We start from the raw sequence: 132,147 nt of genomic DNA on the forward strand, positions 1-132,147 counted from the left end.
AATTGTATAGACAAAAAAGTACAGTTAGCAAACAATATAAGGTGGTAAACTCTGCTGGGAATTCCCACATGATATGTGGTTTAATGGACAGGATAATGCTCTAAAACATGTACAGATAAAATAAGTGAGGCACAGGGAAGTTAAATGACTTACTTGAAGGCCACACCCATTTTTCCTAAACATAGAAACAAACGGGAAGTAATAAACTTTAAAGAGGGATAAGTATATTATTTTGATTGCGATGCTCTAAAAATGTGTAAGATGTGCTTTCCGGCGTTGCAAGAGCATTTCGACAAGCGCAGTAGCCGCTACACACTCAATGTTTACAACACTAGAGGCACACGGGCTAGGGTGAAACATTAACTCCGAGAAGGCTCAGCGGAGGTTACACAGCGACACGGGGGCGCTCTGCGCATGCGTACCTCCGTGAGTCTGTTGGGCGACGTTCAGGATTCAGCTAGATGTGAGCTTTGTGACGCACAACTTCAGGGAGCTGAAAGCGACCCTCAGGCGCCTGACCCGTCCCCTTCCGCTACCGCCATGGGAAGGGAAACATCTATCCCACGTGCCGGAAGCCAGCTGGCGTTGACAACTGCGCGCTACCACGCCTCCTGCCGCGCGGATTCTCTTTGCGTGTCCTCGCGAGACGAACTCGTCGAAATGGCCGCGACCAGTCAAGGTAAGGATGAGAGCGGGCGTGGATGGGCTCGCACTGAGCCGCGTGCCCGGGCTGTGTATGGCCCAGCGCCTGCATGTCTCTCCCGAGCGTCCCGGAGAATTTAAGAAGCTGAGGGGGTGAGAAGCGTTCCGGAATGTCGCCTTCGGCCCAGCAACTCCAGGAGCTGACTGACCAAGGTCATGCGCAGGCCTGGGGCTGAGCTGCCTGGGGATGTTAAGTCGGTGGCAAGCACCCCCAACCTTCTGGCGTTGCCGAAACCGCTGCATCCCGGAAACGTCCAGTCCGGTTCTTGGAAACTGCCTGGCTCCTTGACATTGACATGTTTATTCCTTTGGACATTAATCCCAAACGCCAGACAAGAGTCATTTTCGTTGGCGCCTTCCTAGCGGCGTTATTACTGGTTTTGAAAACAGTAGCAGAAATAGGGTGGTGCTTTGAGAATTCTGTTTTATTGGCCTCGTCCAAGTAAGTTTTCCTATAGTTCTCATTGTAACACAGTTCTCATTGGAACATTTGTTATACTTCTTACCCTATTTTACTTACAATAGGTTTAATTCATCTCTAGCTCACAGGAGCCAGTTGTTAAACTGAACCAGCATCAATAGTTCAATTATATAAACATACTGAATTATGTGAAAAGTATAGGCCATGAAGATTCCCAGCTCATCCCATCCCCGATATTTTTGCCTTTAAGTTTATATTAATAGTTTAAACATTTTTTTATCTGCACTTAATGTTAACCAATAAAGATAAGTTATATATTTCTTTTATCTATGTGGAAGAAATACCTTAGTGTGTGGGCTAACTGTCCATTTCTTCCCAACTCTGCTTTCAGTGATATCGCAATTCAGTACCCCACTCATGGTAAGTATACCAGAGAAATGGGTATGCACTAAATCCAATCCCCATGCAGCTGTTGAACAGTTGCTAAGCAGTAACTGAACGGTGACTAAAGAATTGGGATGTACAGTGTGACCATTATTTACATGTTCTCATTACTTAGACTATGCAGTTTTTTGTGTATTTTATTTATTTATTTGAGAGCGATTTTTTTTTTTGGTTTTTTTGAGGTAGGGTCTCACTCTGGGCCAGGCTGACCTGGAATTAACTCTGTCATCTCAGGGTAGCCTTGAACTCATGGCAATCCTCCTACCTCTGCCTCCCGAGTGCTGGGATTAAAGGCGTGCGCCACCACGCCCGGCTTAGTTTCACTGAATACTCTATTTTAGTTTTATACAGTAAGCATTTATTTATATTTACCAACCTGACTCATCATTCTTTTATGCCTTTCCTGACTTCTATCTAAGGTGACTTCTATTGTCTGCTTGAGTCACATTAGCATGTCTCTTGAATGTTCGTTACTTCTGTCTCATTCTTGGTAATCTTTTTCAGTGATATATACGTGCAACCTTCTTCTTTTTTTTTTTTTTTTCCTGAGATAGGTTCCCTATCTAACACAGGGTGACCTGGAACTCACTCTTTAGTCCTAGGCTAGCCTCAAACTCACAGTGATCCTCCTACCTCAGTCTTTAGAGTGCTGTGACTAAAGGTGAGGGCCACCATGCCTGGCTCTATATATGTAGCCTTTTGAGCATGTTTGGTTACTTTAGTATAGTGGACATCTCTGATTCTGCTTGTATTTTCTTTTCTTTTTAATTTCTTTTTCTTATATAGAGCTTTGCCTCTTTATAAAGGTAGTAATCATTTTTGAGTGTATGCCCAACATTGTGTGAGAAAGGATTGTAGACATTGAGTATCAGATGTGGGGTTATTTTGTGTGAAACAGCAATATCCTTGCATAATAAATGGCTTACATTTGTTCTCTCACTATGTTTCTAGGGAAGTAGTATATGTGAGGTGATTTTTCCACACAGAAGGGGATTAGACAGTTTGTTAGCTCTTTTTCCCTTCTTGGGCAAACATACTATAACCCTGCTTATAAAGTGGGGTTAATAAGTAGCACCTACCTTTAGTGTATTTAATTTGATATACATGTTTGTTACTTGGCATGTTACCTGGTAAGTTCGTAAGAGCTCAATGAAGCTTTGCCTGATTTCTTTATTATGGCTGGAGACCCACATAGTATAGAAAATTGGTTTGTAGTTGACCCTTGAAGAGGTGACTGAAAAAAACAATGTTTCATTTAGAATGCATTTATTAATCACTATGGTAGTTTTTCATGTTTTTGATTATTTTAAATATGAGAGCAAATTCCAGAGGACCAATTCTAGGTTTTTCAGGTATTTTCTTCTAACACAGATATTAGAACTTGTTAATTTTATTCTGATTTTCCAACATTGCAACTCTGAATTTCACAGTTCATTTAGTATTTAGAATAGAATATTTGTGAGTTCTGTTTTATAACTGTTTCTTTAAAAATTTCTAGCTAGGCCTAGTCGTGGATGTTTTTAATCTCCGCACAGTGGAGGCAGAGGTAGGAGGATTGCTTTGAGTTTGAGGCCAGCCTAGGACTATATAGTGAATTCTAGATCAGCCTGAGCTACAGTGAGACCTTACCTCACCTCTCCCTCCCCCTCCCCCAAAAATAAAGTATGGTAAAAAATTTCTTTAGTCAGTTAGGAATGGTAGTGGTTTATTATACAAGTGAATGAAAAGTAAATGTTTTCTGATAATCATAATTCTTATAGGAAACTTTGACAGAAGTTTTGAGGCACTGGATCTTGCAGAATTTGCCAAAAAGCAACCATGGTGGCGCAAGCTGTTTGGGCAAGAATCTGGGCCATCAGCTGAAAAGTATAGTGTGGCAACCCAGCTGTTAATTGGTGGCGTTACTGGATGGTAAGTGGTCCATTGTTTTTTGTGCACAATTTGGTAATGTCGTTATGGAAACCATCTCCTTTAATTAATGTAAACATACTGGCTTTGGTGAAATTGGTCACAATATTTAGTGAACCATCACGTTAAAGTACTATTCAGTACTTATACTTAGTATTTGCATGTCAGGCACTGTTTGAAGCATTTATATAGATGTCTGATTTCCTTCTGACAACTCTGAACTTGGTATCTATACATATTTTGTAGAAACTGAGGCTTATAAGATTTATCTTGCTCCAGGTCACATCACTAGTAAATGGTGAAATAAGAAGCTAGCCACTTGTTAGGTATGTTAGATGTCAACTTAATATAACAGTTTCATTGTTTCATTCCAGCCCTCATTTGTAATATGTTAAAATGTTGATAGCAAATTTAGTAAGTAAATATCCAATTCATTAGTCTCAGAAACTACATTTGAAGACTCTTACTGTGGGGCCAGAGAGATGGCTTAGTGGTTAAGCGCTTGCCTGTGAAGCCTAAGGACCCCTGTTCGAAGCTCAATTCCCCAGGACTCATGTAAGCCAGATGCACAAGGTGGCACATGCATCTGGAGGTCGTTTGCAGTAGCTGGATGCCCTGGTACGCCCATTCTCTCTCTCTCTCTGCCTCTTTCTCTGTTACTCTCAAATAAGTAAATAAAAATAAAAGAATATTACTGTGCAGTACAACACATATATAGAGAATAGTTAACTGTAAGGAATAGCTACCCCTGAGGTCAAAGAATATGGCTAACATTTTAGAAACTCTAAAAGTTGCTTTTGTACTTCTCTTTACAGATTTTGTTTGAGATAATGGTCTCACTCTAGCTCAGGCTGACCTGAAATTTACCTTGTAGTCTCAGGTTGGCCTCGAACTCACAGCAGTCCTCCTACCTCTGCCTTCTGAGTGCTGGGATTAAAGGCGTGCACCACCAAGCCCCACAGAGAGAGAAAGAGAGAATGGGTATATCAGGACTTCTAGCTGCTACAAATGAACTCTAGACACACCACTTTGTGCATCTGGCTTTATGTGGGTACTGGGGAATCAAACTCTGATCTTTGGGCTTTACAGGCAAACACCTTAACCACTGAGCTATCTTTCCAGCCCCATTCTTACAGTTTTAAATTATAGTTTACCTGCTTTTGAGTTCTAAATGCAGTCAGTATATATTCTTTTGAGTCTTGTAATTTTTTGATGTTTTCTATCTTTGTTTTTTATTTTTTTGGTTTTTCAAGGTAGGTCTCACTCTAGCCCAGGCCAACCTGGAATTCACTATGTAGTCTTAGGGTGGCCTTGAACTTACAGTGATCCTCCTACCTCTGTCTCCCACCTCTGCCTCCTGAGTGCTGGGATTAAAGGCATGTGCCACCACGCCCGGCTATGTTTTCTATCTTTGTGTTGTATGTAGCTGTTGTTGTTTTCATTATTATTTATATTTAGAATTACATTGTGGTATATTCATCCAGTTGATAATTTCCATTGGCCTTTTTCAGTTCCTTTTTTAAGATTTTATTTTTATTTATTTACAGAGAGAGAGAGAGGTGGGGGGAGGTCGCACCAAGCCTTCTAGCCACTGCAAAGGAACTCCAGACATATGCGCCCCCTTATGCATCTGGCTTACATAGGTCCTGGAGAATCAAACCTGGGTCCTTAGGCTTCACAGGCATGTGCCTTAACCAGTAATCCATCTCTCCAGCCCTTAGTTCTTTTTTAAAAAAAATAGTTTTATTTATTTATTTGAGAGAGAGGGAGACAGAGAGAATGGCCGCAACAGGGCCTCTAGCCACTGTAAACAAAGTCCAGATGCATGGGCCACCATGTGTACATCTGGCTAACATGGGTACTGGGGAATTGAACCTGGGTCCTTAGGCTTTGTAGGCAAGTGCCTTAACCACTAAGTCATCTCTCTAGTCCTTCAGTTCTGTTTTAAAAAATTATTTATTTGAGAGAGAGACAGAGAAAGAGGAAGACAGAGTGAGTGAGTATGGGCATGCCAGGGCTTCCTGCCTCTGCAGACAAACTGCAGATATATGTGCTACTAAGTTAGTGCATCTGACTTTATGTGGGTACTGGGGAGTTGAACCTGATCCACCGGGCTTTGCAAGCAAGTACCTTTAAGCGCTAAGCCATCTCTCTAGCCTCCTTTTTAGTTCTTTACTAATGCAAACAGTGCTGATACAACATTTGTGCACAAACTTCTTAGTGTGTATGTGCATACATTTATGTGCAGTTTGTATCTAGGGGTTGATAGGTCATGGAGTGTAAATATCTTCGGCTTCACTAGGAAGTTAGGCAGCTGTCCAAAAGTGGTTTTAACAGGTTAAGTTATCGGAAAGGACTAAGTATTCCTGTTGGTCTGTACTCTTGCCAGCAGTGGATGTTGCAAGACTGATAGCTTCTTGCCAGTCTGTACAGATAGTGGTTTCCCATTTTTCTCCTTGTTTATATTAACCTGAGTATTTCTAATGTTTTAAGTCAGATGTCTCCTATAAACTCATGAATTCTTGGTTCCCAGCTGATGGCAGTTTGGGAGATAAAGCCTTGCTGGAGGAGGTGTGTTGTTGAAGGTGGGCTTAGGGGTGGTATAACTAGGTCCCCCTTGATAGAGTTTGGCTCAACTCTCCTGCTTCTGTTTGCCACCTTCTATGGCAGAAGTGTCCCATCCTCTGCTCATGCCATAATTTCCCCTGCCGTCATGAAGCTTCCCCTAGAGACTGTAAGCAAAAAAAAAAAAAAAAAAAAAAAAAAACCCTTTCCTTCCATCAGCTGCTTTGGTCCAGTAACAAGAAGGTAACTATAGGGCTGGAGAGATGGCTTAGCGGTTAAGCGCTTGTCTGTGAAGCCTAAGAACCCTGGTTCGAGGCTCGGTTCTCCAGGACCCACGTTAGCCAGATGCACAAGAGGGCGCACGCATCTGGAGTTCCTTTGCAGTGGCTGGAGGCCCTGGTGTGCCCATTCTCTCTCTCTCTCTCTCTCTCTCTCTCTCTCTCTCTCTCTCTCTCTCTCTGCCTTGTTCTCTCTGTCCATTGCTCTCAAATAAATAAATAAAAATAAACAAAAAAAATTTTAAAAAGAAGGTAACTATAACAATAGGGATAAAATTGAAAACTTTTTTACATGTATTTTTGACTATTTGGATCTTTTATTAAATTCCATGCTGCATGCTATTTATATTTTCCTGTGAAGATGTCATTCTTTCTCATATTGAGTTTTAAGAGGTTTATTTTTTTTCTCTCTTTGAGACAAGGTCTCATATAACCAGGCTTTCCCAGAACTTGTGAATCTCCTGCTTCTGCCTCCCAAGTACTGGTATGTACCACCCCACCTGGCTGAATTTTTGGATATTCTAACTACTATAGATATTTTATCTCATTGTGCAGTCACAAATTCTGCCTTTTGTATTTAGTTTTTCATTTGTTTATAGTATAATTTGAACTGAAGACTTTCTTTTGAATATTGTCAGTCTTATCAGTCCTTACAGTGGGTATTATTTTCTTTCTTTTTATTTATTTAGCTATATTTTCATATTTTATTTTTTTTTTATTTGAGGGTGGGAGAGAATAAGCATACCGTGGACTCTAGCCACTGCATACGAACTTCAGACACATGTTCCACCACGTGCATCTGGCTTACATGGGTAATGGGGAATTGAACCTTGATTCTTAGACTTCACAGGCAAGTGCCTTAACCACTGAGCAATCTCTCCAGCTCTTGTCTTTTATCTTAAAGAATCTGTGCCTCTACCATGTTTCAGAACTTTTGTTGGCTTACCTTCATGTTTAGATTAATAACCCACTTAGAATTATTTTTAATGTGTGGTGGAATCTTTCAAATTTTTTTGTTTGTTTGAGGTGCAGTTTCACTCTAGCCCAGGTTGACCTGGAAGTTAATCTGTATTCTCAGGCTGGCCTCAAACTCACAGTGGCCCTCTTACTTCTGCCTCCTAAGTGCTGGGATTAAAGGTATGTTCCACCACACCTGGCTTCTTTCATTTTTTTTCCTCCATGTTCCAGTTATTTTTCCCATTTGTCCCAGCTTTACTGGAAAATTTATCTTCTTACTACTTTACTATTTGTATGTGTCTATATGTATCTACCATCTTGCTTTTCAGGAATGTCTTAGCTATTTATTTATTACTTTAATTACTGTTTGTGCTTGTCTGTGTGAGAAAGATGTATGTGATGCGTGCACATGTATATGGCCATACAGTGCTCCCTGCACAGGCTTTCACTGAGGTGCATTTGCTTGCAGTGACCAGAGCAGACGTCCCACTCCATTTTACTCTATCCACCCATCCATTTTTCTTTTTTATATATTTTTATTTATTTGCAAGCAGAGACACAGACAAAATGGGCTTGCCAAGGCCTCTTGCCACTTCAAATGAACTTCAGCTGCATATGCCACTTTGTGCATCTGGTTTTATATGGATACTGGGGAATCAAACCCAAGCCAGCATGCTTTGCAAGCAAGTGCCTTTAACTGCTGTGCTACCTCCTCATCCCTTCTTATTTGATCCTATTACTAGTCCTGGAGCTTGCTGCTTTTTCAGCGAATTCCAGCAATTCTTGGGTCTCTGATCCATGTGTGGACTAGGGTCACAGTTACGTCCAGCTGTTCATGTGGGTCCTGGGGATCAAACCCCAGAAGTCTTTCAGACTTCCTCAGGCTCTCATGCTTGCACAGAAAATGCTCTTAACTCCTGAGCCATCTCTCCAACCTGATTTACTTCATATATATAATTTCTCTCTCTCTCTCCCTCTCCCTCCCTCTCTCTCTCTCTCTCTCTCTCTCTCTTTATTTATGAATAAATAAACTGCCAGTGAACTCCAGCCACATGTGCCACCTTGTGCATCTGGTTTACGTGGGTCCTGGGGAATCAAATGCTTTGCAGGCAAACGCCTTAACTGCTAAGCCATCTCTCCAGCCCCTGATTTACTTTTATAAAAATAATTTGTTTATTGTGAAGAGAGAGAGAGAAAGAAAGGGAGGGAGGGACACAGGGATGGAGAGAATGGGCATACCAGAGCCTCTAGCTGCTGTAAACAAACTCTAGATGTATGTGCCACTTTGTGTATCTGACTCTAAGTGGGTTCTGGGGAATCAAATCCATTATGTTAGGCTTTGCAGGCAAGCTCTTTAACTGCTGAGCCATCTTTCTAACCCCTGGTTTATTTTATTATTATTATTATTTTTTTTTTTTTGGTTTTTCAAGGTAGGGACTTGCTTTAGCTCAGGCTGACCTGGAATTCATTATGAAGTTCAAGGGTGGCCTTGAACTCCTGGTGATTTTCCAACTTCTGCCTTCGGAGTGCTGGGATTAAAAGTATGCACCACCATACATGGCTCACTTTTCATTGACAACTTCCATACATATAGACAATATAAGATTATCATAATCTCCTCCTACCATCTTCCCACTTCCTCTTCCCAAATCCTCCTACACTGAGTCCCTTCTTTCTAACTAGTCTCTCTTCTATTTTGATGTCATTTTTTCCTACCCATTATGCAGGACTTGTGTAGGGAGTGACAGCTACTGTAAGATCTTGAATGCCATGGCCCCTTTGTGTGTGGAAGACAGTATTGCAAAGCACTCTTCCTCTTCTTTTGGCTCTTAAATTCTTTTTTTTTCTTTTTATTTGACAGTGACAGAGAAAGAGGCAGATAGAGAGAAATAGAGAGAATAGGCACATGAGGGCCTGCAGCCACTGCAAATGAACTCCAGATGTGTGCGCCCCTTTGTGCATCTGACTAACATGGGTCCTGGGGAAAGGAGCCTTGAACCAGGGTCCTTAGGCTTGGCTTCACAGGCAAGCACTTAACCGCTAAGCCATCTCTCCAGCCCAGCTCTTAAATTCTTTACACTACCTCTTCCATAATGGTCCCTGACCCTTGGATGGTATGACAGATATGTCTCACTTAGTACTGAACACTCCATCACTTAGTGCTGAATACTCCACTGTCACTTCTTAGTACTCTAGCCATTTTTTAAAGGTTTATATTTCCAGCTTTTAGTTGTTTTTTTTTAAGATTTTATTTATTTATTTAGAGAGTCAGGGAAGGTGAGAGAAAAAGAGAAAATGGGCATGCTGGGGCCTCCAGCTGCTGCAAATTGATTCCAGACACACGTGCCATCTTGTGCATCTGGTATACATGGGTCCTGGGGAATTGAACCTGAGTCCTTTGGACTTGTGGCCAAGCACCTTAACTGCTCAGCCATCTCTCCAGTCCCCCTTTGGCCATTTTTGAGTCACCCCAGGGGTCACCCCATTTGAAAAGAGAAGTTTCTCTAAACAAAAGTGAGTATAGCATTAACATATGGGCATAAACATAAGCATTTAGAGGGCTGTTTGATGGGTATAATATATCCATTTAGCCAGATTGCAGTAATAATTTCCCCCCTAGGGCTTATGACTTTTTCACTTATAGACTTTTGATTAGGTTTTCAGTACCAGGCAGGAATTCCTTCCTGTGAGGTGGGTCTCAGATCAACTATAGCACAGTTGGTTTTTCCCACGCTAGACTTGCCACCATTATACCAGTTGGTACAGCTGTAGAACTTGCACCTCAGCTCTAGCTTGATTTCTCAGTGACCTGAAGCTCAAGCATGTGGAGTCTTCAGCAGTAAGGTCTTACCATCTATTTCTATGGGCAACCAAGAGCCTGTAATGTTTTGGGCACATCAGGAACCTCCCTGGCCAATAACTTATGTAAAGGTATCCCACTTTCAGCACTGAAAGTTTCTTGTATCAATCTATGGTTCTGAGCCCAGTATTAACCACCCCCACAGGGTACTTCTGTCTTAACTCTTTAAAAAAATATTTTTTATTAATTTATTTGCCAGCAGATAGAGACAGAAATGAGAATGACAAAGAAAATGGGCATGCCAGGGCTTCTGGTCATTGCAAACAAACTCCAGATGCATGTGCCACTTTGTGCATCTGGCTTCATGTGGGTATTGGGTTGTTAGGCTTTGCAGGCAAGTGGCATAACTGCTGAGCCATTTCTCCAGCCCCCAAGCTCTGTTTTACCATATGTATTATTATCTCCTGAAGAAGTAGGTTTCCATAGGGCTAATTCATATGTAACATCTTTTAATTTTTAAAAAAAATTTTTATTTATTTATTTGAGAGCGACAGACACAGAGAGAAAGACAGATAGAGGGAGAGAGAGAGAATGGGCGCACCAGGGCTTCCAGCCTCTGCAAACGAACTCCAGACGCGTGCGCCCCCTTGTGCATCTGGCTAACGTGGGACCTGGGGAACCGAGCCTCGAACCGGGGTCCTTAGGCTTCACAGGCAAGCGCTTAACCGCTAAGCCATCTCTCCAGCCCACATCTTTTAATTTTAATTAATGGTCCTTCCACCATTCCTCATCTTCTCCATCCCCTCCCCTTAGAAGTTCATTCGTTTTGAAAATGTTTTTATTTACCTGTGAGGGGAGAGAGAGAATGAATATGAATGAAAATGAGTGATGGAGTAAATAAGTATATGTGTACCAGAGCCTCTTGCCACTACAAACAAACCTCATACACATGTGCCAGTTTGTGCATCTGGCTTTATGTGGATAGTGGGAAATTGAACCCCAGGCTGACAGCCATTGCAGTCAAGCCTGAACCATCTTCCCAACCCTCATTCTTTTCTTTGCTGAGTAGCTTTCCATTATTTGTATATACAACAGTTTGTGCTTTCACATTTTGTTTGTTTCTTTGTTCTGTGATGCTAAGGATTGAACTCAGGTCTTCAAGCTTGCTAAGCAAGGGCTCTACCACTGACATATATTCCCCAGCCCTATCCATTCCCTTTTGATGGATGTTTGGATTGTTTCAGCATTTTGGCTGTTATAATAAAACTGCTATCAATATTTGTGTTCAAAATTTTGTATGAACATAGACTTATTTATATTGGGAAAATACCTGGAATAGTAAGGCTAAGTCATACCATAGGTGAATATTTTAACTCTTCAATTAACTTCCAGTTACTTTTAAGTGCCAGTTCCATCTAATATCTCCATCAGCAATGTATGAGTTCCCATTTCTCCATATCCTCATTAACACTTGGATTCTTTTTTGTTTGTTTGTTTGTTTTTCCAAGGTAAGGTCTCATTCTAGCTCAGGCTGACCTGGAATTAATCCCAGCACTTGGGAGGCAGAGGTAGGAGGATTGCCACAAGTTTAACACTTGGAATATTTCTTATAATTTTTATTATAACTATCATTTATGATGTGAAATGATGTTTCACTGTGGTTTTAATTTTGATTTTTTTAATGATTAACGATGTGGAACATTTTCATGGGTTAATTTTTGCTGTATCTTGCATATTTTTTCCATCTCTGGTGATTTGTCCAGATCTTTTCCTCATATTTTCATTGGATTGTTAGTTTTCTCTCATTACTGACTTGTGAGTTTTTATTTATTTGAGAGAGAGATAAAAAGGCAGAGAGAGCAAGAAGGGGTGCACCAGGGCCTTCAGCCATTGCAGATGAACTCCAGACCCCTTGTGTGCATGTGTGACATTTTATGCGCTTGTATCATTGTGCGTCTGGCTTACGTGGGACCTGGAGATTTGGATGTGAGTTCTTAGGCTTTGCAGGCAAGCACCTTAACCACTAAGCTTATCTCTCCAGCCTGAGTTTTGTTTTAATCTTTTATGTGTTTATTTGCAAGGAGAGAGAGAGTGGGTGCTCCAGAGCCTCTAGGCACTGCAAAGAACTCTGGATGCATGTGCTACTTTGTGCATCTGGATAACATGAGTCCTGGGGAATAGAGCCTCAAACTGGGGTCATTAGGCTTCACAGGCAAGTGCTTAACCACTAAGCCATCTCTCCAGCCCCAGATGGCCTTAATTTTAAAGTGTAGTTCTTTCTTTTATACCTTCAGCTTTTGGTGTCCAGTCTGAGAATAGATTCCTAATTCAGGATAAACAACATTTTCTCTTAGCTTGTTTTGGTGGTGTTAGGGATTGAACTCAGGACTGCATGTATGCAAGACAAGCATTTTAACCACTGAGTTATATCCCTAGTTGTTATTTTTTAGGTGGTTTATAGATTTATATTTTACCTTTAGATTCCATGATTCATATTGATTTTTTTTGTGTATGTTTTGTTGCAGCCAGGTTCACATTGCTGGCAGAAAACACTCAACCAAGAGCAGCTTGTCAGAAAATAGGGTTTATTTTGACTTACAGACTCAAGGAGATGCTCCATGATGGCAGGGGAAAATGATGTCATGAACCATGGCCAGCATTGGATGGATGACAGCAACAGGAGAGTGGGCCAAACACTGGCAAGAGGAAGCTGGCTATAACATCCATAAGCCCCCCCCCCCCCAATAACAATACACTGTGTCCAGGAGGCTCCAATAGCTGGGGACCTAGCATTCAGAACACCTAAGTTTATGGGAGACACTTGAATCAAACCACCACATGGTTCAAACTAAGAACTAAAGTTAATTTTGGAGGCATAGAATATCTAATTGTGCTCACAAGATTTGTTGAAAAGACTTTTCTTCACTGAAATGTTTTTATGCCTGTATATAAAAAAATTGATGGCTGGAGAGATGGCTTAACATTTTTTTGCCTGTGTGGTGGTTTGATTTGGTTGTTCCTCATAAACTTATGTGAGCTGAATGCTAGGTCCCCAGCTGGTGGCAATTTGGGAATTAAAACCTCCTGGAGGCAGTGTATTATTGGGGGGGGGGGCTTGTGGGTGTTAGAGCCAGCTTCCTCTTGCCAGTGTTTGGCACACTCCTGTGGCTCTTGTCCATCTGATTTTGGCTAGGAGGTGATGTTCACCCTCTGTTCATGCCATCATTTTCCCCTGCAATCATGGAGCTTCCCCTCGAGTTTATAAGCTAAAATAACCCCCCCTTTTTTTTTTCACAAGCTGCTCTTGGTCGAGTGTTTTCTGTCAGCAGTGCAAACCTGACTGCAACACCTGCAATTCCAAAGGACTCAGGATCAATTTCCCAAGACCCACATAAGCCAGATGAACATGGTGGTGCATGTATCCGGAGTTCATTTGCAGTGGTTAGAGGCCCTGGCATGCCAATTCTCTCCCTCCCTCTCAAATAAATATATAAATATATTTTTTTAAAAAATCAGTTGAGCCAGGTGTGCTGCTACATGCCTTTAATTCTGCCACTTAGGAGTCAGAGGTAGGAGGATTACTATGAGTTTGAGGCTAGTCTGAGACTACATAGTAAATTCCACATCAATCTGGGGCTAGAGCAAGACTCTACCTCGAAAAACCAAAAAAAAAAAAAAAAAAAAAAGAGAGAGAGAAAAAAAAAAATTGCGTGCTGGAGAGAGAACTCAGCAGTTAAAGCTGCTTGCTTGCAAACTCTGATAGCCTGGGTTTGATTCCCCAGTACCCACATAGCTAGATGCACAAAGTGGTGCATGCATCTGGAGTTGTTTTGCAATGGTAAGAGATCCTGACATGCCCATTCTCTGACCATGTCATATTCAAGGCCTCTTTGTGCTATTAGATTGTTCTGTCTTGGTGCCCATATAACACTGTTATGATCTCTGTCAATTTATACTAAGTCTTGAAATTAGGTGGTAATAAATTGAAACATCATTCTTTTTTAAAAAATCTTTATTTATATATTTGCAAGCAGAGAGAGAAGAGAGACAGAGAAAATGGGTGCATCAGGGCTTCCAGCTGCTGCCAATGATTCCAGATGCATGCTTGTATTACATGCACCTCTTTGTGCATCTGGCTTTACATGGGCACTGGGGAATTGAACCCGGGCTTTGCAGGCAAGTGTTTTAACTGCTAAGCCATCTCTCCAGCCCCTGAAACAATATTCTTTATCATACACATCTATTTTTCTAGGTAATTAAAATTCCACATGAATTTTAAAATCAAGTTGTTGACAGTTTCTAGCAAAAGCTTAGTTAGATTTTGAGTGACCTGACATTGACCCCCAAACAGTTGTATTTTCCTCTATTTGTTTAAATTGTCTTGAATAGGATCAATATATCAATATATAACATCAGCATAGATCCCTGAATATTCATAGTTAGGATAGTAGTTCATGGTTTTCATGCTATTTTTAATTTTCATTTTCCTATTATTTTTTTGTATATAAAAATGCAATTTCCTAATGTCACTTATTAGATTGCAAAATTTGGGAGTCCTCAGTACATCCTCATGTTTAATATTCCTCTAGTAATGTTCACAGAACACAGCTGTTCTACTCAGGCTTACAACATTATTTACAAATGGTACAAATCAAAATCAGCTAAGATAAGTGCGGATGGGGGGTTCTATGCACGCAGTTTCCATCTGTTTCTTTTTGTAGAGTCTTAGTACTCAAAGTGGGTTTGTCCAAGGGTCTTATTCTAGCCTAGGCTGACCTGGAATTTACAGAGATCCTCATACTTTGGTCTCCAGAGTGCTAGGATTAAAGATATGCACCACCACTCCCACTCTCTTTTTGATTAGTATTCTTAGACTATTTTTATTTAAACTTGTTTTTCAAATTTTTATTTGACAAGCTTGATTTGGTAGTGCATGCCTGAATTCTTAGCATGAAGTAGCCTGAAGCAAGCTGGCCTGTAACTCAAAAAGCCAAAAAGAAGGAAAGAAAAAAATAAATGGAGAGGGGGAAGAAAAGAAAAAGAAAAAAAGTCAACTTAGGAGTTTTAGGCTACTTTCTCAAGACCACAAAATTAGTAAAGTGTTAAAGCCAAGATTTGATCTTCTTGTGTCATGACCCTTTCCTGGCTGGCCTTCTGTTTCTTTAGGTGGTAGAAAGGAGTTGGAATGTCTCAAGGTAAGTAAAATATGAACATTGTCAGAAATGCATGTTTGTGTGTATCTGACCGCCTGTCCACCTTGTCTGATGTTGGTTTGGTTTCTGTAGGTGCACTGGTTTCATATTCCAGAAAGTTGGAAAGTTGGCTGCAACAGCTGTGGGAGGTGGATTTTTTCTTCTTCAGGTCTGTATGTGAACTTTTAATAGATGTTTAGAGGTTTCATGTATCCATTAATGTATTGTGAGAAGTTGTAGTCCTAGACATATTACACTAAAATAGTTCATTCTTTTCTTTTTTGTGTACTATTTTTTTCCTAACCATCTGAATGAAATCTTATCAATTATTAGTCACATTTTATTTTTCTATTCATAAGGTGGGGACAGAAGTGCCAGTACTACATATTCTTTCTCATAGCTCCCTTAAGAACTACAGGAATGTCAAGCTAATATGATTTCAAGTGTAACACAGGTATCCTTGATAAAATTCATTCTCATATGCTAATATGCCCAGCTTTTACTTTGGAGACATTGAGCTCATTGTTTGTCCCATAGTTTATGTTTCAGCACCATAGACGTGAGTTCTCCAAGGCTAAAAGCAAGAAAAAGGGAACAGCTTCTTCACAAGTGAATGCTGATTATTTATTCCTGTGTATGAAATAAAGTTTAAAACTGCTTACTCTGACCTTCACTAATGTGTTGAAATGCAATTGACATTTTGTGTTGTTCTTTCAGACAGCCAACTTGCTACAGTATTTTATTTCTGAATTTTTAATTTTTTTTAATTTTTTGGTTTTTTGAGATAGAGTCTCCCTCTAGTTCAGGCTGACCTGGAATTCACTATATAGTTTCAAGGTGGCCTTGAACTGATGGTGATCCTCCTACCTCTGCCTCCCAAGTGCTAGGATTAAAGGTGTGTGCCACCACGCCTGGCTACCTAAATTCATTTTCTTTAAAAATATATTTTTTTATTTATTTGAAAGGAGCGAGAAGGTGGGTGTGCCAGGGCCTCTTACCACTGCAAATGAACTCTTGACACATGCACCTCTTTGTGCATCTGGCTTTACCTGGGTACTGGGAAATCGAATCCTGGCCTGATGGCTTTGCAAGCAAGTGCATTAGCTGCTTTGCCATCTCTCGAGTGCCCTAAATAATAATAATAATTATTATTATTAATTATTAATTAATTATTAATTAATAATAATAATTATTATTATTATTGTTATTATTTTTGGTTTTTCAAGGTAGGGTCTCGCTCTTGCCCAGGCTGACCTGGAATTCACTGTGTAATCTCAGGTTGGCTTCGAACTTTTTTTAAATTTTTTTATTTTTCGAGGTAGGGTCTCACTCTAGCTCTGGCTGACCTGGAATTCACTATGGAGTCTCAGGGTGGCCTTGAACTCACAGTGATACTCCTACTTCTGCCTCCCGAGTGCTGGGATTAAAGGCGTGTGCCACCACGCCCAGCTTTTTTTTTTTTTTTTTTTTGAGGTAGGGTTTCACTGTAGCTCTGGCTGATCTGGAATTCTCTATGTAGTTTCAGGGTGGACTCAAACTCACAGTGATCCTCCTACCTCTGCCTCCCAAGTGCTGGGATTAAAGGAATATGCCACCACACTCAGCTCTCATTTTTTAAAAAAAATATTTGAGAGATAGAGAGAGAATGGGTTGTTCTTTTATTTTGTTTTTGGCTTTTCGAGGAAGGGTTTTACTCTAGCTAAGGCTGACCTGGAATTCACTATGTAGTCTCAGGGTGGCCTTGAACTCACGACAATCCTCCTACCTCTGCCTCCCAAGTGCTGGGATTAAGGGAGTGTGTCACCACGCCCAGCTACACGCTAATTTTTTAAGTGTAGGAGTTTATTCTTTGGGATTCTTTATGTAGACAAAGATGTATTGAATGTGTGCAGTTTGACTTTTCTCTTTGCAGTTTAGACGTCTTACTTCCTTTTTTAAATTTGTTTTTGTTTTTTGCCCAAGGTAGGGTCTCAATGTAGCCCAGGCTGACCTGGAACTTACTCTGTAGTCCCAGGCTGGCCTTAAACTCACAATGACTCTCTTACCTCTGTCTCCTGAGTGCTGGGATGAAAGGTGTGCACCACCACCACTAGCCCTTCTTTACCTACTTACTGCACTATTGACAGCTTCACTTCTGGCACATTGTTGAAGAAGACAAGGGGGAGGACATAAACGTCTTTGCCTTGTTCCTAGCATTTGTCTTTCATCATTCATTTTAGGATTTTTTTGGTGGGGGGTAGTTTTTTGAGGTAGGATCTTGCTCTAGCCCAGGCTGACCTGGACCCTGGAATTCACTACGTCGTTTCAGGGTGGCCTTGAGTTTATGGCAGCCTCCTACCTCTGCCTCCCAAGTGTTGGGATTAAAGACATGTGCCACCACACTTGGAAGTTCTAGGAATTTTTAATAGTTCTTTTTTAAAAAGTGTTTTATTTATTTGTTAGAGAGCCACTGCAAACGAAATCCATATGCATGCACCACCTTGTGCCTCTGGCTTACATGGGTCCTGGAGAATCAAACTGGGATCCTTTGGCTTTGCAGGCAAATGCCTTAACTGCTAAGCCATCTCTCCAGCCTCTATTCTTATTTTAATGAGAATTTTATCATGAATATGTGTAATGTTGTGTTATATATTTTATGAGTTCTACTGGAAGATGGTACTATAGGAAAAGCTCTGGTTTATACTCAAGTAAGAGTACATAGCTGCCAATTTTCTCCATATCTTCACCAACACAGATTACTGAAAATCTTAAATTTATCCAGTGTGATAAACTGATAATGGTGCATTATTTTAATTTGCATTTCTTAAATAAATTGTAAAGTATAACTTTTTTCCCTTTCTTGGCCACTTATTCTGTTAATGCCTTTAGTCATTTTAAGTTTTGTCTTGTCCTGTCCTGTCCTTTCCTTTCCTTTCTGTTCTTTTCTTTACTAACCTATTTTAGAATTTACTTTTATGAGTATTTGTTTTGTTTTGTATTTTTGAGGTATGGTCTCACTCTAGCCCAGGCTGACCTGAAATTCACTATGTAGTCTCAGGGTGGTCTCAAACTCAAGGTGATCCTTCTACCTCTGCCCTCTGAGTGCTGGGATTAAAGGCATGCACCACCATGCCTGGCTCAAGTGTTAGTTTTTATTTATGATATATGTTTCAGATATTTTCTCCAGCCTGTTTGAATAACCAGTTGGTTGTTGGTATCATTAAATAAAGACTAAAAGGAAGTGCAATTGCAAGAGGAGACTCTAGAAAGGTGAAGACTTTTAAGTTTTAGATATAACTTATGAAATATTTGGTAGAGAAAAGTGGTATAGATAGGGAGTTGATTGGTGGGTTATAATAATTTCTCTATTCCATGGATAACAGTAATCCATCAGAAAACTATATAGTTGAATCAGTTTTGTTCTTGATAAAATTCAAAATTCCTTGATAACATTGTTTATATTGTGTTGCAGTCAGGTTCGCATTGCTGTAGACATCACCAAACCAAGAGCAGCTTGTGGGAAAAAAATAGATTTATTTTGGATTACAGTCTTAAGGGGGAAGCTCCATGATGACAGGGGAAAACGATGACATGAACAGAGGGTGGATATCATCACCCCGTCACCAACATCAAGTGGAAAACAGCAATAGGAGAGTGTGCCAAACACTGGCATGGGGAAACTAGCTGTCATACCCATAAGCGCGCCCCCAACAATACACCGCCTTCAGGAGGCTTTACTTTCTAATTGCCACCAGCTGGGGAGACTAGCACCAGAATACCCAAGTTTATGGGAGACATCTGAATCAAACCACCCCACATTGAACTTCCCTATTTTTTTCACGTTACTACATTTTTCTTTTTTGTTGTTTTGTTTTTGAGGTAAGGTCTCACTCTAGCCTAGGTTGACCTGAAACTCACTCTGTACTTCCAGACTGGCTTCAGATTCATAGTGATCCTCCTACTTCTGCCTCTTGAGTGCTGAGATTAAAGGTGGACATCACCATGTGTGGCTGCCATGTTTTATTTTAAAGTAATTTAATTTTTTTTAAAGGATGGGTATAATTATAAATAAATTTAAAGAATTGCCAATAGTTGAGGACAATAATTTATTTCTAGTGCCAAGCATAAAAACTTGTATATAGGGTAGTTGTATTGACTGAATTATCATCAAAGGACTAGTTAGCAGATTTGTCCAAAAATGGAAAATCAGAAGGGTTTTGATTACCTACTTCATGATTTATCATGACAAAAAGAAACAGCATACCCTGTTTCTCTCAATTCTTTTTATCATTGTTAATGAAATTGTAGATTGCGAACCATACTGGGTACATTAAAGTTGACTGGCAACGAGTAGAAAAGGACATGAAAAAAGCTAAAGAACAGTTGAAGATTCGTAAGAACAACCAAATACCAACTGAAGTCAAAAGCAAAGCTGAGGAGGTAAGACTTGTTTTTGTTTCACATGCAGTATGTGAAAACTGCAGACAATTTGGCATAGGTGGGGTTGGGGAGATGGATCAGTAGACCAAGTGCTTGCTGCAAAAGCCTAAGGGCCTGATTTTGCATAGATAGCTATCATGTAAAATGCCAGGTGTGGTGGTATATGTCTGTAATTACACTTTTGCTGAGAGGTAGAGACAGGGAATCCTGGGAATCACTGGCTAGTTAGTCTAGCTGAATCAGTAATTCTAGATATAGCAAAAGATCTTGTTTCAAATAATGAGGTGGATTAGCTGACTATGGTGCTGCACACCTTTAATTCCAGTAGTTGGTGAGGCAGAGATAGGAGGATTGCTGTGAGTTCAATGCCAGCCTAGGACTACAGAGTGAGTCCCAGGTCATCCTGGGCTAGAGAGAGACCCCACCTTCTTAATGACAACAACAGTACAACAACAACAACATCAAAGAATAAGGTGGATAGCAATTGAAATAGACACCTGACTTTAACCTCTGGCCTCCACCTACATGCATACACATGTGCACATGCACATATATGAGCACGCAAACCACACACTCATACAGACACAAAAATATCCAGGATAGGGCTGGAGAGATTGCTTAGCGGTTAAGCACTTGCCTGTGAAGCCTAAGGACCCCGGTTCGAGGCTCGGTTCCCCAGGTCCCACGTTAGCCAGATGCACAAGGGGGTGCACGCGTCTGGAGTTCGTTTGCAGAGGCTGGAAGCCCTGGCGCGCCCATTCTCTCTCTCTCTCTCTCTCTCTCTCTCTCTCTCTCTCTCTCTCTCTCTATCTGTCTTTCTCTCTGTGTCTGTCACTCTCAAATAAATAAACAAAAAATATTAAAAAAAAATACCCAGGATAGCATATACATGCCAATGTCTAGGCAGTGTAAGGATTACAAAAGATTACAAAACTTACAAGGATTAAATATTATAAAGAATTTAGAGTAATGAGACAAAAGGCATATTGTACAGTCCTTAGTTGGAATATCTTCATTATAGAAACATTTAAAAAACTTATTTATTTAGGTCCAGAGAGATGGCTCAGCAGTTAAGGCAATTGCCTGCAAAGCTTAATGACCTGGATTGGATTCCCCAGTACCCACATAACTCCATATGCACAAAGTGGTGTGTGTATTTGGAGTTTGTTTTCAGTGACTGAAGGCCCTGGAGCATCCATTATCCCTCTCTGTCTCTTCTCTTTGTCTCTCTGTCTCTCTCTCTCTCTATGTAAATAAATGAATAAAAGGTTTATTAAGTTTATTGTTTATTTATTTATGAGAGAAAAAGAGAATGGGAATGTCAGGGCTTTGTGTAGCTGCAAACCATCTCTATGTGCCACTTTGTGAATCTGTCCTTATGTGAGTACTGGGGAATCCATTCCAGGCCATCAGGATTTGCAAGCAAGTACCTTTAACCAATAAGCCATTTCTCCAGCCTTTCAAGCAGTTTTGTTTTGTTTTCCAAGGTAGGGTTTTGTTCTAGCCCAAGCTGGTATATAATTCACTATGTAGTCTCAGATTGGCCTCAAACTCATGGCAATCCTCCTACCTCTGCCTCCCGAGAGATGGGATTAAAGTCTTGCACCACAATGCCCAGCTATCAAGCAGTTTTTGTTTTGTTTTGTTTTTGAAGCAAACCCAACATACTGGCCTTTTTATGGTGGGGGGGGGGAGAGAATTGGCTCCCCAGGGCTTCTAGCCACTACAGACCAACTCCAGATGCATGCACCACCTTTTGTATCTGGCTTTATGTGGGTACTGAGAAATCAAACCCAGGTTGTTAGGCTTTACAGGCAATCACCTTAAGTATTAGGCCAACTCTCCAGCCCTGGCCTTGAACTCTTGAGCCTCCTCAACTTTCTTAGCGCTGTGATTATAGGCATGCACCACCACACCCAGCTCAGCTAATGGAGCCTTTTTTTTTTTTAAGTTGATAATTGAAATATTTGGTGACCTTTGTCAGTGAGTGATACTAAAAATGTATAGATAATCATTATATATAACCTGTTCTTGTAGGAATAGGGGTACCACAGTGTGTGGCATGTATGGCTAATGTGATTATTTGAGGTAAATTTTACCACCATGCCTGCTTATCTCTGAAATATTCATACTCTGCTTGTCCTATAAATGACTAATATTAATGTCTAGGTCAGAGGTTGACAGACTTTTTTCTGAAGATTGTCAGAGGTAAATAACTTAGAGTTTTGTTGGCTATGGTCTCTGTCACACCTACTGAACTCCCCCATGTAGAGTGAAAATAGCCACAGATGATATATGTAAGTATGGTTACATTGCAATAAAGCTTTATTTAGATTTAGCTCATCTGCAGCAATTTGTGAGATTCATGGGAGCAACGGGATAGAATGCAGAGTGCAGATGAATGGCATTGGGTACTTTGAGGCCCATGAAGTATTCTGTATTTGGTCACTCTGTTACAGCAGTAACAAATAGAATGAGAAGTAGTAGATGAGATATTATCTCTTATCCTGAGATTTCCTTCTGAAAAATTTGAATAATGATAGCAATTAAAAGGTTAAACCCATAGGGGCCCCCAAAAAGGAAAGGAATGGACACTTATTATTAATTTTATTTTTTTATTAACAATTTCCATAATTGTAAAAAATGTCCCATGGTAATGCCCTCCCTCCCCCTACTTTCTCCCTTGAAACTCCATTCACCATCATATCCCCCCCCTCAATCAGTCTCTCTTTTATTTTGATATGTTATATTATGATGGTCTTACGTAGGTAGTGCCAGGCACTGAGAGGTCATGGGTATCTGGGCCATTCTGTGTCTGGGGGGAGCACATTGTAAGGAGTCCTACCCTGCCTTTGGCTCTTACATACTTTCTTCCACCTCTTCTGCAATAGACCCTTGGAAGGTGTGATAGAGATATTGCAGTGCTGAGCACTCCTGTCACTCTTTCCAGCACCATGATGCCTTCTAAGTCATCCCAAGGTCACTGCCATCTGAAAAGAGAAGGTTCTCTACCAAAAGTGAGAGTAGTATTAATATATGGGTATGAACATTAAGAGAAGTACTTACTGGGCAGTTTGATAAGCATAGTATTGTTTTTCAATTTTAATTTTATTTTTTTTCTTTTCACAATTTTTATTAACATTTTTCCATGATTATAAAAAATATCCCATGGTAATACCCTCTCCCCCACACTTTCCCCTTTGAAATTCCATTCTCCATCATATTACCTCCCCATCTCAATCATTGTACTTACATATATACAATACCAACCTATTAAGTACCCTCCTCCCTTCCTTTCTCTTCCCTTTATATCTCCTTTTTAACTTACTGGCCTCTGCTGCTGAGTTTTTTCCTTCTCACGCAGAAGCCCAATCATCTGCAGCTAGGATCCACATATGAGGGAGAACATGTGGCGCTTGGCTTTCTGGGCCTGGGTTACCTCACTTAGTATAATCCTTTCCAGATCCATCAATTTTTCTGCAAATTTCATAACTTCATTTTTCTTTACCGCTGAGTAGAACTCCATTGTATAAATGTGCCACATCTTCATTATCCACTCATCAGTTGAGGGACATCTAGGCGATAAGCATAGTATTTACATTTAGCTAGACAGCAACGTACATTACACCCTTAGGGCTCATGACTACCCCTGTTTTAAGTTTTCAGTATTGGGGATGTATTCCCTCCCATGGAGCAGGCTTCCAGTCCAATTAGAGGGCAGTTGGTTTCCACCATGACAGATGTGCCACTGTTACACCTGTTGGCTCATTTGGCCTGGCTGGCAAAATATATGACTTGCAGGAACATTATTAGATATGAAATGTCAGTAAATTCTGGAGTTTAGAAAGTAAGGAATTACAGCATTGATTTTTTTTTTTCTCCCTCGTGGTAGATAGCCAAAGATAGTATTTCATTTAAGTGTGGAATTTCTGAAGAGTTAAGGGCATGAGTGGAAATGAGGCAAGGGGACTTAGATATAGTGGGAGTGAGCAGACTCTGGGCCTTGCAGACTAGTACAGGAAGGTGGCCTGGCAGTGTGATGGGGAATGTCAGGATGTGAATGTTTTACTTGGTTGGTAAATACACTCACTGTTCTTATTCAAGAAATGATTAGGCTAGGATGTTGAATGCATTATGCATATGAACACTGAATTTTTTGCATGTGTATGTGTGTGTGGTATGCATGCATATGAATAGGTGTTTGTGTGGGTGCATGTGTGTGGGGTGTAAAGAGGCCAGAGGAAAACCTCAATCTTATCCTCAACAACGCTGCCTGAAAAAATGGCCTGGATATTCATGGCCTCACAGTTCCTGATACTACCTGCATAAGACCATCATAAGAGGAGGAAAAGATCAAGACATCAAAAGTAAATGAGAGACTGATTGCGATGGGGAGAGGGTATGATGAAGAGTGGAGTTTCAAAGGGATAAGTGGGGGGAGGGAAGGTATCACCATGGGGTATTTTTTATAATCATGGAAGTTGTTAATAAAAAAATTAAAAATTTAAAGAAAAGAACACTGTCTGCCTGTTTTGGGACAGAGTGTCTCATTGGAGTGGAACTCACTATTTAAGCTAGACAGGCTGGGCAGTGCAATCCACTTGTAAGTATTTTACTGACTAAGTTATCACTCCAAGAGTGAATAATTACTTTCTTTTTTTTTTGTTTTGGTTTTTTGAGGTAGGGTCTTACTCTAGCTCAGGCTGACCTGAAATTCACTCTGTAGTCTCAGGGTGGCCTCAAATTCACAGCAATCCTCCTACCTCTGCCTCCCGAGTGCTGGGATTAAAGACATGCGCCACCATGTCTAGCTTGACTAATTACTTTCTAAGTGAAGTGGTCTGGAGATTGACAGAGCATAGTCAAAGGAGTTATACAATATGCCTGAGAGTGTACTCTGAGCATCAGATGAACAGGAACTTTTACAGGAAGGTAAAGGGAGATGGAAGCTTTGGAATTTAAGGAAATAAGGCCTGTAGTCATCAGGAATAGAAATTCACTATATTAACATCCTTAGCAGTATAATTCATTGTGCTAAAACTTCTGTTTTCAGGTTGTATCATTTGTAAAGAAGAATGTTCTAGTGACTGGAGGATTTTTTGGAGGCTTTCTGCTCGGCATGGCATCCTAAGGAGTACAACAACTTCAGTTCCATTGTCCTGGTTTTTCCTACCAACAGCCTCTACACTCCATTGTAGGACAATGAGACTCTCCTCTTCCTCCTCTTCTCCCGTGCCTTGCTCCCTGTTATGGCAAATCCAAATGGCTTCTATAGGCATCTGCTGGTACAAGTTAATACAGGTCCTCTCATGAGTTTGACGGTAATGGAAGAGACAACTGATGTTAAGTTGTCCTCCCAGTTATACTTCTAAGTTAGTCTGTCAGTCACCACAAATGTTCCTATGTTTCCCATATGTAAGATTCTGTTCCAAGTTGTTGATTTGGAAAAGAATCACAGTTACCTTATTATGTGCTACATCAAGACAAACTGAATACATTTGCCTTTAAGCATGAAATAGTTTGTATTTTTGTGTGTTTTCTGTTTTACTTGATCTTTTAAAGGCATACTTGCTATAATTATCCTGTCAAAATGGGAGCATAAGTACTATAACTGAAGAAATTGAAGATGAAATGTACTTGTGCTAAGGTTCTATGATGTCCTATAGGGATTGTATTTGGTAGGAGGGTTTTTATACTACAGATACATTGTTGGATGGCCAGATGAATCATCTAGGGGCATTCAGATACTATTCAAGAATGCTTTCCACCATACCAGATAATGCATCTCACAGCTGTCTTTAAGTGATTTAAGTACTAGAAAGAAAAAAAAAACTGTTACTTATTTCTTAGAAAAGGTTTTATGCTTTGAAATGTGAGGTAGTCTTCATATCTATCAAGGCATTAGGGGCAGCAATATTCCTCTGTAGTAATTGTTTTTCTATATGTAGTTAATATGGAATACAACATTGAAGCCAGAATTTTAGAGATGTACCTGGCTTCAGAATTTGAGTTAGCACATGTGAAATAAATTATTTCCAGCAAGTGCAACCTGCTGTCTCATGATTGATCCTCAACCCCCAGAGTTATTTTTTAATAAGTTTACGCATACTTAAAACATTTTGCTGTAATGTTCACAACTCCAGCTAGAGTTTTTGTTGTTTGTTTGTTGTGGTTTGTTGAGGTAGGGTCTTGCTCTAGCCCAGTCTAAGGCTGTTCTTGAACTCACAGTGATCCTCCTACCTTGGCCTCCCAAGTGCTAGGAATAGTGGTGTGAGCCACCACTCCTGGTTCAACTCTTAATTAGAAAATCGACTTCCAGAGGATAAGGATTTTGGCTTCATGGTACCCACAAGCCTAGCACTTAATTGGTTCTGAGTATGTATTTAATATATTCATACATATAAGTATTTATAAATTTATATATGAATAAATATTCATCAGTTGGGTATGGCCTTGCCCATCTTTAATCCCAGCACTTGGGAGACATAGGTAGGATTGCTGTGAGTTCAAGGCCAGCCTGAGACTACAGAGTGAGATCCAGGTCAGCCTGAGTGGGAGTAAGAGCCTACCTCAAGCAAACTTAAAAAAATTATTCATGAACTTGTATAAAGAAACCTCCCTGGTAAAGGAATTCTTAAATTTGTTAATAACCCATGTGTGATAGTGTGTTTTTGTCATACATTAAAGATGTTTGCCTTATCTTGAGAATGATATATTGAATTTGAAAATTAAAACTTTAAGTGGATATATAAAACCTTGTAAGATTCACTTATTTGCATTTCCTCATTACAGTTTGGTCTTTTAAGGCAGCATAGGTTATTTTGCTTATACTGTTAATCAACCCTTTATCATGATATAAGCTTCTTTGGTATATATTTTCTACAAAAACATAAAAATCAGTTTTTGCTTCTTTATAGGAATATAAAAATAGAGAATATAGCACAGATTTTCCATAGTGTCCATTGCTCACCTATGTCAGTTAAGAAGTTATACATTTTTTATCAATTACTGTGAAATAACAAAGAATCATTTTATTATATTTTAATATGCATTTGTTGCCTAAAGGTAAGTACTCTTAAATCATAAACACAGTACCTTATTAACCTACCAAAAATGAACAATAATTTTTTAACAAATACCTAGTCAGTGTTCCAATGTCCAACATTTCCTTACCTCAAGCATTTTACATTTAAATATTTTATTTTTATTTATTTATTTGGGTGGGGGAGAATGGGTGTGCCAGGGCCTTTAGCCATTGCAAACAAAAAAAAAAAAACCTGGGTATGTAGGCTTCATAAGCAAATGTCTTCACCGCTGAGCCATGTCTCCAGCCCCACATTTTACAGTTAATTTGAATCAAAACCCATACTAGGGCTGCATTGCTTTTGCATGATTTTGTCTTCTTGCTATAGATGCTCCTTTTGTGTGTGTATGAAGTATACTTACTGAGGACCTGATTCACCTGTTTTACACTTCCCTGTATCCTTCTTCTGAAACCTGGAACTTGTGGTTAAGCCATTTAAATTGATCATGGCTATAGCCATGTAACACTACCTGTGGATTACATACATCAATGACATGGTGACTGCAAAAGCTACTGAAATGCCCCTTTTGATATATAGGGTAGAGTGGCTACCCCGATACCTTTCCAGTGGAGCAAAGGCTACCTGTAGGTCTATCTGCTTTCCCTGTATTTGTTGAATATAACAAAGATTAGCAGGTTGAAGTTCCTTGATGTTATAATTGGTATTAGTCTACCCTCAGTTTGTATTCTAGTTATCTGAAATAAGATCTGTAGGTCTATCTGAAGTTTATTCCCAGTTGGCTGCTTCTGGGACCTTGAATAACATGGTTGAGGGCAATATTGCAGGCTTGGTTCATTGTGCTACTATGAGAATGGCCTTGAATTGTGTTCTGAGTGGGGTCCACATGGTCACTTGTGTTTGTGCAGGGCTGGTGTAGGGATTGAGGGGTCAAAGTGCTGAGAGTCTGCAGAAGGAGCCTCACACATTTAGGGGAGCCTGATAGAGGCCTCATTGTGTTACCATCTTTGCTTCCCTGAAATGGAAGGAAAAGTTTCCTGAAAAAGAACGGCTTTCACTCCCTTCAGTGCAATTCCTAAATGACACCTTAGGCAAAACAGCCATTCCATTGAATGCATTTATTTTCATCTGACTAGCAAGGCCTGTTAGGTTAGGCGTGCATTTTCTCAAATACCTAGAGTCCAGTAACCTGTTGGCATCTTTACTAGTTAGGGTGGTATAACACTTCTCTTGACAGATCTAGGGCTGTTAATATGTAAGGTCAACATGAGTTGGCTCTGAAGATGTGTTGGCACTATTAGCGCCCCTTCTGGTGGAAATGTGGTAGCATTACACTCCATGTCTCAGGGTTCAATGGCTCCTTTCCATCCACCCTCAGCAACCCATAGTGCTAGAGGCCAGTTCAGTCCCTCTCCAGGAGCTCTGTGGTTCTGTCTGCATCCTTACCACACTGGACAACCCTTTGATCAGCATGCCTCCCACATGAGACAGTGTAGAATGGGGAAATTTGAGGCCTAGTAGAGCAAAGTTATGTTTGTTGAAGTTCTCCCCCAGTTAAGAGGGTGAGGGGAGGGATCAGAGGCACTTGCTTGCTTGGGCTCGACAGACAAATTGTAGCATTTCTATTCTGTCTAAGGCTTCGTATCTTCATTGCTGTTCCAGAGCCCAAGGGGCCTCCCTATACCCTATTCCTGCCTAAGCATCACCAAGCATTATCATTTTGATAACATGTTAACATGCCTCATCACTCAGCCTCTGGATACTGGTTTACAGCTTGAGGGTCTTGATTCCCCCACCTAGCCCACCACTTGGGCAAGAGCTCTTGCTGCTGTTTCTGGGTAGTTACTGTCTAATGGATTCTGGCAGAAGACCAGACATGATTAACAAGATTTTCAAGGAATGCTGTGCTTCTGATGTCTTAATGCAGCGATCCTGTGCAGTTAATCATTATAAGAATGTCCTCACCATTTTTTAAAAAATATATTTTTATTTATTCGACAGGAGAGAGAGAGAAGAGAGACAGAGAGATAGAGAACGGGTACACCAGGGCCTCCAGCTGCCAAAAAGAAACTCCCAATGCATGTGCCACTGTGTATCTGGCTTTTTGTGGGTACTGGAGAATTGAAGTCATATCATTAAGGCTTTGTAGGCAAGTGCATTAGCTACTGAGCCATCTCTCCAGACTGCTCACTATTGTTATTGTTGGACATTTACCAGAAAGCGGTACATAACTAATTGTTGAGCTCTTGTTTCAAACCACTTTCTTTATGGTTTGGGGAAACCTGTAAATCTACTTGAAAAAGTGGCATATGGACATATTTGACATGTTTTAGTATCATCAGTGTCTGAGATTGTATTAGGGCCAAGAACTGAGTCTAGAAGGTACCTGATGCCTGCTGAATTTCTAGGTTCTTGTGTCCTAGCACAATGAATTGTACCAGAGACACATGGTAAGGTAATAGATACAGTTTATTAAGAAAAGGGCACTTTGGGCTGGAGAGATGGCTTAGCGGTTAAGCGCTTGCCTGTGAAGCCTAAGGACCCCGGTTCAAGGCTCAGTTCCTCAGGTCCCACGTTAGCCAGATGCACAAGGGGGTGCACACGTCTGGAGTTCGTTTGCAGAGGCTGGAAGCCCTGGTGCGCCCATTCTCTCTCTCTCCCTCTATCTCCTTTCTCTCTCTGTCTGTCGCTCTCAAATAAATAAATAAATAATTTAAAAAAAAAGAAAAGGGCACTCTGGAGGATGGGAGTGGGCTAGCAAGCTAGAAAGGACATAATCAAAAGTGAGGGCCAGAACATTATGGCCCTTTTTATGTCATTTACATAGCACTCACCTCTTCTACATTTGTTTATCCTGGGCTTTTCTCACACATACTTGGTTGTTACATGTAGCCAACATTGGGAAGGTTTCCACTCTTCTGGTTGCCATTACCTCCTTTCATATGTTGTCTGGCCTCTCTGAGCCCCTATTCTGATACTGGATGATCTGTTTTATCTGATAAGGAAGTTCTCTTCCAGCTACCCCTGCAGTAAAAAAGACTGTTGCCCTCCTTACTCCTATCAAATTAAAAGTTTCATGTCTATGTCCTGGCATGGTGCATACTTTCTGTGAAATTAGAGCCTTAAATCTACTCAATCACATTTTTGTGAACTTTTGGAGAAAACTTTTAGTCCTGAATTTTGTTTCCCGGAAACCATACAATTTGACTTATATTAGTTACACAGTGTGTATACAACCATATTGGTATATTTTTGATGTGTCAGAACTGTCTGCTTTTCCCAATATTAAAGTGTTAAGAAATATGAATACTAAAAGCAGTGGTTTTATTAAAAAATATTTGCAAGCAAGGAGATACAGAAGAGAGCCAGACAGAGAGAATGGGTACACCAGAGCCTCCAGCCACAGCAAACAAACTCCAGATACATATGCCACCTTGTGCATCTGGCTTTATGTAGGTACTGGGGAATAGAACTTAGGTCGTTAGGCTTTGCAGGCCTTAACTGCTGAGCTGTCTCTATAGTCCAGAAGTAGTTTTCACTTGTATCAGGTATTCACCAATGGAATTTCAAGTGCTAATGTGTGGCTTTTCATCCAGAGGTTTTGACCTTACTGGTCTAGGATGCCTGGCTGTGGCTTTCAAGTGACTCAGATTTTCCTAAAAGAGCAGCCAAGTCGGGAAACTATATAAGTATGGAGTTGGAAGCTGATGCTAAAAAAATATAATTCTATGTTAAGAGATTACCTAACAGGACTTTTAAAATTAAGTGCCATTGGGCTGGAGAGATGGCTTAGCGGTTAAGCGCTTGCCTGTGAAGCCTAAGGACCCCGGTTCGAGGCTCGGTTCCCCAGGTCCCACGTTAGCCAGATGCACAAGGGGGCGCACACGTCTGGAGTTCATTTGCAGAGGCTGGAAGCCCTGGTGTGCCCATTCTCTCTCTCTCCCTCTATCTGTCTTTTTCTCTCTGTCTGTTGCTCTCAAATAGATAAATTTAAAAAAATTTAAAAAATAAAATAAAATTAAGTGCCATATAACTTGAGATGGCTCCTGGCTACTGAACACAAGTGTTATAATAGTGGCAAAGTAGAAAAGTGGGGGTTGCCATCAGTAAGTGCTAAAAGTACTGAATGAAAGGAATACTCACATGCTGCTCAATTGTCACTCCAAAGAGGAAAATATCTTCACAACTAAGAAGTCTGTCAGGGACTAAAAACCATGTGATTAAACTAAGCATCATTAATGGCTATTTGCAGAGTTTTTCTTATCTCCCAAATGGGGAATGAGATAATAGTTGTCATCAGTTAAGAGTTCTTCCTGAAGACTGAGTTTTAAGCTTACTTTGGTCTATATTGCATAACAAGCATACTGTAAATATTAAGCCTTCTATGACTATTTTATTTTCTGTGTGCCATAACTAAAGAGTAAGATATAAATCAGTGTCTTCCAATAGATCTGTTGGCTTAAACTGAGACAGGACACTTTAAAGGAAGGAACAATTCATTGGAACTTTTCAAAACTCAAAATAAGCCTGGTGGTGTGGCACACACTTTTAATCCCTGTACTTGGGAGGCAGAGGTAGTAGGATCACCGTCAGTTTGAGGCTACTCTGAGATTATATGGTGAATTCCAGGTCCTCCTGGGCTAAAGGGAGACCGTACATTGAAAAACCAAGAAAAAAACCTCAAAAATAAGAAGTATAGTATAAAAATATTTTCAAACGTGACTAAAGTTTACTAAGAAAGTACAGAAAAATCACCTATTTCATTTTGTAATTCTTATGAATCCTAGCACTACTATCAATATTAAATGTATTTAGATACACAGATAATATAAACATTATAATTATAAAATAATTTATTAAATTGATTTATTTCATGTGAACGTAGCACTGTTACCCTTCATTGTGGATTAAATATCTTTATAGCAGTATTTCTCAAGTCTTTTTAAAGGGTAATCAACCCCCAAAAATGCTAGTCTGCAAGAGGGTGCACTTTAGTAATACAAGAGTTATTTCCCCAAAAATCATAAATCACATTAACATATTAAAAATTAAACTTTGGGGCTGGAGAGAAGGCGTAGTGGTTAAGCGCTTGCCTGTGAAGCCTAAGGACCCTGGTTCGAGGCTCGGTTCCCCAGGTCCCACGTTAGCCAGATGCACAAGGGGGCGCACGCGTCTGGAGTTCGTTTGCAGAGGCTGGAAGCCCTGGCGCGCCCATTCTCTCTCTCTCCCTCTACCTGTCCTTCTCTCTGTGTCTGTCGCTCTCAAATAAATAAATTTTAAAAAAATTAAACTTTGATAGGGGAGAAATCCATTTACTTGTGTTTAATCAGACATAAAGTTGCCCTCAAATATTAGTGGTATTTGAGCATCAAGGAACTATCAGAATTTTCTCATTCACAAAGGACTCTTTTGGGACAGGGTCTCATGTAGTCCAGGCTATTTGTGTGGGCAAGGATGACCTTGAACTTCAGATCCTCCTGCCTCTACCTCCTGAGTGCTGGTATTGTAGCTGTATGCCACCATGTCCAATTTATGTCATGCTAGGTATAGAATGCAAAGCCTAGTGCATATTAAGCGAGCATCCTACTAGTCCCAAAAGGCATCATTTTTTTTTTTTATTTTGGGGGGAGAGACAAGGGTAGTTGTAGCACTTAGTTGAGGGAAGCAAATGGACAAAAAGTAGCTACCAAACTGCCAAAAGGCTTCCTTCAACAGTTTGGTCTTGATATCGTCTGGATCTATGACAAGTTTTGGTTATATGGATATAAAGAATAGATAAGCCAACTAAGATATATTTTTTTTTTGAGGTAGGGTCTCACTCTAGTCAGGCTGACCTGGAAATCACTCTGTAGTCTCAGGGTAGCCTCAAACTCAGGGCTTAACAGTTAAGGTGCTTGCCTGCGAAGCCTTAGGGCCCATGTTCGACTCCAGATCCCACATAAGCCAGGCACACAAAGGTAAGGTAAGCACAAGGTCACACATGCCCACTAGGTGGCATAAGCGTCTGATGTTTGATTGCAGTTGCTGACATCCTGGTATGCCCGTTCACTCTTTCTCCTCTCAAAAATAATAATAAAAAAAATCAGAAAGAAATGTTCCTATTGGTTATCTAGAAGGACACTGCATTGTTGGTGCTGAGTTAGGTTAAAAGAAACTTTGGGGCTGGAGAGATGGTTCAGTGGTTAAGGCATTTGCCTGCAAAGCCTAATAACCTGGTTCAATTCCCCAGTTCCTACATAAAGCCAGATGCACAAAGTGGTGCATGCATCTGGAGTTCATTTGCATGCCCATTCTCTCTTGTCTCTAATCATAACTTTAAAAAAAGAAGCTTTGAATTAATTTAGAATGTAATCCATGAAAGGCATCATGATTATGGGGAAGGATGAGTCTTCACCTACCATGCCTTATGACTTCCAAGTTTTATTCAAAAGGTGGCAATAGTGGTATTGGGAGATAGCTAGTTAAATATTAGTAGGTGTAATGGTTGAGGGTGGATCCCTTTCCCTCATAATCAGCAGTTTTAAAACCAGGAACTGAAACGGTAGGACTTTGATTACTGATCCAAAGAATGGAATCTGAGTTAGCATCTCAGGCTGTGGGCAGAGGCATGACGATAAACTGCTAAGATGAAACATGTACTATCTTGGAAGGAGCTTTCTCCTAAAGAACAAAGACATATCATTGTCCCCTCCCCCCTAAGAGTCAATTTAAATCAACCTGTCAGTTACCCAGATAGGAAAATAACCCTCAGAAAATCTGTCTGTTCTGGAGACTTCAGAAAATAGTATAAAGCCTACCTCAGCCCCTCCCCCCCACACACACACACAGTCAGCACCACAGTCTGTCCACGGTCTGTCTCTCTTGAGTGCGCCTCCGATTGTTCTGCAGTAATCTACCATGTGTGCTGTGTCTCATTTGAATTCATTCAGCAGATCACAAGGATTTTGTAGCAATAGTAAGATCTAGTCTGAACTATGTTAAAAAATTTATTAATAGCTGTATCTAATAGTCTCTAAAAATACATTTAGTATCAAACCAATTTTTTCACATAAAACAGGTTTATTTTAGCTGCTCAGTTTTATTAAATTCTACATGTTTTTCATCTTGTTGGTATTTTGGTCTATTATGCATACATAGTATACTTGTTAACTCATACAGTTGACTTTTTCTTTTGCACCTTGATTAAAGAAGGGACAGTAGATTCAACATGCTTGGAGGAAACATGGAGCAGCATTTAACATCTCAGCACAACTTTACTTGGCTCCAGGTTTCAGTGTTGGGTTTTCTTCTTTCTCAAATCCTGAGCAGACAAGAGATCTTCCCTTGGGATATCGAGCACAACACTTACGCAGTTCTTGGATGACAGCCTGACACTTTGATTCTATGTAGTTGTTGGCTGAAAAACAGGCAAACCTTGGTCATGATTTTATAAAACTAAGAAGATACAAAGAGATTTTTATTACCATTTCTCACCCCTATGTTACTTTGTACTTGGAAGATATACACAAATCCACTCAATTCTGAGTTAGGAATCTGTGAGTAGGTCAACTAGGAATATTTATATAGTATGATTTATATAGTGATTGAAAACAATTTATATAATTTCTTTCAAAGTCTAGTGCCTTTGGCAATAGCTTTTGCTATTACTGATTACTAATCGCTTAGTAACATCTTCCAAGTTAGAACAGTGTACATAACCCACATCATTTTCATACAGTTTAAACTGGTTGCTGCACCTCTCCTACATATAGGCATCAGGAGTTGGAAAAATTACAGCTTGAGGGCCAAATTCAGTTCCTTTTTGTAAAATTTCTGTAGTACTGTGGATTGAACCTAGCACTTTGAGCATGCTAGGCAAGTGCTGTACCATGGAATTGTATCCACAGCCCTCTTTATTTTGAGACAAGGCATAACTAAGTTCCCCACTCTGGCCTTGAACTTCAAATTCTTTTGCCTCAGCCTTCCCAGTACAAGTACTTGAGATTGTAGACCTGTACTTCCACCGCCATCAGCATACTTACCTACTAAGCCTTGCTTATTCCGTTAAGACAGAACCTCACAATTTCAGCCCTTTTCTAATAGCTGGGAGCTAACAATGATTTTTAGATTTTGAATTTTGTTTGTTTGTTTTTTCAAGGTAGGGTCTCTAGCCTAGGCTGACCTGAAACTCATTTTGTAGTCACAGGCTAGCTTCAAACTCACTGCAATCCTCCCACCTCTCTCTGCCTCCCCAGTGCTGGGATTACAGGCATGAGCCACCACACCCATCTTGAAAAAGTTAAAAGCATATACACAGAAGGTAACTGTGGTGTGTGGTGTAATGTGGAGTTCTAGGTCTGAAAACAATGAAAGCAAGACCTGCAGATTTCAGGGTTCCTGTACTCCCTCCCCAAAGCACAAAACTGGTTGGTGGGCTTCCCTACTCACTTTTTGAGATATTGGAGACACAGCATGGCTAGGACTTTTGCCAATCTCCCAGATAACATAGACTGAGGGCTTTGAGTAAGCAAGCACACACCTGGTCCTCCTACCACTAAAGCTCCATGGGCTAGAGGTGGCTCTGGCTGGCTGCATGTACCAAAAGCCTCTGGAATGAATACAGGCATGCTTGGAGAGAGCATACTCTTAATAAGCCCAGTATGATCTATCTTGGAAAAGTTCCATAGACTGCTGTTGAATGGAATATTCTTCATATGTTTAAGTCCATTTGGTCTATTGTGCAGTTTAACTCTTAAGTCTTTTTAAAAGAAATTTTTGGGTAATATGATGGAGAATGGAATCTCAAAGGGGTAAGTGTCAGGGGGGAGGGAGGGAATTACCATGGGATATTTTTTTATAATCATGGAAAATATTAATAAAAAATAATAAAAATAATAAAATAAAAGAAATTTTTGGTCTGGATAATCTATTGGTGAAAACTGGGTGTTAACTCATTATATAGGTACCCACATTAAAATATCAGACTTTATTAAATACCTAGAGATACATCTCAAGTTCTTAAAAAAAGAAAAAGCTAAATTCAAAATTAGTAGATGGGTCGGGCATGGTGGCTCACGCCTTGAATCCTAGCACTTGGTGGGCAGAGGTAGGAGGATCACCATGAGTTTGCAGCCACCCTGAGACTACATTGTGAACTGCAGGTCAGCCTGGGCTAGAGTGAGACCCTAACCCTAAAACCCAAAAAATAAAAATCAGTAGATGAAACTAAGAAACTAAAAATCAAAGAGAAAACGGAAAAAAATAATACATAGAATCAATACAAAGGGTTGGTTTTGGTAGACTGGTGAAATGGATCAGTGATTGAAGGCACTTGCTTGCAAAGCCTAGCAACCCAGGTTGAATTCCCCAATACCCATGTAAAGCCAGATGCACAGTGGCACATGAATGTGGAGCTCATTTTGAGCAGCAACAGGCCCTGGTGTGTCCATATTCTTATTCTCTTCTCTCTGTCTCTATAACAAATGAAATTAGAGTTGGCTTTTGGGAAAGATAAAAGTTGCAAACCTTTAACCAAACTAACCAAAACAAAGAAGACTAAAATTGATAAAATTAAGGCCTGTAATCATAGATACTCAGAAAGCTGAGGCAGGAGGATCATAAGTTCAAAGCCTGCTTGGGCTACAGAGATAGTTCAACGCTGATCTGGTCAAATTACTGAGACTAATAATAAGTCATGGGGAGGTAGTTCAGTTGTTACAGTGTTTGCCTTGACTGCATAAAGCTCTAGATTCAATCCCCAGTAAACACAGACACAGACAGACACACACACACACACACACACACACACACACACACACACACACGTTAACTTAGAGGCAGAACTAAAATACCACTGTTCCTCTAAGTTGAGAATTTTTCCAATCCCAGCACTCGGGAGGCAGAGGTAGGAGGATCGCCAAGAGTCCGAGGCCACCCTGAGACTACATAGTGAATTCCAGGTCAGCCTGAGCCAGAGTGAGACCCTACCTCGAAGAAAAAAAAAAAAAAAGGAAAAAAAAAAGAGAATTTTTCCAAACTATTTCTACAAAGCCACTATTACCCTATTCATAAAACTGGTTAATGACACATATCCATAGAAAAATGGCCTTGATTTACGTAGATGTAAACACCTCAATATAGTACTTGTAAACTGAATTCAGCAACACATTCAAAAAAAAATCATATACCATGATTAAGTTGGTTTCATTTCAGTGACACAAATATGGTTCAACATACAAAAATCAATAAATCAAGGTAGAAAAAATTCACATGATAATCTCAGTAGATGTAGAAAAGGGACTTCAATACAATTCAACATCCATTCATGTTAAAAACACTGAAGAAACTAGGTATAGAAGGCTTATATTTTACAGAATAAAGGTTATATATGACAGACCCATAGCCAATATGCTGAATGGGGAAAAACGGAAAACATTTCCTCTAAAAGCAGAACAAGAAAAGGGGTTCCAGCCAAGCATGGTGGCACATGCTTTTAATCCCAGCACTTGTGAGGTAGAGGTAGGAGGATTGTAGGGAGTTCAAGGCCACCCTGAGACTAATAGTCCAGGTCGCCTGGGTCTAGAGTGAGACCCTACCTTGAAAGAAAAAAAAAAAAAAAGCTTCCAGTTTCCATTCTCTTCATTCCTACCATATAACACTTGAAATTTTAGGTCAGGTAAGAGAAATAAATAATACAAATAAAAAGGTAGAAGTCAAATTATCTCTGTTTATAGATATGATTCTACATTTAGAAGACCTTAAGCCTCTTCCAAAATATTCAGAAATGGTAAGTTTAGCAGAATAACAGGTTAGAAAATAAAGATTCAGTAGCTTTCCTATATATTGGTAATAAAGAAGTCAGGAAAATAACAGACTTAAAAATTAAAATATTAATCCAGGCATGGTGGTGCACGCCTTTAATCCCAGCACTTGGGAGGCAGAGGTAGGTGGATCCCTGTGAGTTCAAGGCCACCCTGAGACTACATAGTGAGTTGCAGGTCAGCCTGGACTAGAGTGAGACCCTACCTCAAAAAACCAAAAAAATAAAAATAAAATATTTATAACTAAGGAGGAGAATATTCTAAAACACTGATGAAGAAACTGAAGAAGACACCACAAAATGGGAAGATCTTCCATACTTATGGATTGGTAAATTAGTATTGCTAGAATGGCCTTACCATTGAAAATGATTTATAGACTCAAAGCAATCACCATCAAAATACCAATGATGTTCTTTACAAAATAGAAAAATTACTCTAAAATTCATGTGGGAGAGAAAAAGACCTCAAGTAGCCAAAGCAATCCTGAGCAAAAGAGCAATGCTGGAGGTATATCTGATTTCAGAGTATACTACAGAGCCATAGTAACCAAACCAGTGTAGTACTGGCACATAAACAGGCATGCAAATCAATGGAATAGAGGAACCAGATATAAACCCACAGAATTACAGGCACCTGATTTTTAACAAAGTCACCAAAAATATACATTGGAAAAAAGCCTTTTTAACAACTGGTGCTGAGAAATCAATTCAAAGTCATCAAAGACCTTAGTGTAAGACCTGAAACTGAAAGTGCTACAGAAAACCTTAGGAAAAATATTTTAAGATGTAGTAATAGATAAGGACTTTCTGGATAGCTCAGGAAATAATAAGAACTGATAAATGAGATTGCATGAAATTTAAAGTACACAGCAAAGGAAATAATCAGCAAAGAGCCTGTAAGTGGGAGAAAATCTTCACTAAGTATAGCTAACAAGTGATTTAACATCTAGAATCTGTTAAAAAAAAAACCTCAAAAAATTTAAACAGCAAAAAACAAAATCAGCTGGGGGTGGTAGCTCACACCTATAATTCCAGCACTTGGGAGGATGGGGTAGGGTCAATGTGACACCAACCTGAGGCTACAGGGTAAGTTCCAGGCCACCCTGCGCTACAGTGAGACCCTACCTCAAAAAAAAAAAAAGTCATGGGCTGGGGAGGTGGCTCAGTAGTTAAAGATGCTGCTTTCAAAACCTGCTGGCCAGGGTTTGATTCCCCATTTCCCATGTAAAGCCAGACACACAATGGCACATGTGTCTGGAATTCATTTGCAGTGGCAGGAGCCCCTGGCATGCCCTTTCATCCTCTCTCAAATAAATAAAAATATTTTTAAAAGTCAATGAATAAATAGGCAAATTAATTTAATACTACCCTCCCTCTAAAACACTGAGGATTGAATCCAGGGCCTTGTACATGCTAGGTAAGTGCACTACCACTGAGCTACATTACATCTTTTTATGAGGTGCAGTCTTAGGAAGTTTCCCAAGATGGCCCTGAACTCACTCTGGAGACCAAGCAGGCCTTGAACTTATGATCCTTCTGCCCCAGTCTCGTGAGTAGCTAAAATTACAGGCCTGTTTTTCTGTCATTTACACTGGGTCTCACTATGTAGCCTAGGCTAGCCTCAAACTTGTGACATTCCTGCCTCAGCCTCCACAGTGTTGGGATTACAGGTGTGTGCCATCATACCTGGCAAAATAGTTCTCAAAAGTGCAAATGGACAACAATCATATTTAAAAGCTTTTAACTATCAAGAAAATGCACAATAAAGCAGATTAAGGTTCTATCTCACCCCAGGCAGAAAGCCTATCATCAAAACAAAAATAGAAGTGCCAACTATTTGGAAGAGAAATGGAACCAGTGGGTAAGGGGAGAGGGATGAAAAGATGATGGGGTTGATTATGATTCCAAGTTCATTATATACATGTATGTAAATATCACAAAGGAACCCATTATTTTGTACAGTATATAGTATTTTAAAAAATAGTTTTATTTATTTGCAAGCAGAGAGAGAGAAGAGAGACAGACAGAGAGATAGAATGGCTGTTCCAGGGCCTCTAGCTGCAAATGAAATCCATATGCATGCGCCACTGTGCATCTGGCTTTACTTGGGTCCTTAGGTTTTGCAGGCAAACAACTTAGCCACTGAGCCATTTCTCCAGCCCCTACAATATACAGTATTAAAAAAGAGAGCCAGGCGTGGTAGCACATGCCTTTAATCCCAGCACTCAGGAGGCAGAGGTAAGAGGATTGTTCTGAGTTTGAGGCCAGCCTGAGACTACATAGTGAATTCCAGGTCAGCCTGGGCCACAGTGAAACCCTACCTTGAAAAAAAAATGTGAGCTGTCAGTTAGGTATTTTGTTCTGTTTTTGCAGTGCTGGATCATACTGAGGTCCTCTACTGAGCTAAGTCCCAGCTTCTGAGGTCTAGTTTTAAAATGTGTCTTTCTGTGTATGTGGGGGGGGGAGGGGTTAGTTGATGGCTTTAGTTGTTTTTTTTTTCTTTCTTTCCCCAGACAGGCTGTTACTTTTGTTGCCAGGCTGGTCTGGGACTCACTACTTTGTAATCCAGGACAGCCTTGAATTAAGGATCCTGTTTCTGCCTCTCAAGTGATTATAAAAGCATGTACAATCATGCCTGTTCTTTTTATATTTGTGTGTCATACAGTACTAGGGATGGAACCCAGGCTGTAGTACATGCTAGGCAAGTGCTCTACTCCTGAACCACATTACCAGCCCTAAACCAGGCTTTTTATACAGGGACTTTACACAGCTCAGTAATTCTCAACTCTGGCTGTGCAGTAAAATCATCTGTTTAATTTCCTAGGCTTCTTTCCCAGACCCCATCCCCAGGAAGTCTGATTTAAGTGTACTATGCAAGTTTTAAAAGTTATCCAGTTGATTTCTAATGTACAACCAAGCTCAACAACCTCTACCTTAGATCATATCACCTTTTTTGTATATGGTGCTGGGGATAGAACCCAGAGCTTTGCACATGCTAGGCAAGTACTCCACCACTAGGCCATGCCCTCCCAATCTACATCATATCACTTTATTCTGTATAATTGATAATACAATAGAGACAACCTTCAATATTAATCATATAAATATTACAGTCAGAGTTAATACAGGTTGCTCATAAAAGAATTGGTTTCTTATAGTTAATTCACAGGTGAAATTGAAAAATATTTTAAAAAATTATTCCATATACTACCTTGTAAACATTTCTGTATATCACAGGCTTGTTTCTGGCATGGATCCTTTTGTGGCATATCCAGAAAACTAAAACAAGAAAATTGATTAAAATGTTGTGGTTTTTCCCTGTAGACTTTAAAGCCCCCATTACAAGGAACTTTCTCCCGGGGCAGTAGTATGACATTATAAATCTATTGGGGGAAAAAATCGCACTAAAAATACTCTTCCCAATGATAAGATAAATCAACTATATTTTTAATCTTCATTAAGTTTAGAAAAATATAAAACAGCTTTACATAGAAAACCCAAAATTCAATCTACTCATCTCAAATATTGTAAACCAATATTGGTGTGACACCATAGTTTAACAGGCTTGGCCCATTACCTTGCTCTACGATTCACAGATGAAACCCTTAGATAATGATTAAACTCTTGAACATTTTTCCTCCTTACTATTCATGTGAATGGGAATCATACGTACCTCAAGGAATTGATGGAAGGATTGAATGTGATATAAAGTGCATAAAATAGTAACTGGAAGGCAGTAAGGACTCAATACATAGTAGCTATCATACCCAAGTATTTGTCTGAAGACAGGGTCTCATTATGTTGCTTAGGCTGGTGTTAAACTACTGAAGCCAAGTGATCCTCCTGCCTTAGCCTCTGAGTGGCTGGGACTATAGGCATGCACCACTGCTCTGTACCCAAGACTTGTTTTAAAAGGTAAAACCTTATTTTAATGTTTAAACTGTCATGACTACTTTAATTCATGAAATACTTTACAAGTAGCAAATGCTTTCCTATGAATCCGCAATATTTGGTGCTTATTACCTCCTGAGAAAGGTGCCAGTTAAAGGTAACATTTTTTTTTTTTTGATTTCTTATGGAAACCAACTTATTTAAAATATCTGTAACCAGAGAAAGAATTTAGGTCCACGAAGTTTTGATGAGAAATTTCTAACAATCTGAAGACACGATTTCAGAAAGAAGGGCTAGGAGCCATTGTAACTAATTTCATTTATGAAAATAACCCCCCCCCTGCAGAACTGTCTAAGTTCTCAGTAGCTCCAAATTAGGTCAGTACTGGGATGGGAACACTAGAACAAAACCTCTGATATTTACAAGATGGGAGAAGGAAAGGCAGACGAATTTGCTGCAGGGAAAATAAGCGACAAATAGATGTTGATGCTGCTAGGAGCTGCTCTCTTCTCTCTAAATCAGTACCAAGTCCTTGATGATGAGGGCATCTGTTCTGTAGCATATGCTGACTTTTGTGGGATTCATCAGATCTCAGTTCCAGCTGATGATGTCCATTAAAGGTTCTATGGCAATTTCCAAAGGAGTCAATTTCAAGTTACATATCCTGACTAAGTGGCTCAATTTTTGCCTGTGTAAACCCTCTCACTTTAATGTCACTGGAAACATTCTTCATGACCCTTCCTAATTATCTGTATTCTTGAGAAGTTTTTCAGCCTACTCCCTCCCCCCAGGCCCAAGGGTAGGAGCACTGCAGTGGTGAACTGATTGCCATATAGTGAACAGAACAGAGGAGCACATCTTCCTAGAATTCCAGCACCTGGAAAAAAAAATCATTATAGTCACCACAACTGAATAGAGTGAAAATGAAGAAGGAGAGAAAGGGGATAAATAGAAATACATACCAGGTTAATCATTGGGCAAAAGCTTAAGCAACAGTTCCTGTACTCCCCTGACCTGCCAGAAAAAGAAAAGTTTATAGAGTATTCTGTTGTAAGAGCCCCAATACAATGGAAAGTGATCAAGCAACATGTATACCATTAAATGATGCTGAATCTGCCACAAGCGAGAGTTGTTATCCATGTAGCGTTCTTCTGGGTAGAGTTGCCACATGAGAGGTAGTTGGGAGGTAAGAAGGTGACTTGGCCTAGCTGCGTCACCTAAGGGAACCTGAACTTGCTGGACTCGTGCCCTTAAGAAACTTGTCTCCTAATGGAAAACAATGATCAAAAATAAAACCAAAGACTTCAGAATATTGAGACTAGATAGAAACCAAGTTGCTTGAAAACAAATAAAAAAATAGGCAAAAAGAAAACAGTTACCTCTTCCAGAACAGCCACCCATGTGCGCTGGTATTCGTCGCGGTAGACACCTTCTTGGTGAACCCAGAGATGATCGGGTGGAGGCCCCACATCCTCTCTTGCCATTCTGGGCTTTGGGTTCCAATTCTAGCCCTGCTTTTCTCCACCTAAGCCTGCAGCACCCGCGCACAGGACACAGGTGTGACTTTTGGGATTTGAATGAAGTCACCAGTGAGCAAGGTGACGCGGGACTAGCAACCACCAATCAGAACCAAACCTCATACATGTCTATTTGCACAGCCTAAAAATATTCAAGGATATCTGAAGCTTTCTGAAAATGATACTAAAGTGACACTTAAGCAGAGCCTCAGGTAATGCTGACTTTTTTATGGCAAAGCATTCCAGAATTCTAGTAACTTCTGTGGGAATGTATGATGAGAACTGCAGGAAGCTAGGCACTCTTTTTCTGCATTTACAAAGAAGTGTCAGGCAAAATATGTTAGCAATAAAAAGTGCACAGAAGTGTGTCTAAAGACACTTGGGTTTGTCAGAAAGGCAGTGAAACAGACACATGCATGCCATACTCCCCAGATAAAGCCACTTCCAAAAAGTTTTCATTTTTTAAAAAGGTAAAATTCGCACTGATGTTTATGGTTTTCTAAACTAAAAAGAAGTGTTATAAAGGCAAAGGTCTTCTTTTCATTCTATTAAGAAAAGTTACTTATATTATCTGGGCTTATCCAGAAGCAAAAATTTTAGGAAAAAATATTTAGGGTAATTTCATGCATTTCTGAGGTGCAAGAGACTAAGAATCATGATAGTGAGAACTGAAAGAGAGCAAAGGTCCTTGATTCACTTCAATAGTATTATATGGTGTCACAGAAGCACTATCCACAGAGAGAGGGGGGAGGGGAGGGAGGAAGAACAGTTTAAATTTATTTTCCAAGCCCAAAGGCCAGAAAAGCCTGTTTGTCCTTTGAGAGATGTAAAGGGAATACACTTTCAGAGTCTTTCGGTGGCAAAGAAAACATTTCTCTTAAGTCCTCTGCCCAGCCCTGTATCTCTTTTCAAGACCTTATAATAACTTCACATGCATGTTTCATGATTGAATCTGTTGAATCCCACTCATAGTATCATGGTACAGTTTCACTGTGTTTCTACCTTTCACAGAGCACAACTAATATCATTGGGTACCTGTCCCATACATAATAATAGAAAAGGTCTCCCATTTATGTGGCTATTATGAGGTAAAGGAAATATAAAATATAGTTTGGGAGGTTAGAGCTTTCAAAGTAAGACTTTCCAGAGAAACCTAGATGCCAGTCATATGATATGTAATAGGAAGAAGCCACAAATGAAGAATGAATAAAACTAAACCAAGCTTTTTAAAGATAATATTCTGAATCTGTTTTTCCCCCCTTAGCAATGTTTTTGTCTCTCTCCTAAAAGCAAAGTAGGAAAAACAAACTTTTGAAGACTCAAAAAAAAAAAAAAAAACAGTCTCAAACTAGATGGGGGTTAGGGGTAGGGTAATCCCAGTATGCCAGAGGATGAGGCAGGAAGAGCTCAAGCTGCTCCAAGCCAGCCTAGCCTATATAGCAATTTTGAGACCAGTCTGGTCTACCTAGAGAGTTCAAGACCAGCAGCTACATAGGGAGATCCTGTCTCAAAACAAGGAATGGTCTCATTTTGTAAATAATTTTAGTTACTTTACCCATATATTCCCTGAGTGGTTCTGACACTTGACTACCTTACGTGGACCTTTTTCATATGGATGTGTTCTATAAATTTAAATTATCTATGGTGGAACACTTTTTCCTTAACCAGATCCCATTTTTTCTAATGGTAACACCATTTTCTTATGAGTTAACTTGCATTTCTTCCTCTCATTTAGTTCTACATCCTCTCTGCCATCAATTCCAGCAAACAGCACCACTATCACTATTCAAAACAAAACTTCTTCGAAATAGCTGGCTGATTTCAAGCTCTATATGCTTGTTCTTCCTTTTCACTTACTTAAATGCCTAAGTCTGTATTTTTGAAAGCCATTTTTCCATACAGCAGTTCTGCCTCTCCTTTTCTAGAGCTTTACAAACAAAAGCTCCATGAATGATAAAATGTAAAAAAAAAATTAAAAAGATAAAGCCAGGTTTTTAATTCCAGCACTCCAGAGGCTGAGGTAGGAGGATCACTATGAGTTCAAGGCCAGCAAGACCCTACTTTGAAAAATGAAAATAATAATAGTGTAGATTTCTGAGCACAAAAAGACATAATTTTGGCTAGTCTTTTAAAATAGAAGACAAGTGTTATAGGTTTCAGGGCCGTCAACTTCATAGATAGGTCCTTGCAACAACCAATATTGTTTTTGAATGAAAACAAAACTTTGAGCTGGGTGTGGTAGCACAAGCCTCTAAACCCAGCACTAGGGAGGCAGAGGTAGGATGATTGCCATTATTTGTTGGCACCCTGAGACTACATAGTGAATTCCAGGTCAGCCTGGGCCACAGTGAAACCCTACCTTGAAAAATAAAAAAAAAAAAAGAACTTTATTGGTTATACTGACATAAAAGGGAAAATGCCAGTGGAAGAGAAAGCAAATGGATTAGAAGAGATGGTGTGAAAGAGTCACTACAAAAAATTCTCAGAGGAAAGAAAGTGTAATGGGCTGTTGTGGCTTCCCCAGGTTAACATGCTGAGCATTTGCAAGATGAACCTGGGAACAGCCCTCAGGACATTAGTCTGGACTTGTGTGTGCTACCTTTCAGAGCATGATGGCCCAGAAAAAGGCACTACAGTGATCAAAGGACAGATAAGCCATCACAGAATCATAAACCATTAGCACCCTCAGTAGAAAAACGCAAAAGCTGAGCAAGAGACATTCAGATTATATGTAGTAATGGTACAGCATTTCCATAAATGTGAATCTTAGAATGCTCCCAACATTTTCCTTGGCCAAATAAGTTTGGGAATCTTGAAAAGACATGAAACAGTATAAGTTCCAACCAAGTTATAAGTTATGCAATATAAACTTTAACATTTCCCAAATTTATTTGACTAGAGAGCAGTTTTGGCATATGGCACTTGTTTACAAAATTCAGGATTCCTTGAACTAAAATGGATGTCTTAAAACCCAAAGATAACTGGGTGTGGTGGTGCATGCCTTTAATCCCAGCACTCAGGAGGTAGAAGTAGGAAGACTGTTGTGACTTCAAGGCCAGCCTGAGACAACAGAGTGAGTTCCAGGTTAGATAAATTTAGGTACAAGATACAACACAATACCTGGAACATACACATTGTAAACCAATGCAATTGAACTATCAGTTGCAAATACAAATGGATTCCAAAATATGTTTAGATAACATTACAGCTATCATATACTATAAGGTATCTTCCCCGAAGAGGTTGCCTTGATGCCAGAAGTCATATATCACTCTAGACAGATGGTTACAATTTAAGTAAAGCCCTTTTTTTTCTTTATAGACTGAAGTGTTTTACATCTTTTTAAAGTGTTTACTTTATTTATTAGAGAGAGAGAACGAGAATGAGCACTCTAGGGCCTCTAGCCATTGCAAGTGAACTCCAGGTGCATGTGCCACCATGTGCACCTGACTTATGGGGGTTCTGGGCAATCAAACCTGGGTCCTTAGGCTTTGCAGGCAAGCCCCTTAACTGCTAAGCCATCTCTCTGGCCCTTTTGTACCTTTTAAGAGTATACTTTGCTTTAATTTTGAGCTACTTGAGTAGTTTTTAAACAATGATAATGTGAGTATGCTTATTTTATTTGAAGTTATTTAATAAACATCAATTGTAAGGGGTGAAATTAACCAACACAGGTCTTGGAATCAGCCTGGCCTGTGAATGAATCCTGTTTGTGACACTTAAAACCTTTGTGACCTCAGACAAGTTAGTCTCTTATGACCTCAGTTTCTCTGGGGTATAAAATGAAAATTAAGGAACATGTTGCTTATAATAATACTTATTTAACAGTTTTTACATGTTTTATTATGTGCACATACACTGATCCTTTTGATCTTCACAATTTTCACAGGGTGCTATATAAGGTGGGCATTTGTATTATCTCCACTTCAAGATTAAGAAAGTAAGGCATAAAGTTGTTAGATAACTTGCCCAAGATCACATAGCTAGAAAGTCAGACAGCTTGATTCCAATTGGGGCTGTTCAGACACACTAGGTATGTAAATGCTTAGTTGAGTATTTAATAGCACATAACAAGCTTGCTATAAATGCTAATAGTTAATTTTCCCACTCCAATTAAATGTTTGGAGCTTTAAACTGTAGCATGACCATTATAAAGTCAGAGTCATTCTGGAATATGATATTGACTAAAAACAACAAACAAAAGGTGTTTTTCTTTTTGAAGATACCTAAAACAACTTCATAAATTCAAAATGTGCTATTAGTAAACATAATAATGAGATGAGCAGTCCATCCTGCTCCAGCAGGTCAGGATATACTAGTTATGAATGGTTAACTGAAAATAATATATTACATAAAATTAAAACTTAAAGAGAAAATGTAGATAGGTCCAATATAATTGTACCCTTACAATTTTTTCCAACTTCATAAAACATAATCATGGAAAGATGCATCATGTGATCCATATGCATTAAGTAAAAACGGAGGTTGCTGGCTTATATATTATACAACAATGTCACTGGATTTGGGACAGTATTTGCGGGGAGTGTTGGGTTGGAACTGACTTGGGAGAAAAGAGCAAAGCATCAACACTTCTTCAAGAAAAACTTTGAATAAGTTCCCTTTCCAGTACTGTCAGATCTACCAGAACTGTACAAAGAATAAAAAATCAAATTGAAACTAATGCTAGTGGGTCGTGGAGGCAGCATAGCATATATTTTTCTTTTAGTATCACTACGAAAATCCTCGTGTAATTGGTAAACTTGCCAATTGGAAGATTTGTACTTTTAACCCGTGGCTCCCTAGTACACTTTAAAATAAACTCCTTTTACATATAACAGTTTACCATGTCTTACACCATCAAGGAAATCAAAGCAAACTTGTATTCTAGATATTGATGTGGCATATTCAAACGAATAAAAACGGAGTCCCTCAATTCACTTGTCCTGAATCAAACACAAACTTAAAGGCCTTTGTAGAAAGCAGCAGCAGGCAGGTTGAGGAGTGATACTTTTCAGATACACTTTCTGTAAAAGGTTACTCACATGAATATAATGTTTCTTGAGCTAATTACTCCGCCTCCAGAACAGCTAGGCTAAAACTTCCAGATTCCCCACCCCAGGCCAATCAAGCTGGGATCACGACGTGAGCCCAGGGCTAGCCAAGGGGCATCCCAGGCCGAGGTCACTAGAACCGAAGTTAGGAGGCGCAGGCCAGCAACCGGAAGTGGTCCAGAGAGATTCAGGGGGCTGTGGCTTGGAAATAAAACAAAATAAAATCTTAACTGTTTTCGGACCGACTTTCAAAAGAGCGTCCCCGGGCTCAAGAGGCCGGTGTTCGCGCCGATGTCGCCTCAAAGGGCTGTCCCTGACGCATGTAGGCCGCGCAGGGATCACTGCGGGCGGGCAAAATGGGCGCCGGCACTAGGGAGGCGCCTGCCCGGGCGCCCCAGCGCTGCTCACAGCCCACGTCCGCCCCAGCTGGACAACACCGTCTCCCAGACGCCCCTGCCGCCCGGCCAGACTCCCAGACCCGGCTGGCCACCACCCTCTGTCCCTCTGCCACGCCTGCCCCAACCGACCGGGCGTCTCCCAGGTGCTGCTAAAGTGGCCCCGCCCCCACGCCCCACGCCCCGCCCCCGTGGCACCCGCACCGCCAGGCCCCGCCTGGGCGGAGCGCTGGGTGCTGGGGAGGCTGCGCCTGAGCACTGGGTTGGCCAGGCTGGAGAGGGCCTAAAGCGGACGTGAGGGGAGCGGAGCAAGATGGCGGTGCAGGTGGTGCAGGCGGTTCATCTTGAGTCTGACGCTTTCCTAGTTTGTCTCAACCACGCTCTGAGCACAGAAAAGGAGGAGGTGATGGGTCTATGTATAGGGGAGGTGAGTAGGTTGGTCTGCCTGGCTGAAATCCTGCTAGGCAATCTCCAGTGGTCCCCGAGGTGGCTGGGAGGGCACAGTAACCCTTGACTTAAACCCTTGAGTTCTGCTGGATAGCGCAGTCGCCGGGGCATTTTCAAAGGTGGCTGTGTAACCCTTGCTTATTTTCCTGCAAGTCCTCAGCAGCCTGTATAAGCCCACGCGGGTGGGGGTTTGCCTCCGAGCCTATTACACCAGTGACCAAAACTGCAAGTCAGGCCAGAAACACATTGTACTATAAGGAGAACATCCAGGTATTAGGAAGCAAGCAGCCTGTGGCTACAGCCTCTCTCCTCGCCTCCAGTCCTCCTTACAGGAAGCAGAGGTATCAATTAAAACAATTAAATAAAAGCCTAGCAAAGAACCTAAGACAGAAGTGTTTAATGGACTCGAGTTTCTGCTGTGTCTAAATGTTGCAAAGGGTTGAAAGTAAATGAGAAGATACAGTTTAGCTATATATATAGTCAGAACTAATTCTCCACTCTTTCATGCTGGTGTGTAACTAATTTTCATAAAAAGATGCATCCCTTTGCTAGGCATAGTGGTGCACAACTTTAATTCCAGCACTTAGGAGGCTGAAGTAGGAGGATCTCCATGAATTTGAAGCCAGTCTGAGCTACAGAGTAAATTCCAGGTCTGCCTGGGCTACAATAAGACCCAGCTTCAAGAAAAACAAAACAAAAATTGTATACCCGTAATCATAGAAACATGTTAATGGTGTTTTCTGCTCTTTCCCACTCTAGTTGAATGATGACACAAGGTAAGACTATTTCTTTACTTATATCTTATAATCTCTTAAGTCATTCTTAACTCAGAATTATGAGATTAATAATATTGTGTGTAGATTGTATCTTAAGTTACCATTGAGGGCATGGCACACCAACAATACAATCTGAGTTACACCCAACTTTACATCTTAGCATGATTTTTATTTTACATAAATATACATTTTTGTTATACACACACACACGTGTGTGTCCCTATGTGGAAAAATCTGGCTGAAGGAACCAACATCATAAGTGAACCTGTGAAATAAAGTTTTGTTGGTGCACTATTCACCAAATGAGTTGGTGATTGATAGTTGTATAAATAGAATATTATTGTGAAATAAACAACATAGAAAAAGGATTTCCTGGACTGGAGAGATGGTTCAGAGGTTAAGGCATCTGACTGCAAAGCCTAATGAATGACCCAGGTTCGATTCTCCAGTACCCATGTAAAGCCAGATGCACAAAGTGGCACATGCATCTGGAGTTTTTTGCAGCAGTTAGAGGCCCTGGTGTGCCCATTCTCTCTCTCATCTTTGCTTGCAAATAAATAAAGTTTTAGGAAGAGGATTTCCAATATACTTAACACGTGGTATTATTAATTTCTTTTAAAAATATTTTTATTTATTTGTGTGTGAAAGAGAGTGAGTATGGGCATGCCAGGGCCTCTTGCCATTGTGAATGAACTCCAGATTTGGCTTATATGGGCAGCTTGGGAGTCACTGAGCCCTCTTCCCAGCCCCATGGTGTTAGCACTTTCCATTTTCTTGTTTTATGTATTTTACATTTTATCTCCCTTTTATTAGATAACATCTTGTGGCACATTCACAGACTTTTTCCTGTTGACCCATGTATATTATCAGTAGAAATCTACCTTCCCCCTTAGTGAACCCTACAACAATCCTAGAGCTTCTCAGTGCCTTGAAAGCTTAAGATGTTGAAACCTTTGGGTACCTATGATTTAAACTTTAAAGCTCATCTTCTTAATATCCAGAAGTCCAGTCTACATGCTCTAGCTTTAGTCACCTTTCCTACTCTTTTGTTTCTGCTAAGGTTGCATTATAAACTGTTGATCCTATTATTTTTTCTTTAACTCCTTTTTCTATTCCAAACCCTATCCTCCCCCCTTTTGTTCTAATCTGTCCCCAATAGGAGCAACTCCAAATTTACCTGCACTGGAGCTGAAATGCGCACAGTTGCTGAAAAGGTATGTAAACTAAAATTTTGCATGATAGAAATTTGCAGTTGAGAAGGGATTTCTGTAGTTTGATAACCTTAAAATATCAGTCCACTTTGTGATTGGGTACAGTGTTCTTTCTATTAAAATCAGATAAAAATAAACTTACTCATTAGGAATGGGACCTAATTTTTGTTCTTCATAGCATTTTTGTAATAAGCAATAAGTAATCCCTATCAGTATCACCCTGCTCCTCCTCTCTTCCTTGCTGTCACTGCCTGTTTTCTGACCTTTCTTCTGCTTTCTTCAAGACTTTGGCATTTGGCTCTTATTCTTGTTACCTCTTTAAGCACTATTCTCTGGTTTCTTCTCAGAGGTTTACTAGTGCTTTTTTTTTGTCATTTTCTAACCTAATCTAGTATAAGATCAGTGAGCTTTCCATCTAATATATCACAGCCCAATGCTGTAAAACAATTCCACTTATTGTCTTTCTACTTTACTTTCTTCAACCTAGCCATTTAAATCTCCTTTCTTACTATATTTGGGCTTTATACAGGAAGAGAACTAATTGAATCAAGATCTCTCGATCTCTTTCTCTCTCCCTCTCTCTCTCTTTCTCTTTCCCTCCCTCCCTGTGTGTGTGTATTTTTCTGCCCTACCCCATCTCTTTCACACGTGTGCACACTCTCTGTATCCCTTCTCTCTCCCTTTGATATTTGTTACCAAAGTATATTTATTAGATTGGCTTACAAGACTGGAGGCTAGGTAGTCCAAAAATGGCTTTCTGTATTCTGGAGAGGCAGGGAATTTGGTAGATGCTCATTCCAAGAAGGGCACAGTCTCAGCGTTAGAGAGACAAATGATGTAGCCACAACCCAAGCCTGGAAGCTCCCCAGAGGGCCACTACTGTACATCTTCAGAAAAAGGCTGAAGAAGGTAGAGTCAAATGACAGTGGGTGATGGAGGCAACCATAGACAATCTAGAGCAGGAATAATGGAGCTAGCCTGCCCTGGCTGGCTCTCTTTCCTCCCACTTTAATTCCATCATATTCCACAGCCTATTGCATGGAGTATCTGCATTCAAGGAGGGTCACTCCCCTGTCCAACAGGTCAGTTCTCTCTGAAAATGTACACACAAACTCACACATACACACTCCAGACGTAAGCTTTTCTATTCTTGCCCTAGGCATCCCTCAATCCAGTCTTGTTGACAATCCATAAACCATCACATATCAAAAAAGGCTTCTCTTCCTTTGTAAAGCTGCAGCTTACTTACAGACTTTGTGAACTCTGTCTTTTGGACCACAAACTGTTTGCTGTTACATTGCTCTTTTCTCTGAGCACATTAGTATATAGATGCTATATTTAAATTACTCTAATTTTCAGAAAGGAGTGAAAAACTACCTCTCATTTCTGTACCTTCCTTTAGTTACTACTCGTAAATGCTTCCTTTTATACCCAAAGTCCTTAATAGGCTAAAGTCACTTCTTTACCTTCCCTAGTCAAACCTACTGAGGTCTTAATGTTTATAATATTTTTTTTTAAAATTTTATTTATTTATTTGAGAGCGATAGACACAGAGAGAAAGACAGATAGAGGGAGAGAGAGAGAATGGGCGTGCCAGGGCTTCCAGCCTCTGCAAACGAACTCCAGACGCGTGCGCCCCCTTGTGCATCTGGCTAACGTGGGACCTGGGGAACTGAGCCTCGAACCGGGGTCCTTAGGCTTCACAGGCAAGCGCTTAACTGCTAAGCCATCTCTCCAGCCCTGTTTATAATATTTTTGAGAATTTATGTCCTCATCTTGAATTTCATGTAAGCTTGCATTGTCTTAGTTAGATGTTAAAATTCATGAGTTCAGTAACTTTTCTTATTGGCAAGGTATACATATGTACTTTTTTAATTTTATTTTTTTAAATTTTTTTGTTTATTTTTATTTATTTATTTGAGAGCGACAGACAGGGAGAGAGACAGAGAGAAAGGAGAGAATGGGCGCACCAGGGCCTCCAGCCACTGCAAACGAACTCCAGACACGTGCGCCCCCTTGTGCATCTGGCTAACGTGGGTCCTAGGGAATCGAGGCTCAAACCAGGGTCCTTAGGCTTCACAGGCAGGTGCTTAACCGCTAAGCCATCTCTCCAGCCCACATATGTACTTTTGATTTTAGCCTTGCTGTGTAATAATATTTAAAGTATGTCTCTTGTTAACAGCATATAGTTACCATCCTTTTGCTTTCTATTTAATTCACCTTTCTCTTCTATATTTTTCTCATTTCTTGCTTTCTTTTAAATTAATCAAATATATTTTATTCTACTTTGACCATCCACTTATTAGGTATAATAGTCGTTTACTCTCCTTTTAGTGATTATCCCACATACTACAATATGCATTTTTTTGGTATGTGGTAGGATCTCACTCTAGCCGAGTTTGACCTGGAACTCACTATGTAGTCTCAGACTGGTCTCAAATGTGCAGCCATCCTCCTACGTGGCCTTCCAAGTGTTGGAATTAAAGGTTGCACCACTACACACAGCTACAATATGCGTTCTTGATTTGTTAACAGTTTTATCATTTCCCCAGTAATACAAATGTGACTTGGCTTACAAATTTTTTATATCCTGTTGAGCTCATTGTAAGTTTGGCAACCAAGCACCCTATGTATGTATGTATGTATGTATGTTTTTTCCTCTTATGATTGTATAGTTATCTCAAACTAAAGTTTAGCATTTCATAAGTGTGCCATACTACATACACCAGTGCAAGAAAAGATTAAAATTCAAAGCAAACAGTATACTGCTTTGACATCAGTTCTTAGTTCAGTGATTATAAATTGAGTGCCTATAACAGAACCTTAAAGTATTTTTTAAAATTTTCATTTGCATTGTCCCACCTTTGGGCTTACTGTTGTTATTCAGTTCAATTATATGGATATTTTAAGCTTCATAACATTTTTATTAGTGTTTTATATAGTTTATATTCATTTACAAATAGCTTTATGACACTTGTCCCTTCATTTCTGGGACTTTTTTGTTTGTTTTATTTTGAAGTAGGATCTTGCTCTAGCCCAGGCTGACCTGGAATTCACTATGTAGTCTCAAGTGGGCTTAAACTCATTGATACTGCTACCTCTGCCTCCCAAGTACTGGAATTAAAGGTGTGGACCACCACACCCAGCTGAATTTCCTTTCTGTCTAAAAAACTTTCTCTAGTATTTCAGTGCTTCATAGCAGATTCTTTCCACTGGGTATTGAAAATATTTTTATTTTATCTTCAGTTTAAAGGACATATTCTTTGATTATAGAATTATTTGGTCCATAGACATCTTCTTTTAGCATCCTAAGATGTAATCTTTGAGATTTCATATTTTATGTTAAAAAGTCAATTGTTTTATCTCATTACTCTTTCAGAAGTTATGTATCTTTGCATCTCTGCCCCTAATTTTATTTATTGTGCTTGAGCTTATAACACACTGTACTAGTTGCTGAGGAGAAAAAACAAATAAAATATGGTCCTTGATCTTGAGAAGCATATATTCAAGTATGAGAGAAAAAGGTGAAAATAAACAGAATACTGCATGAAAGAAGTCAAGCATGGGAGAAAAATGTGAAAATAAATAGCACACAGTATGACAGAAATCAAGTACAGGAAAAATGATTAGATATTTATAGTATGATCAGCAGTAATATAAAATATAAAATATAAAAGAGCTTATCAGTGGAAAAAAAACTTATGCAGAAAGGATGGTGTGAAAAGGGACAGAACCATTGAATAGGTTCACATCGTGTATAGGAACAGTAAGTAAGTACCTGAATAATTAAAAAAATCTTCTGAGATTCTGTATAGAGCTACACATGCTATCTTTTCATCAAGTTATAAAGCCAGATATAGTGGCTCACACCTGTAGTCCCAACACTCAGGAGGCTGAGGCCACAATTAGAAACTGAATTGCTGCTCTGGTTAGGAAACTTTTTCTTTTTTCTTTTTTTTCCTTGAAAAAAGTTCAGGTAGCAAACAGAAGTTAAACAGAAAATAGTTTAAAAATTTTTTTGAAGTAGGTGAGTCACAAATGTGGGCTATATAATAATTTTTTAAATTTCTGGTAACTATAGTAAAAAGGTAAAAAGAAGTAGATGTAGTAATTTTAAGGTTATACTGTATTTAGCCCAATATCTGTGGTATTATTTCAATATGTAGTTAATATTAAGAAACATTGAGCTGGGTGTGGTGGCACATGCTTTTGATCCCAGTACTTGGGAGGCAGAGGTAGAAGAATCACTGTGAGTTGAAAGCAAACCTGGGACTACAGAATGAATGCCAGATCAGCCTGGGCTAGAGTAAGATCCTACCAAACAAAGAAAAAAAAAAAAAGAAATGTTGAGCTATTTTACATTTTCTTTTTGTCTCTTTTTAGTATTAAGCCTTTGAATTCAGTGTATATCATAATTGGGACACATTTTAAATCACACTTGCCACATTTCAAGGACTTAGTTATATGTGCCTAATGGCTTTTGTGTTGCATAGTGTGCAGATTAATCTACTTCAAATCATTCCTTTCAGATTTCTTCCTTGTCCTTTCAACTCTGGCATTTCAAAGCAATCCTTTCCCTTGAAACTGTTGGGCCATTTTACTACTCCTTTTGCCAACCTTTCTTTCTTCCTTTTACTCGATCTATTCATAATGTGGTCACCTCTCTTGATTCAGGCACAGAACCTTTGATCCCTCTCTCCATACCTTTTTTTGTCCATTCATAAAGTTTTGTTGATTTTTCCACTGATTCTGTTTAAACCTAAGTTATAATCCTCCCTGCCTGCTATACATTTGGATGACACCCTATCTTGTACATAGTTGTTAATCAGTTATTAGTTGGTCATTCAAAAATTACTTTACTTCTTGCTGGCTGTGGTGGCGACACTTTTAATCCCAGTACTCAGGAAGCAGAGGTAGGAGGATCACTGTGATTTAGAGGTCAGCCTGGGACTACAGAGTGAGTTCCAGGTCATCCTGGGCTACAGTGAGACCCTACCTTGGGAAAAAAGTACTTTGTTGATCTAAATAATCTGGGTGAGATGTGTTGCATTTCAATTTTTTGTATTTCAATAAGGGCTGAGGTATGGTGGTATACGCCTTTAGTCCTAGTACTCAGGAGGCCAAGGTAGGAGGATTGCCATGAGTTTGAGGCCTTTCTGAGAGTACATAGTAAATTCTAGGTATGCCTGGGCTAGAGTGAGACCCTACCTCCAACAACAAACAAAAATACATTTCAAGCCAGATGTGGTGGCACATGCCTTTAATCCCAGCACTCAGGAGACAGAAGTAAGAGGAACACCATGAGTTCAAGACCACCCTGAGACTACATAGTGAATTCCAGGTCCGCCTGAGCTAGAGTGAGACTCTACCTCGTAAAACAAAAAAAAACAAAAATGTTTTTTCATTAGCTGCACATGGCAATTTACATGTGTAATCCTAGCATTGGGAGATTAAGGCAGAATGATCAAGAATTCAAGGCTAGCCTCAGCTAAATAGCAAGTTTGAGACCAGCCTGGGCTCCATACAACTTACCTCAGACTAGCAAAAACAAACAAACAAACAAATAAGCATAAAATACTTCATTATTGATAAGAAAAGTATCAGTTTTCTAAAATGAAATCTTATTGTGGAAATAAAATGCAATTCTGTAATTGATAAGTATTTGTTTAGAGAAGTGTTATTGTCCAAAGATAGAAGTAAACATTTCTGTGGCTTTTTCTTCAGGTTGATACCATCAGAATTGTTCACATTCATTCTGTCATCATCTTGCGGCGTTCTGATAAGAGGAAAGACCGAGTAGAAATTTCTCCAGAGCAGCTGTCTGCAGCTTCAACAGAGGCAGAAATATCCTTACTGATGAATAAGATGCTTTACACACTGTGGGGGTTTGGGGAAACATTGATATGATTTCTATAGTCATCTTTAAGTGGTTTCACAAATTTTCTTTCCCAGTTTTCAGATTTACATCTTACTTAGATCTAATTATTTGGTTAATCAGGATTTCTATTTCACCTTTCTATTTCTTACATTTCTGCTTATGAATAGCAAAAGGGCCCAGGATCAAATACCATAACAATAAGTCCCATAGTTCTTACTCATTCTCTCTCCATACCTTTCTGCCACTCCTTCTAGTTTTTCTAATTTTTATATTAATCACTCTCTAGATTAACCATTGTCCTTTGAAGACATATACTTAAAAATCTTAATGCCAAGAACTGAATGTGTTCCTATTAAATATAAAAAAAAATCAAATGGAACATTCTTTTCTTATGATCCTCCTACTTCAACCTACTTAGTACTGAAATTTTAGGTACACCCAGCTACTTTTTGTATATTTTAAAGTTTATACTAAGCATATATACTGCGTGTGTGTGTGTGTGTGTGTGTGTGTGTGTGTGTGTGTGTGTATTGGTTTTTGAGGGAGGGTCACTCTAGTCTAGGCTAATCTGCAATGCACTATATAGTCTTAGGGTGGCCTCGAATTCATGACAGTCCTCCTACCTTTGCCTCCCAAGTGCTGGGATTAAAGGTGTGTGCCACCATGCCTGGCACTACCTATATTTAAAAATTACTTTTTAAACATGTTTAGGTTTAGTTTGTTATGTTAACATTGAATTTAATATCCTTGGATACTAACTATCCATTAGAAACTAGTCATTATTACAAAGAAACCAGTCATTATTACAAAAACGTCTATTCTTTTTAATCAGAGCATAGTCCCCAAGTCATATCCATTATTTTCATTTCCCCATGCCTAAGATTTTAGAACTCAAAAAGTTTCAGCATGTTTAGAATACTGCTTGTTTATGTCTCATTTTTCTCTGACAAATTTTATATTTTATAATATTTCCTTTGAAATATGAGAAAGACATGAAGTATTCAGTGTTATATACAGTCTTTAAAAAGATCTTATCTTAATCCAGATGTGGTGGTACACGCCTTTAATCCCAGTACTCGGGAGGCTGAGGTAGGAGGATTGCCATGAGTTTGAGGCTACCTTGAGACTACATAGTGAATTCCAGGTCAGCCTGAGCTAGAGACCCTACCTTGAAAAACCAAAACAAAACCAAACAGATCTTATCTTAAATATGGATTAATTATGGATCTAAAATACATGCCTAGTCACATAATTCTTCAAGCAATATTAAAGCATATTTGTGCTTTCTGTATTAATATAACTTTAGAACAAAGTTTAGCTTTCAATAAAACTTTACAAAGATTTCTCAAATATTTAATTAATGAAACAATCATTATGAAAATGTCAATTGCTACTATATCTTTTTTTTTTTTTTTTTTGGTTTTTCAAGGTAGGGTCTCATTCTAGCCCAGACTGACCTGGAATTCTCTATGTAGTCTCCGGGTAGCCTCAAACTCATGGAAATCCTCCTACTTCTGCCTTCCCACAGCTGAGATTAAAGGCATGTGCCACCATGCCTGGCAACTATGGCTTTTTGATCTTTCATTTTATGTATTTGGTGTCAACCATGCAGTTTCCTGTTCCTGTAAGACATTGATAGATTTGTACTTACTTCAACAGAGTATAGATTTATTTAATTTTAGGTGATATTTGTCATGTAGCAATCTTGTCACTAGAAAGTGCAAGCTCTGATAATCAAAATCCTGTATTTGTATGGAGGAGTTAAATTTTCTCCTAACATAGCTTACATGATTTCCTCTTTCCTACTTTTCAAATATTTCATAGTCTGTCCTTCCTTCCTTCCTTCCTTTCTTTCTTTTTCTTTTTCTTTTTTTTTTTTTTTGAGGTAGGATCTCACTCTAGCCCAGGCTGACTTGGAATTCACTATGGAGTCTCAGGGTGGCCTTGAACTCATGGCGATCTACCTCTGCCTCCCGAGTGCTGGGATTAAAGGCATGTGCCACCACGCCCGGCTTTCATAGTTATTTCTTAAATAAATGAATTCAAGAAATTCTTCATTAGATAAACTATCACAAGGCTTTATCCTCATGTACAGATGGAGCCTAGATGACATGACATCCCTGTTCCCAAATGCTATGTCTTGCATGATTCTCCTTTGTTTTCAAAATTTTTATTGTTGTTACACTGTTCAGCAAACAGAGTCACACAAAATGTGGTGGCACATGCCTGTAATTGCAGTTCTTAGGAAGTGGAGGTAGTGGGATCACGTGTTTGAGGCCAGCCTGGACTACATACATCTGTTTCAAAAAAATTACATGCTATTTCTTACAGTTTTAATTTGTATTTTTCTTATACGTAATCTTAGCTTTTCATTTTTAAGAGGTATTTGAATTTTTTGAATTACCTGGTACTTCGTTGTCTATTTTTCTATTAGTTTGATAATAGTTTCCTTAATAATTTATACATATTTTATATATGAGGAAAATTAGGTGAGCTAGAGAGATTGCTCAGTAGTTAAAGGCACTTGCTTACAAAACCTGTTGGCTCAGGTTTGATTACCCATCTGCATGAAGCTAGATGAAAAAGTGGTGCTTGTGTCTGAAGTTTATTTGTAGTAGCAGGAAGCCCTCGCTTGCTGTCTCGTACACTCTCCCTCCTTTCCTCTCTCGCTCATAAATGAATGATTTTTTAAGCTTTTATTTATTTAAGAGAGAGAGACAGAGAGGAAGAGGCAGAAAGAAGAGAGAATGGGTGCTCCAGGGCCTCCAGCCACTGTAAATGAACTTTAGACACATGTGCCCCTTTGTGCATCTGGCTTATGTGGGTCCTAGGGAATTGAACCAAGGTCCTTAGGCCTCACAGGCAAACACCTTAATTGCTAAGCCATTTCTCCAGACCCTAATTAGATGTATATATTTTGTTTATTTGTTTATTTGTTTGTTTTAAATATTTTTTGTTCATTTATTTATTTATTTGAGAGCGACAGACAGAGAGAGAAAGACAGATAGAGGGAGAGAGAGAGAATGGGCGCGCCAGGGCTTCCAGCCACTGCAGATGAACTCCAGATGTGTGCGCCCCCTTGTGTATCTGGCTAATGTGGGACCTGGGGAACCGAGCCTCGAACCGGGGTCCTTAGGCTTCATAGGCAAGCACTTAACCGCTCAGCCATCTCTCCAGCCCTGTTTGTTTGTTTTTTGAGGTAGGGTCTCACTCTGATCCAGGCTGACCTGGAATTAACTATGTAGTCTCAGGGTGGCCTTGAACTCAGTGATCCTCCTACCTCTGCTTCTCAAGTTCTGGGATTAAAGGTGTGCGCCACCATGCCCAGCTTCCAAATAAAAGTGATGGCACATGCCTTGAATCCCATCACTTGGGAGGCAGAGGTAGGAGGATCAATGAGAGTTTGAGGACAGTCCGGGTCTATAGAGTGAGTTCCAGGTCAGCCTAGGTTAGAATGAGACCCTTCCTTGAAAAAGTAGAAAGGAAGGAAGGAAGGAATAGATGGAGGGAAAGAAAAGGAAAGGAAAAGAGAGGAGAAAAGAAAATTAGCATTTTGTAATAAAGATAGTAATTTCCTCCCTCAGTTTATTCATAGTATATGTGTGAGTTTTCCCTGATATAGTTGTTGTTACCTTTAAATGTTATATTTGTCTATCTCAATCTCTAACTCTACCATTTGCATCTTTTTCTAAGCTCTTTTTTAAAAATAATTAAAATCTGAGCTGGAGAGATGGCTTAGTTATTAAGACACTTGCCTGCAAAGCCAAAGGACACAGGTTCTATTCCCCAATACTCACATAAAGTCAGATGCACAAGGTGACACATGTATCTAAAGTTCATTTGCAGTGGCTGGAGGCCCTTGCATAAACATTCTCTATCTGCCTCTCTCTCTCTCAAATAAATAAAATATAAATAATAATAATAATTAAAATCTGTCTCCTTAGCACAATAGGCAGCACATTAGTTTCATAAAAATAATTAAAGATTTTCTGGGTGTGGTGGTGCACGCCTTTAATCCCAGCACTCAGGAAGAGGTAGGACGATCACTGTGAGTTTGAGGCCACCCTGAGAATACGTAGTGAATTCCAGGTCAGCCTGAGCTAGTGTGAGACGCTACCTTGAAAACCCAAAAAATAAGATAAAATGAAATGAAATAAAAATTCATGGGTTTGGCAAAATAAGTTTAAGAAAATCTCTGTAGCCTTAACCCGGTTTTACTTATAGGTTCTATTCTTTTCTCTTTTTCTTCTTCCCTCTCTCCCTCCCTTCCTTTCTTTCTGTGGGAATATGTTTGATGTGTGTTAATGTATGTATAGGCACTTGCATGCCATAGCATGCATGTGGGGTCTGAGGACAACTTTAGAGTATTCTTCTCTTTCTTCTTTCTTTTGAGGTAGGATCTCATTGTTTTGCTGCTGAATGCAACAGTCTAGGTGACCTGTGAGTTTTTATTCTCCTGGCTCTGCCTCCTCTTCTCATAGGCATGTTTGAATTACATGGTGGTGTACCACTTTGTGTTCAGCTTTTAATGAGGGCTGGGGTATCAAACTTGGGTCAGGAGGCTTGCAAACAATCTCCTTTCACTGCTAGGCCATCTCTCCAGTCCCTTATAGATCATATCTTAAAAAATTATAATGCAATGAAGAAACCAGGAAATTCACTTTGACAGAATATTTGTAATTCTACACTTTTTTATAAGTGTTTTTTTATTATTTACTTATTTGTAAGCAGAGAGAGACTGTTGTATTCAGGTTCACATTGCTGGCAGAAATCACCTGACCAAGAGCAGCTTGTGGGATAAAAGGTTTATTTTGGCTTACAGAGTCGAGCGAAAGCTCCATGATGGCAGGGGAAAATGGCAGCATGAGCAGAGGGTGGACATCACCTCCTGACCAACATCAGGTGGACAACATCAGCAAGAATGTGCCAAACACTAGTGAGGGAGAGCTGGCTATAACAGCCATAAACCACCCTCAACAATACACTGCCTCCAGAAGGTGTTAATTCCAAAATCTCCATCAGCTGGGGAACTAACATTCAGAGCACCTAAGTTTATGGGGGACACCTGAATCAAACCACCACATTCCAGCCCTGGCTCCATAAACTGATAACCATACATGATGTAAAATATAATGCATTCATCCAACTTTAAAAGTCCTCATAGGTGGGCTGGAGAGATGGCTTAGCGGTTAAGCGCTTGCCTGTGAAGCCTAAGGACCCCGGTTCGAGGCTCGGTTCCCCAGGTCCCACGTTAGCCAGATGCACAAGGGGGCGCACGCGTCTGGAGTTCGTTTGCAGAGGCTGGAAGCCCTGATGCGCCCATTCTCTCTCTCTCCCTCTCTCTGTCTTTCTCTCTGTGTCTGTCGCTCTCAAATAAATATATAAAAAAAAAAAAAAAAAAAAAAAAAAAAAAAAAAAAGTCCTCATAGGTTTTATCAATCCTATTGTTCAAACATTCCCATAGTCCGAGATCTTTCAACTGAGCCATAATACCAAAAAAATCCAAAAAACCCATAATGGCTCAGAATAAACATTCATATTGCAAAAGATGGCATTGGATATAGCAAAGAAATGTTCAACAAATACAAGATTTAAACTAGGCAAACATCAAACTCTGTAGCTCCAAGTCCAACAACTCTAGTCAATGACAAGTCTCTAAGTCCTGTAACTAACCAGCAATAAGTCTTTGGAGTTCCAATTCTGCCCTTCCAGCTAGGCTACTCACAGTCCTGGAAAACTTCATCTGAGGCTGGCAGCTCTCCTTAGGAGTTTTCTTGTGGTCCCAGCATCTCCACTGGGTTTCCACTACAATCTGTGGTCCATCCTCGCAGCTCCATCAGGTCTCCATGCAGGCATCCAGCAAACCTGCTTCACACTACCCATGGCCGTTTCCAAAACACAAGACCATGTTGCAAATTCAATGACCCCCTTTCCTGCATTTCTTATACTCCATAATACCAGGTAGAGTTCCATTTGTTAATCGAGGTGGGCAGGGGGATAAAGCAGACTTTGAAGAACAGGATACTCCTTCAGCATTCAGACCCCTTCAAAAGACTGTATTCCTTCTGTGGTCCCTTTGCAGGTCAGCTGGCCCAATCACAGTGGTTGTAATCTGTCATACAATTGCAGCTGAATAGACAGCAGTTTTTGCCTAAAGATTCCACTTTTTCTGTGCCATATCCCTCTGCTCACATTAGTCTGTTTCTACACAAATCAACACTCACAAGTTCTCAGGACACAGGCATAACAGCAAGCCTCTCACACAAACTGCTTCTAGCCCAGTCCAGGCAAAGCCCTTTTTCTCATACACATGCCAAACCTCACAGTCCATAGTTCTTACTGCATTCAGGTCTTTCAACTCTGACCAGAATCAAGCTGAACTTATAGCACTGTAAGGCATCTCTTAGGTCAAGGTTTCAAATCCTTCCACATTCCTCTTGAAAATCATCTCCAAAAGGCCAAAACCACATAGTCTAGCCACAATCCCACTCCTGTGGTACCAAATTTACTGTTATAGTCAGGTTTCCATTGCTGGAAGAAATCACCCAACCAAGAGCACCTTGTGGGGGGGACGTTTATTTTGGCTTACAGACTTGAGGGGAGGCTCCATGATGGCAGGGGAAAACAATGGTATGAGCAGAGGGTGGACATCTCCCAACCAACATCAGGTGGACAATATCAGCAGGAGAGTGTGCCAAACACTAGCAAGGGGGAGCTGGCTATAACAATTCATAAGCCTGCTCCCAACAATACCCTACCTCCAGGAGGTGTTAATTCTCAAATCTCCATCAGCTGGGAAGCTAGTATTCAGAACACCTAAATTTATGCGGGACACCTGAATCAAGTCACCATGGAGACAGAGACTGAGAATGGGCATTCCAGGACCATCACCCACTGCAAACGAACTCTAGATGCATGTGCCACTTTGTGCATCTGGCTTTATTTGGGTACCGGGGAATCAAACATGGGTCATTAGACCTTGCAGGCAAGTGACCTAACTGCTAAACCATCTCTCCAGCCCCTGCAAGTGTTTTGGTAAATTGACAACTTTTGTACTTACAGATAATAAACCATAATTCACTCTTCTCCCCTTTGAAACTCCACTCCATCATATCTCCTCCCTCTCTCCATCAGTCTCTCTTTTATTTTTATGTTGTCATCTTTTCCTCCTATTATGAGGGTCTTGTGAAGGTAATGCTAGGCACTACAAGGTCATGGATATCGAGGCCAATTTCTGTTTGGACAATTGCATTTTAAGCAGTCCGACCCTTCCTTTTGCTCTTACATTCTTTCTGCCACCTCTTCTGCAATGAATCCTGAGCCTTGGAGGATGTAATAGAGATGTTTCAGTGCTGGACACTCCTCCATAATTTCTTCTAAGCACTGTGGTGCCTTTTGGGTCATCCCAGTGGTCACCATCATCTGAAAAGAAAAACATCTTTAAGCAAAAGTAACATTAATATAAGAGTATGAATGTTAAATAAAGTACTTACAGAACAGTTTGGTGAGCATAATATATGCATTTAGCCAGACAAGAGCAGGAATTACACTCCTAAGGCTCATGACCTCTCCCACCATGGGCTTTTGATTAGGTTTTCAGTACCAGGCATGTATTCCCTCCCAAATACTGGGCCTCCAGTACAATTAGAGAGCAGTTGTTTTCCCCCTTAACATATATGCTACTCTTGCAGCCGTTCAGTCCTTTGGCCTGGCTGGCCAAACTTGAGGCCTGCAGTGTCCACTATTCACCACTGAGGACTTTTGGGTTGGATGTCATGCCCTGTCTGTTCCTTGCCCCTTGGGTGTTTCTGTATTCCTATGTAAACCCATGGGCTGTGTTCTAGAATGCTATTGAGTGCCCTGGAGAGTATCTTATCCTTTTGCAGGTGAGCTGTATAGGAATAGAGCAGCTTAGTATAGGGGAGGGATTTCCTTGCTACTGAGGCCTGGCCCTTCTGAATACCCTGCCTGTTGCCTCTCAAGCCCTGAGCCTCCTATCCTGGTGGGTGGAGGACAGACAGCCGTTGGTTTTGATCCTGCTTCATGGGAAGAGTTAATCAGTACCCTCAAGAGGAATAAGTCCTTTCCTTTGTCTCAGTTCCTTCCCTGACATGCTTGTGCTCCCTGTGCTATGTGGAGTATGCAAGTGGGGCCCAATGGACACATTTAGAGTTCTCTCCCTCTGAAGCTCTCTTCTCTGGTGCACTGTACTGAAAGTGGCAGCCATACTGACTGCTCAAAGCAGTCTCATGTACAAAACAATGGGCTCTGCCATTAAATCAATCAAATTTTTGCCTAGCATGCCTAAAGCCTGGATTTTATCCCAGCATCTCTCTCTCTCTCTCTCTCTCTCTCTCTCTCTCTCTCTCTCTCTCTCTCTCTCTCTCTCTCTCGATTCCTTTTCCAAAGATGGGGGTAGATTGGAGCTAGACTGAGAAAATTCTCAAGTTGAAAGTGACTAAAGATTTAGATAAGCTTATTTGTAGGCTAACAGTAATAAGATTTTGCTTGTCCAATTGAAGTAAGAAGATATAAGTATATTTCAGTTCTGGACAGTAACCTTATTTCATTTCAGTACTCTATTTTTTTTTAATTTAATGTTTTTGAAGATTATACTTTTTTATCCCCTCTCCTCTGCCCGCATTCTACTGAGGACCCTCATCAGTGGGGTTATTGGTTGCTGTAGTCAACTCCATGTTGCTGGACAAACATCCAACCAGACACAGTTTATGGGAGGAAGGAATTTATTTCAAGCTTACAGATCCAGGGGAAGTTCCATCAGTGTTAAAAGAAGCTGGCTCCCTTTCACAAGCAAGCACAGAGAAACCATCAACCAGCCAGCACCATAAGCAAGCATGAAACCACCAGAACTCAAACTGCTCTCTCCTTAACTTTGGCTAGAATTCAGATCTACCCCCAAATACACCTTAGAGCTAGACTCCAGGATTCACCTCCAGGAACACATCCCCTCTAGCAGGGATCTGCCTGCTAGGTGCCAAACTTGCAAGCTCAATTTTAATTATACACCTGAGTCTTTGGGGCCATATGTTTACACTATTACATTCAAACTACCACATTACTTCATTACTTTTTAAATTAAATTTTATTTTTAAAGGGTTATACTCATATTCCTTCTTACCTGCCCACATTCCACTGAGGAACCTCCTCAGTGGGATTATTGGTATTCACTCTTTGGTCATAAATCATGAAGGCCTTGATCAGTCTCTGTGGTTGGGGGGCAGGGCGTGGCTCTGTATATTCCTATCCATCCTGTGGCTCTTATCTTTCTGTCCCATCTTTCACAATGTTCCCTGAGCCTTAGTGGACATGTCAAAAATGTGATTTATTGTTGAGTTCTCTGTAGCCTCTAGATTTCTGCTTAATGAGTTTTGAGTGACCACAGTGTCTGTCACCATCTCCCTGAAACTGTGTCAGTACTCTTTTTGAACCTTTATTATAGTGTCAAAATAACCCCCCCACACACATATATAAAATACCTTGACAAACATACAGGTTAGCTGAACTAACAGGTCGCCCTATGAGAGTTGTGGGCTGGTATCATTCCCACCCTCATATAACTGTTTGGCCTTCACATGTTGGTAAGTGTTTTGAAGTTGAAATGTTTACTGTCTTCAAATGAGTATTGTTCCTCCTTTATTACTGAGGTCATGTTTATTTTAAAAAACAAAATGGCCATCTTTAAGCAGGTGTCATTATTTTGAATATCATTTTGCTAGTTTTTTTTTTTTTTTTTTGAGGTAGGGTCCCATTGTAGGCCAGGCTGACCTGGAATTCACTATGGAGTCTCAGGGTGGCCTCGAACTCACAGCAATTCTCCTACCTCTGCCTCCCGAGTGCTGAGGTTAAAGGCATGTGCCACCACGCCCAGCCCTCATTTTGCCATTTTTAAATAATTTCTAGTAGAGAAAATTTCAATTCTCAATTTTAACTATATCCAGGAAATAAAAACTAACCAAAGCAACCGAAAATTACTGACTGATAAATACTACTAACTGTTTAGTATATTCCCATTCTGAAGACTCAAAGATGTAATGGGTGAAATTTTCCAAACTGAATTTTACACTCTGCTTATACATTATCCATTGTATCTATTAGGCCGCTTGCCTATATTCTCACCCCTTCTCTAATCAGTGTAATGTAACTAAATTGTTTTTTTTTTTTTTCTCTTTTTGCCCTTTATTAAGGATCATGCTTGATTTTCTTTCTTTCTTTTTTCTTTTTCTTTTTTTTTTTTTTTTTGTCTCTAACTGCTTCTCTAGAAAATTGAACTACTAAGGTAGGGATAGTGAATTCACATTCATGAGCCCTGACAGTTAACAAATGCTTTCTCTTCTAATCCTTATAGTAACCTGAGGGTTAAAGATCTTCCCCATTATATGGAGAAATAAGCAGGCTCAGGTGGGTTCAGTAGTGGCAAATTGAGGTTTGAACCTGTATTTTTATATATGTTGCTAAGCACATCTTTAGTTCAAGTTTTTTTTTTCTTAAGTCTTTCTGGATATAGTACATTAATGTACATTCTAGCTCAAGCTTTTTATCTCTTTGTGAACAGGTAGCAAACAGTTCACAGACCTGCTATTCTAAATCTCTGAGTAGCAAGAACTGTTTTCAGACAACCAAATCTTGGGTGTTAAAAAGGCCGTTGGATATATGGCTCTGGCATTTTAAAGTTTCTTGGGCATGGGTTAGTATTGACAAGTGAAGAGATAAGATGTAAAGTCATAGGATAGGGTGAAATCCCCCAGGAGTGACAATAATTAGATTAAAGGACTAGGAGTTGTCTCTGGCCATGCTAATTTTTCTAGTGGGAACATAAGAGTCCAGCACAAAAAATATATATATATTAGAAAAGATCAGGCAAGAAGTAAAAGGCCAAGTAAAGACTGTTTCATGGGGCAGTGATCAGGTAAGACATAAATAGAGGATTAGGTGACCTTGACAAAGAAAGTTTGTGTGTTATGATAGACATGGTAATTGTTTTCAGTGGTTGGAGTTGAAAAGGCTATTTATTTCCTCTGCCAGGAATGATCTTCCTCACCCTCAATAAATCCACAAGACTTGTTTCTTCACCTTCTTTGGGTCCTGACTCAACCCTACTCATTGAAAACTCCTATGGCTATCCTATTAAAATTGCAAAAAGACAGCCAGGAGGGCCCCCTAGCCCTTACCGTCCATGTGAGTTCTTTATCTCCTCCAGCTCCCTAAGTGGCAGGATATCCTTGAACTTTCTTTTCTCTTTTCTTTCCATGCTTTTCCCCCCAGATCCCTATTTGTTCACATGGACTTCTGAGCTACACATGGCCCACATGGGCTTTTGGGCTCCACGTGGTGTACTTCTCTCCACTTTGTTTCCCCTTACCTCTCAGCTTTTCTCTTTCTGCACTCCTTTTTAAAATCTGAATAAAATGTGGTATTTTAAAAATAAAAAAAATTGCAAAAAGATTTTTCTCTACTCTCTGTACAAACACACACAGAAGGAGAGATTGAGAGGGAGGGAGGAGCTGTTTAGGAAGTACGCCTGATAAGCTTTCTAAGAAATCTTAAAGTTTTAAAAGACAGGACTCTGAATGAAGTGATAAGAAAATAAGCTTAGAGGTATTAAGAATTTTGCCAAGGCCAGCTGCTCATAATGGCTCATACTTTCTATTCTTGTGTAGCAAGTATAATATATTCACTTCCCTAGAAACAGTCTGTCAAGATTTTTCTTCTGAGTAATATTTTTACAAGAGTATGTTTATTGACTAAATTAGCCCTAAAAATGAAATAGAATAATTTACAAAAACATGGAATGCTTCACAAATTTGCGTGTCATCCTTGCATAGGGGCCATGGTAATCTCTGTATCATTCCAATTTTAGTATGCGTGCTGCCAAAGTGAGCACCTAAGTAATATTTTTATTACTTTCCAAAGACTCTTCAATCTCCATGGAGAAAATATTCAAGTTTTTGGGCTAGTTGTTAAATTTCTTTTTTATGTTATATTTCATACCAGAGCCACTCTTGGATTAAGCTGTCTAGGGTTATTACTTCATAGTATATTTCCTTAACCTAGCAAAATGTATGCACTTTGATACCACCAATATCTTTAAGTCAAGTTTGAAATACAAGTTATTGACAGAATATTTTTATTTTCAGATGTTCGAACGCAAGCCATGTACCAAATGATGGATCAAGGCTTTGTAGGACTTATTTTTTCATGTTTCATAGAAGATAAAAACACAAAGGTATTGTACATATATTGTATTGCATGTATGTGTGTGTATGTGTGTGTTTGTATACAGAGTAGAGAAAAAATCTCTTTGCAATTTTAATAGGATGGCCAGGGAAGTTTTCAATGAGAAGGGTTATTGAGTCAGGACCCGAAGAAGGTGAGGGAGCAAGTCTTGTGGATTTCTTGGGGGAAGATCATCCCAGGCAGAGGAAATAGCCAGTGCAAAGACCCTAAGGTGAGTGGGACATGTTCAGGGAACACTGAGGGAGTTGGTGTGGCTGTAGCAGAGTGAGCAACATTGTAATCATACATTTCAGTTTTTCTGCAAGGGCTTCATTTTTATACTGCAATCCCAGTGTCCTATTTAATTAGCCTTTCTCTCTTGGAAGTGTTTTAGTTTGGATAATGCCTCATTTGGTCATCCTAAATGAGGCCTGAGAGGTAATGGGAACTAGCTCTTCTAAGGCCTTGGCTTTGCCTCTGAGTTGGAAAGCCAGTAGAGGGTGACTTTATTTATTTATTTATTTATTTATATTTTTACTTCTTTATTTGAGAGAGACAGAAAGAGGGAGAGAGAGAGCAAGAGAGAGAGTATGGACACTCTGGCCACTCTAAATGAACTCCAAATGCATGCATCACTTTGTGCATAAAGATATGGGCACTGGGAAGTCGAACCGGGGCCATCAGGCTTTGCAAGAGAGCACCTTTAACTGCTAAGCCATATCTCCAGCCTGACTTTATGTTTTAATGAGTGTACTGTGTCCTGGGTATTGGTAACAGACTGTACAGTGAGGGTGGAAAGAGGGAGGTAGACTGGTGGAATCAATGTTATCAGTGAAACCAGTTAGGAAAATATTGCTAGTGATTGCCAGATGATGGGGGTTTGACCATTGTGGAAGGAGTGAGAATGAAGATAAGTGATCAGATTAATTATATTCTCGGAATTTGTACTGATAAAGAATATTCTCATGCCTTTAATTCTATCACTCAGAGGGTGAGGTAGAAGGATTGTTGTGAGTTCAAGTCTAGCCTTGGCTACAGAGTGAGTTTCAGTTCAGCCTTGACTAGAGTGAGACTGCCTTAAAAAAGAATATTCTTCATAAATTCAGTATTTTCCAGAAATATTAGCATTTAATATATTTTTAAATATTTATTTATTTATTTGAGAGAGAGTGAGAAAGAGGCAGTTAGAGAATGAGCATGCCAGGGCCTCCAAACACTGCACATAAACTTCATATGCATGTGCCACCTTGTGCATCTGGTTTATGTGGGTACTGGGGAATCAAAGCCTGGTCCTTAGGGCTTCACAGACAAGTGCCTTAACTGCTGAACTATCTCTCCAGTGCAGCATTCAGTATCTTAAACTTTATTTTATTTGAAATGCTTTTGGCTATATCATCATAAATTTGCTTATTATCATCATAAATAGTTGAATGAATTTGATAGCTTTCAACACAGCAGCCCATTTATTTATAGATAGATAGATAGATAGATAGAGATAAATAGATATATATTTTTTTACTTTCTTGGTTCTCATTAGTAATTTGGTCACATGACCTGAATAGGTACTTTGTTTTGTTTTGTTTGTTTTTTTAAGGTAGGGTCTCACTCTAGTCCAGGCTGACCTGGAATTCACTATGTATTCTCAGGCTGGCCTCAAACTCATGGCTATCCTCCTACCTCTGCCTCCTCAGGGCTGGGATTAAAGGCATGTGCCACCACACCTGGCTGTGAATAGGTATTTGTGACTTATTTTGACTGTGTATATGACCCTTCTCACAGAGATTCATTTATGGCATGTTGTCTTTGGGATGTCTTTTTGTTTGTTTGCTTGTTTGTTTTGAGGTAGGATCTCACTCTAGCTTAGGCTGACCTGGAATTTACTATAGTCTCACAGTGCCCTCGAACTCATGGCAATCCTCCTACCTCTGCCTCCCAAGTGCTGGAATTAAAGGCATGTGCCACTACACCTGGCTTTTGGAATATTTTTTAACCTTTCATCTCCAGAAGGGCCTTTGTGATTTAGGGTTATAGTCTATTAAAATTGCTATGAAATTACCAATAGAAAAAAAGTCATTAATGGTTGAAGGTAGAAGATGTTTATTATATTGATTTAATTATATTGTATCTCAAGAAAACATAGTAAAACAACAAAATGAATCTTTTTATCTGTGACGTTTTTCTCTCTCCCTCTCTCTCTCTCTCTCTCTCTCTCTCTCTCTCTTTTTAATAGACTGGTCGGGTACTGTACACTTGCTTCCAATCGATACAGGCCCAGAAGAGCTCGGAGTAAGTATAACAGAGAATTATTGATGGGAATTGGTCATTCTGTTTTGTTTAATGTTTCTCATTGGTAAGTCATTACTATTGTTATATTTCTACTTATACTCACTAAAAGCTCTTACAAGAATTAGAATCTCGTTAGCAAGTTGAGTATTGTGAGGGTCTAGAAAGCTACGGTCATATAAGTAGTCTTGTCTATTATAACTACATTACAACAGTCTTGTTCCATATTTCCAAAACTGTTGCAGTGTTAGTTTTCCTATCTCTAGTGAATTGTAAAACAAAGACTGAATGTGTAGAATGCTATCAGTTTTTATCGATTATTCCCTTTGCTGTGCCATATTTTTTGTGGAACTGAGGGCCTCACAAATAATAGACAAAGATAAATTTACTTTCAGAGTTACAATATTTCATTTAAATGCTTGCATAGGTTGGTTTTTTTTTATTAAAAGTTAATTCAACATAAATTAGCAAATGTTCATTGGGTACCTACTATATTCCATCCACTCTCATTAGGTACTGAGTATACAGAGAAGAAAGACAAGTTTATTTTCTAATTGGGACATTGAAACAGACTAGATGTATTTTTTCTTGTAATATTTGTTAATTTATTATAGCACTGTTTGAAATTAACAAAGAACTGGGAATAATCTTTAGGTGTTTATCAGTATGGAACTGAAAAAAAAATTATCATGTAACTACATAATAGAATGATGTACATCCTGAAAAAACAACTATGAAGAATCATTTAAAAATTTATTTATTTATTTATTTATTTATAAGCAAAGACAGATATAAGACAGGTGGACAGAGAGAATGAGCTGGCCAGGACCTCCAGCTACTGCAAATACTCCAGATGCATGCACCACTTTGTGTATCTGGCTTTATATGGGTACTGGGGAATTGAACTTGGATTGTTAGGCTCTTCAAGCTAGCACCTTAACTGCTGAGCCATCTCTTCAGCCCCTATGAGTAACCTTAATAGTGTGGAAAAAGACAAGTATTACCTAATCAAGGAACATTATTTTTAAAAAAAATTCACCAAATTAATTGATGTACATGTGTCAAAATATCAAATGGGGCCAGATGTGGTGGCATGTGCCTTTAATCCTAGCACTTGGGAGGCAAAGGTAGGTGGATTGCTGTGAATTAGAGGCCACTCTGAGACTACATAGTGAATTCTAGGTAAGCCTGGGCTAGAGCAAGACCCTACCTTGAAAGACCAAAAAAAAAAAAAAAAATCAAATGGGTTTGGGAAGATGGCTCAGCAGTTAAAGGCACCTGCTTACAAAGCCTGCCAACCCAGCTTCAATACCCTAGTACCCACATAAATCCAGTGCACAAAGTGGTCCATGTGTCTGGAGTTAAATTGCAGCAGCAAAAGACCCTGGAATACGCATAGTGTGCTCTCTCTCTCTCTCTCTTTCTCTCAAATAAAAAAAAAAAAATTCCAGCACTCAGGAAACAGAACTTGAAAAACAAACAAAAAAAAAAGTAGGAAGCAAATGATTGTTTTTAAAGAGTCAGACTAGTCCAGTCCAATCTATACCATTTGAGATATATGTATATAAATTTTTTGTTTGTCTGCTTTGTTTTTTGAGGTAGGATCTCATTTTAGCCCAGGCTGACCTACAATTCACTAAGTAGTCTCAGGGTGACCTTAATCTCACGGCCATCCTCCTACCTCTGCTTCCCGAGTGCTGGGATTAAAGGAATGCACCACCACACCTGGCTAATTTTTGCTTCCTTTGATATTGACTTTGGTATATCTAAACAGCAGACATATTCTTTCTTGATTTACCAGATATAGATGGTATCTATTTTTATTATTGTTGTGTTAGCTTGAAGGTAAATTTTACTGACCCCCTACCCTCCATTCTCTATAGTATAGTTACTACTTTTAATTCTTCTGCTGGTTACTTTTATAATCTTAAATTAAGTTTGCCTCCTTTTTGTTTTTGTGCTTCGAGACAGGGTCTATACTATGTAGTATAGGCTGGCCTGGAACCTCCTGCTTCTGCTTTCCCTGTACTGGGCTTATAGGTATGTGCTTCCACACCCAGCTTAAAGTTTTCCTCTTTATGCTATTAACAATTAACAATAGACAATAGCTACTCACTATTGATTATATTTTTTCCAAATTTTCATAGTTGTGAACATCTATGTTCTGGGTTAGAACTATAGTTTATTTCCTGTAATTTATTTATTGATTAATTCTAAGAGTAGAAAATAAATTCTACCATACTTATGATTAGGTAAATATTATTCTTTATACAACTAGGCAGTGTAAACTGGTGTATTATGATTCTACTTCCTTTCTTGTACAGGTTTTTTTTTTTTTTTTTTGGTTGGGTTTGTTTTTTGTTTGTTTGATTGATTGATTTTGACTTTTTTTTTTTTTTTTTTTGGCTTTTTGAGATAGGGTCTCACTAGCTCAGGCTGACCTGGAATTCTGGAATTCATTATGTAGTCTCAGGGTGGCTTTGAACTCAAGGCGATCCTCCTACCTCTGCCTCCCTCTGCCTCCTGAGTGCTGTGATTAAAGGCGTGCACCACCATGCCTGGACATTTTTTTTTTCAAGGTAGAGTCTTGCTACAGCCCAGGCTGATCTGGAATTCACTACATAGTCTCTGGGTGATCTCCAACTCACAGCTCTCCTCCTACCTCTTCTTCCCTAGTGCTAGGATTAAAGGTGTGTGCCACCACGCCCAGCCTACATGGAATTTTGAAGAGATTTTTCCCTCTTAATGTTTCTTATATTACTTCCTTAGCTTCAAACTCTTAGAAATAATATAAAAATGTTTTTAATATTTTATTTATTTGAGAGAAAGAAAGAAGTAGAAGGAGAGAGAGAGAGAGAATGGGTGCACCAGGGCTTCTAGCCACTGCAAAGGAACTCCAGATGCATATACCTTGTGCATCTGGCTTGCTTGAGTACTGAGGAATTGAATCTGGGTTCTTAGACTTCACAGGCAAGTGTTGAGCCACTAAGCTATCTCTCCAGCCCAAAAATGTTTTCCTTACTCTGTTATAGAGACAAAATTGTTCATTCCTTTAATTCTCTTATTCCCATGTTCAACTGAAAGGTTTAAGGAGATGACTTTAGTGAATGTATGCTGTAAATAAAGGAGGTTTCCTTATCTCATTTTAGTTATGGGCAGAAGTTTTGTACTCATGGTTAGCATTCTCCTTAATCATTACATTCCTCTCTTGTGGATTTGAAGTAGGGACATTGCTAGTTTCTTATAGCGCTCTCTCTCTCTCTCTCTCTCTCTCTCTCTTCCTCATGATTAAGACAAATATGTCAAATCCTTTTTCTCCAGTCCTTCATATTTTCTCCCTTTTACTTTATAGAACATTTATGAGCTATTAAAGCTGCTAGACTGGGGCTAAAGAGATGGTTCAGTGGTTAAAGTTGCTTGCTTTCAGAGCCTGAGGCCTGAGTTCAATTCCCCAATACCCATGTAAAGCTAGAGGCACAAAGTACCACATGCATTTGGAATGTGCTTACAATGGCAAGAGGCCCTGGGGCATCCAATCTTCCTGTTTCTCTCTTTTCTTTCTTTAATAAATAAATATTTAAACAAGATTTTTTAAAAATCTGGTAGGTTGACATTAATAACACTTATTACTCATTTTGTGCCTATTTTGTCCTTATCTTCTATTCCTTTCATTGAATTTCTTTTTTATTTTTGTGATATTGTATTTTTAAGTTCTAAGAGTTTTTTTTCCTTGTTTAGTGGTAGTCTTATATTACAATATCCTGTTATTATTCTATTGATATGATGTTGAAATATAAAATTTTTAAGTATGTTTAATAATTTTTTACTTCTTTCTTTATTTTGGGAAGAGAGAGAATGGGCATGCCAGATCCTCCAACCACTGCAGATGAACTCCAGAAGCATGCGCCACCTTGTAAAATCATTTTTGCAGATATTATGATCCTACATATACAAACAGTCTGAAGAATCCCCCAGAAGCTACTAAGAAGAGAACTAAGAAGGGAAATTTTATGACTCAATATCAATATACAAAATTAGTTGTTTCTATACACCAGTAATGCACAATCCAAAAAGGAAGTTAAAAAAAACTATATTTCCAATAGTCTCCAAATTTATAATGTCTCTCAAAGATATCTAGAATCACTGCCATGCTCATTATAATTTTAAAGGCTTTTCTTGTTACAAACAAGGAAAAGATGATTCTAAAACTAATATATAAATCAAGGGGCTCAGAATAACCAATATTGATAAAAAGAAAAGAAAACTGGGGAAATAAGGTTTAAAACTTATTATGATGCTTATTATGTGAAACTGGCATAAATATATACCAATGGAGAAGCCATAAATAAGTCTATATGTCTGTGGGAAAATTGGCTTCTGGAAATGGTGCCAATGTCATTTAATGATCAAAGAATATTTTTTTCCTGAAGTAGTGCTTTGACAGTTGGATATCCCTAATACAAAAGAGTGAAATTGAACTCCTGTCTCACTCCATATACAAAAATTAGATAAAAACAAACCAGTGGGCCTGGAGAGATGGCTTAGCGGTTAAGCGCTTGCCTGTGAAGCCTAAGGACCCTGGTCCAAGGCTCGGTTCCCCAGGTCCCACGTTAGCCAGATGCACAAGGGGGTGCACACGTCTGGAGTTTGTTTGCAGTGGCTGGAAGCCCTGGTGTGCCCATTCTCTCTCTCTCTCCCTCTATCTGTCTTTCTCCCTATGTCTGTCACTCTCAAATAAATAAATAAGAAATGAACAAAAAAAATATTAAAAAAAAAAACAAAAACCAGTGAACTAAATGTAAGAAGTAAAACCATGAGCACTTAGAAGAAACTAGGGTAAAGCTTCAGGACATTGGATCTGACAATGGTTTTAATGATGTGACTTCATGAATAACAGAAGAAAATAGATAAGTTCATGAAATATAAAACATGTATATCAGAAGATATTAAGAAAGTGAGGACAACCTATAAAATTGAAAATATTTTCAAAATTAAGTAACTGATAACAGTATAATAAAAAATCTAACCAATAAAATGATAAGTTATTGATAGAAGGTAGAGAGCTTTGAACCCTTGCACAGTGTTGATGAGAATGGTTGTACATCAAAACATTAAGAAGAGAGGGGTAGGGAGATGACTCAGTAGATAAAGTTCTTGTTGCATAACTCTGAGTAGCTGAGTTTGGATCCCTAGTTCCTACATAAAAGCCAGAAGTTGTGGTGAGCTTTGTAAGCCCATTGTACCTATGGTGAAAAGAGAAGCAGAGACAGAAGAATTCCTAGAATCTCACAAATGGAGTGGTAAGCATTGTGAGACATTTCCTCAAAGATGAGGCAGAAGGTCAGGATCAACCCGAAGGTTTTCCTCTGAGCTCCACATATGCTGTGGCATAGCATGTCTGCATGTGCACGTGTACACACACACAATGAATAAATGTTACCATATATCTGTATATATACCCCAAAGAATTGAAAATAGCTTTTAATAGATACGTAAATCCAAGTTCATAGGAGCATTATTTATAGTAGTTAAAACATGGAAACAAGAGCCGAGCGTGGTGGCGCACACCTTTAATCCCAGCACTCGGGAGGCAGAGGTAGAAGGATCGCCATGAGTTCAAGGCCACCCTGAGACTACAGAGTTAATTCCAGGTCAGCCTGGACCAGAGTGAGACCCTACCTTGAAAAACAAAACAAAACAACAACAACAAAAAAACGTGTAAACAAACCAAGTGTCCTTTAACAGATAAATGAATAACAAAATGTGATACATGCTCATCATGAAATATAACTCAGCCTTGAAAATTAAGGGAATTTTGTCATATGCTACTCCATGGATTTTGAGGACATTATGCGAAGCAAAATAAAGCAGTCATGGGGCTGGAGGGATATCTTAGTGGTTAAGGTATTTGCTTGCAAAGCAAAAGGAGCCAGGTTCGATTCTTCAGGACCCATGTTAGCCAGATGCCCAAGGGGGCACACACATCTGGAGTTCATTTGCAGTGGCTGGATGCCTTGGTATACCCATTCTCTCTCCTCTTCATCCTTCTCCTTCTTCTTTCTCTCTCTCCCTTCCTCTCTCTCCCTCTCTCTCTCTCTCTCTGTCAAATAAATAAATAAAAATAAGACTTAAAATAAAAATAAAAATTAAAAAATAAATAAAGGAGTCACAAAAAGACAAATATAGGGGATATTTAAGATAGTCTAATTTACAGAAAAACAGAATGGTAGTTTCTAGGGAGTCCAGGAAAAGGAAACATGCCATTAGTGTTTAATAAATACAAAGAAGTGTCTGTTTTTCAAGATAAAATGAGTTACAGAGATACAAAGTAGTAATGGCTAGATAACATATATTTAGTATTGCTAAGTTATACACTTTAAATGGTTAAACTGTTACATTTTGTGTCATGTATATTTGGCCACAATAAAATAACTGAGACAAAAAACCCATAGTTAAATTTTATATAGATAGATAGAAGCTCACCATAGCTTTCAGCTTTTATGTGGGATTTAGGGATCCAAACTCATGGATAGGTGATTGAGACAAAGTCTTACAATGTAGCCTAGACTGGTCTGTAACTTGTTATATAGCTTAGGTTGGCTTCCACTGTGCAGTTCTCTATCTTCCACTTCCTGAGTGTTGTCATTACAGGTATGAATCACCATGACTGGTAAAATGAAAATCTTTACTGGTACTCCAAATAATATAAGCAATTGGGTATTATGGCGGCTTGTGCTTCTAATCCTCAAACTCAGGATAGTGAGATAGGTGGGTCATCATGACTTCAAGGCCAGCCTGGGATACTGAAACTCTGCCTTGAAAATATAGAATAGGAAAATGAAAGAAAGAAAGAGAGCCGGGTATGGTGGCAGATGCTTTTAATCCCAGCACTTAGGAGGCCAAGGTAGGAGCATCACTGTGAATTTGAGGCTACCCTGAGACTACATAGTTAATTCTAGGTCAGCCTAAGCTAGAGCAAGACCCTACCTCAAAAAAAAAGAAAAAGAAAAACTGAGTTGACCAACTTTTAATTTTCTTTTGTGTTTTTTTTTATATTGATCCTATTGCTATTCTAAATAAATAAAATGAAAATGTCTTTTTTTGACAACTTCCATAATTATAGTCATGGTTTTTCATAATTCCCTCCCCCCACTTTCCCCTTCTCAATCAGTCTTTTATTTTGATTTTAACTTCATTTTATTTTCCTCTTATTATGAAAGTCCTGTGTAAGCAGTGCCAGGCACTGCATGGTCATGGGTATCCAGGACATTTTTTTTTTGTCTGGAAGATTGCATTGTAAGGAGTCCTACCCTTCCTTTTGCTCTTACATTCTTTCTGTTGCCTCTCCTGCAATGGACCCTGAACCTTGAAAGGTGTGATAGAGATGTTTCAGTACTGAGCACTCCTCTGTCACTTCTTCTCAGTATTATGGTCCCTTTTGAGTCCTCCCAGAGGTCACCACCATCTGAAAAGAGAAGGTTCTCTAACCAACAGTGAGAGTAGCATTAACAAATGAGTATGAACATTAAAAAAAGTGCTTACTGGGCAGTTTGGTAAACATAGATATATGCATTTAGCCAGACACCAGCAGGTGTTACACCTGTAGGGCTCATGGCTTCCCCTGTCAAAAGTTTTCAAAAGATGTCTTCTTCTAGTCTAGTACATTTCAGTTACAAATTTTCCTCCTCACTTTGACTATTGGATTTTGATGATATGCAATAGTAGTTCCAATATTTGTTTGCTCAGTTATAAATCATGTATTTTCCATTTTCATACATGTCCTGTCTGACCCATGACAAATTTGGAAATAAAATGTTAAAAATCCCAGGTGTATTGATTGGATGGGATTTCTATTATGTTACTGAACACTCTAATATAATAACTGATTGTGACCTGTGTGATTTCAGCCTTAGAGGATGTATAGATGTGTGTGAGTGTTTTTCCCTTTGTTACCAACCACTGGCTCCTGAAAACTAGCCTGTCAGCCAGATTGACCTGAGGTCTATATTAATAAATTCTTGGGGCTGGAGAGGTGGCTTAGCAGTTAAGGCACTTGCCTGCAAAGCCAAAGGACCCAGGTTCAACTCCCCAGTACCCACATAAAGCAGATGCACATAGTGGCACATATGTCTGGAGTTCATTTGCAGTGGCTGGAGGCCCTGATGCACCAATTCCCTCTCTATCTGCCTCTCTTTCTCCCTCCCTCCCTCTCTCTCTTAAATAAACAAAATAAAATAAATTCTTGTATTGGAATGTTTGTTTGAGAAAAAGAAAAAGAGAATGGGCACACTAGGGCCTCCAGGCACTGCAAATGAACTCTGGACATATATGCCACCTGTGCTTTTGTGGCTTATATGGGTACTGGGGAATCAAACCTGCATCTTTAGGCTTCATAGGAAAATGCCTTGACCATTAAGCCATCTCTCCAGTCCCTGTGAGTTTTTTTAATGTGTGATTTCTTTTGAGTACAAGTTCTTTGTATCCCTGTTAGAATAAATTAATGTTGTATTATACCAATCCTTATAGCCTTCCTTACTGGTTTTGGACTTGGTTTTGATTTTGACTATAGATATCTGAGAGGCATGTATATCAACCTCCTATCTCAACTAGATTTGGCCACTTTTTAAAAAATATTTTTTTATGTATTTGAAAGAAAGGCAGAGATAGAGAGAGGGTGCACCAGGGCCTCTAGCCACTGTGAATGAACTCCAGACATATGTGCCACCCTGAACACCTGGCTTTATGTGGGTACTGGGGAATCAAACCTGGGTCATTAGGCTTTGCAGGCAAGCATCTTAACAGCTGAGCCATCTCTCTAGCCCTAGATTTGACCACTTTTGATATCTTGGTCAGAGTTAGTTTTATGTCTTTTGAAGCTGTTTTTAGTGCTTAAGTGTGTATAAAGGTCATAAGTACTATGTCTTTCTGATGTTTTTCCTTCATAGAATATAGAGTAGCCTCTGTGTCCTATGTTTATGCCTTATATTGTTTCACTCTAACAAATATTATTATTCCTATTAGGGTTAGATTGTACAGTATATATTAGCAGAAGTTTAAGAAATAAAATTAAATCAGAAAGAGATTTTTTTGTGTGGGGGGGGGGTGAAAGTGATATTCCATGGCTCTGCAGGATCATCACAGGCCCAGGCTTTTCTCTTCTGCTTCACCATTTGGTATATGGTTTCCATCCTAAGGTCCCTTCATGGTCCACACGACTTCTGGAGCTCCAGCCAGCACATCTCCATTGAGGGCCAGAAGGAAGAGGAAAGGTAGGAAGGCAAAAAGGTGCCCATCTAATAAGTAGCCTTGCCAGAAGTTCCAGAAACATTTCTACTTCCATTTCATTGGCAGAACTTACTCAATCAAGTAGCCATACTTAAGCTACTAGAGAAGTTGGAAAATCTAGTCTTCATTTCAGGTGGCTGTTGACTGAAAATGGGCATTGTGTTCCAGGAGGAAAGTAAATAGGCCTATTGTAGGTCTTGTGAATAGCATTTGCTTGTTATAAGTTTTCCCAATGCATATTCAGACTTTCTTAGTTATTTTGTTTTAGGTAGATTTCTTATATAATATAGCAAAATATCAACAACACAGTGAGATCACATCTCAAAGACAACAAATCCCAAAGGTACATCAGAACTCGAAAAGCTGAGACAGGACAGTTCATGGTCAGTCTATACTAAATAGCAAGACTGTATGTCAGAACCAACTCCCTCCCTTCACCTAAACAACAACAAAAACACACTGCAGGCTTACCTATCATGCATGAGGTCCTTCCTGGGTTCCATACCTAGCACCACACAAAAAAGTTGTATGTATTAATACTGTACCACGTAACGTTTTGATACATGGATACATTATATAATGATTAAATGGGGTTAAACATATCTACTCAAACATCTATTATTCATAGTGAAAATATTCTATGTCCTTCTAGTTTTGACATAGACAGTATATAATTTTTACCAATAGTCACTCTACTGTGCCATAGCATACCAGAACTACTTACTCCTATCTAACTACAACTTAGTACCTAGTGATCAACCTTTTCCCATTTCTCCCTTCCCCCTACTCTCTCCAGCCACTGGTAACCAGATGTTTTGCCCTCAATGCCTGTACTTCTATGATTTCATATGAGTGAGATCAGGCAGTTATTGTCTTCTCAGAATATCTTATTTCATTTGCTTATCCACGTAGCCATAAATGATAGGATTTTACCCATTTTATGGCTAAATAATATTCCATTTATAAGTATCCATTCATATGTTGATTAGATTGACTCCTGTCTTAGCTTTTGTAAATAGTGCTGCAGCAAGCTTGGGTGCCTAAGTATCTCTGTAATGCTGACTTGCTGTCTTTTGGTTGTATTTCATTGGAGTGGTATAGCTGGTAGGTCTATTTTATTTATTTATATATTTTTTGAGGAATGTCATACTGATCCCCATAGCAGCTGCACCAGTTTACATTCCCACCAGCAATGTGTGAATGCTCCTTTGTCCTCAAGTCCTTGTCCTTTTATTTTCCTCTTTTCTGAGTGGGTTGAAATGTATTTGTATTTTCCTGATTTGAAAGTGTGCCCTTGTCTTTGTGATATTAATGTGTTTCAAAACTGAAGGCCAGTTTCAGAAAATGTCTCTCATGTTAGATTTGCTCATGGTTTTGGGGGGGGGGGATGGGAAGGATTTATTTTGGCTTACAGACTTGAGGGGAAGCTCCACAATGCCAGGGAAAACAACAATATGAGCAGAGGGTGGATATCACCCCCTCGCCAACATAAGGTGGACTACAGCAATAGGAGAGTGTGCCAAACACTGGCAAGGGGCCACTGGCTACAGTACCCTTAAGCCCACCCCCAACAATACACTGCCTCCAGGAGGTGTTAATTTCCAAATCTCCATCAGCTGGGAACCTAGCATTCAGAACACCTAGGTTTATGGGGGACACCTGATCAAACCACCACATTCTGCCTCTGGCCCCATAAACTGGTAACCATACATGATGTAAAATGCAATGAATTCAGTCCAAGTTTAAAAGTTCTCACAGTTTTTATCACTCCCAATGATGTTCTGAGATCTTTTAACTGAGCCATAATACCAAAACAACCTAAAAAATAATAACCCATAATAGCTCAGAATAAACATTCACATTGCAAAAGATGGCATTGGGTATAGCAAAAAAATATTCAACCAATACAAGATCTAAAACAACCAGGGCAAACATCACACTCTGTAGCTCCAAGTCCAACAACTAGCAACTGACAAATCTCCAAGTCCATTAATTCTAACCAGCAACAAGTCTCTGGAGTTCCAATTCTGCCCCTTCAGCTAGGCTACTTATAGTCTTGGAAAACTTCATCTGAGCCTGGCAGTTCTCCTTAGCAGTCATTTGTGGTCCTGGCTTCTCCACTGGATTTCTACTGCAACCCATGGTCCATCCTCACAGCTCCATTATGTCCCGGTGCTGGCAATCCAGCAAACCTGCTACACACTGCCCATCGCAATTTCCAAAACACACGACTGTGTTGCTAATTCAGTGATCCTCTCGTCTGCATTTCTTTTCTTTTCCTTTTTTATTTTTTTTTTCATTTGTTTTTTTGAGGTAGGGTCTTACTCTAGCCCAGGCTGACCTGGAATTCACTATGGATTCTCAGGGTGGCCTCAAACTCACGGCGATCCTCCTACCTCTCCCTCCCAAGTGCTGGGATTGAAGGCATGTACCACCATGCCCTGCTCTATCTTCTGCATTTCTTATACACCATAATACCAGGTGGGTTGCCAATTTGTTAATCCAGTACATTCCAAAAAGGATCACACTTGATAAACTGGTAGTCTCCAGGATGTTAGCTCAGACACAGAGGTGGGCAATGAATGGCTATTGAGGTTGCTAAAGGTAGCCCAAGGTAATTTGCCTGTCATCTCTAGAGGAGATCTATAAACCCATTCATCCTTATCTGAGGCAGAAGGAACACTTTCAGGAAACTTCAGTTCACAGTTCCCCTGTTGGCCAAGCATCACAATTTGTGCATATAGAGGCCATTTTTTTTTCAAGGTAGGTTCTTGCTATAGCCTAGGCTAACCTGGACTTCACTATGTATTCTCAGGGTGGTCTTGAACTCATGGTGATCCTCCTTCCTCTGCCTCCCGAGTACTGGGATTAAAGGTGTGTGCCCCCACACCTAGCTTCTAGAGGCCAGATATTACTTAATGTCCCACATTTCTAGGAAGGATCATCCCTAGGATCTGGTGTTGATGAGGCAGGGAAGTGGTATTTATAAGAGAGGAACTTCTGGTAGAACCATTAAGAAAGAAGCTCCTGGATCATATCAAAAATTTTTAAAAAGCTTTTTGACAGCTTCCATAAACATAGACAATATTCCATGATCATAATCTCTTCCCACTACACTTTCTTTTCCCCATCACAACCCCCCCAACTGAATCCCTTCTTCTTTCCAAAGAGTCTCTTCTGTTTTTTAAACTTGTTTTTAAATTTTTATTATTATTAATATCATCATATTTCATATGGATACATCATGTGTTGGCACTCTCTTTTCCCTCCTCTCTGCCCCCATTCCACTGGGGACCCTCCTCAGTGGGGTTGCAGGTAATCCCTGTGGAGTTGAGGGTTATGCGTTGTGGGAACAGCAGACAGTTATTTTTTTGCGGGGGAGGGAATGCCTCTGGGCCTGATGTCTCAACCTGTGGCTCTTATAATCTTTCCACTCCCTCTTCTGCAAAATTTCCTGCTCTGTGGTAGGTGAGTTTTAAGTCTACTTCAGTGATGAGCTCTATATCAAATTTTTTAGCCCTCATGATTGGATATGATCATTTCTTTTGTCCTCTGTGTCTGAAACATGTACATGTGACATATAATAGGAATGTTGTATTTAAGATTAAATAATATATCTGGCTTAACAAGTTAAGGCAATAGATGAGGGAAGCAGGAATTTTAACCAAGTAAACACATATATTTGAAATTAGATTCCCCTTGTGTTTACAGTTATTTGTATTTTATGAAATGCTGCATTTGATTTGAAGTTTATAACACTTAAAGTAATTTATTATCTTTTAATTCTAGCTTTCTTTTGGCCAGCTTTTTTGTTTGTTGGTTTTGTTTTATTTTTAGAGGAAGGGTCTCACTCTAGCTCAAGATGACCTGGAATTGACTATGTAGTCTCAGGTGGCCTCGAACTCATGGTGATCCTCCTACCTCTACCTTCCGTGTATGGGGATTAAAGGTGTGTGTCACCATGCCCAGCATGGCTAGCTTGTTTTTATATCTATAACCTCTTGTAGAGTAGCTAGCTCTTACTTGATAATCACTTGACTACATTATTACCTTAGTATTGTACCAGGTCTCCATGTGGGGAAGTAAAGAGCAGTCATGTTACAGAAGAAATCACAGCACAATACAATATCTTACAACAAATTGTCTTTTTTTAGAACAAATATTTCAGTGACTTGGATAGAAATAAAAGATATGTTATAAATTAGGATTTGTAGGTTTTGTGGACATAACTAAATGTTATTTATTATTTTAGATCCATAAAGGAAAATGGGACTCTAGTAGGAGTTAACCTTATTAGAATGAGTATTGTTTCAGTAAGTTTTTAATTTCAGTTGACTGTACTATAGGATACCTTAAATATTCACGTAAGAAATAGCAGCTCTCTTGGGCTGGAGAGATGGCTTAGCGGTTAGGCATTTGCCTGTGAAGCCTAAGGACCCAGTTTGAGTCTTAATTCCCCAGGACCCACGTTAGCCAGATGCTCAAGGGGGCCCACGCATCTGGAGTTCCTTTGCAGTGGCTGGAGGCCCTGGTGTGCCCATTCTCTCTCTATCTGCCTCTTTTTTTCTCTGTCACTCTCAAATAAATAAATAAAAATAACAAAAAAATTTTAAAAAAGAATAGCAGCTCTCAAGCTATAAGGCACCATTTATAATGTTATTGTTAGAGATTGATGTCTTTTGTATAATTTGGATATGAAGAGTTGACCCAAATCTTTGAGTATTTCTAAGAGTAAATGAAGATAAATTACATTAATGTTGTCAGAAGTTTGAATAGGCCATAGGACTTCTTACAACCTTTAATTAGTTCTCTCTTAACATTTGTAAACATAGTAATCTGATTGGTTGGATGCAAATAATGCATATTTGGACTATATGTAGAAACATGACTATTAATTTTTTCTAAGAATTTGGATTCAAAAACAGAATGGGGCTCTTCTAGATGGATAAAATAAATTTTTGTTAATTTAAAGGCAAATGTTTGTTTTGCATCCATATTACCTTGAATAATGAAAACAACTTTAAATATGAACCTTTAAACAACCTTTAAATATGAAATCTTGGTTCAAGTAAGGTAGCAGTTTGGATAAGCAAACGGACATAACAAAAACATGATTAATGAAAGAACATAATATCATCTTTATTTGTAGCTTAACAGTGTTTAAATATAAAAGGATTTATAAAATATAAAAATAAGAGTTAGAGGACTGGAGAGGTGGCTTAGAAGTTAAAGCAGTTGGCTGCAAAGTCAAAGGACCCAGGTTCAATTCCCCAATATGTAAGCGAAATGCACAAGGTGGCGCATGTGTCTGGAGTATACTTGCAGCCGCTAGAGGCCCTGGAGTTCCCTTTCTCTCTATATATATACCTCTTTCTCTCTATCTCTCAAATAACTAACTAAATAAAAATTTGTATTTACTTGGAGATGCAATTGAACATGAGTATCACCCATCATTTTTCAAGTCCATGCGGATGTGTGTTCAGATGTTTGAAGAGGGAAATATGAATCTGTGAGTTTATCCCTTGAAATTCTGTAGCATGGGTTGGTTAGAAGTACTTACTCTGTAGGCAGAAGTCTTTGATGTTATATCTTTTCTTCTTCTTTAAAAATTAATATTATTTATTTATTTGACAAAGGGGGGGGGAGAGAAAGAGAGGGAGGGAGGGAGAAAATAGGCAAGCCATGGCCTCTACCCACTGCAAATGAGCTCCAGATATGTGTACCACTTTGTGCATGTGGCTTTATGTGAGTACTGGGGAATCGAACCCAGGTCCTTTAGCATTGCAGGCAAGTGCCTTAACCACTGAGCCATCTCTCCAGCCCTGTCTGTTCTTTTTTATCTCCCAGTAGGTCATTGTGGAAAGACTTTAAACAATTTTCAATTTTTAGTTATTATTTTAAAATCCCTTTTAAATTTTCTTTAATGGAGATGGCATATAGGTATAAAATATATTCATATATATATGTACTTAAAGTTGATAGGGCGCTCAGTATTTATTTTACAAGAAGGTAATGGGTGTTTTCTCTTTTTTATTTTCTAAAAGTGTATTATCTTAGATTTAGAAGAATTAAATGGTAGTGTCTTAAGGAAACCATATATTGTGGTAAGTTTTGACAAGCTATCAATGTTATTTATGTACTTAACCAGTACTCTTAAGGATTAAATTAAAAAATAGGTTGCATGCTACAGAATTTCAAGGGATGAACTCACAAATTCATATTTCCCTCTTCAAGCATCTGAGCACACATCCACATGGACTTGAAAAATGCTGGGTGATACTCATGTTCAATTGTATCTCCAAGTAAATACACATCTCTAACTCTTATTTTTTAAATTTTTATTTATCTATCTCTCTATCTCTCAAATAATTAAATAAAAATATTATATTTTTTAAAGACTACCTTTCACAGTGGTTAAGGAACTTGCCTGCAAACCTAATGACCTGGGTTCAATTCCCCAGTACCTACATAAAGCCAGATGCACAAAGTGGTGCCTATATCTGGAAGTTGTTTGCAGAGGATAGAGGCTGTGGCTTGCCTATTCTCTCTCTCTTTCTCTCCTTGCAAATAAATACATGTTTTTTTTTTTTTTAAGGAGAAGCTTTAAAATGGCCATTCTTTTTTAAAAAAATAATTTATTTGACAGAGAAAGAGGGAGAGAGAGAGAGAATGAGAATGGGCGTGCCAGGGCTTCTAGCCACTGCAAAGGAACTGCAGACGCTTGCGTCCCCTTGTGCATCTGGCTAATGTGGATCCTAGGAAATCGAACATGGGTCCTTTGGCTTTGCAGGCAAATGCCTTAATTGCTAAGCCATCCCTCCTTCCCTAAAATGACCGTTCTTTTTAACTTAGATAAGATAAAAAAAAAAAACTTAAAAGAAAAAACCTTTGAAGAAGGAGAACACAAACAGGCATTCATCAAAAAATTATAAGAGGGCTGGAGAGATGGCTTAGCAGTTAAGGTGCTTGCCTGTGAGGCCTAAGGACCCATGTTCGATTTTTCTAGTACCTACTTAAGCCAGATACACAAGATGTCACATGCATCTGGAGTTTGTTTGCAGCGGCTGGATGTTCTGGTGTGCCCATTCTCTTTCTCCCTCCCTTTCTCCCTCTCTCCCTCTCTCGCCTCTGCCTTCTCTCCATTAAATAAATGAATAACTTAAAATATTTTTTTAAAAAATTGTAAGATATTAGTTTAAAATTTAGTAATATGGCCATCATCATTACACATAAATAGGCCTACCCAGATTCTGAATGCCATTTTTGGAGGGGACAATTGAATCTTCTATAATCTCTACTGTGAAAAGGAAAATTTAAAGATTCCTGATAAGCACATAAAATTAAAAATTTTATATTTGGCACTTATACATCAATCCTGAAAAAACATCCATTTTAATCATTCTATAAAAGGACTTTTAGTGTATCCTATAGAGATATTTTGATGTCTTAATTTTTATTGCCTTTGACCATCAAAAAACAGTGAATAGGGCTGGAGGGATGGCTTAGTGGTTAAGGAGTTTGCTTGCAAAGCCAAAGGACCCTGGTTCGATTCCTCAGAACCCACATTAGCCAGCTGCACAAGGGGACACATGTGTCTGGAGTTCGTTTGCAGTGGCTGGAGACCCTGGTGTGCCCATTCTCTCTCCCTCTCTCTCTCTCCCCCCTTTCTGTCAAATAAGTAAATAAATAAATAAAATATTTTTTTAAAAACCCAGTGAAATAGAATTGTAAAATCTGGTTTGGAAGGAAATTATCCAAATCTGTGCATCCAGTGCTAACCTACATAGCCTAATGAAACTTCTGTTTTAAGATTTTAATGAACATTATATCATCCAACAAGTAGCACTTAAGGTTTTGTGAACATTTAGGGAATCTAAAGATAACATTTTTACGGGTTTTAAGAAGTTAAAAGTACTTAAGTTTATGAATATGTACTCATAAGGCCTTTTTTAAAGATTTTACTTATTTATTAGAGACAGAGAAAGATGGAGTGAGAGAGAGAGAATGAGTGAGAATGGGCACACCAGGGCTTCTAGCCACTGCAAACAAGCTCCAGATACATGTGCCACTTTGTGCATCTGGCTTACATGGGACCTGGAGAATCGAACCTGGGTCCTTTGGCTTTGCAAGCAAGTGCCTTAACCGCTAAGCCATCTCTCCAGCCCTTATAAGGCCTTTTAATATATCATCATAACATTCACATTTATACTTTAATTTGGTATACCAAAAAATATATTAAAAGCAAAAATAAAAAACTAATAAAAAATTGTAATAAAAATAATAATAAAAATAGAATTCAGGAAACTATACCTTGATTAGATTTATGAATATAAAAAGGAGGAACAGTGACCTTTAGTTTACTCTACAGTGTTCCATTTTAGTTTCTAAAACTCAGAAGCAGCAGTCAATCAACAAATGGATCACTCTTTTCTCTTTGTCTGTCTGTCTGTCTGTCTCTCTCTCTCTCTCTTCCTCTCTTTTTGGCCTATTTGCTGAACACATTGAAAGCTTATGACACATACTAAAAATTTAAAATCAGCATAGCAGTCTTCATTTTCAAGTTATAAGAATACCTGAGGCATACTCATTTTGTTCATTTTATACAATATCGTGCTCTCAAGGAACAGGTGATCCATGGCTGTGGAGGACTGTGGAAACCCTAGGGAAAAAAAGCAAAAATAAAAATAATGAAAAATTGAATGGCATTGGGGACTTTATGTTCTCACTGTTTTTTTTGGACAAAACATACAAAACAAATATAAAAGATCTTAGGGGCTGGAGAGATGGCTTAGCGGTTAAGTGCTTGCCTGTGAAGCCTAAGGACCCTGGTTCAAGGCTTGGTTCCCCAGGTCCCACGTTAGCCAGATGCACAAGGGGGCACACGTGTCTGGAGTTCATTTGCAGTGGCTGGAAGCCCTGGCTCACCCATTCTCTCTCTCTCCCTCTATCTGTCTTTCTCTCTGTGTCGGTCATTCTCAAATAAATAAATTTTTAAAAAAACTTAAAAAAAAAGATCTTGGACACGCATGACACAAATACATAAATTCTAGGTGTACTGCAAGAAAGTAAAATTAAATGGAACTTTATATTCTGTCTCTTTGAGATGTAAGACAGTAACATAGAAGATCAAAAGTAAAGCTTGCCATGCAGATCTACACCAGATAATTAATTACCCTATTAGGTTTAACAAGCTAAAAAGTGGAGTGGGAGAAATTCTTTCAGATAGAAATGTCTCTTTCTTGTATTAAATTTATCTATGTTTGTGGGTCATGGTGCTATACACCTTTAATCCCAGCACTCAGGAGGCCAAGGTAGGAGGATGGCTGTGACTTCAAGGCCATCCTGAGACTACATAGTGAATTCAAGGTCAACCTGGGCTAGAGCAAGACACTACTTTGAAAAAGCAAGAAAAAATGGTTTTATGTGTGTGTGTGTGTGTGTGTGTGTGTGTTTGTGTATACACACATACACACACACACACATATATATTTATATTTATATATATATTGAAAAGCTAGGAAATTTTTCTTTAAAGTGTCATCTAGCAAAGATGTATATTTAAAGATAGATCAGACTCATAAGATTAGCTAGAAATACAAGTTCCTCTAAGTGAGGTTGAAAACCGATGGGTAGAGTAATATTTAGGGAGAGTCTCTGCTTAATGCTATCAGTTTCACAAAACAGGTAAGATAGGAGCAATGAGAAGGCAGGGAAAGGTTAGAGGCGAATTGGCCACTTTTCTCGTGTGTGTGTGTGTGTGTGTGTAGGATCTAGGGTATACTGCTTTTTAGGAGTAGTTTTCTCACTGTGTCTTGGCTTGCTCACTTGGGGGACAAGAAAGTGACTTAAGACATCTAGAAGATCAGCCCTTATGTGATCCATCTGATCCAGGAACAGGGGTAAAGGTGTCTAGGGAATTCTTTTCCTTGTGCATGGCACTCATTAACACTATATGAGTTTTTGGCCAGAAAATAGATCACAGCAAAGAAACTTCAGTTCACAGTTCTTTCTAAATTAATTTTTACTAAAATGGCAATGTTCTGGATTCACCATGCCTTCTATGTTTATTGGCATTCTATCCCAGGAAAGAACTTTCCCTTCTTCCTATTGAATTCATTTGTTTTTTGTTAGTATGTACATGTAGATTCTTATTTTATTCAATTCCTATCATTACTTACTTTGAGGCATACATTGTTTCAAATTCATCTCATGTAAGCGCATCTTGTACTCTTTTTAATATTTTATTTTTTATTTATTTATTTGAGAGAGATACATAAGTAGGCAGGTAGAGAGAAAGGGAGAATGGGTGTAACAGGGACTCCAGCCACTGCAAATGTTCTGGAGATGCATGCGCCCCCTTGTGCATCTGGCTAACATGGGTCCTGGAGAATCAAATCAGGATCCTTTGGCTTTGCAGGCAAGTGCCTTAACTGCTAAGCCATCTCTCCAGCCCTCATCTTGTATTCTTTTTTTTTTTCAACAGAGAGAAAGAAAGAAAGAGGCAGAGAGAGAGAAAGGGCGTGGCAGGGCTTCCAGCCACTGCAAACGAACTCCAGACGTATGCGCCCCCTTGTGCATCTGGCTAACGTGGGTCCTGGAGAATCGAGCCTCAAACCAGGGTTCTTAGGCTTTGTAGGCAGACGCTTAACCGCTAAGCTATCTTTCCAGCCCTCATCTTGTATTCTTTTAACATGTTCTTTGAGAAAAATATTTCCTGACATAAGAAAATATTCTAGATTTATGTCATTTTCCTGTAAAGAGTCTGGATTCAGTATTTTTCTAGGAGCCTTAGTTCCTTTAATTTTGTCATAGCTTTATTGAGATACAGCTCATAATGCTACACTATAGATGTTTAAAGTAATACAATTTGGGGCTGAGGATTACTCAGTGGTAGAGTGCTTATGTAGTATGCCTAATTGTTTGTATTCGGTCTCGAGCACCAAAAAAAAGAAAAAGAAAAAGAAAGTAGTTTAATAAGTTTGACCATGTTGCTATTTAAGCCCCAAACATTTACACTATTAATACTACTATATTTCAGTTATATACTGTCCATAGCTACCATGTAATGCAGTAGTTGATTTTTTAAAAAAATAATTTAAAAAATTATTTATTTATTTGCAAGCAGAGAGAGATAGAGAAGAGATACACACAGAGAGAATGGGCATGCCAGAGCCTCTAGCTGCTGGAAAGAACTCCAGTTGCATGCACCATTTTGGGCATCTGGCTTTACGTGGGTACTAGGGAATCGAACCCAGATTATTAGGCTTTGCAGGCAAGCATCTTAACTGCTGAGTCATCTTTCCAGCCCTCAAAAGTATGACTTAGTGCTTAAGGCATTTGCCTGCGAAGCCAAAGGACCCAAGTTTGATCCCTCAGGACCTATGTAATCCAGTTTGTAGAAGCTGAAGGCCCTGATGTGCCCATTCTCTATCTGCCTCTTTCTTTTTCTCATGGATGGATGGATGGATGGATGGATGGATGGATGTGTATGTATGTATCTATGTGTGTGTGTGTATATATATGTGTGTGTATGTGTGTATTTATTTATTTATTTATTTGCAAGCAGAGAGCGAATGGGCATGCCAGAGCAAAGGAACTTCAGATGCATGCACCACTCTGCTTCTGGCTTTACATGGATACTGGGGAATTGAACTGGCTTTACATGCAAGCATCTTTAACCATTCACCCATCTCTCCAGCCCCCAATTTATTTCTTTTTTTTAATTTTTTTTGTTTTATGTTTATTTATTTATTTGAAAGTGACAGACAGAGAAAGAGGCAGAGATAGAGAGAGAGAATGGGCACTCTAGGGCCTCCAGCCACTGCAAACAAACTCCAGATGCATGTGCCCTTTGTGCATCTGGCTAACGTGGGTCATGGGGAATCGAGCCTTGAACCAGGGTCCTTAGGCTTCACAGGCAAGCGCTTAACCGCTAAGCCATCTCTTCCCAATTTATTTTTATATTGACTTCCTATCCTGTCAACTTGCTAAATTCACTGGAAATTTTAACAGCTTTTTGTGGAACGTCTATTGATTATCTGCACATATCATCTGTGAATAAAGTCAGTTTTACCACTTCCCAAAGTTAATAACCTATTTATTTTTCTGGCCTTATTGTAGGAACTGTTAGTAATTGCAACTAATAAGAACATCCATGATAATTTTGTTTCTGATCTTTGTATAATACTGACAGTTTTAAAATTTTGTTACCTTTTTTTCAGTTTGCTTTCTTCTATTCCTGGTTTGCTGAGTTTTTTTTTTCCTAATTTATTTATTTATTAGAAAGAGAGAAAGAGGCAGAGAGAGAGAGAGAATGGATGCATCAGGGCCTCTAGCCTCTGCAAATGAACTCCAGATGCAGGCACAACCGTGTGCATCTGGTTGACATGGTTACTGGTTAATCAAACCTGGGTCCTTAGGCTTTGCAAGTGAGCACCTTAACCACTAAGCAATCTCTCCAACCCTGCTTAGTTTTTAAAATCAAAAATGTATTCTATTTTACTAAATGTCCATTCTATACCTATTGAGTTTATCATACAGCTTCTTTTCTTTTTTTTTTTTTAAGTTGCTAAACCAACCTTATATTCCTGAAATAAATCCAATTGGGTGAATTATCCATTTTATATATTGTTGGATTTGATTTGCTGATATATATATATATATATATATATATATATATATATATATATATTTATTTATTTTTTTCTCATGGCAAGGTCTCACTCTAGCCCAGACTGACCTGAAACTTACTCTGTAGCTCCAGGCTGGTCTTGAACTCACAGTGATCCTGCTACCTCAGCCTCCCAAGTACTGGGACTAATACCATGTCCCACCATGTCCAGCACTGATTTTTTTTTTAATTTTTTTTGTTTATTTTTATTTATTTATTTGACAGTGACAGAGAAAGAGGCAGAGAGAGAGAGAGAGAGAGAGAGAGAGAGAGAGAGAGAGAGAGAGAGGAGAGTGGGCACGCCAGGGCTTCTAGCCACTGCAAACGAACTCCAGATGCGTGCGCCCCCTTGTGCATCTGGCTAACGTGGGTCCCGGGGAATCAAGCCTCAAACCGGGGTCCTTAGGCTTCACAGGCAAGCGCTTAACTGCTAAGCCATCTCTCCAGCCCACTGATTTTGTTTTTTAAGGCAGGGTATCATTCTAGCCCAGGTTGATCTGGAATTGACTCTTAAACCTAGATTGACCTCAAATTGATGGCAGTCTTCCTACCTCAGCTTCCTGATTATAGTTGTGAGCCAACTATAACATTTATTAACAATTATGACATTTTAATAAAAAAGTTTATATTTATGAACACTAGGGGTATTTGTGGTGTTATTTTTTGTAATGTCTTTTTCTGGCATTGATATCAAAGAAATACTGGCTTTAAAAAATAGATTAGGTAGGGCTAAAGAGATTGCTCAGTGATTAAGTATGCTTCCTGTGCAAGCATGAGGGCCTGAGACCTCCTGATTTGAATCTCAGAACCTATGTCAAACAGTTGGGTAGGGCCACACACTCCTGTAACCCCAGTGTCATAGGAAAGCAGAGACCCAGGAATCGCCAGAGCTTGTAAAGAAAAAAAAAAGTTTGCAGAATTGACATTGTTTCCTCCTTATGTTTTTGGTATAATTCACCAGTGAAACCTTCTGTACATGCAGTCTTCTTTGTGAGAAACTTTTCAAGTTCAGGTGTGATTCATGAAATAGATATAAGCTTTCAGATTTGTTGTTGAGCAAACTTTAGATATGTGTCATGTGTTCGTGTTAGTCTCTGGATTTATGCTAGTTAGAAATTTTTTTCACCTTCTTGAGTTTATATTTCTCTTTTCTTAGATTTAAGAAGCTTTTCATCATATGTTTCCCAGTAGGCTCTTTGTATCTATCTCTCGCTTCCATCTTAAATTTCTAGAACGTATAAATAGGTTCACTTGATAGTGTCCATTGTTCTCCTAAACTTCTTCACATCATTCTTTTTTACTTTGTTCTCCATTTTGATTTCAAATGAACTGTGTTCAAGTTTGATAGTTCTTTCTGCTGTTGGATAAAGTCTGCTACTGACTTTAAAATGAGATTTTTTATTAAGTCAATTGTTTGTTTGTTTTCAAGGTGTCACTCTAGTTCAAGCTGACCTGGTATTCACTCTGTAATCCCAGGCTGGCCTCAAACTCACAGTGATCCTACTACCTCAGCCTCCCAAGTGCTGGAATTAAAGATGTGCTCTACCATGCCAAGCCAAGTTATTCTATTTTTCAATTCTGTAATTTAATTCCTTCTTACAGTTCTCAAATATTTGTTGATACTCTCATTTTTTAAAATTTCATTTAGTTGTCTGTGTTTTTACTTGATCTTCACTATCTTTATGATGGTTATTTTGAATTGCTTGTCAAGGAGCTCAAAAATCCATGTTTCTTAGGATTGGTTTCTAGAATTTTATTTTGTCCTTTGATTGGGTCATATTTAGGTTTTGTTGTATGTTTTGTCATTTTTTGTGATTGTTATTGTTAAGACTTTGGCATTTGGGGCAAAAAAAAAAAACAGCCATCTTTTCAAGTTTTTACAGACTGACTTTGGACAGGGAAATACCTCCACTAATGAATCCATCTGTAGATTCTGGCATCTCCCAAGTCTTTTCTGAAGACATGCATGTGTTTTTAGTCATCTCAAATTCCATGAACAGCTTGTAATTCATAACTATGTTGGAACTATCAACTTTATTCTGAGGTTACCTGGATCAGAAATGTGTTACTATTTCTGTTATTTTCTGATTTCCCTTTTTGCTGGGATTTGAGCACAGGGTGATATCTGTCCTGTGATTATCACATTTCCTACTCACTGGCATGAATTTTAGATTTAAGAAACAAGAAGTAATGAAGACCTTTCTGGTTTCTAGTTCATATCTCCATCTCCATGTACTTAGCAAATCCCATGGGTTAAAATTTAGCAGGATGGGAGAATTAACTCTATGTTTAAAACTTCTACAGACTTCATTCAGTCTGTCACATATATTCATATGATTACAAGCTCTACTGGTTTTCCTCTAGCCTTCTATGGGAAGCCCTGTCATATATTTCTGTTCCCTATACAAGAAAGATTTCCCTAGGAAGAGGAATGGCCACTGGTCTGTACTCATTGTTCCTCTCTAGAACATAGTTCTTTCAAAATTACCTTGATATTCATATATCACTGAAGTTTTTAAATAAATTTTACTTTATTTTATTTATATGAGAGAGAGAGAGAGAGATAAAGCTACACAGAAAGAGAGTAAGTATGGGCACACCAGGGCCTCTTGCCACTGCAAACAAACTCTAGCCACATGTACCACTTTGTGCATCTGTCTTTACATGAGTACTGGGGAATCGATCCCAGGTTGTCCAGCTTTCTGGCTTGGTAAACAAGCAAGTGCCTTTAACTGGTGAGCCATCTCTCCAGCCCACTGATATTTTTTATATTTTATTATCTTCTATCTTCTTGCTATGGTGAGAGAATGGGGTTTTGGTGACTTTCTACATTGTAACTAGTAGGAGAACTACCAGATGACCGTAATTTAATAAGAAATTGGGATGATTCAGAGTTGGGCTTCTAGTTCCTTTGCTTTTATTCCTAGTATGTTGACTGGTGATGTCACAATGCCTGGGGACAGTTTAAAGGTGGAGACCTTTGTGGGCCCTGAGCTATAATTTTGTCACCCTGGACTCATGGGCCTACTTCATGAGGCCTCTATGCTATACTATTTCATGAAATGTTCCCTGACTACTTAAACATGAAGATAGGAGGAGTAGTCATAATCCCCTATTGTTTATGTTCCATCTAAATTATATGGGCAAAGACACACTTTGCTGTCCTGTGCCCATGGGGCCTTACAGTGCTGAGGGATCTAACCCAACCTGAATTCTCCACTGAACCTACTGTTAGGTGAAGTTTAGGCATATTGTAAGTGAGAAGTGTGGGCAGATGGATTGGCTATAGAACAAGCCAACCATTTTCTCTAATTCTAGCATGCAAATGTAAGTATATATGAATGTTTTACCTATTTTTCTCTATAGGAGAAAATGAAAAGTGAGGCTGCTAGTAAACAATGAATTAGAACAAGTGAGCATTTAGATGAATAATCTCATCTATAAAATGAATCTGATGGAGTCACTGAAAAACTTTCATTTTCTCTTCCCCAGGTTTTGTGACCAATTTTATTCAACTTCATTGGCAAATTCCTTATTAAAAGCAGTATTAGTTAGCTATTTCTTTCTATGTTTTTTCCTTTTTTTTTTTTTGAGGTAGGGTCTCACTCTAGCTCAGGCTGACCTGGAATTCACTATGTAGTCTCAGGGTGGCCTCAAACTCATGGCAATCCGCCTACCTCTGCCTCTCAAGTGCTGGGATTAAAGGCGTGTGCCACCACTCCCAGCTAGCTATTTCTTTTGCTATATAAATGGACTTTCAATTTGCTCTCCAGGAAAGCCCACCTTGAGTTCTTTTCACTTTCAAATTTAGCCACTTACTGAATTGTAGTAATGTTTAATTTTGCAGCACTTTATATCCCCAAGTCTCAATTAAAACTCTAGAGAATTTATAACTGAGAATTAAAATCTGAAATAATTGATTGTCTTACAGGTATGAGAGAATTGAAATCCCTATCCATATTGTACCTCATGTCACCATTGGGAAAGTGTGCCTTGAGTCAGCAGTAGAGCTGCCCAAAATTCTGTGCCAGGAAGAACAGGATGCCTATAGAAGGATTCACAGGTAGAGACCTTTGTTTACTTCAGTGAAGACCTAGTCCCTTTAACAGTTCTACTCTTAAGCTTTCCTTTCCTCTGTGAGAAAGCTTTGCAGCAGCCTATAATCATGTTTCTCACAGTATATGATAATGATCTTTAACATTTGTTCTTTCTCACCTCATACTTTGGGTCCTCAAATGAAAACATACTTCCTTTTCTGCTTGTGAAAATCATATTACCTATTGTCAATTACTGAGTCTTGTCCAGTAAATATATGTTTTAAGGCCTTCAGTGAGAGATAGTAATTTCAAAATCATATCTTTGTATTGTCTTTTGAATTTTGAATAAAATCACGTCCCTTAAATTAATTTAAAAGGAACAATAGTGAAAAATTTAATTATTGCACTCATCTAATCCAATTAGCAAAGGTCTGATATAGTTTATTGTTTTGTTATGTACATAATCATTTTATTTTACCGCCAGTCATGCTGTGCTACTAACCTAAACTATTTTATCACTGTAGTCTTACACATCTGGACTCAGTAACCAAGATCCATAATGGCTCAGGTAAGATTTTTTTTCTTGAGTATAGGTAGTGATTGCTGAAACACTCATGTAACAGAAACAAATTTAGTTTACATTTAAATGATAGGTACAAGTTATCTTTGAGTTTCTTTTCCTAAAGAGTTTTATTGATCATGCTTGTAATATTTACATTGATTCTATGGATCCCTGAATTCTATAAATACAGTGTAGAGTAAGGTAAGAGTAAAGACTAGAAGAGCTTTATACTCGACCTGATCAGTGGTATACTGGTATGTTTATCAACTACCTCTCAGGGATTACCAGTTTCTATGGCATAAAACCCTTACCATGAAAGCTCAAAAACTTGCTGAATTTTATCAACATGCAATTGTCAGCTGGTTCGAACTGGTTCAGCACAACTGCCAGCCTGTTGAAAGACATGGGCAGCCAGATAAAAGTGAATACTTGAGAGAAAAATTTTAATATCAGTAAATAAATAAGGAATCATACACAGACAAGGAGCAAAAGGCTTAGTACAACATACATACTAATTCACATTTCCCAACATACCACAGCTGTACCTACTATCTGACTAACAACCCTGATTCTCCAGCCATTCTGTACAGCCTTTGCCCATTTACTAAGTCACCAGTGAAGAATAGAAGGCTTTCAAATGTGATAGTCAATTAATTTGTGAAGAAAGTAAGGAAAACATGGCTTGATCTTATCTATTCCATCATTTCGAGGGACAAAATGACAACATGTTAAGATTGGATATATATGGTGCATAGCCATATTCAGTATGGTCACAAAATTTTTATAGTTCATTTATTCATCAAAAACATGGAACTGCCTATTTCCTGCCAGGCACTCTTCTAGGCACCAGAGTATATAGGCAAACAACAGAGATATCCCTAACCTTCATGGATTTATACTTCTGTTCCCATTTGAGAATGGCATAAATTCCTATTTAATACACTACATAAGACATGTTCCAGATATGTTTGAGCTTTTACAAATAAATATGAGAAAATTGGCAGTTAAAATTGCCAAGTTTCCAACCAATTCTTCAGGGCGGATATGTAAAAAGAATTAAAAAGTGTTCAAATGTGCCTAGCAATATTGTTCACAATACCCATAATGTCGAAATAACCCAAATGTGCATCAGTAGATGGACACTGTAAATACAGTACTATTCAGTACTAAGAAAATTACCAATATCTGTATTATGAAGAGCAAAACTAATGTATGATGTCAGCAAGTAGATCACTGGCTGCTTGGAGCAAGGTTTGAAGCTCCATTCTACTACAAAGGGATTCTTTAGGGTAATGAAAACAATCTGCATTTTGACTAGGAGTGATACATAAAGGTATAGTTTTCAAGATTCATTTTGTTGTATACTTTAAAAAATATTTTATTTTATTTATTTGACAGAGATATAGAGGGAGAGAGACTGGGCACAGCAGGGCTCCAGCCACTGCAAACGTACTCCAGACACATGTACCCCCTTGTGCATCTGGCTTATGTGGGTCTTGGGGAATCAAACTTGGGTCATTTGGCTTCGCAGACAAATGCCTAACAGCTAAGCCATCCCTCTGTTGTATACTTTTAAGTTGTTCATCTATTACCTGTCAATTACATGCCACTTATACTCATTTACCTCTAAGGAAGTAATGATCTTAGTATTATCTAAAACCCTTAATCTCCATCCCTTTTGAAAGAGGACTTGTCAGGTGAATTGAATTAATGTATTTATTTCATATACATGTATATGTAACATTTGATAAGCAATTTTTCTTTAGTAGACATTTACCATGTAGGAAGGTCTGAAGGGCCAGGGAAATAACTGTTTGCTTGAAGGAATAAAGAGCTAGCTATCTTTCTGCACTGTACGTAAGTGAGAATTTTTCTTAGTTTTTGAAAATTATTTCAGAATTGGTGTCTTCTTTGCTCAGTTCTTCTGGATTTTTTCCCCTAGGTGGCTACAGCAAACCATTACCAGTCTTCAGGCTTAATTTATTGTACATTTTTTACATGCTACTCCGAGCCCTTTTTGTGTGTGTTTATAACTGAGGCACTGTTGGTAGTGGAGTGGGAACATGCCAGTAGATAGTGCTTTTCAACAGTTACCTTATTTTTTTTCTTATTGAAGTGTTTACCAAGAATTTGTGCAGTCAAATGTCAGCAGTCAGTGGGCCACTCTTACAATGGCTGGAGGACAGATTGGAACAAAACCAGCAGCATTTGCAGGAGTTGCAACAAGAAAAGGAAGAGCTTATGGAAGAACTTTCTTCCCTAGAATAAAGCAGGAGGAAAATGTGGTAATTTTTTTTCAATTTGTGTACTAACTAAACATAGTCCAAAACTACACATATTCTATGTAAGCAGCAAATGTAGCAGTGCTTTTATATAACAATAGATAAGTTTTATGCATATAATAAGTACAAGATATCTTCTAAAAATTTCACTAGAACTTATTGAACTCTACTACCTATAATTAATATGCAAAAAAATAGCCTAGCTGGGTATGATGGTGCATGCCTTTAATCCTAGCACTCGAGAGGCAGAGGTGGGAGGCAGAGGTAGGAGTACTGCCATGAGTTCGAGGCCACCCTGAGACTATATAGTGAGTTCCAGGTCAGCCTAGACTAGAGTGAAAACCCCCTCAGAAAAAAAATCGCCTATATAAACATTTAAAACTTGAAATATATGGCATTTATTATTTAGTTGTTTAACCAAACCATCATAACTATATCATATATGGATGGATGGTTTCAAAAGTTAATGTGCAGTATTTTCATTTAGAATGTATATTTAAAATATATTCCCCAGACATTTTATTCCCAGATAGCCCTTGCCAATGTATACTTCCCATAGCCTTTACAAAATAACTTTCCTATTCTATTTAGGTCATTTTGCATGGTTCCTTTATTTTTGTTTACAGATATAGCTACCCCACATAATAAGCTTAAGGAAGAAAAACACTTTGTATTTCTATTTTGTGTAGTTGTGGTGCTTTTGTGGTAGAAGGAAGTACAGGTTACTCATCAACACTCCACCTCTTTTCTTTGCCCTCATTTAGTAACATGTCCCATGATTTTATATTTGATATCTAAAACATGTATTATGAGACACTTGTATGTTTGTGGGTGCCCTTTTTAAGTAAACAAGTGAGTTCTAGAGTGTTTGACTACAAAGAAAATTCTTACTGAGAAAATCCTATCTATCTAGGAATTCAATTGTAATATAAACATGATTTTCTAGAAACCTTAGGGCTTTGGATATAATAAAAATTATGCTTTAAAAACTTTGTTTATATTATTCCTGTCATTTTATGTTTCCACTAATTCTTTACTATAGTTCTTTTTTTATTCTTTCTCTGTAGGAAAAATGAAAATACCCAGCACAAAACTATTAAGCTCAATCAATTCTGAAGATGATAAAGTTGGAAGACTCACATGACCCAACTTCATGACTTATTATAAAGCTACAGTAATCAAGATAGTATGGTATTGGCAGAGGGAAAGACACATAGATCAATGGAACAGAAAGGCGAGTCCATAAGTATATCCACAATAATATGCTCAATGAATTTTGACAAGGTGTAAAACTATTCAGTGAAGGATAGCCTTTTCAACAAACCATGCTGAAGCAACTGAACCCCACCAGCTAGCAAAAGGAAAAGGAAATGTACTTCAGCCAAAATCTTACACCTTCTATAAAAGTATTTCAAATGTATCATGGATTTAGATGTAAGATGTAAAACTTTTAGCCAGACACGGTGGCACATGCCTTTAATCCTGGCACTTGGGAGGTAGAAATAGGTGGATCACTGTGAGTTCAAGGCCATCCTGGGACTACAGAGTGAGTTCTAGGTCAGCTTGGGCTAGAGTGAGACCCTATCTCTGAAAAAAAAAACTTTTAAGAGAAAATCATATAAGAAATATCTTTAAGAGAAATTCTTAAACTCAAAAGCACAACCCATAAGAAAAGGGTAGCTATATTGGGCTTCATCAAAATTAAAACCTCTTATTCTGTAAAAAATATTAAAGACAAATTATTTGCAAATCATGTAGTATCTGATTAGCTTGGAAAACATTGTACTCAAAATCTCAACAGTAAGAAAAAAACAAAAACTAGTTAGGAAATGAGAAAAGAACATGAATAGACATTTTCACCAAAGAAGATGTATAGATAGCAGATAATCACATGAAAATACATTGAATTTCATTAGTCATTGGGTAATGCAAATTAAGACTCCAATGGGATATGACATGCATTGATTAGAACGACTAAGAACAGAACAGTGAAAATGCTAAATGATGTCGAGTATGCAGACTAGATTTTCCATACGTTGGTGGCAGGAATGTAAAATAATATAGCTACTCTGAGGAAAAGTTTGGAAATTTCTTGTAAGGTTAAATATATACTAATCATGTAGTCTAGCAGTTGTATTCCTGGACATTTATCATTTATCTGTGTAAACCTGTGTTGGCACAAAAAAACTTGCACAAAAATTTCATGGCAGCCTTATTTGTAATAACCCAAAACTGGAAATAACCCAGATAGCCTGCAATAAATAAATGATTAGACAAATTTTCCCTACCATGGAATGCCATTCTATAGTGGAAAGGAACTATGCCACTCACACATACAACTTAAATGGACCTGGGGGAAATGTTACAGTAAATGAAGAAAGTTTGTTTCAAAAGGACATGTACTGTATGGTCGCATTTATGTAACATTATTGAAATGTCAGAATTATGGAAAGGAATAACAAATTAATGTTTGGGGGGGATACAGACTGGATGTTATACGGCATACATAACTAAAGGGATGGAACAAGCGTTCCTTTGTGCTGAGCAAATAGTTTTGTATCTTAGTTCTATTGCTAAAACTGTGTAAGTCTGTACAATGCAAATCAATGCATGTGAAATCTAGCAAAACGAAATAAAGTCTGTAGTTTAGTGAACAGTATTACACCATTGCCATCATCATAGTTTTGAAGTTGTCCTACAGTTGTAAAAGATCTAAAACTAGGAAAACTGGGCAAAGGGTTTATGGAACTCTATTTTGCAACTTGTGGTAAATCTATTACTACAACATAAAAACATGTAGCTTGGGCTAGAGAGATGGCTCAGCAGTTAAGTTGCTTTCCTGTAAAGCCTAAGGACCCAGGTTTGATTCCCCTGTACCCATATAGAGCCAGATACACAGGTGGCACATGTGTCTAGAGTTTGTTTGCAGTAACTTAGAGGCCCTAGTGTACCCATTCTCTCTCAATCTACCTCTTTCTTTCTCAAATAATTAATTTTGAAAAACACAGAGGGCTAGGCTGGAGAGATGGCTCAGCAGTTAAGTCTCTAGTCTGCAAAGCCTGACTGCCTGGGTTTGATTCCCCAGTAACCACATAAAACCAGGTGCATAAAGTGGTGCATGCATCTGGAGTGCCTTTTCAGTGGCTAGAGACCCTAGTGTGCCCATTCTCTCTCTGTCTCTCTGCATGAAAATAGAAAATTTTTAAAAAAACCCACATAGGGCTGGACAGATGGCTTAGCAGTTAAGGCACTTGCCTGGAAAGCCAAAGGACCCAAGTTCAGTTCCCCAGTGCCCACATAAGCCAGGAAAAAAAATAGACTAAAGAACTTTAGAAATCCACAGAACAGTTGAAAAATATGAGAGGGAAAAAAAAAATGATGAGCAAGGCACCAAAAAGAAAACCAAGGGCCGGGCATGGTGGCACATACCTTTAATCCCAGCACTTGGCAGAGGTAGAAGAATGACCGTGAGTTTGAGGCCAGCCTGAGACTACATAGTAGTGAATTCCAGACCAGCTTGGACTAGAGCAAGACCCTATCTTGAAAAACAAAAACGAAGGAAGGGAGGAGGAAGGAGAGAGAAAAGAAAGAAAAGTTCGATTCTCCAGTGTCCATGTAAGCCAGCTGCTCATGGTGGTGCATGTGTCTAGAATTTGTAGTATCTAGAGGCCCTGGTGTACCCATTCATATTCTCTCTCTCCTCTCTCTCTCTTGCTCGCTCTCATAAATACAATAAATATATTTTTAAAAGAGAAATAAACCAAGCTAAGCATAGTCCCAGACCCACTAGTCACCTGGCAGAAGGAAAGGAAGCAGGACCCTCATCCAAAAGGGAAGCCAGGCTACCCTGATGTTAACAGATGGGCAGTTCTACCTTGAGGACAATCCCACAGCCCTCACAAGCTTCAAATCCTGTTGCAGATTTTGATGAGACTGATTTTTTTTGGTGACTGAGTTAGTAATAGAGGAATTCCATTTTGTCACTTTGTAAGACTCAGAGCTCAGTGGCTTGGTCCCATCTTCAGAGGGAACATGTTTAAAACTGAAGTACCCTTGGAAGTCTGAGAACAAGGAACAGCTGCAAGTTAGGAGACTGAATTTAGCCTGCCACAGGCCCAGGGTGAGACACACAACTGGGCAATAGTTGTGGAGAACAAACTGATGGGTGCTAACAAACTGAGCATTCAGAAGGCAGAAGGCTCAAGTTATCCAGTAAAATGCATAGGGAAAAATAGCCCCCATTTTGGTGGCCAGAGCAAACTTCATTAACTGGAAGTAACTAACCCTAGAAACAAACAAGCAGGTGAATTCCATCCATTATGTCAGCAACATAGAAGAATTATACTATGTCAGCAACATAGAGGGAAAAAGCAAAGCAAAATAGATGAGAAATCAGAAATACATGTGGAAAAAACCTGGAAAAATCAACAAGAAAATTGAAATTCTGGGGGGAGGAACAAATACGAATGGAAAAAAAACCCTCAATGAAACAAATAAAAAACAGTGGAAAGTGTCACCAATAAAATTAACCAAGCATGCCAGGTGTGGTGGCTCACACCTTTAATCCCAGCACTCAGGAGGCAGAGGTAGGAGGGTTGCTGTGAGTTCGAGGCCACCCTGAGACTCCACAGTGAATTCCAGGTCAGCCTGAGCTAGAGTGAGACTGTACCTTGAAAAAAAAAATTAACCAAGCAGAAGAAAAAGAGTAAGGATAAGAAAATGCAGACATCAGTAACAGAAAAAAAAAAAAAAAAAAAAGCTCTACCACAAGATCCACGCACTCAGAAGGCAGAGGGAGGATCATTGATTTCGAGGCCAGTTTGGGACTACAGAGTTCCATATCTGCCTGCACTAGAGTGAAACCTTTCTGTGAAAAAGAAAAGAAAAAGAGAAACCAAGCTGAAGAATCCACAGGATAAAATAGGGAGCTGCGCAAAACTAAACTGATAAACGATTATCTCCACAACATATAATCAAGATGTTAAAAATACAAAGCAAAGGGCTAGAGAGAGGGCTCAGCAGTTAAGGCACTTGCCTTCGAAGCCTAACAACCTGGGTTCAATTCCCTAGTATGCACATAAAGCCAGATGCACAAAGTGGTGCATGCATCTGAAGTTCGTTGGCAGTGGCTGAAGGTCCTGTCATGCCCGTTCTTTCCCTCTCAACCTCCATCACTCCCCTTCTGTCTCTGCTTGAAAAGTAAATAATAATAAATGCAAAGCAAAGAAACACTTAAAAGCAATAAAGGAAAATACTGATGGTTATATTCATGGACAACTTAACTGGATTTAGAATGACCATGGAAACACACCTCTGGGTATGTCTGTGGGTTCATTTCCAGAAAGGTTTAACTCAAGAGTCTGTGTATGGCTTCAGCATGCCACTCTCATGTTTTGTTTTATTTAGTTTGGTTTGGTTTGGTTTTTTGAGGTAGGGTCTCACTCTACCCAGGCTGACCTGGAATTCACTATGTAGTCTCACTCAGGGTGGTCTTAAACTCACAGTGACCCTCCTACTTCAGCCACCTGAGTGCTGGGATTAAGGGTGTGTACCACCATGCTTGTTCACTCTCATCTTTAAAGACAGAATCTTCAGAATCCTAAGCAGAAAGACCAATGCACAATATTTGATTTCGAACTATACTACAGAGCTATTAGTAACAAAAGCAGCATAGTATTGGCACAAAAACAGACGCATAGACCAATGGAATAGAAGAGAGGATCACAAATAAGTCCATACTACTACAGGAAATAAATCTAAGAATTGACAAATGTGATTACATGATTACAGTAAAGGAAAGAATGGATCAGTACTTCCCTGGGGCCTATGAGCAGAGAGTATTCAGGGATGATGGCTAAAACATGCAGAATTTCTTTTGACTGTGTTAATGCTTGCACAATTCTAACTATCCTAAAAACAATTGAATCTTCACTCTCTTCTTTCTTTTTCATTTTTTCTTTTTCTTTCTTTCTTTTTTTTTTTGGAGACAGGGTCTCACGTAGTTACAGGCTGCCTGTAACTTCCTAAGTAGCTGAGGGTGACCTTGAATGAGCACACCAGGGCTCTTGCTGCTGCAAATGAAATCCAGATGTATGTGTCACTTTGTGCATTTGGCTTACATTGGTACTGGGGATTCAAACCTGGGCCCTCAGACATTGCAAGAAAGGACCTTTAGTAAGTGATCCATCTCTCCAATCCCTTTGGTTTTAGACAGGATCTCATGTACTCCAAACTAGCCTCAAACATGATATATAGTGAGGATGACCTTTAACTCTTGATCCTCCTGCCAACACACACAGCTGGTTTCTTTCAAATCTCCAAGTTTGATCATTCTAACCAGTGACAAGTATCTGGAGTCCTAATTCCACCCCTCCTGCTTAGCTGCTTACAGCCCTATGTATACTAGGTATACTCCCTCCAGTGCTGGCAGCTCTCCTTGGCATCCATCCCATAGTCCTGGCATGTCCATTGGATCTCTGCAGCAACCCACAGTTCATCCTCATGGTTCCATCATGCCTCCACACAGGTAATCCAACAATCCTGCTTCACACTGCCCATGGCCATTTCCAGAAAAACAAAACCTTGTTGCAAATTCAATGACCCTCTCTTTCCTGCATTTTTTAATACCCCACAATACCAGGTGGGCTACCAATTTGTTAATCCAGGGGAGAATAGAGCAGACTTTAAAGAACAGGACACTCCTCCCAACATTCAGGCCCCTCACTTCAAAAGAGTCTGCAATCTCTTGCTATGCCAATGCCGATGAGCTGGCCCAATCTCAATGGTTATAACCTCTTAAACAATTGCAGCAGCTGGATGGGCAGCCATTTAGGCCCAAAGTTTTCATTTATTTGTGTGCCATATCTTTCTGTTCATGCCAGTCTACTTCTATGCAAAGCAACCCTGCACATGTTATCAGGACATGGGTATAACAGCAAGCCTGTCATAAGCTGATATTAGCCCAGTCCAGACATAGCTATTTCTTTCCCTCATAAGCCAAACCTAATTGTACATAGTTCCTAAATCATTCAGGTCTTTCAACTCTGACCAGAATAGTCCATCAAGCTGTACTTATAGCACTGTAAGGTGTTTCTAAGACCAAGGTTTCAAATTCTTCCATATTCTTCTCTCAATCAACTCCAAAAGGCCAAAATAGACAGAGTCAGGTTTCTAGCATTAATGGCCCCACTCTCGGTACAAATTTACTGTTGCAGTTAGCTTCATGTTGCTGGCAGAAAACACCCAACCAAGAGCAGCTTTTGGGAGGAAAGGATTTATTTTGGCTTACAGACTCAAGGAAGCTCCATTATGGCAGGGGAAAACAATAGCATGAATAGAGGGTGGAAATCACCTCCTGGCCAACATCAAGTGGACAACAGCAGGAGAGTGAGGCAAACACTGGCAAGGGGAAGCTGGCTGTAATACCCATAAGCCCACCCTCAACAATAGCCTACAGGAGGCTCCAATTCCCAAATTGCCACCAGCTGGGAACATAACATTCAGAACACATAAATTTATGTGGGACACCTGAATCAAACCACCATATCATGTAAAGCCAGATGCACTGGGTGGCACATGTGTCTGGAGTTCATTTGCAATGGCTAGCGGCCTGCCCTGATGTGCCCATTCTCTCTGTGTCTCTCAAATTAATAAAAAGATAAAATTTAAAAATATCAAGATGGCTCACACATTTAACCCCAGCACTTGGGAGGTTGAGGTAGAAGGACCACTGCATTCAAGGTGAGTGAGACCCTGATTCTTTTTCAAGATAGGGTCTCACTCTAGCTCAGGCTGACCTGGAATTCACTATGTATTCTCATGGCAATCCTCCTACCTCTGTTTCCTGAGTGCTGAGATTAAAAGCATGTGTTACAATGCCTGACAAGACCCTGATTTTAAGTTTTTTATAATTTTTTTATTGATTTGATAGAAAGAGAATGGGTGTGTCAGGGCCTGTAGCCACTGCAAACAAACTCCAGATGCATGCACCACCAAGTGCATCTGGCTTATGTGGGCACTGGGGAATTGAATTTGTGTCCTTAGATTTTAGGCAAGCTCCTTGACTGCTAAGCCATCTCTTTAGCCCTAGACCTTGCTTTTAACCAGGAGAAAAAAAGTGGGGATGAAGCGATTGCTCAGTGGTCAAAGGCACTTTCTTGCAAAGCCTAGTAGCCCAGAATTCCATTCCCTAGTACTCACCTAAAGCCAGATGCACAAAGTTATGCATGTGTCTGGAGTTTGTTTGCAGGGGCAGGAAGCCCTGTCATGCCTATATTCATTCTCTCCCACTTTTCTCTCTCTCAGCTTGCAAATAAGTAAATAGAAATAAAAAAGAGAAAAGAAAATACAAATCTTCCCTGTAGTTCTAGTCAAACTTGCAGTCTGGCCTCTTCTGCTCTGCCCTTTAGTTCTTTGTTCCTGGCTGAGAAGATGAGATAGTTTGTTGGCAGCAGCTGTTCTAGTATCTGTTTTGTACTGAAAGTGGTGTTGTAACTCAGTGCTTGCATGATAATGTCTGAGGCCCTATGTTCAATCCTCAGCACTGAAGAAATTAAAAGACTCAAATTCTTGCAAGCATGTGTATAATCCCAGCACTCAGATTGGTACAAGGGGATTGCTGTGAGTTTGAGGCCAGCCTTGTCTACAGGGTAAGATCTGTCTCAAAATAAAAAGTTCATATGAAGTGTTGACAAAACTTAATAGTCAAGGTTGTTTTAAAATTAGATTAACATTGTGAGTGATGTTTGGAGCAATTAATTGTTTTTAATGTTATAAAGTGTATGTTTATAGAATTTACCTTCATGTTCAAATTTTTCACTGTAAAATAAAGTCTTGCATAATTTTCAATAGTGTAGCCACTGGTAAGTTGCTCATGCTCCAGTAAACTCCTCACCCATGTTCTTGTAAGAAACCCTAATAAACCTCATTGTATCACCCCCTCCTGCAAAAAAAAAAAAAAAAAACCCTCCCTCAAAAAACATGAAAGTAAATGAGAAATTCAAACATCAGAGAATCCAATTTGATGTTTGAAATTCTCATTTATTCATCTGGAAAACCCATGATGCTATAGCTTTATATGATGTGTATACAGAGTAAGATTGTTAACAGTGACACTGAGAGGTTGGCACACCCTCATGGTGCACTAGCAACATGAAATGTAGAGGGTTAAAGTCTTCCCCTTATAGAGACCATAAGATTCCGCATCATGGAACCAGATGTGCCACTGCCCAAACAGCCACCAACCACCTTTACTCTTGCAAGATGGACACATCAAGAATGTTGAAAGGCTTCAAAGTATCGCTTTTGGAAAAAAAAAAAATCTTTTGCATTCAGCATGGCCTCAACCAGGCTTCTATGGAGATTTTGTTGTTGTTGTTTCATTTTCTAAAGTTGTATTTAGAAAAGTCTTAGGTATTGTGCTTTGTAAAAGAAGATGATTAAAATGAAATTTTGTGAAAATATTTTTGTTCAAAGTTGTCATAGTTCAAGAGGAATGATTTCTTGGAATACAACTCCTTTTTTTCTCTATTTTACACAATTTGATTGCTCTGACAGAAATGTCCTTAGAAAACACAAAGTAATCCATTAAAATCTGTGCCTGTGAATTCCATTTTTTAAATTGTTGAATTTTACATTCCTATCAGAACAGAAAATGCTAGTTAGATATACATTCATTTTAGTGTGAAAACCATTAAATGATCATTATTTGAAAAAAAAAAACACATGGAAGTAGAAAGGTGTAGCTGGGTATGGTGCCGCATACCTTTAATACCAGCACTTGGGAGGCAGAGGTAGGAGGATTGCTGTGAGTTGGAGGGCACCCTGAGACTAAATAGTGAATCCCAGGTCAGCCTGGGCTACAGCAGAAACCCTATCTTGAAATCTCCCCCCAAAGAAACAGAAAGTAGAAAGGGGGCAAGGGGACAAGTTAGGAAGAAGTAGGGACTCAGCAGGAGTGGAAGAAGGACAAGAGAAGGTAATTGGGATGAATATAATCAAAATACATTAGATACATGCATAGAATTGTCAAATAAATTAGGACTGAGCAATGACTCAGAGTTAAAGGCATGTGATTGCAAAGCCTGCTGGCCCAGGTTCAATTTAACCCCTACATGAAGCCACTTGTGGGTCAGACTCATTTGCAGCAGCAAGAGACCCTGTCTTTCCAGGTGGAACACAGACAACAACTCTGACCTCGACATGTGCCCCCCCCATACACACACGTGCAGACATACCCACACAAAGAAATAAATAAATTTTAAAAATTAGGTCTTGGTTATTGTTAAGTTAAAATTCTCAGTCCGAATGACCAAGAAAATTCAGGCACCTCATCAAGGAATATTTCCTAAGACAATATGGATAAAGTCAAAATGCTTTGTCTATTAATCAAGAAAAATGGCTCTTTCACAAGGAAAAAACAAATCTCTATGTTCCTAATTTTACAAAAAGCTTTTGTTTTGCAAAAAAAATTGCAAAAAATAAATTAACCCATTTTATTTTTTAGGAGAATGAAGATTTATCAGACTTGAGTCCTTGGCCTACTATGATAAAGACCTTTTCAGTTCAGTCATCTGGCTCTGGTCACATAGTTGAGGTCCTTGAAGCTAATCTGCATTATGCTTTATGTGACAGATATTCTGCTTACACTGAATGTGCTGAAAGAGTAGATGTGTTGTCATTTCTTTGCTTTGGCTTAGTAGGTGATGCCCACATAGTTAGTTGCTATCTATCTGAGAATAATATGTAGTCTTTCTCCCTTCAGTCCAATCCACCTCCACACCCTCCCACTACATGATCTCTAAATCTTGTCCTCTACTATGTATCTGAATGACTACTATCTTAGTTAAAACACCTGCTGGGCTGGAGAGATTGCTCGATGGTAAAAGGTGCTTTCTTGCAAAGTCTGACGGCCTGGTTTTGATTTTCTAGTACCCACATAAATCCAGATGCACAAATTGACGCATGCACCTAGAGTGCATTTGCCGTGGCGGGTTTTGTTGTGCCCATAGTCTGTCTCTCTCAAATAAATAAATAAAACTATTTTTAAAAATAAAAATGAAATAAAACCACTGTCATTTGTCTTTTGAAACACTCTAACAGCCATTTAATTGTTCCCCCATATCCATTATTTTGTTCCTGGAACCCCTTCCTCATATTTAAGTCTTACTAATATATTAGAAACTTGAATATGTTCATGTAGTTCCCTTAGATATCTCAGGGATTTTATTTAAAGATAAAGCCTCACAGTTTCATTTTGTTATTCTAACCCACATACCTGGAATACTGGAGTAGTTTCATTTGAACCTGTGCAGTCTTTCACATTCTCAGTATGTAATACCTTGCTCATGGTTCCAATTCCTATGGCCTGTCTGAACTGTGTTTTGTCCTTTAAGATGTAAATTAACTAGCATAAAGTAGTTATTCTTTTTTCATTTTGTTGAGACAGGATCTTATGTAGCTCAGGCTATCCTCAAACTTGTTATAGAATGAAGCTTGATCATTTCCTTTTTATTGAAATATCTATAGGTATATATATTTGATCTTAGCCCCTCCTGTCACTGTCTCTTGCCCCCAACTCCCTCATACTGAACCTCTTCTTCGCTTCAACAAGTATCTTTACTATTTTGATGTCTTTAAAAGTTTTTTTTTCTTATTTTCGCCTTCCTTCATTATCCATGACAAGTTGACAGGCCCAATATTGTACAGGTAATGATTGCTGCTGTGATGTTATGAATGCAATGACTACCATGTGTCCAGAAAACAATAGATGAACATTTTTTAGATTTGTTAGCCATTTATATTTCTTTTGGGAGCTCTGTTCAGTTCCATAGCCTACTTTTTGATTGCATTTCTCATTTTCTGGGTGTTTACTTTTTTTTGACTTCTTTGTATATTCTAGAGATTCATCATCTGTCAGATGTGTAGCTGGTAAAATATTCTCCCATTCTGTGAGCTGCCTCTTCACTAGGTTGATCATTTCTTGTACTGTACAAAAGTTTTAAAAAAATATTCATTTGGGCTGGAGAGATGGCTTAACAGCTAAGGCACCTGCCTCTGAAGCCTAAGGACTCAGGTAGAATTCTCCAGTACCTATGTAAGACAGATGCACAAGGTGGTACATGCATTTGGATTTCCTTTGCAGTGGCTGGAGGCCCTGGCACAACAATTCTCTCTCTCTCTCTCTCTCTCTCTCTCTCTCTCTCTCTCTCTCTCTCTCCCTCTCTCTGTCTTATCCTCTCTCACTCTCTCAAATAAATAAATAAATTTTAAATAAATAAATAAAGAGAGAGAAAGAGTGAGTATGGACATGCCCGGGATTCCAGCCACTGCAAATGAACCCCTGACACATGTGCCGTTCTGTGCCTCTGGTTTTATGTGGATAATGGGGAAATCAAGCCAAGGCCATCAGGCTTTACAAGAAAGCACATTTAACCCCCGAGCCATCTCTCTAGCCCTGTACAAAAATTTTTACTTTCACGTGGTTCCACTTGTCAATTGTTCACCTTATTTTCTGAGTGACAGGTGTCCTATTAAGAAAATCCCGGGCTGGAGAGCTGGTTTAGCAGTTAAGCGCTTGCCTGTGAAGCCTAAGGACCCCGGTTCGAGGCTCGGTTCCCCAGGTCCCTCGTTAGCCAGATGCACAAGGGGGCGCACGCGTCTGGAGTTCGTTTGCAGAGGCTGGAAGCCTTGGCGTGCCCATTCTCTCTCTCTCCCTCTATCTGTCTTTCTCTCTGTGTCTGTCGCTCTCAAATAAATAAATAAATAAATAAATAAATAAATAAATAAATAAATAAATAAATAAAAACAAATCCACAATTTAAAAAAAAAAAAAGAAAATCCCTACATACATCTATTTCTTGTACTCTGCTCCCTACTTTTTCCTTTAGCAGTGTCATGGTTTGGGGTTATACATTAAGGTCTTTGGTCCATATGCAGTTGTTTTGGGTGAAGGGTGAAAGGTAAGGGTATTGTTTCATTCTTCAACATGTGGTTATCCAGTTTTCCCAGCACCAGTGGTTGAAAATACTATCTCTTTCTCCAACTTGTATTTTTGACATCTTTGTCAAAAATTAGGTAGCTGTAGTTGCATGAACTGATATGTGGGTCCTATATTCTATTTCATTGTCTTATGTGTTTTGTGGTAGTACTATGCTTTTAATTACTATGGCTATATAGTATAACTTGAAATCAGGTATGTTGATGTCTCCAACAGGATTTTTTGTTTAAGATTACTTTGGCCATCTGTAATCTTTTGTACTTCCATATGAGTTTTAGGATTTTTTTTTCTATTTCTGTGAAGAATGGTGCTAAATTTTTGATTGAGATTGCATTGAACTGCTTTCAGCAGGATGGCCATGCCATCTTCACAATATTAATTCTTTGGATACATGAGCATGGGATGTCTTTCCACCTCCTAGTGTGTACTTCAATATCTTTTTTCAGTGCTTTGAAGTTTTAATTGTAGAAGTTTTTCAGTTCCTTGGTTAGATTCATTCCCAGGTATTTTTTAGGGTCTTGTGAATGGGAATGTTTCCAAGATTTCTTTTTTAACGTGTTAGTTATTGGTATATAAGAAGGCTATTGATTTTGTGTGCTAATTTTGCATCCTTCCACTTTGCTAAAAATGTTTATCAGTCCTAGGAGGTTTTTTTTTTTTTTTTTTTTGGTAGGGTCTTTAGGGTTTTTTACGCATAGAATCATATCATTCAGCAATAAGGATTATTTTATTTATTTATTTTTATTTGACAGAGGAAGAGGAAGAGAGAGAGAGGGGGGATGAAGGGAGAGAGAGAGAGGGAGAGAGGAAGGGAGAGAGAGAGAGAGAGAGGAAGGGAGAGAGAGAGAGAGAGAGAGAGAATGGGTGTGTCAACACCTCCAGCCATTGCAAACAAACTTCAGACATGTGTGTCCCCTTGTGCATCTGGCCAACGTGGGTCCTGGGGAATTGAACCTGGGTCCTTTGGCTTTGCAGGCAAATACCTTAACCACTAAGCCATCCCTCCAGCCCCTCAGTAATAAGGATTCTTTTAACTTCTTCCTTTCCTATTTTCATCCCTTTTATTTCCTTATCTTATTGCTCTAGCTAAGTCTTCAAATACTATGTTGAATAGGAATGGAGAGAGTAGACTATTTTGCATTATTCCTGATCTTATTGGGAATGCTTAGAGTTTTTCTCCATTTAGCATGATCTTGGCTATAGGTTTGTCATATACAGCCTTTATATACAGCTGAGATATATTCCTTTCATCCCTATCTTCTCTAGGACTTTTATTGTGAGGGGAATGTTGATTTTTTTTTTTTTTTCTTTTTGAGGTAAGTTCTCACTCATGCTCAGGATGACCTGGAACTCACAGTGATGCTGGGATGCTGAATTTTGTCAAAGAACCTTTTCTACATCAATTGAGATGATTGTATGATTTCTGTCCTTGAGTCTATTCTTGTGATGTATTGCCTTTGTTGATTTGCATATGTTGGACCATCCATGCATCTGTGGAATGAAGTCCACTTAATTGTGTGAATTTGGATTGCAAATATTTTATTGATGACTTTTGTGTCTATGTTCATCAGGGAAATTCATCTATAATTTTCTTTTTTGGTTATATTGTTATCTGATTTGGAGATCAAAGGAATATTGACTTCATAGAAAGAGTTTGGAAGTATTCCTTCCCTTTCTATTTTATGAAAAAGTTAAAGAAGTATTGGTTTTGGCTTTTATCTAAAGGTGCAGTAGAATTTTGTTCTGAGTCCATATGGACCTGGGCTTTTTTAGTTGAAAATTTTTTTTGTTGTTGTTTTTCAAGGTAGGGTTTCACTCTAGCCCAGGCTGGCCTGGAATTCACTAGGGAGTCTCAGAGTAGCCTCAAACTCACGGCAATCCTCCTACCTCTACTTCCCGAGTGCTGGGATTAAAGGCTTGTGCCACCACGCCCAGCTGAGAATTTTTTTTAACTTCTTCAGTCTCATTACTTGCTATAGATCCATTTAAAATATTCATATTGGGCTGAAGAGATGGCTTAGCATCTAAGTGCTTGCCTGTGAAGCCTGAGGACCCCAGTTCGAGGCTCGATTCTCCAGGACCCATGTTAGCCAGATGCACAAGGGGGCACATGCATCTGGAGTTCGGTTTGCAGTGTCTGGAGGCCCTGGCACGCCCATTCTCTCTTTCTATCTGTCTCTTTCTCTCTCTCTCTGTCGCTCTCAAATAAGTAAAAATAAACAAAAAATATTAATATTATCTTGGCTTAATTTTGGTAGATCTTGTGCATCTAGAAATTCATCCACTTCTTTTTCATTATCCAATTTGGTGGGTATAGGTTTTTAAAATATGCCTTTATATATATATTTTTAAATTGTTGGTTTCTGTTGCAAATTTCTCCCTTTCATCACTAATTTTATTAATTTGTGTCTTTCTTTTCATTTGGCTAAGGGTTTGTCAAATTGTTTATCTTTTCAAAGAACTAACCCCTCAATGATTCTTTGCAATTTTTTTCCCATTTGTTTGTTTGTTTCAAGGTAGGGACCCAACCCTAAGCCAGGCTGATCTGGCATTTACTCTATAGTAGCAGGCTGGCCACGAATTTACAGTGATCTTCCTACCTCTGCCTCCTGAGTGCTGGGATTGAAGGTGTACACCACCATGCCCAGTGCCTTATTTTTTCATTTCTATTTCATTAATTTCTGCCATTATCTTTTTAAAAATCTTTTGAGGCAGGGTCTCACTCTAGCCCAGGCTCACCTGGGACTTACTATGTACTCCAGGCTGGCTTTGAACTCATGGTAATCTTTCTTCCTTAGCCTCCTAAGTACTGGTATTTAGGATGTGAGCTACCACACCTGGGTTACCCTAATGTTAATTATATCTTTCCATCTACTATTTTTGGACTGTTTTTGTTTCCCCAAAGCCTTTAGGTGCATCATTAAGACATTGATTTGGGCCAGAGAGATGGCTCAGTGTTTAAAGTGCTTGCCTGACAAGCCAGATGACTGTAGTTCTGTTACCCAGTACCCACATAAAGTCAGATGCACAGGGTGGCACGTGCATCTGGAGTTTGTTTGCAGGGGCTAGCGGCTCTGTTGCACCCATTCTTTCTCTGCTGGAACATGTCTTTAATCCCAGCACTCGGGAGGCAGAGGTAGCAGGATTGCTGTGAGTTTGAGAACACTTTGAGATTACTTAGTGAATCCTAAGTCACTCTGGGCTAGTGTGAGACCCCACTTCAAAAAACAAACAAAAAAAAAACAACATTAATTTGAGATCATACTGAGGTTTTTTTTTTTTTGTTTTTTTTTTTTTAGGTATGGTCTCACTCTACCCTAGGCCAACCTGGAATTCCCTATGTAGTCTCAGGTTGGCCTCAAATTCCTACCTCTGTCTCCTAAGTGCTGGGATTGAAGGCATGCACCACTATGCCTGTCTTCAGACAGAGTATTTAATGTAAACACTTAGAGCTATAAATTTTCTATGTACCTTTCATTGTGTCCCATAGGTTGTGTTCTCATTTTCATTCAATTCTAGGAAATTTTATTTCCTTTTTGATCTCTTCATTGGCTTATTTGTTATTCAACAATATGTTTAATCACCAGAAGTTTGTGTGATTTCTGTAGTTTTTCCTGTTGTTATTTTCTAGCCTTATTGCATTATGGTCAGATAAAATACAAGGAGTTATTTCAATTTTCCTAAATTTGTTGATACTTGGTTAGTGGTCTAATATATGGTCTATTTTAGAGTAAGTAATATAGATTGCTGAGGAGAATGTGTATTCCATAGATTTTTGGTGAAACGTTCTATGCACACCTGCTAGGCCCGTTTTCTCTATATCATATAGCTTCGATATTTTTCTGTTTACTTTTTATCTGCTTGACCTTTCTATTAGCAGAGTGGTGTGTAGAAATCACTTACTATAACTGTGTTAGGGTTAATCTGTGACTTAATTTCTAGTAGTATTTGTTTTATGAATTTGAGTGGCCCTGTGTTCAAATATATTTAAATTTATAATGTCCTCTTTGTGAACTGTCCCCTTGATCAATATGAAGTATCCTTTTTATCTTTTCTGACTAGTTTTGCTTTATAATCTATTTTGTTAAACAATATTAGAATAGCAGCACCTTATTTTTTTTTCCTGGGTTCCATTTTCTTGGAATACCCTTTTCCAGCCTTTCAGCCTAAGTTATGGTCTGTCTTTGAGAGTGAGTTGTTTCCTGAAGACTGTAAAAAGAAGGATCTTCTTTTCTTTTATATAGTTTTATTTATTTGAGAGAGAGACAGATAGAGAGAAGGAAAGAGAGAGGGAGGGAGGGAGAGAGAGAGAGAGAGTGGGCTCAGTAGGGTCTTCAGCCACTACAAATGAGCTCCAGATGCATGTGCTACCTTGTTAATCTGGCTTATGTGGGTTCTGGGGAATTGAACCTAGGTCCTTTGGCTTTGCAGGCAAGTGCCTTAACTGCTAGGCTATCTCTTCAGCCCAGGATCCTGTTTTCTGATTCAGTCTGTTAGTGTATGTCTTTTGATCAGGGAATTTAAACCATTAATATTCAGAGCTATTATTGAAAGATGTGAATGAATTCATGTCATGTTATTGATTTTGTTGTGTTTGACATTTTCTTTGGTCTTCCTTTGCTTGACAATTGAGCTAGCATCGTTTTTGTTTTTCCTAGTAACCTCTTGAAGATGTTTATCCTTTTTTCAATCTGAAGTATTCCTTCCTTTATCCTCTGCAGAGCAGGCATAGTGGTCATAAATTTCTTTAGTCTATTATTATCATGGAAAATTTTTCTTTCTCCATCTATTATGAGAGATCATTTCGCTGGGTGTATAGTTTGGGTTTTATAAATACAGCTTTTTTTTAAAAAATTGTGGTTTATTTTTATTTATTTGAGAACAACAGAATGACAGACAGAGAAAAAGGCAGAGACAGAGAGAGAGAATGGGCATGCCAGAGCTTCCAGCCACTACAAATGAACTCCAGATGCATGCACCCCCTTGTGCATCTGGCTAACATGGGTCCTGGGGAATCGAGCCTCAAACCGGGGTCCTCAGGCTTCACAGGCAAGCGCTTAACCGCTAAGCCATCTCTCCAGCCCTAAATACAGCTTTTATAAATACTTGGAACACCTCATTCTTTGCTCTTCTGACTTTTAGGGTTTCCGTTGGGGAAAAAATGGATATAATTATGATGTGCCTGCCTTTGTAACTGATTTTTCTTTGTGGATTTCAGTATCCTTTCTTTGTTCTGTGTACTTAATGTTTTGACTGTAATATGTTATAGGGAGTTTCTTTTTTGGTCCTATTTGAAATTATGTATGCCTTTTGTATTTGGATGGGCATCTTTTTACCTAGGCTTGGGAAGATTTTTGTTCTGTAACTTTATTGAAAATATTTTCTATTCTTTTGGCCTGAAGCCCTTTTTTTTTCTCTTTTTCTATGTCCAATATTTGTACATTGGTCTTTTCATGGTGTCCCAACAGTCTCTCATGTTCTGCTCATAAATTTTTTTGAACTTGTCATTCCTTTTAGCTACATGATCTGTTTCCTCTACCTTATCCCCAGGATCTGATATTCTGTCCTCTACATGATTGATTCTGTTGGTAAGGCCTTCCAGGAAGCTTCTTCTTTGATTTACTGCATTTTTCATTTGTTTGGTTTTTCTTCAGCATTTCTGTCTCTATCAAATTCCATTTTCATATCCTGATTTGATTTCCTCATTTCATGTAGCTGTTTGTGGACTCTGGGAGTTTATTCAAGCAGCTGTTTGCATCCTTTAAACCCATTATTCTCCCCAAATTTTTATATTCATTCAAGTTTTGTCTTTCATATTCACATTCCCTCCATCTGTCTTTCTCCCTTTTCTTCTCCCTCTCCTCTTCCCTCATGTTTTTTTTTTTTTTTTTTTTGGCAATACTTGGGGTGGATAAAAGGAAAGTACTCTACCACTGAGCTATATCCCTTCATTTGATTTTTCTTTTTGAAACAATCTTTTTAAAAATTTATTGAGAACTTAAATGTCTGAACATACAGTAATTTGATCATATTCCCTCCCCATTATCCTCTTTTGTCCCCTCTCCCTACCCCTGTCCCCTAAGGACTCTCCTCTTTTAAGGTAGTCCTTCCTCTGCTTTGTTTACTGGTTCATTTTGTCTCCTACATCTCCAAGTCAAAATGTTGATGCGCTCAGAATCATGCTACTCTTGTGGGGCTATCAGTAACCATTATGGGGTCATGAACGCACTATTCACTTCATGTCAGAACAGTGCCCCAAAGTAGTAGCCTACCCTTATGGCTCTTACATTCTTTCCTCCCCTTCTTCCATAATGTTCCCTGAGCCTTGGAAGGTGTGATAGAAATCTTTACTACTGAGCTCTTGATAGCCTATTATTTTATACTTTGTTGAGTTTTGAGTCTCCTCAATGTCTGCTGCTATCTCTTTAGAGACAGTGAGAGCAGCACTTATATTTGTTCTGCCACTACCTCTGAGCCCTGGCCTGTGTGGTAGAAATGACTTCTTCTCTTCTTGTAATTTTGTTGAGTCTTGGGTCTCCCTGGTGTTTGCTCCTATCTGTAAAAAGAAGGTTCTCTAACCAAAAGTCAGATCAGCATTAATCAAAGGGCATAAACATACACATTAGAAGGCTTTTTGATGGGTACAACATCTTTGTGAAAAAATAACCTTTAAATAACCTCCATATTGGAAAAAATTACTTTTCTTTCTCAACAAAATATTTTATCTTTTTGTTTGGGTTTTGTGAGGTGGGGTCTCTAGCCCGGGCTGACCTAGAAATCTCTCTCTGTAGTTCCAGGCTGGCCTCGAACTCACAGTGATCCTCCTACTTCTGCCTTCCAAGTACTGGGATTATAGGTGTGTACCACCACAGTCCACCAAAACTTTATTATCTTTTACACTGTGTACATTTTCTAACTGAACTGCATCTTGTTTATCCTGTATGCTTTGAATTTAGAATTGTTCCTTTTCCATTGGAACTGACATGAAGGAGCTTCAGCTTTCAGAGATGGAGATAAGTGGGGAAATGAACTGGCAGTTAAATACCTACACTTGTATATCAACCATCTGGAATTCTATGTCTGCTCCTCTTGTTTCCTGCATGGTAACATTTGTAATTTATAATTGCCTTTACTTTTGGTATATGCATATAACACAGAAATTTTAAAGAAGTAGATAAAGCAAAAGTTATTTTAATCAATTTTGATGTATTGCATTGATATTTGTTCTAAACATATTAAGTCAATTATTACATAAAAAAACAGTGAAAATTCAAAGTTAGAATATCTAGAAATCTTAGAAGTCTCCTCCCATCAGAGAATCTTCTACTGTTTTCCTCAAATGTTTATTGAGCATCTGTTAGGTTCAGGCTGAGTAGTAAACATACAGAATCAACTTGGAATTTTAAGTATAGATAAGCATATAACAAATAATGGCAATGAAAAGGATAAATAAGGTAGAATTCTTTAGAAGGTGTGTTGGTAAATTGCACAGAGTTGATAATGAAATAAAAGATGAGGTAAGCTGTGAGTCACCAATTGACAAGTGGCAGAAGATTTTGCATTTTGGAAAAACAATTTAGAAATATTCTTAAGATATATTCTATAATATCCCAAGAGGAATAGAATAGTACATGCATATCAATGAAACATACTAATATTTACTCAGAAAAATAAAAACATGATCATGTATGAATATTTGCACTTAGGATAAAACATGCTTAATACATCAGATAACATTTTGCAGCCAAAAGGGTTTGTCACAAATATAGCAAAATAAACATATTTTTTTCAGAGATTTTTTTCCATATTAGAACTACACAGACTCACATACTTTAATTTCAAGTCTTTAAGGCCAAATGTGTTTTAAAATCTAAAAATACCCTGAAATATGACTAAAAAGTTTAAAAAGCTGTAACAGCTGGGCGTGGTGGCACACACCTTTAATCCCAGCACTCAGGAGGCAGAGGAGGGAGGATCTCCAGGAATTTAAGGCTATCCTGGAGCTACACAGTGAGTTCCAGGTTAGTCTGAACTAGAGTGAGACCTCTGCCTCCTAAACACTGGGATTAAAGGCGTGCTCCACCATGCCTAACTCCACTAATTTTTAAATTTTCAATTTTCTACCTTTATTGTTGTTATTTTCCTTCTTTCTGCTTCATTTGTATGTATTTGTATTTTTTCTGTGTGGTGGTACATGTCTATACTCCTAATACTCAACAGATTGAGAAAGAAGGCTTAATTTATGAGTGAGTTTGAAACCAGCCTGGGTTATATAGTGAAATCCTGTCTCAAAAAAAAAAAAGTGAAGGGAAAGGCTTTTAATTTGACTATATCATTATATGCGAATTGAGCCTCTTGTCTATTGTATAGACAGGTTATTTTAAAAAATATGGTCCACCCAAGTTGGAGGCTCTATTCCCCAGGACCCCCGTTAGCCAGATGCACAAGGGGGCGCACGTGCTGGAGTTCGTTTGCAGTGGCTGGAGGCCCTGGCACACCCATTCTCTCTCTCTCTATCTGCCTCTTTCTCTCTCTGTCACTTTCAAGTAAATAAATAAAAATAAATAAACAAAAAAATTTTTTTTAAATATGGTCCAGTGTGGTGGTGCATGCCTTTATTCCCAACACTTGGGAGGCTAAAGTCTGAGGATTGCTGTGAGTTTGAGCCCAGTCTGAGACTACATAGTAAATTCCAGGCCAGCTTGGTTATAGTGAGACCAAAGACCAAAATAAAAATTGTCAATTATCTATTTTCAGTTTACTTATATTTAGACCATTTACATTAAATTATGATGGATTTGTAGCTATATCTGCCATTTTATTATTTTCTGATTATTCCATTTTTTATTGTTTCTCTTTCTTGCTTCCTCCTGTCCCTTCCTTCCTTTCTTCCTTCCTTCCTCCCTCCCTCCCTCCCTTCCTTCTTTCTTTTCTTTTCATTTTTTCCCTTTCTTGTTTTATTTCTTTTCCTGGAGACATATGCTTACACTCCAAGTCCTCCTCCCTCAGCCTCCCAAGGGCTGGGATTACAGTTGTGAGCTACCATACCAAGCCTCTGAGCTTTTTTGTCAGTATTCAATTTATAATTAGGATTTAGACTATATCTCTTTGGGTGGTCATAATTCTTTTATTCTATTTACATCAATATTTTCCCATTTAATTGGAATATAGAAACATTAGCACCATATAGGTGCATTTTACCTTCCCAAATTTATGCTATAGTAGCTTACAAATTACATGTACATGTATTGGAAAACCTCATCAGACAATCTCTAATTGTCTGAATTGCTAATCTTTTGTATGCATTATTTTCCTGTGGCTTATTACAAGATATTTCCCTTTTATTTATGGAAATTTGATTATGATATGCCTTGGTGTAGACTTTGGAGTGGAACTTATCCTGTTTGGGGTGAATCTGAATTTTTATATCTTTTGCAAAACTTGGGGAAAATTGCTACCTTGAAACTTTCATTTTTCTATTCTTCATAATAAATTATTTCTACTGGTCTATCTTCAAGTTCACTGACTCTTTCCTCAGTCATCTCCATTCTTCTATTGAATGCTTCCACTATTTTTTCTACTTATTTTTCAGTTCTAAAGTTTTCATTTGGTATTTCTCTATATCTTGTATTTCTTTGTTGATGGCTTCTGTTTTAACTTTTGTTTCATGGATGTTTATGATTGCTCATTTAATAATTTTTATGAACCAGCCATGGCAGCTTGTGCTTATAATCCCAGCACTCAGGAGGCTGAGGCAAGAGTTATCACCCTGAGCCTAGCCTGGGCTACTTAATGAGTTCAAGACTAGCTTGGGCTATAGAGTGAGACTTTGTCTCAAAAAATAACCAGAAAAAAAGTTGGATGATAGCCATGTTATCTTTCTTAGATTATTGCAACATCTCTGTGTTAAATATATTTTGGGGGCTGGAGAGATGGTTTAGTGGTTAAGACGCTTGCCTGCAAAGCCCAAGGACCCAGGCTTGATTCCCCAGGACCCATGTAAGCCAGAAGCGCAAGGGGTTGCATACTTCTGGAGTTTGTTTTCAGTGGCTGGAGGCCATGACACACCAATTCTCTCTCTCTCTCTCTCTCCCTATTTCTCACTCAAATACATAAATAAATAAATAAAAATAATTTAAAAATTATATATATATACATATACATATATATATATATATATATACATATATATATATATATATATATATATATATTTCCATACAAATTGAGATTTTTGGGTTTTTTATGAGCCAAGTAATTTTAGATGGCATTATGTACATTTTGGCTGTTAAATTTTTAATCTTTATTTATTTATTTGAGAGTGACAGAGAGAAGGAGGCAGAGAAAGAGAGAGAGAGAGAGAGAGAGAATGGGTGTGCCAGGGCTTCCAACCACTGCAAAAGAACTCCAGACGTGTGCGCCTCCTTGTGCATCTGGCTAATGTTGTTCCTGGGTAATTGAGCCTTGAACTGGGGTCCTTAGGCTTCACAGGCAAGCGCTTAGCCACTAAGCCATCTCTCCAGCCCATTGGCTGTTAATTTTAAAGACTGTCTTTTGTTAAATGGTATGGAGAATGTTTAGTAATCAGTTTTTGCTATGCTGACTGAGCTGAAGTGTTTAATGAAAAGCTTCTCTCTAGTACTGTACAAGTTCCTGGCTAGATAGTGCCTATATTTGTGATTGAGACAAGCCAAGTTCTCAAGTGATGATTAAATAGAAAATTTAAAGAAAAAACTCAGAAGGGCTGCAAATATAGCTCAGTGGTTAAAGGCACTTGCTTGCAAAGTCTGACTAGCTCAGATTCAACTCCCAAACTACCCACTTAAGCCACACACAAAGACTGGCACAAACATCTGGTGTTTGTTTGCAGCGGCATGAGACCCTGGTGCCCCCACCCCTATGCCCCATGTGCACAAACTGCAAATAATTTATTTTTAATTTTTTAATTAATTATTTATTTATTTGAGAGCGACAGACACAGAGAGAAAGACAGATAGAGGGAGAGAGAGAGAATGGGCGTGCCAGGGCTTCCAGCCTCTGCAAACGAACTCCAGACGCGTGCGCCCCCTTGTGCATCTGGCTAACGTGGGACCTGGGGAACCGAGCCTCGAACCGGGGTCCTTAGGCTTCACAGGCAAGCGCTTAACCGCTAAGCCATCCCTCCAGGCCCCTAATTTTTTTTAAAAAAAGAAAAAAGCATATTTTGGTGTCCCTGCCTTCATGGAATCATAGCTCCGCCTAATGGACAAGAAAAATCTTAGATATTTGGATCTTGTAAGATATATTGTACTTTGTGTTTGACATATTTCACTCACCATAATGCCTTTAAGGTTTATCCATATTGTAGTATGTATCAGAATTTCATATTTCATTCTTCTTTCAAAATTATTTGACAAATAATGTGAACTGTTTGTAGAGTACAATGTAGTGTTTTTAAAAACATTTTATTTTTATTAATTGAGAGATACAGAAATAGGCAGGGAGAGAGAGAATGAGCATACCAGGGCCTCCATTCACTGCAAACAAAATCCAAATATGTGTGCCCCCTTATGCATCTGGTTATGTGGTTATTTTGTACCATACTGGTTAAGAGTAAGGACTGTGGTACCAGAATGCCCAAGTTTAAAACCAAGTAGAGATTAATTAGTATCATCTGGATGACCTTGGATAAGGTATAGGAGCCTCTCCATGCTTCAGTTTTTTTTTTTTTTTTTTTTTTTTTTTACCTATAAGATAAGGGCTAAAATAGTGCTTATCTTATAGGGTTGGTAAAAGGATTTAAAATAAGGTAATACATGCAATATATTCAGAATAGTGCCTAGGACACAGGAAGTTCTATAAAGTTAACTAGCAGTGTAATGATGTCAATGGTGATGCTAATGTTAGATGATGATAGATATTGTGTGGTACAATACTCCCACCCACTACAATAGGAAACATAAACCAATAAATTTAATTACTTCAGCTCTCAGAGAAGGTTATAGAAATAGGAAGCAATGAGAATAAGAATTCTCCCTAACAATAATGAAGACATTCTAAGAATATTATGAGCACATTGGGGATAGTTTTCCCTTGATAGAAATTTCTATGCCCTTGTCTCACTTTATTATTCTCAAGTTTTAATTTATACAAGATGCAGCTGGAGGGCTTATTAAAATGCAGCATATCTGAGTTTTTAATTTTTATTTATTTATTTGACTGAGAGAGAGAGAAGGGATGGGCACACCAGGGTCTCTAGCCTCTACAAATGAACTCGAGACACATGCATCACCTTGTGCATCGGGCTTGCATGGGTCCTGGGTCATTTGGCTCTGCGGGGTTTTTTATTAAGATTCTACATTTCAGGCTAGAGAGGTTGCTTAGTGGTTAAGGCACTTGCCTGCAAAGCCAAAGGACCTACCTTTGATTCCCCAGGACCCAAGTAAGCCAGATACACAAGGTGGCTCATAGGTCTGGAGTTTGTTTGCAGTGACTGAAGGCCTTGGTGTGCCCATTCTCTTTGTCTCCCTTTTATTTTTCTCTCTCTCTTTCAAATAAATAAAAATAGATAAAAATAAAGATTCTACATTTCTAGCAACTACTCAGATGATGTTGATACTTCTGGACCACGGGCCAGACTTTGAATAGTTACACAGCATTAGCACTAAGAATAAAAAATTATTTATTAATTTTAAATGTGGATGATATGCATCAGATATATAGGAATTTAAAATATTTTATTTTTATTTATTTATTTGAAAGAGACAGAGAAAGAAGGAGAGTGAGGAGAGAGAGAGAGAAAGGGAGAGGGAGAGGGAAGGAGAGAGAATGGGTGCGCCAGGGCTTCCAGCCACTGCAAACGAACTCCAGATGCATGCGCCCCCTTGTGCATCTGGCTAACGTGGGTCCTGGGGAGCTGAGCCTGGAACCGGGGTCCTCAGGCTTCACAGGCAAGTGCATAACTGCTAAGCCATCTCTCCAGCCCAATATGTAGGAATTTATTACTAGTGATATTTAAAGCCAAGGAACAAGTGCTTAGGGAAGGATCAGAATAATGATTTATCTGACTGACCTCCTTATTCAAAACTCTGTGCACTCACCCTGGCACACCCATTTTCTCTCTCTTTAAAAAATAAATAAAAATAAAATATTTTAAAAAATAAGTAAACACTGAAAAAGTAAAGCTTTACTTGTTGGGGTAGTGAGTTTACTGATAATTTTTTTTTTTTTTGATTTTTCGAGGTAGAGTCTGACTCTAGTCCAGGCTGACCTGGAACTCACTATGCAGTCTCAGGGTGGCCTTGAACTCACAGCGATCCACCTCCCTCTGCCTCTGGAGTGCTGGGATTAAAGGTGTGCACCACCACGCCTGGCTCTGAATTTTTTCTTTCTATAATTTTATCTATTTTATTGCTTATTCATGCCATATTAAAAATGAGTGATAGCTCCTTCTTAGTTAACTTCATCTTTCTCTTGGGTGCATAGTGTTTACCAAGTAAATTAATACTCTTCTGGAATTTGATAAACCCTTCTCTGACTTCCAGGATAGTTTCCATTAAGAATAATGGAAACCTACTGCGTCTGCCATGTACAAGGAAAGATACCTATCCCAACTGTAAATGACTCACTATGATTTTTTCTCAATATTAAATATATAGCAGAATATTTTTGTATGTTATAGTCATGTTTCACTTAACATTTGAGAAATGTAGCATGAAGCATTTTCATCATACAAATATCATAGAGTGTGCTTATTTAATTTATAGCAACTATGTTGTTACTAGGTGAGATAATCTTGTGGGGCCATATTGTATATGCAGCCTATCACTGATTAAAATACCATTGTGAAGTATAATCTGTATTTTCATTAAATATTGATAGAACATTTATTATATAATAATTGGATTATTTTTCAAAGTACAACTTACAGTGGCTTATTCAGTGACTTCACAGGAAGTGTCAATGTATAGAATGCTACAGGGAACAAAACACTCCAAGATACCAAAAGTGGTAAAGGTTTATTGATTAGTATCAAGGTCCCAAAATAAGTGTGTTAGATTCCAGGTTAAGAATCATTAACCAAGCCCAGCGTGGCGGCGCATGCCTTTAATCCCAGCACTTGGGAAGTAGAGGTAGGAGGACCACCATAAGTTCAAGGCCACCCTGAAACTACAGAGTAAATTCCAGGTCAGCCTGAGCTAGAGTGAGACCCTACCTTGAAAACAAAACAAAACAAAAACCCAAAACAAAAACAAACAAACAAACAAACAAAAAATCATTAACCAAATGGATAACAGATTGTGAGGCTAAAAGTATGGATTGCAGAGTGAAAACTGAAGGCCACATCAAAGCTAGGTTATTTCACAGAAAGGTGAGCAGGAGAGTATACATGACAGAAACCAGGTACAAAGTAGTTCTAGCATTGGCCAGACATACAAAATGGGAATTCAACTTCTTAGGAATAGCTAGCCCCAGAATAATGGAAACTAGAGGAGATGTATATATCTAGGTTCTCTATAATGACTAATTGCTCAATCTAATCACCATATGGAGCTGGTGTTCCAGTATATACTATATGATAACATCACTTACTACATATTGTAATTTGTAAGATCCAAGAGCTAAACTCTGTTAATATTCATTGTATTGAATTGAGGGTCTATCTATAATCTGTCAGAACATTAATATTTTGGATTATTTATTTATCCTTTCCAATGTGTATGTTCAATAAGCATGTCATCTACATATTCTCATTAATAAAGATGAAGACCAAAGCCAGGCATAGTGGCACTTTACATACTTGTAATTATAGCATTTGGGAGATGGAGAGGCAGGAGAATCAAGAGTTTGAGGCTAGACTGGGAAACATAGAAAGACACTGTCTCAACCCTTTCTGCCACAAAAGTGATGATGACCAAGAGAATATTCTTGTAGCATGTTGCAGTCAGCTTCGAGTTGCTGGCAGAAAATACCCAAACAAGTGCAGCTTGTGGGAGGAAAGGGTATTTTTGGCTTACAGACTTGAGGGCAAGTTCCATGATGGCCTCAGCAGAGGGTAGAGCCGCTTCTGCCTGCCTCTGTGGGCTCTGGATCTCTTCTATTTCTCTGCTGCTGTTTTAATTTCTTATACACCCCACTTTTTAGTAGAAGAGTGTATTTTGCTTGTTTTTTTTTTGGGTGGGGGAGACTTTTTCTCCCCTAGGCTGCTTTGGTGTGATTCCTATGCTGCCATCTTAACTAGAAGTCCCACAAAATATCTTTTTTCTTTATTTTTATTTTTTAGGTTTTTCAAGGTAGGGTCTCAGTGTAGCCCAGGCTGATCTGGAATTCGCTATGTCATTTCAGGGTGGCCTCAAACTCACAGAAATCCTCCTACCTCTGCCTCCCTAGTGCTGGGATGAAAGGCATGTGCCAGCACTCTTGAGATTATTTACATTTATTCTACTATGCTATATGATGGCATACTGCTGGACATGTCTTCTTAACTCACATGACTTGAAATAAGCCAAGACAACAGTGTTTATCTCACAGAATGTGGCAAGCATTACAAACTAGGGCTTGATCAATGGCTTGTTACTAGATTTAAAAATGTGATGGAAACAATGTTACTAGATGTAGATTCAGCTTTAAATTAGGTCATTTCATTATGAATAGTACAAAAATGAAGCGATATTTTTCTACTTAAAATCATTATCCATTTCAACAAATAATTTATTCACATATTGATGAATGGCTGAAGTTCCAATATATAAATCTTTGTGAAAGATGGGCGTGGTAGCACACACTTTTAATCCCAGCACTTGGGAGGCAGAGGTTGGAGGATTGCCACGAGTTCAAGGCCACTCTGAGACTACATAGTGAATTTCAGGTCAGCCTGAGCTAGAGTGAAACCTACCTCCAAAAAAGTCTTCATTAAATAATTTTTTTCTTTCTACTTAAATGGAAACATCAACCAACACTTCTGTCAAAACTATATAAGTACACCAATTGCAATCACAGCTTGCCTAGGGATATCAATGTTTAGCTAAAATTCAAAGAAAAACAAAAAAGCAGACCTGGACAGATAAGTCTGGTTGGCAAAGTACTTTCCTTGAAAGCAGGAATACATGAGTTGGATCCCCAGTAACCACAATAATGCCTGGAATGGTGGTCCAACCCTGTAATCCTGTAAGGCAAGAGAAAAGAAAAATCACTGGAGCTTCCTGTCTAGCCAGTCTAGCCTAATCCATGAACTCCAGGCCAATGAGAGACCTTATCTTAATGAAGTGAACAGTGTTCCTAATGATGACAAAACTTGATTGAGTTCTGAAAGGAAATATTTTCAGGAGTGTAGTATAGGAAGCATTTGACTGAACTAGCAAAAGAGTAAAACTTAAGCAATAAACCCATAAGGAGTGTGTGTGTGTGTGTGTGTGTGTGTGTGTGTGTGTGTGTGTGTGTAAGCCAGAGGACAACCTTGGGTGTCATTCCTCAGGACTGCATACCTTTTTCTGAGACAAGATTCCTCAGGTACTGTCCATTTTCTTTTTTAGGTGGATCAATTTATTTTATTGGATATTTCACAAGTACTTTGAAAGGGATATTTGATAAAAGCATTAGTTGTCAACTCTACAGACATCTTTAACAACAACAACCAAAAAACATTTACTGTTGGCCTTTTCATAGTGTCCAAGTATCCTTTTGCATGACAAATAGTAGAGATGCACTAACATTTGATGGGATAGTGTTAAAGGAATAAGATTGACAACTTCCATGTAGTTGACTGTGGTAGTTTAAATTTTTTTCTTAAATTTATTTATTTGAGAGCGACAGACACAGCGAGAAAGACAGATAGAGGGAGAGGGAGAGAATGGGCGTGCCAGGGCTTCCAGCCTCTGCAAACGAACTCCAGACGCGTGCGCCCCCTTGTGCATCTGGCTAACGTGGGACCTGGGGAACCGAGCCTCGAACCGGGGTCCTTAGGCTTCACAGGCAAGCGCTTAACCGCTAAGCCATCTCTCCAGCCCAACTGTGGTAGTTTAAATAGATGGCCCACAATATATTCAGTCTTTTATCAGTTTGTGGTTCACACCTGAAGCCACCTGGCTGGAGACAATGTCACTGGGTGGATCTTAAGGTATGGTGGTGGGTTTGCGATTTCAATCTAAAGATATACAAGGTGGGCTGTGCTGTGTGACTTCTGGATTTTGGCTTGTGCTTCTCTCTCTGTCTCTCTCTCTCCTTGGTCCTGTGAAAGAAGGCCAGCTTCTTCTGCCATTATGGAACTTCCCCTGGATCTGTAAGCTTCAATAAATATCCCTTCCTCCATAACTGTGCTTGGTCTGGAAGTTCATCTCAGCAAACCTGAAGCTGTCTGCTACATTGACAAATACCACAACACTTTTAAACACATGAATGGCTGTCACAACTACCAGTGATTTCTAAAATGAAACTCACAAGTCTACCTACTTAGAAGGCTGAAGACAGTAAAACAAAATCAAATTACTTTTACCTGTAGATGAGTAACAGAGGGTCCTTGGATCCCAGTTTTACAAGGTGTCATGGGAAGCTGGGAAAGGGACCTGGGAAGACTGGCAGTGGGTGCTGAATTCAGTGGGGACAGAAACTCTTTATCCAGATCAAGATGCTTTAAAAAAGTTAAAGCCCAAAGCTGTGGTATATTGAACAGCATGGCTAACTCATATATTGAACAGCATGGCTAACTCACCATTTCCTAACATAATTTAGGAAGAACCAACAGTGGTCTTCAGGGATGCACAGAGGTGAGGATGGGGTTGGAAGAGGAAGTAACAGAAGGAAAACAAAAAGAATAATATGCTTGAATGTTGTGGAATGTGAAAAGTCATCAGGGACACTGCTTTGGTACCACTTCCTTCTGATCACCAACCACTGACTTTCAACCACAGCTCTGAGAAGATGACATTACATTTGGACTGAGAATATAAGTCTGATTGAAAGTATCAGTAAATATTCAGAGGTATACTTTTGCTATACCAAGTAAAAACTGTTGAAATGATAACAAGTATAGGGCTTGCCATGCTGGCCTTAGAGCTAAGATATATTTAAATCAGTGGCACAAGACTATTGAGTAAGTTGTGGACTACAAGCACACGCCTTCCAAGTCTTCAAAGCAATCCTATTCCTATTTAGCTGGTGTAGCTTCCAAGAAGGAAATGTTTAATTATCAAAAATAGGAGATACTTGGCATGAAACACATGATTTTAGTCCTTATCTTTCACGAAGAAGTTTATCTTCAATTTAACATTAATTTGTGGCAAGCAGGTTGATTAGCCATTTCTCAAACAACTTTGAAATAGTAGAAATGGACAATTAAGCTCATTTCATCAAAATCTTCAATGAAGCAATGATCATATAGCCTGTAAAAACTTTTTCAATAAGCTAAGCTCTTTTTTCATGTTTTAAAAATATTTGAGAGAGAAAGAGTAAGAGGTAGATAAAGAATGGGTGTCGGGCTGGAGAGATGGCTTAGCGGTTAAGCGCTTGCCTGTGAAGCCTAAGGACCCTGGTTCGAGGCTTGGTTCCCCAGGTCCCACGTTAGCCAGATGCACAAGGGGGCGCACGCGTCTGGAGTTCGTTTGCGGAGGCTGGAAGCCCGCGCGCCCATTCTCTCTCTCTCCCTCTATCTATCTTTCTCTCTGTGTCTGTCGCTCTCAAATAAAAAAAAAAATTAAAAAAAAAGAATGGGTGTGCCAGGGCCTCTAGCCACTGCAAACGAATTCCAGATACATGTGCCACCTTATATATCTGGGTTATGTGGGTACTGGGGAATGGAACCGGGTTCCTTAGGCTTCATGGGCAAACACCTTAACTGCTAAGCCATCTCTCCAGCCCTGGAATAATTTTTTTCCTCCTTTTTATTAACAGCTAAGCTAAGTTTTGAGGCAGAACAAACGTAGAAAAGTTCAAAACTTCTCTATCTGGGGTGGAGAGATGGCTTAGCAGTTAAGGCGTTTGCCTGTGAGGCCTAAGGACCTGGCATGCCCATTCTCTCTCTATCTGTCTCTTTCTCTCTCTCCATCTCCTCTTTCAAATAAATAATTAAATATATATTTTTAAATAATTTCTCTCTCAAACACCAATAATAGAGGTTATGCAAGAACACCA

The 132,147-nt window shown here is 38.9% G+C and overlaps 4 protein-coding genes and 1 non-coding gene across 10 annotated transcripts; 2 read left to right on the forward strand and 3 right to left on the reverse strand.

The window, feature by feature from the left end:
• Positions 1-470: 470 nt before the first annotated feature.
• Positions 471-26,440, forward strand: Fundc2 (FUN14 domain containing 2). Of its 3 annotated transcripts, none has more exons than XM_045140840.1 (6): positions 704-1,144; positions 1,515-1,543; positions 3,328-3,478; positions 15,361-15,436; positions 19,555-19,686; positions 24,740-26,440. In XM_045140840.1, the coding sequence occupies exons 1-6, from the start codon at positions 999-1,001 to the stop codon at positions 24,815-24,817; spliced, it is 612 nt and encodes a 203-aa protein (XP_044996775.1). In that variant the 5' UTR covers positions 704-998; the 3' UTR covers positions 24,818-26,440. The 3 variants fall into 3 exon arrangements, with proteins under 3 accessions (XP_004672718.1, XP_044996775.1, XP_044996776.1); XM_045140841.1 differs by having other exon boundaries at positions 730-795; XM_004672661.3 differs by lacking the exons at positions 704-1,144; positions 1,515-1,543 and adding an exon at positions 471-679.
• Positions 26,441-33,768: 7,328 nt separating this feature from the next.
• Positions 33,769-48,114, reverse strand: Cmc4 (C-X9-C motif containing 4). Of its 3 annotated transcripts, none has more exons than XM_012952252.2 (3): positions 47,978-48,114; positions 40,739-40,806; positions 33,769-34,125 (listed from the first exon to the last, which is right to left on the reverse strand). In XM_012952252.2, the coding sequence occupies exons 2-3, from the start codon at positions 40,794-40,796 to the stop codon at positions 33,983-33,985; spliced, it is 201 nt and encodes a 66-aa protein (XP_012807706.1). In that variant the 5' UTR covers positions 40,797-40,806; positions 47,978-48,114; the 3' UTR covers positions 33,769-33,982. The 3 variants fall into 3 exon arrangements, with proteins under 3 accessions (XP_012807706.1, XP_044995767.1, XP_044995766.1); XM_045139832.1 differs by lacking the exon at positions 47,978-48,114 and adding an exon at positions 42,514-42,651; XM_045139831.1 differs by lacking the exon at positions 47,978-48,114 and adding an exon at positions 41,842-41,962.
• On the reverse strand, positions 42,172-48,111 carry Mtcp1 (mature T cell proliferation 1). Its single transcript, XM_004672660.2, has 5 exons — positions 47,978-48,111; positions 42,798-42,949; positions 42,514-42,684; positions 42,381-42,432; positions 42,172-42,295 (listed from the first exon to the last, which is right to left on the reverse strand). The coding sequence occupies exons 2-4, from the start codon at positions 42,900-42,902 to the stop codon at positions 42,385-42,387; spliced, it is 324 nt and encodes a 107-aa protein (XP_004672717.1). The 5' UTR covers positions 42,903-42,949; positions 47,978-48,111; the 3' UTR covers positions 42,172-42,295; positions 42,381-42,384.
• Positions 48,115-48,613: 499 nt separating the features above from the next.
• Brcc3 (BRCA1/BRCA2-containing complex subunit 3) lies at positions 48,614-102,705 on the forward strand. Of its 2 annotated transcripts, XM_045141074.1 has the most exons (12): positions 48,614-48,808; positions 49,588-49,604; positions 50,764-50,818; positions 56,540-56,659; positions 66,205-66,292; positions 68,849-68,937; positions 71,158-71,213; positions 80,405-80,479; positions 97,097-97,228; positions 97,727-97,770; positions 99,881-100,049; positions 101,114-102,705. In XM_045141074.1, exons 1-11 carry the CDS (start codon positions 48,695-48,697, stop codon positions 100,030-100,032), a joined length of 942 nt encoding a protein of 313 aa, XP_044997009.1. In that variant the 5' UTR covers positions 48,614-48,694; the 3' UTR covers positions 100,033-100,049; positions 101,114-102,705. The 2 variants fall into 2 exon arrangements, with proteins under 2 accessions (XP_044997009.1, XP_044997010.1); XM_045141075.1 differs by lacking the exon at positions 80,405-80,479.
• Positions 68,492-68,595, reverse strand: LOC123456860. The gene has a single exon (XR_006634735.1). It is a non-coding gene; the product is annotated as a U6 spliceosomal RNA (small nuclear RNA).
• Positions 102,706-132,147: the final 29,442 nt, after the last annotated feature.

This window comes from Jaculus jaculus, chromosome X (genome assembly GCF_020740685.1).
Source record: "Jaculus jaculus isolate mJacJac1 chromosome X, mJacJac1.mat.Y.cur, whole genome shotgun sequence".
NCBI classification, from domain to species: domain Eukaryota; kingdom Metazoa; phylum Chordata; class Mammalia; order Rodentia; family Dipodidae; genus Jaculus; species Jaculus jaculus.

Bases quoted from the DNA above. Each gene is read 5' to 3' on its own strand.
- Fundc2 (XM_045140840.1), top strand. From the start codon at position 999: ATGTTTATTCCTTTGGACATTAATCCCAAACGCCAGACAAGAGTCATT. The intron at 1,544-3,327 runs GTAAGTATACCA...TAATTCTTATAG, and splicing joins AATTCAGTACCCCACTCATG to GAAACTTTGACAGAAGTTTT. The intron at 19,687-24,739 runs GTAAGACTTGTT...TTCTGTTTTCAG, and splicing joins TCAAAAGCAAAGCTGAGGAG to GTTGTATCATTTGTAAAGAA.
- Cmc4 (XM_012952252.2), bottom strand. From the start codon at position 40,796: ATGCCACAAAAGGATCCATGCCAGAAACAAGCCTGTGATATACAGAAA. The intron at 34,126-40,738 runs GTAGTATATGGA...CCTGTTTTTCAG, and splicing joins TATACAGAAATGTTTACAAG to CCAACAACTACATAGAATCA.
- Mtcp1 (XM_004672660.2), bottom strand. From the start codon at position 42,902: ATGGCAAGAGAGGATGTGGGGCCTCCACCCGATCATCTCTGGGTTCAC. The intron at 42,685-42,797 runs GTAACTGTTTTC...GTTTTCCATTAG, and splicing joins GGGTGGCTGTTCTGGAAGAG to GAGACAAGTTTCTTAAGGGC. The intron at 42,433-42,513 runs GTATACATGTTG...TTTTTCTGGCAG, and splicing joins AGATTCAGCATCATTTAATG to GTCAGGGGAGTACAGGAACT.
- Brcc3 (XM_045141074.1), top strand. From the start codon at position 48,695: ATGGCGGTGCAGGTGGTGCAGGCGGTTCATCTTGAGTCTGACGCTTTC. The intron at 50,819-56,539 runs GTATGTAAACTA...CTTTTTCTTCAG, and splicing joins TGCGCACAGTTGCTGAAAAG to GTTGATACCATCAGAATTGT. The intron at 71,214-80,404 runs GTAAGTATAACA...TTCCATCCTAAG, and splicing joins CAGGCCCAGAAGAGCTCGGA to GTCCCTTCATGGTCCACACG.